Raw genomic sequence first — 121,896 nt, 5'->3', positions numbered from 1 at the left:
GTAGACATTTTTCAAGGAGAAAAAATAATAAATCTGAAAGTATACAACAACCTTAGCCATCAGGGCAAGGCAAATTGAAAAGCTTTGAGATTCCAGCTGGAGCCAAGAGAATTCTTGCTATCATGGTGAGGTTGTAAGGAAAGAGGTACAGGATGCAAAATCCTTTGCATGATAGGTGAAAATGTAAATGGGTACAGCCACTGTGGATGCCAGTGTGGTGGTTCCTGCAATTAAAAATAGACCTGCTGTATGAACCAGCTATACCACTTCTGCATGTACATCTGAAGGATGCAAATCAGCAGGGCACAGTATTGCTGGGTCCTAGTGGCTCCCTCGGGGGAGCAGGGTGAGAAGGAGTGGCGTCAACAGTCAAAGGCACAGACCCCAGGAGTCAGGTGAAAGACAAACAGCAGACTCATTTATTCAGCAACAGGGAGAGCCTTATCCTTTTCCCAGCACCCCGGCTGTGTTCAGATCCATTGCCATTGTATGGTCACCCCTCATTGGCTAGGCACAATCAGGACCACTGATGGCACCTGTTGCTAGGTCCACCAGGCTGGCTTGTTCATCTCTAGACCTTGTAGGCTTTATCTTCCTACAGCACAGTATCGGCGTATCCATGTTTATTGCTGCTCTGTTCTCAATAGCTAAGATAGGGAACTAGCCTAGAGAGCCATCAAAAGATGGATAAAGAAAATGGGACGTGTTCACTATGGAATTTATTCAACTCTAAAGAGAATAAGACATTTAAAGGAAAATGGATGGGAATGGAGAGCATTGTGGTACATGAAATAAGACAGACTCAGCAAAATATCACCTTTCCTCTCAATGTCCATATTTAGTTCTGTTGCTGTTGCAGTAGGGTCTGTAACAGGAATGTAGGATGGGGACCATGCAAGGAAAGGGAGGTGCCTTAAAGTGTGTGAATCTATCCAGGAACTGTTGAAATGTGTGGATTCCAAATCAATGCTGAAGACCCAATGCTGAAGGATACCTAAAAGTTTACATCCTTGTTAAGTTTGTAAGGCTATTTATCGACTCCACACAATAATTGTTAAGGTTTCATTCTGTTGAGGGAATTAAAACAATGTGATTGTGAAATGTGTTCATTTGCCCTTATCGAAACAGAAAAAATAACTTTAATGTTTTATGGATTCTTTTTTAAATAAAATCAAAAATGAAGGAAAACATTTAGAAATAAATGTCATTAACATTTCTGGGTACAAATGTCCAGCAGGGAATACATTGACAGAAAATCATAGACAGAGTTTCGGCAGGACTGACCAAAATCGTCGTCCCAAGTAGGCTATTCAAGATACCGCCTGGTACCAGGTTAGGTCAGAACCATTTTCTCTATCAAAAGGCTTGGATATATGTAAAGAAAAGATTGGACCACTTTAGCAGAACATTCATGATTGGTGTTACTATGTTCTGAGACCACATGCCATATGGATATGGCTATAGTACATGGTATAGCCATGCGTGTGCACAAAGTTGTCCTTCCCACCGTATTCACAGCAAGCAAGACGAAAGGAATCTCTCTTTTATTTTACAATGTGACGTTTCAAGAAGAAGAAACTAAGGTATTGAACACCTTTGTGTGTCTGGATATTTCATATAGCTCCTTCCAGACATGGTTTACAGGAGCTACGGTGCTACCAAGATCTGTGGGTGTTCAGGCCTTACCTAAAAATATTTGTGTATAGTGGGTATTCGTGTGTGCCGTGTCCTAATACCATATGTGTGTAAGTGCTATGGAAATTTCTAATACTGTATTTAAGGAATAACAAATAAAAATTGGTGAGTTTTGTAGACATTCTTCCTGGAGTTGGTTGGATCCTGACGTGGGGCCCACAGTTAGAACCAAGTACATTGTCTCAAAGGACATGCTTTGGGGCCAACGCTGAACTAACTTCAAAGTCCATGGGACATTTTAAAGTTAGAGCTAAATTATACCCAACACTGAGACTTTAGACAGGAATGTTAAGTGAGACAGAATTCTCTTGAAACAGACAATGTGTGGAAATAGGTCATGTAGATACAACTTTGGGATGGAGGCATAAAATGTGAAAGGAATCACTCAATGAAATGTCTTTTTCTGTTCCGAGGTAGTCAAAAATTAAGGAGGAAGACTGGAGTCCACGGAACAGGCTGCTGGCCATTGGACGCCGAGTCTGGAGCTCTTTGCAACCCTGTTTTATTATAGTAAGAGTCACAGCAGGAGACCTGTGTAGCCTCTTCCTGTCCCATTTGTACGCCCTACCTGTTAGGTCGGTGTAGGCACCAACAGTGGTACTTTTGCTTTATCAGTGACTACAAATTCTTATTCCAACGTAAGGCCAATATCTAGCTTGTAACCTTTCCATTAAATGTGATGAGCCTACACAATAAAAGTAATAAATCTTCTCTTGTGGCATTAATCGAAACATTTGATCCAACTGCTTTACCCTGGAAATACTCGACATCAGGTCAAGTTGACATGAAGATATTTTCTTACTGCAAACCAAAACCCAAGAACCACAGCCACTTTGTGTGGTCCTGAGTAGACAGGGTCTGTGAAATCGCTGATGAGTGTCCTATGTCAAGGTCAGGGGTACTGTGATAAGGATGAGCCCAGAACAAATAATAACAAGGTCAGCATGCGCCATTTCTAAGGAAGCCTTCGGGGCAAATGCCAAGTTGTATAGCTCTGGTCTTGAGTCTGTCAGCCTGCAATGATACAGCCCAAATTTGTGCTGCAGATAGCAGATGCTCCTGGGGTCAGGGGCCAGGGCATGTGGTGTTGGCATGGTACCAGCCACATCCCCAAAAGTGCCTATAGTGTATGAACTGGGTTGGTGCTGGGTAGCTTTACTGTTCATCTTGACCTGAAAGGGTCCTTGAGGTGGGGTTGTTATTCTCACTCAGAGCAGGTGAGGCAAGTCTCCCCGGAACGGCCATTTGCATTTTATACTCCGAACAGTGCACTGGCAGGGGTGGATTTGTGGCAAGATTGTCCTTGTCTCCACACATGGGTGAAGCCAACTGAGACACATATATCAAGCTAGTTTCTTCCGTCGGGCTTTCTGCCAGGGACTTCATGTAGTCTTTTCCTAGAACATTTAGTAACTTGTCAGGTGGGGTCAATAGTCCAAGTTGAAGTGGTGTGTCTTTCAGGGGTCCTGGAACGAGGCCATGGGAACCAGCCTCAAAAGCTGACTGATCATAAGTAAAATTCTCAAAGAAGACGCAGGGCACGGGGCCAGAGGAACTGTTTTCTGTTGGCACAGAGAGAGGCTTACTGGGTATGTCTTCAGCGTGTGGTTTCCCAGAGCCTATGCGCTGTGTCTTGGGGCCTTCTACCTTGTTTATGACTTCAAGGACGTCTGGAATGCAGTCTTTGACATGCATTATTAAGTGGGGGTTCTTCTGCAAAGGAATCAAGCATATGTGATATCAATGCACTGTGGGACTAGTCAAGTGGACCGTGTATGGCGTGTGCACCAAGAGCTTCCCCTTCCTTCCTGGCCACATGTTGTGACAGCAGGCAGAGGATTCACCAGGACAGGACAGATCATTTCTATCCTAAGAGTGCTTGTCTGACTCACAGTCAGATGAAGCCTTCCTCTCTCACCACTGGCTTCTGGTAGCCCACGATGAGCAAAACTCAATCACATTTGTTTGTTTGGCCTATGTTGGGATCAAAACCAGGTCCTCACTCATGCTTGGCGAGCAAGCATCTGCCTCTGAACTATATATACCCTCGTTCTTCCAACTGCCTGTCTCATGGCTGTGTGTGTGTCTGTAATTTATTATTTTTTCTTGAAGAGGTATAAGAAAACTTGATCAATGAAGCCCCAAACAAAATTTAATCCCTCCCTCTCTCTCTTTCTCTCTCTCTCTCTCTGTCTCTGTCTCTCTCTCTCTCTTTCTCTCTCTCTCTCTCTCTGTCTCTCTCTCTGTCTCTCTCTGTCTCTCTCTCTCTCTCTGTCTCTCTCTCTCTGTCTCTCTCTCTCTCTCTCTCTCTCTCTCTCTCTCTCTCTCACGCACACACACACATTCACACTTCAATTTTGAGAGAATCTCACTATGTAGCATGAAAGGCTTAGCACTAACTATATAAACCAGACTGGCCTCGAACTCATAAAGATCCCCTTACCCTTAACCTCACAAAGGTAGGGATGGCAAACAGGTGCCCCCATGCCCGGCTGGATTAGCTCTTCACATGTCACACATACAACATCCCCGCATTTACCTTGGATTTTATCAGTGACAGGATGCTGCTCTTGTATGGATTCGGGATGTCAGGGTAGCACTTCTCCTTCACCCTAGAACAGTGAAATTCAGACTGGATGTGCAATTCAATGGAATTAGGAGTGAGAGATCCGAAGTCTCCTCTATGAAACAAACGACTTAATCGTTCCTTACTTTTATTACCATATCCTGGGATGCATGGATATAACCACAGTACCTACAGCCTCACTGCAGGAACTCCATGGCTCATTCAGCGAAAGCATGTAGAAAGCTGCCAAGCATAAGGTGGCATAAATAGTAGCTACAGCCACAGAGGAACTTTTGAAGTGGTTCTTTTCCCTGCCTGTTGGCCCCGAACTATCCACTGAATTACATACGCTCGCCTACATTTCTTTCTTTATTTCTTTTTTTTTTTTTTTTTTTTTTTTTTTTGAGACAGGGTTTCCCTGTAGTTTCTAGAGCCTGTCCTGGAACTAGCTCTTGTAGACCAGGTTGGCCTCGAACTCAGAGATCTGCCTGCCTCTGCCTCCCGAGAGCTGGGATTAAAGGCGTGCGCCACCATCGCCCGGCTCGCCTACATTTCTTTAGCCTCCATTTCATCGTTCTTTCCCCACATTTTTCCATACCATTCCTAGCTCACGGTTTACTTTCTTCCTCCGCACTTACCACTGGCTTTTCCAGTAGCACGCAATGATGATGAGCAGGACGCAGAGAGTCATGGGTAATATGATCTGCAGCAGCCTGTGGGCTAAAGAAGACAAAGGGAAGGAATCGTTTCCGCAAAGAATAAACGGTTATGAGTGTGAGACACTTTCCATGCTTACTGCTCCTTCAATATATGTATTTATGCAAGATTCAATAGGAGTTTTGAAAATGGGTTTAATTCTGAAAAATCACTTCTCACAAATAAATAGGTCTTATTTATTAGACTGATAGTAATTTAACTGAGTGAAACTTATAGGGAAAATTTATTCTGACTTCTGCCTGACTCAGAAGGGAAAAGACCAACTAAGATAGATATAGTGGTGTATACTTTAACACTCCTAACACCCAGGAGTTCAAAGTCACCTGCCACAACATAATAAGTTCAAGGCCAGCCTGGGCTGTATGGGACAAAAATCACTGCAGGGAGCCTTTTGCGGTCAGCCAGCGCTCCATAGTTCAAACTCATCAAGTCTGACAGAATAGAGCATGACTTCCCAGTCGCTCACTCCCCACCCTAGCTCTGTGGTAGGCTGCTGCCTGGGGGTTTGGCCCGTATGCTGATCAATGGATCGGAGCTGTGGTCCAGGCAGGGGCTGCATTATGCTTGCATAGTCATTCTCTTCTTTCACCATGGAAAGAACATGCCCAGGGTACCGCTGCCCTGGAACCAGAGTGCACGTGACTTTATATGAAATATTCCTGCCTCAGACACAAGCCTGGAAGTCAGGGTGACCCAGGCAGCCAAATCATGCTGATATGAGACTCCTGATCAGAAGACAAATCACTTGTTTGCCACTGAGGTTCTGCGGCTGCTTATCATCCATTAAAAACTGGCTGAGTTCAGGAGGTCCTGCCTTTTGATATTGTGACAACACTGTCACCCACAAAGTTCATACTCTGAAACTATTTTTTTGAAGTTACCAAGAAAACCCCCACATTAAAAAGTCATAATATTTGAAGTAAGTTGAGGCACATTTAGGAATGTCCTGGAGTACATACATATGTGTTGTGGAACACTTAAGATGTGTTACATTCGTTTATACTGTGGGATATTCGTTTAATGATGCAAAGATGTGTTGCTTTTTTTTATGTTTGTATTTGTTTGACACTGTGAATCTGTGTTACTTTGCCTGCCTAACACACCTGATTGGTTTAATAAAGAACTGAACAGCCAACAGCAAGGCAGAAGAAAGAAAGGATAGGCAGGGCAAGCTGGGAGAGAGAATAAATAGGAGAGATAAAATTCCAAAGAGAAGAGAAAGGGAGAAATGAGAAAAGGAGGAGAGGAGGATGCCAGGGGCCAGCCACCCAGCCATACAGCCAACCAGAGAATAAGAAGGAAGAGATGCAGAATAAGGAAAAGTAAAAGCCCAGAGGCCAAAGGTAGATGGGATAATTTAAGTTGGAAAAGCTGGCTAGAAACAAGCCAAGCTAAGGCTGAGCATTCATAAATAAGATTAAATCTCAGTGTATTTACTTGAGAGCTGTGTGGAGGGTTCCCAAAGAGTAAAAGAAAAAAAAAGAAAAACCAGCCAACTACACATGTGACTTGTGGGCTGCACACTGGACATGGAGACGAGACTTCTAGTTAGTCTTACATTAAATTACTCGTGTCCGTCTTAACCTCCTTTAATAATCTGCTTCATGTCTCAAATGTATCCAACATGACTATTTTCTAAAATATTCTCCTTGTTTTGGTTCAACTAATCAGTCACTCAGCTACAACAAATTCCTGAGCAAATGGCTAGGAAGGCTCTGAGGACAGTGTCCACGGACACATGGTCCTGTTCTATCTGTGGGCCTCTCCTGCCCTTCTCACTCCTCACCCGGGACTCACAGCATGAGAAAAAAATAACTTGGTTTGGGGACACTGGGTGTTAGTTTGTTTGGGGACACTGGGTGTTGGTTTGGGGCATTGGGTGCTAGTTTGGAGATACTGGGTGTTAGTTTGGGGATGTTGAGTGAGTGTTGGTTTGGGGACACTGGGTGGAGGTTTGGGGACACTAGATAATGGGTTGGGACACTAGATGTAGGTTTGGGGACTCTGGGTGTTGGTTTGGGGACACTGGGTGTTGATTTGGGATACTTGGTGTAGATTTGGGGACATTGGGTATAGGTTTGGGAACATTGGGTGTTGGTTTGGGGACACTGGGTGTTGGTTTGGGGACACTGGATGTTGGTTTGGGGACACTGGATTTTGGTTTGGGGACACTGGGTGTTGGTTTGGGCACTGGGTGTTGGGTAGTGCCTGAGTTTTGGAAGGGATACTGCCCTGGGTAGAGACCCACACTATTGTGGTGCGGACACCTCCTCTCAAGACCAGCCCTTTAAGTGTTAACACTCAGTTTTAAAATTTGGTAAAAGTATGGATTGAAGTATTTTTATTGGAGAATAAATAGAGGACAAGTATCTATTATCAGAAATGCTTGGAGCCAGAGATTTTTAGCATTTCAGATTGCTTTGAACTGGGGAATATTTGCATATTCATGGTAAGATGTATGAAGAGAGTCTAATTACAAAATTCATACAAGATTCGTCTGCATTGTGTAGCCTGGAGGTAATTTTATGCAGTGTGGTCCTATCACACATGGCCAGAAGTTAAGTTTTCTTCTTGTGGCATGGCTCCCTCAAAATGCTTTGTTTTGGAATTTAGAATGTGGAATTTCAAATTTAGCATATTTAACCTGTGTGTGTGACAGAGAGGGGGGAGGAGAGGGGAGAGAGAGAGAGAGAGAGAGAGAGAGAGAGACAGAGAGAGACACACACAGAGAGAGACACACAGACACAGAGAGACACAGAGAGAGAGAGACAGACAGACACACAGAGAGAGAGAGAGAGACAGAGAGAGACACACACAGAGAGAGACACACAGACACAGAGAGACACAGAGAGACACAGAGAGAGACAGACACACACACACACACACACAGAGAGAGAGAGAGAGAGAGAGAGATTGAGAATGAATGAATTACATTTTTTCCATTTGTTTGAGTTCAACTACTTTCAGGTCAGTTTTGAAAATAAACCTTCAGAACATAACCTCCTTCTATACTGAGGGCTGCAAAAGTGCTTGCAGACGTACATCCTGACAAACAGACCTGAGTTCCAGGTGCTACAGAAGATGCAGCCCACGCACCCAGCCTATACCAGCCTGGATTCACAGCAGCTGCGCAGACTGCCACTGGGCCCCCTCAGAATGGCCCTGGCTGTTGGAGCTGCGGCTTGTGCCACCATCCAGCATTTCACCAGCCTAGGACAAAGATCAAAACGCAAGGAACACCTTCTTCTGAGCTTGTCCTACTTCTACACCTCATCAACCCACAGGAATCTTAAATGGAGCCATCATTTGGTAGGGAAACACCTGAAGCCAGTGTGCTTGTTGAATCCAGAGGAAACATAGTTCCAAATGTCCAGAAGCAGAGGCAGAAAGATATCAGACCTGGGAGGTCTCGAAGCAGACTTCCTGACCTCTCTGTCTTTATTAAGTAAACTAGCCATTGTTCAAAGAGAAAGTACCAATTCACAAAGAAAGGGTCCTATTATTAAAAGATACCACAAAATGAGCAAAACTGCTAAGCAATTTCAGCATTGCGTTTTAAACGTATTTTTGTTCATTTTTATTGTTTTGTCCAACCAGTCTCCTCCTAGCAAGTGTAAGTTTTTCCCATTGCCATTTAACAGGGACTGAGGTGCAGTTAGCAGAATCACGTAACATTCTATTTTAAAGTGTGCAAAGTGTCTGTCAGGGAAGCTGTGAATAACTGAAATACTTTCTTATTACTAACAACCAATATCACTAATAAAGCTAAGGTCATAAGGCTTACCACAGAGAATAATAAAATCTTGAAAATATAAACTGATCAGTTTGTGTACATGTCTATGCACATGTGTGTGCACAAATCAAATTCAAAATGTGGAAGAAAATTAATACAGAAACAAATTTAAAACACTAAGAGTTGGTCATAGCAAAGCATGCCCACAATTCCAGCACTGGGGAGGCGAAGACAGGAGTATCATGAATTCAAGTTCATCCTTAGCTATGTAGCCTGGGCTACATGATACCCCAATCTCAAAAACAAACAAATGAACAAAAACAAAACAACAACAACAAAATCACCTCTTCCTTCCACGAAATTACTTCAAAGTGACAACAAGTGCTCACATACCGTAAACCATTGACTAAAATCTTAATCTTATTTGAAGTCTGGACATAGGCTTGGAGACATTGTTCATGTTTTAGTCTCTTGGGCAGTTATCACTACTGTCTGCAGCTGCAGCTGTGTGTGTCTGTGACACCAATCAGGGCATCCCAGGCCTACCGTCCTAACTAGTGTGCCCGTCCCATCCCAACAACTCAGATTTCAGTAAATGGATGTTGTGTGGAGGATGCTGGGAATTTCTAGCTTGAACCTATCTTGTTCCTAAAGACTAGTGTCTTCAAGGTCTCTACGGCCTGGCCCTTCTGTGGATCTTTAGTGGAACCCCACCCCCACCCCGCCAGCACACACACTCGTCAAAAGCTCCAGTTTCTGTTGGTAACTGTGGTGCAGCCAGAGCGAGTCTAGAAGCACTACCAGCGAGACTTCCCTTCATCCTGAAGGACCACTCAAAGATGGGTCTTGTCTTGATTTCACATTTGAAAAGAATTTCAGCACGAGCCAGTTGAAGCGGAGTTGAAGGTTTTCAGGTGACTTTATTATCAACTTCAAGCATTGGGATGAAAAGAAAGAAAGGCATTCAGGAAGAAAGTAAGAGACTCTCCAGAACGTTGGTGTGGGCTTCTCTAAGGAGAGTCATTCCAAGACATTCTCCCCTGAGTCGTCTATCAGATATATTCTCTCCCCCACCTTCTGTCAGTGCTTGCCAGAGACTGAGATGGAAATGCAGCTCCTACCATGTCCCTTCCTATTTTCTTCCTCTACCTCTCGAGTCAAATGCATTTTAGTTAGAAGAACATATCCCCAACAGAATTCACTACCACAGAGCTGGTGACGTACCAGCCCCATCTACCGCCAAACTCCAGCTACCCTCAGACCCTAGAAGAGCAGAAAGCCACAGTCAGAAAACCAGGCAGAAGCAAGGCTGAGGCAGGAGGCAGCCCACGACCAGCCATGCTGGGGAGAGAAGCTGCCAGATCTCCTGATGTCAACTCTAAAATACTCTGTGATTTTCAAGTCACCCAGAGAATGACTCCTAGAGACAGACATCTGGGTCAGTGAGAAAGATGAGAAGAAGGTTCTAGATCATAATTGGTCAGGTTACTGCCACTTTTCCCAGGGGTTTGGAACAGGGGTTCTGGATAACACGTATGTGTGGAGGAGGAAGGGTTGGGGAGAAGAAATTATTGAAACTTGCTGATCTAGACAAAACATAGGAACTCAATCTTGAGGGAAACATTTGATGTGGAGAAACTCACAGTTCTCATCCGGAGTCGTGACCTGTGCGAATGTTTCATTGGGACCCAGGCCAGCACTGGTGTATGGAACAACCAAATATTCATAGATGGATTCTGGCCGAAGGTTTTCCACCGTGAATGTCTTTTGCTCGGGGTCTTCGATGTCATATTCACAGAGCACTGACTTATCTGTGATTGAAAAACAGTGTTGTTATCAACAAAATCTTATTAAGAATGTAGGAGAGGGCTTGTGTGTGGTCAATTAGTGGAGTGCTTGCCTAGCATGCATGGGTCCTGGGTTTAATCCCCAACACCACACACACAGGACAGGATGGCACAGGTCTGTGATCCCAGCAGGAAGGGCAGTTCAAAGTCATCTTCAGTTACATAGTGAGTTCAAGCCAGTCTGGGATAAATGGAACCCTGGCTTATTACGAAAAAGAAAGAAAAGCATGTGGCAGAGACCTCGTAGGCGAGCTGGGCGCAGATGCCCCAGCTGTCTTGGAACCATCAGCATTTTTAAACCAACCTCTTGTGGGGATATTTCATTTGTATTTTAATAAATAAAGCTTGCCTGAAGATCAGAGAATAAAACAGCTGCACAGATCAACCTTACAGACCAGGCAGTGGTGGCAGACACCCTTAATCCCAGCAGCAACACCAGTTTGTCATAGTAACCAAATGGTAGTGGTGCACACCATTAATTCCAACACTAGAGATGGACATAAGACCAGAGGAGACAGGTTTCAGGCTTGGTCTCATTCTGAGGATTCCTGGAGGCAGGATCATCATTTTGAACAGAGGTGGAGGTAAGAGCTAATGACTGCTTTGCTTTTCTGATCTTCAGGTTGAACCCCAATTGTCTCTGGGTTTTTATTACTCATGCTATATTTGGAGCCCAACATTTAGGGTATGACTTCATGAAAAAGCCATTTGCCTGAGGCTATTTAGCTACACAGGCCAGAACTGGACCAAAACCTAGCAACCTGGGTTCGGGAGAAAAACTAGCACCCCACCTATTTGCTCACAACTTCCTGTTCACCCCCCCCCCCCGCGCAGCTTTCTGTGGCTCCCATGGTCCCAGCGGCTTGCCGATAACCCCTCATCTGGCTACCACATGCAGCTACTGCGGCTTCCTGTGGCTACTGTGCCCATGCACACCTACTGCATGGCTCCCCTGACCACATCTGACCCTGCTCCAGCACATACCAGCTGCTCCATTTTTTTTTCTTTAACAAAAATCCGTTCAGTTTGGTTTTGTGTTTGGCTTAGAAAATCCCTGGGTTACCAACATTGGAACAAATAGGACCTGAGCGCCAGCATCCCCGGACTGCTTTAGTGTGCAACTCGACACCTACTGACCAGCATCTTTAGTACACCTTAAACTCTCAGTATCACTTCAACCAGGCAACTGAACACTGGCTTCACCTGCTGGTCAATCAGCATTATTCCACCTACAGCAATTTTCTGAGGATTTCAGCATACGTAAGTTCTCTAGTTCTTGTTTTGGAAAGAAAAGAAAGGGAAATGCTGTGGGAGAATGCTCTTGTACACTGTAAAGATTTGTCACACGTATTAGTTTAATAAAATGCTGATTGGCCAGTAACCAGGCAGGAAGGATAGGCAGGGCAACCAGACTAAGAGTCATTATCTAGAAGCAGTTGAAGCAAGATGGGAATACTTTACTGAACAAAGGTACCAAGCCACATGGCTAAACATAGACAAGAATTATGGGTTAACAAAGTGTAAGAGCTAGCTAATAATAAGCCTGAGCTAATAGGCCAACTATAAGCCTCTGTGTGTTTCTTTGGAAATGAACAGCTGTGGAACCAGGTAGGAAAGAAACTTCTGTCTCCATCTCCAATCAAATTATAATTTTGCTGATTTTTCAAGATGTGCCACAATAAACAAAATATATGAATGATAATCCTACAGGTATAGAACCCCTCCAGATACAATAAACATACACAAGGGAAGAAAATCAATCAATGCCAGAGATGTGGCTTACAGACAGATTTCTAACTCATCATACATGGAAGGCCCTGGCTTTGGACCTCAGCATCACAAACATTTAAGTAAATAATAATAATGATGATAATAATAATAATAGTTGCCAAAGTATTGTTGTTGTTTTTTTTTTTTTTTTTTTTTTTTTTGCTTGTTTGTTTTGAGGAGGGACTGGGAAAAGCAAGTATGTTTTCTAAGCATAGAAATTTCTTAAGGGGCTGGTGGCCAGACCTGATTATTTTTGAAGTGAATTAAAATACCATTCCCTATACTCACACCCCCTTTTGTTTGCCTATTGATTCTAAAATGACACGGGGAGAACATAGCCTGGTCTCTAGCCTGGTCACTATCCTAGCCCGGTCATGTGAGGGGCCTTTTCTGTGCTTTTTCCTAGCTCTGGCGCTGACTTGGCATCAAAGTCATTGCTTTCTGAACAGTGTGATGAGCCTAGGTGAACAAGAGCAAGCATCACCTGGAAGATTCGTCCTTCTCCCTTGTGGATGACACTGCATGTCCTTGGATTTCAAGTACACATGGTAGCCTTCTATAAAAGCAGACTGGAAGTCGCTGGCGTAACCCAGCCAGCTCAGAATGAAGGAATTGGAGGTGGAGTTCCTAACGCTCACTTTCGGGTTCTCCAGAGGAGCTAGGAAAGGAAGATGGGATAAGAACATGTTATGATTTTGGGTCTCAGAGCACATATGTAAACTAAACAGACTGCAGGCAGTTCTGGACACTAAGAACTGTGTCAGTTAACGAGTCTTGTCTCCCTCCCCCACCATAATGTGTGCCCGAGACACAGTTAAGAGAACTGGGAAAGAGTTGTGTAATTGTCTCCTTCAAACCTTTCATAGATGAAGGCCTAAATACCCAGAGAGTAAATAATTTGTAGAGAAGTCATGGGGGAGGGGAGGGAAAAATAAAGGTCTCGACTCTGTCTGTGAAGTCTCAACAGTATTTTCTGAATCAGAGAATGTACAGATATGAAGAGGAAAGAGCAGGAGAGACAAGATGGGTTCAAAGATGTGAGGGAGGATTTGAAGAATCCGGTTCCCAGGACAATTTCTAAGCATAGAAATTTCTTAAGGGGCTGGTGGCCAGACCTGAATTATTTTTGAAGTGAATTAAAATACCATTCACCACAGGGTGAATCCTGGCCCCATCACTCACATGGACACAAACACAGACACACTGTCACAGACATACACACACACACACACACACACACACACACACGCACACACACACACAATGCACATGCACATATGCACAGACACTCACACACACACACACACACATATGCACGCATGCACATTTTTGCATACTGTATGCACAGAGATACATTCACAAATGTCATGCCTCCTCCTTTTCTCTCCACCAGTCATGGATACTGGATCAGCTCCCCCAAATGAAGAATTTTAGAGTCAGTCTAGTTGCTGAGACAATCAAGATCTTTCAGCATCCAGAGACTTGAATGCCAAGCATTCCAGTGGGAAGAGTGAGCAGCCTCATTCTGGTGGTAAGATGGGGCTATTCTCAGAGAAAATGATTTCACAGCAATTCTATAAGAAATGAGAAGCTTATTTCAGAAGCCTAAGTCCTTTGACCCCAGGATTCTGCTTCTAGGATTCATTCAAAAACCATCATTGCAGGTATGGGGTGATAGCTCACTTAGTAAGTGTTTGCCTTTTAAGCATGAGAGTCTGAGTTTGAACACATGAAAAAGGCTGAGAGTGGTGGTGTTTGTTTGAAAGCCCAGGATGTGTAGGAGAGGAGACAGGTTGATTCCTGGGGCTTGCTGGCTGGTCAGTATAGCCTACTTGATGAGCTAGGGGCCAGTGAGAGACAGATGCAAAAAGCTTGGTATATGGCAGCCAAAGAACGATAGAAGCACTGTTTGGCCTCCACTTGCATCTGTACCTGCACACACACACACACACACACACACACACACACACACACACACTTATGGATATAGGCAAAGACCTAGCTAAAATGAAAGCAATTCAGACTGGCACAGAAGTATGGACACAAAAAGAAAGGTTTACAACTTGGAGCTACAAGATGTTTGGAGATAAAATTTACAGTTTCTCAGTGAAAAGTCTCTGTAATCATCCTAAATTGTCCGATGATACACCTATGATACACCTGCGTATGACGTGGCATACGCAGAGAGGGTTTACTTTTCAATCACAGAAGGAGCACTGCGGGCAGTTAGTATTTTGTGGCATTAATCAAGAAAAGCAGTTAACAAACTTTGTAGAGTAAGATCCCATTTTTATTTAAAAGCATTTATCCATATAGAGAAGTAGGTATCAGTGTATAATAAAACACTAAGTGGGTATTGGCCTTTTGGGTGTTAAAATTAGCAATAATTACATCGTCTTTCATGTAGCAATTTATAAATCACCTTTAATGAAGATGGTTCATTTATATGGTTTTAAAAATTTAATGTAATTTCTAAAATAAATGGGACCATAAAATTAAGCATGGGAAGGGAGTCTTCCAAACACAAAGCTACGAGTATGTGGATGGCTCAGAACAAGGAAGTCTCCATGAGGCCTGCAAACGCCGTCTACTTACCCAGTTCCTGTGTGTATCCTGTTTGTTTCTCTATTAGCTTGGCATTCTGTTGCAAAGATCTTTCAAAAATTCTGAAGTTGTAACGGACCCCTGGTTTAAAAGCATCTGGAGGAGAGAAGACAAGGATTTTTAGCAAGACAGAATGACGTCATCTGAGTTGGAAAGAAAGGCTGATCACTGAGTGAGCACTCCTCCAGTAGAAAGGCTGACTACTGAGTGAGCACTCCTCCAGTAGAGATGATGAGCACTGAGTGAGCACTCCTCCAGTAGAAAGGCTGAGCACAGAGTGAGCACTCTAGTAGAGATGATGAGCACTGAGTGAGCACTCCTCTAGTAGAAAGGCTGACTAATGAGTGAGCACTCCTCCAGTAGAGAGGATGACCACTGAGTGAGCACTCATCTAGTAGAGATGATGAGCACTGAGTGAGCACTCCTCCAGTAGAAGGGATGAGCACTGAGTGAGCACTCCTCCAGTAGAAAGGCTGACTACTGAGTGAGCACTCCTCCAGTAGAGAGGATAACCACTGAGTGAGTACTCATATAGTAGAAAGAATGAGCACTGAGTGAGCACTCATCTAGTAGAAAGAATGAACACTGAGTGAGCACTCATCTAGTAGAAAGGATGACCACTGAATGAGCACTCATCTAGTAGAAAGGATGACCACTGAATGAGCACTCATCTAGTAGAAAGGATGACCACTGAGTGAGTAGTTCTCTAGTAGTTTCAAGATCTTTCCTTTTCCCCTCTACTTTTTCCCTCCTACTGGGCCTCAGAATCTTCCATGTTGTGAACACGGTGCTGTCTGGAAAGTTCCATAAGACTGTCATTCACTCTGGAGCCAGGCCCCTCAGCCTGGCCTCACCTATGCACAGAGAAGCGGTGCAGAAGCAGCCAGACTCACAGCCGACTCCAACATTTGACATTTGACATAGAAAGTCCTTACAGTATTTACCTGCTGCCCTCCCATTAAAACTCAGAATCTGGAAAGCCTGGCTTTCCCTTCCTTTCTTCCTCTTTCCCCTGTAGCCCTGTGGTCTGGCTGCAAAGTTCTTGAGCCCCTGAATCTTGCAGGTGCCTCCACCACTTTCTGGAACTAGACTGTTTCCACATCAGCCCTTCAGCCTAATAGATGGAACACACCTGCACCTCCTGCTTACGCCACTCACTGGAGCCCTTTTGACCTCCCTAAAAGAGCAGGTATCTTCAAGCTGCAGATTTGGTAAGGGAGGTGAACGTTCATGCTTAAAGGCTTCTTGAAACTAAAAGCTGATACTTTGGTTCCATCAACTTTGTACCCTAAACATGGCCCGAGTAAATGCTGTTCTCTGCATCTGTGGAAACTTCCTGCACATAGTTCCAATGTCCCTCTAATTTAGAGGAAGAAATTATTAAAATCTGTACTTTGGGCCTACATTTTCATAATCTGCTGCAGTAGATTTTCCATCCAACGGTCAGAACCTATTCTCATGACATCTAACCTCCAAGCAACCACTCTGGATCTGTCATTTCAAATTGTTAGCCTAGCACACATATCTATAGGTTAGAACAGAAGTCTGAGTTTAACTGGCTGCAAGGGGGATATGCAAGGAGGAGGGCTGAGTTCTCACCTGAGGTGATGGTGGTGCTCGTGGTATTGGGACCTAGCTTCTTCCACTGCAAGTCACAGTGTCGGTCCCGGGAATGTGCACACCAGTCCACAACATAGCCTAAAGTGTCTCCAGATGAGGGCTCCCACGAAATATGGAATCCATCCTTTGTACCTTTAATTCTTTTTTCACGGACCTCTTCTGTAGAGAAATAGAATAATACTTCTTATTCCGTTCACTGGATTTCTTTGACAATTTCCAAGGAAGAAAATAAACAAGCACTTGCAATGTTTTTTTTTTTATATATAGTTTTGGTTTAAAATGTCTCATAAAGGCTTCCGTACCTAAAACTTTGGTCCCCAGATTCTGGCACTCTCTGGAAGCAGAGAAACATTTCAGATGTTGACTGTGGAAGATGGAAGTTAGATTACTGGGCATGCTAGAAGAGGAGATGTTGGCACTCTGGTTCTGTCCTCTCTTTGCTTCCAGGGCACCTTGGGGTGAGCTGCTTTTGCTCTACCAGAAGCTAACAACTGTGAAATTCATCCTCCCCACAACCCAAAAGCACCAAGCTAACCAACCACGATATCCCTCTCTACAACTATGAACTTGAACCAACTTTATCTTCATAAAAGTTGTTTCCCTCAGGTACTTTGTCCTAACCACAGGAGGTGGACTTAGTATCTCAGGAGTGAGAGCCTCTAACACAGGATAGAGGGCAGGTGTTCCTCATGATCTCCATTCTTCAAAACACGTTTGCAGCTTCAAGGACACAGCGAGTTAGTGTTAGGACCCTATGTTTGGAATGTCTGCTCTAAATGGTTCATTTGTAATGTATTTGTGTGGTTCATCTTCAAAGGTGCCTCCAGCAAGCTCAGGCACAACTACAATGAACAGAAAACACTGGAACATTGCTGATAGCTGGCTGAAGACAGACCTCCCTGCTACCAGCCAAACAAAAAGCATAGAGCCCAAATTACTAAGAACCAAGCTTTCCTGATACATTTTAAATGAACAGTATGTAAAACATCCAGATGAATCCAGTACAGGTTTTGTTTGCAAAATGACAGAGGGAAAAGTAAGACCCGGATGGACGTGTAGGGTCGCATTCTCCTGATTGCTCAGCCAAAGAGAAGACTTGTATTAGGGTTACAAAAACTGTTTTGCGGGCTCCATCAATGGCCGTTCTGGGTTCACACCCAGATTTGTCAAGTCCTGAAATAAACTGCCTTGTTCCCACCATTCTGAGTTTTCAGTGCTCTTCTTACCAAGTATTTTTCTCACGTTTATGAATAAGCAAAGGGAAAATGTCCTTTGCGGTGTGAGACGGATTGGTTTCTTTGATGGAGGAAGGTGAGGAAGCCATGTGGGTCAACGTCGACTGGGAGCCGACACCCCGAGGAACCCATCTCAATGACCTTCACCTTGTGCCCAGAGCTGTGCACCCCGCCGGGCGGGGGCTCCTGCTATGTAACAATGTTGTGGCCCAGAAAGATGAACAGCACCTAAGTTTCGTGCCAATGCTAACTAGTCATTAAGGACTGCCAGGTGACACAGGATGCCCAGAGAATCTGAACTGCAGACTTTAGTGGGATTCTGTGAAAATGGTAAAATTTTTCAGCCTCTGGGCCAAAGTGTGACCCTACTCCCGAGCAATAGAACTGACTTCACACGGGACAGTTCTCTTTAAAATTAAGACACCTTCTGATCTGGTTCACTTAGCTTAAATTTAAACTGAATCAGAATGGAACCACACAATCTTTCATGGCCTCACCAGCCCGGCACCTTTAACAGCAAGAACTGAAGGATGGCACTGTTGCAAGGTACGTGAATGACCTCAGCGTGTCGATTCCTTTTGCCTTTTGTCCACATGCGCTCTGTATCACAGCAGGGGACTGGGATTTACTATGCCAGGATTTTTCTGTGGCTTGGTCAAGAAGGACATTGATGTCATTCTTGGGTTTAGATGTGAGATCACTTCCCATTGGCTCATTCTTCGGTTGGCTGAGAGATTGGCAGCTGATCATCTGTTCCTATTCTACAAACTTGGCCAAATTCCAGTGTCTCATGGAAGAGTACATCCACTCTCCTTAGGATGTCCAAGGGCTCCTTTGTCCCACCATCGTTCTCCCTCAACGTAGTCTCACTATGTAGGACAGGCTGGCCTCAAACTCATGAACCTCCTGCCTCAGCTTCCCGAGTGTTGTGAATACAGGCATGCTCTATCAGCATGGCAGTTACGTAAACTCTTTATAGATGACAACAGTGGAAGATATTTGTTAACACGCAGAAAATATGGTGCAAATCCCTATAGTCACAAATCCCTGGGTACTGTCTTGGCTCTCAGAGAAGACTGCTGTGGGATTTACACAAATGAATTTTAGATCATCTCTCAAGTGCTCAGAAGCATCCAGGGAGAGAGTGGGCTGGGTCACTGTGAAGACACCGTCACATTTCAACCTGTGGTTACACCCAGCTCCAAAGGAAGTGCCTCACTGCACATGGTTGCCTCAAGTTATGGTTTTATTTATTTAGTATGTCACTACTTGGAAATATCTCCAATATTTTCCTTGAGAATGGAAGCCAAGTTGACCAATGCCGACTCACCGTGTCCAGAATCATTAGAAAGGATCATCACTGACTCAGGCGACGTACCCACGCTGTTGTTGGCCGTGATGTGAATCTTGTAAGAACTCAGGTCAAGGCTCAGTTGTGTGCCAAGGGCTGGTGCCCGGACAGGGTAGAGCTTTGACTCAGTTGGTCTGTCTTGATTTTCTACAACTATATTATAGAATACGATTTTGCCATTGGCCTGTGATTTTAATAGTGGCTGAAAAAAATGATAATCCTTTTAAAATGAGCTTCACTCTGAAATTACTCTATAATTACTTTTTCATATCTTCCATCCATCAGCTGCCCGATCCACATATACCTAAGAACATATCAACTCATACACATGCCTATGTGTGCACACACGTGCACAGACACATATTAGTACATTCACACATATAAAGATATTAGAACAAATGCAGTTCACACATTTAAACAGAGACATTGTCTCAACACCAAGCTTAGAATCAGGCATTTCAATCTAACTAAAGAAAATAGAGACAAAAATCATTTAGAGATGACATTAAAAATTTATAGTATGTCCAGATAGCAGGGACTGAGTCAAAAGAAGAGGGATATAGACTCCTTAAATCTGGAGGAAATAAAATTTGGAAGTCACCTTAGAGAAGACGCAGTAGTGGAACCAGCACCCAGGGTCCTTGTAAGAAGAGCCTGCATCCTGGCCTCCCTGTACCTAGTCTTTTCTCACCCTGACCCCTGCCACCTACCATACACTCCCTCTTTTAGAAGATACTCATGGTTACAGAGAAGTCCTTGCCCTTACAGTCCCAGGCCAGCATCTGTCAGTGGTTCCTGAGGTCTGCTTTCCCCGGGACAGTCTGTGTCCTGCTCTGTGTACCCCAGATCTCAGATAAAGCTGCAACTGTCCCCTTGGGGTATGGAGAGAACTGAGACGTAGGCTTAGCAGAGTCACACCTGTATATGCAGAAGCCTGGAAAACTATGCCCAACTCAAGGGCAGAAGAAAAGCTGAAGGGGTTGTGACAAGGGACCATCTGTCTCCTATCGCCATGTTTTGGTACGAGACACTGAGGATCCCAGAGCCCTGAAAGCAAAGCTGAACTTCCAGGTTGTCATGAGGTATATTGGGCCAGGCAGAAGGATAATGTTGATATTCCATTATAAATCAATAGCTCGACTTGAAACTTTGGTATTTACATACAATTAGGAGTAGGGTATGTGACTCTAGGCATAGTTTCTTGTCTTGAATCTTGCAAAAGTTATGGTGGGCCTGAGTTGGACAAACAGAAAAGGTTCTAGCCATCAGAATCAACCATCAGCTGTGAGATGGATTCAGCAAAACTGTAGCCTCAGCACTAGGACGCAGGTATGGAGGAGGTCCTTCTACCTGATGACCAGCCCCGTGAGACTGACATCACCGTTTCTTCCGGCTGGGGTTACACTGCCATGCAGTGGCCGCAAATAGCCCCTGAAGCTGCACACCTTACCTTCCAGAATAAGGTCACATCATGACTTCCATTCTCTGACCGAACGTGTCTCCACGCATCAGGAGCCTGTGAGGGAGCTGAAATTAACCGAAGAAAAGTCCCGGGTCATATTCATGCCATGCTTCCCCTGTTCTTTTAACACAGTGGTTCTCAACCTTCCAAGTGCTACGCAAGCCCCTGTGGGGGTTTTGACCCACACGTTGAGAGCTGCTCTTCTAAGACATGGCCATTATCTGTCTTCCATGGGGCTTGCTAGCCAACCCTCTCCCTTTCTGTGACTTCTGCCCATGGGTCCACAGCCATACTGCACACTAAGCACTCATGGGGTGGGCTTTAAATATTCTGTCTATATTCATTGCACACGATACCATGATACATTGAGAACATTTCCGTGTAAGTTTATAGTAGGTGCTTTAAAACCAAAGGTCAATTGTGCTTGGATAAAATTCCAAACTTGAAACTTACAAGTCAGCCCCAGAGCATCTGGAAGCCACCAAAGAATTTTCATTGTCACGTGCAAGGCTGAGACAGAGACACACTGACCTAGGTCCCTGGGGACAGAAAGCCCAGGGGTTCTCGCTGGCTTTCAGGATCTTCTGCAGCTGCCCCTGACTGGAGTCACAAGATGGAAATGCTTCTTTGTTCCCTCTGCTTCCTGATCCTGCCAACTGTCTCCTGTGGACACACAGGGAACCTGATGCCCGGTCCCCAAGTCATGGTGCCATGTACTGCTTCCAAGAGTCCACTTTATGGTCTCTCTGCAAATAAACTGGAAGATGGAATCACAGCAGCCAGGTCTTGGCTCATCTGACTTTGAAACCCTAGCATCAGGCTCTGGGCCTGGGCCTTAGGGTGAGCTCTAGAAACACTGTTTGAAGAGTGAGCAGTGGACTAGAAGCCCAGAAAGCCATCTGCTCAAATGTCGCAGTCTCTTCTCTCTATACTTCATCCAGAAATTTACGTAAACTGAGAGTTGATTTGCACTGCATCTGTGCTTAATCCATTGATTTTAGAAGAAGGAATCACACTCTTTTCATATCTATCTATCTATCTATCTATCTATCTATCTATCTATCTATCTATCTATCATCTATCCATCTTCTATGTATTTATCTTCAATCTGTCTTCTATCATCTATCTATCTATCTATCTATCTATCTATCTATCTATCTATCTATCTATCTATCTATCTATCATCTATCATCTATCTGTATATTTTTTTTCAGTGCTAGAGATTGAATCCAGGTCCTTGAGCATCCTAGGCAAGAGTTATACTACTGAGTTATACTCCCCCAGTCAGCTGAACCAGTGTCTTAACCCAAGAGCACTCTGGGTACCTCCGTTTAAAACTATTTGGGGGTAAATGCATAGAAAGATAATTAGGTGCCGTGCCCACTCCAACTATTTTACATACATTTGCTCATCTGATTTCCTGTACTGTAGGCATTCTTTAGGTATTCTTATTGACTCCATTCTCCCAATAAGGGAAATGAGGGTCAGAGAGACTATACTAACTGCTCAAAATCTGCAGAAATGAGGGTGAAGCCACTGGAACTTGACTGACAGGTTCTCAGCCAAGCCATTATTAAGGAAACTGATGGTCAATTTCAGGCTTAAGTCGCAGGCCTGAGTTCAACAAAGATGTTCATAAGCATTATGTCTTTATGATAGAAAATAATAATACCAATGTGATTAACTTTAAACCTTTAACTAAATGCATCTTTCATTGTTGCCTTTTACTTTAGAAAAGGGATGGAAGTGCTACCAAGATGGCTATGTAGTTTTTAGTTCCCAATTCATTTTGCTTGATAACGTGTGTCACACTGTGTATTCTACAAAGAACCAAAATTTCCATCATGTTTTTGTGGCCATACTTGGACATGTATGGGAGAACTGACCAATAATCAAAGAGAACGTGGAGGCTTCCTCCACTACAAGGGCTGCCAGGAATACTGCTGAGAGCAGATATTAGCCCTTGGCATCTTTTTTAGCTCATTCATGGAGACTCACAGGTATGGGTGGCTCCGTTCTCCAGTGAGGCCCTAAAGGCACAACTCATACTCAAATGCATTCTCAAGACATCTCTACAATTAGCCTGTGAATGGGCTGGAATCCAATCAGCTGAGTCAGGAAGGAAAACTACAGCTACTCTCATTGAATGTCAACTTTTTCAAGGAAATTCTTCCTCAACCTTTTGTCTATTTGTAACATGATTGTGTTATATCAATTGTCATACATTCATAAAATTTAACAAAATGAAGCTGTTTCATCTTTTTAAATTATGTTCTTTATTTTTGTGTTTGAGAGGACAGTGATGTGATGCAAAATATCTCTATGAAAGAAGGACCATAATGGGACACAAAACACAAAAATCTATCTCTGTTAGAAAACTATGGTTGATTGCAATCAGCAATCAGGCCATTGTTTCATTTGGTTCCTGATACTTCATATAAAACTTCAAGGTAAGAACTCTTTTATTTAGACAAAAGGGGGGAGGTGCTGTGGGAACTCCTTCATCCAATAGCCTTTAGACACTGGTCCATTTTTGGCATGGTCACATGTTCTATTTATACAGATGTAAAAGTGTACACGGTCCCTTGGCTGCTGGATTTGGTTTCTGTACCCGCTCATGCAGAGAACTGCTGACCTGTGAGTCTACCCCTAAATAAAGAAATCTTTAGTATACTCCATTTTGAGCTAGTGTAGGCCTATTTTATTATAGTCAACAACACATGTGTCTTTAAACCACTGGTGCAGATTCAACTTTCTAAACAAACAACTTGAGAAATTTAAAACTTAATTGAAACTGTAGACACAACCTTGGACTCCAAGCTCCACCTGAAATCTTGAACTGGCTGTAAATCATTACTCAAAAAAAAAAAAAAAAAAAGAGTGCAGCTTGGTACTGCTGTGTATTTAAATGCAATTCAGTTTCTAACATGCTGCCATGCATGCTATTTCACATTATGTAAATCCACGTAAGCCCTGAGCTAAGAGGACTAAGTAGCTATAGAGTCACTGTTAGATTCATCTCATTCTTTGAAAAAATTCATTACTTATTTGTGTTGTGCATATGTGTCTGTGTGTATATGTATAGGCTCTAGTGTCTTGACACCGTATGGACAGAGGAAAATATGGTGGAGCTGGTTCTCTTCTATCTTCTGGGTCCCAGGGACCAAACTCGGGGTTGAGACTGGAGGAAAGCGAAGTCAGACTTGGTGGCAAGAACGTTTACCCACGGAAGCATCTTCTCTCATCCTCAGTTCATTTTCTCACCCTTCAAAGCGGGCAGACATCTTTTAGGATTGACTGAAGTATAATCCAAAGACAGTCTACCTTTGGCTGTTTTCTCTTTACACAAATTTGAATTATAACACTGGAGAAAATTTAGAAGAATGTAAAGCAGGCTGGCAGTATTAAAATAAAAGTTATTTAATAATTTAACAACTGAGGTAAATACCCACAACAGCTTTCTTGGGCAGGCTGCACCCACTCCCCAAAATGACCAGATCATTGGTGGGGTGTGAGGTAGGACGCAACCACAGGATGGAAGTGGGAGGCTGATCCAACCATGGCTGCCTCATGTACCGAGTTTGATATCTGAAATCAGTTTTTCTCCTTTAAAATGGTCCTCTAGACCGAAACGCCCCTGCTTACACACAGATAACAAGAAGGGACAAAACATACACAAACAATCTTTGCTTTGACATTAACCTAGCTAGGGGTCGAACCCACAAGATATCGAGGGTATAATGAATGACCCAACCTAGGGAGAGCGAGAGGCAGGATGCAGGGCCTCTCTGCAGTGCTGGAGCTCCAGAGCCAGGCTGCTGGAGTGAGTCCCAGTGGCACCACTCACTCTGCCTCTCTGCCTTAGTGTCCTACAGAACGTGAGGATCAGAACGGTTCCTGTATGCGAAACAAGGATTGCAGTGTGTGGCGAACAATCACAGGTGATCTGCTGATTCCTTATCGTGTGTCTGCTGTTCATTAACACTATAAACATAGCCAATGCCCTTCAGTCCTGGGGCACGAGTTGCCTCATCGAGAGAATGGATGACAGCCATGATTTATTATCTTAAATTGGAAAGGTCCGAGAGGTAGGCCAGGCCATTTCGTCTCTTGACACCCACTTAAGTCCTGGGACATAGCTCTTTGGAGAATAGCTAGGTGTACTCAGGACTGAAGAAAACTTAACTACCAAAGACAATTGGAGAGGACCCCAGTGTAACGGGATGAATCACTTACTAAAGAAGATGACTGTCCCAAAGACGGTGGCATTCTCAAGGACCGTCTGATGCTGTGTGATATGAGGTCAGTGCTTTCCGAGACACTGACACATCCTTCTGTCCCCTGTCCTGAGTCAAAGATCCATATTCAAATCCAATGTGAGCCCAGCAATAGAAAAGAAACTACTTGAGAAAGCGCACACTAGAAATAACGTTGTTATCAAATGCCTTTGCTCCTTAGGCATTGAATCTAGTTTCAGAGTATGACTTTCCCTTTCTTTCAATACTTTGCTCTCAGCATTCGGTACAAATGAAAGCGCTGAATGAAGTCGACCCAAGCATATCGTGAGATTTAGTCTGTGAGTTCAATGCCAGGGAGCCCCACGTACCAGCCTCGGGTGTGCTGAACTCCTTTTGAGCCCAGTCACTCCATTTCCAGAAGTGGTTGGCATCCGCACAGCGTACACGAGTCTTGTACTCTGTGTCCGGCTCCAGATCACTGAAGAGGTAGTTCCCACTCACGTGGACAGAAACATTGTGTGCCTGCATCAAGAAGACAAGGGAAAAATAAAAGCTATGGGTGCATTTGTGTTGCAAAGCCAAATCAGAAGGGTGGCGTCTCTGCTTTGGAGCAAGACTGGGTCTTCTTCAAGGTGAAGGCTTTTTTTCCCATTTCAGGACCCCTTTCAACAAATAATCCACACTATGAACTAATGTTGAAATAAAGGCCTGACTGATTATCTTATTTTTAGGTTGCTCTTTTCCGCCTTGGGTAAGGTTTTGTAATGTAGCCCTAGCTAGCGTGGAACTCACTGTATACATTAGGCTGGCATCCAACTTGTAGCAATCCTCCTGCCTCTGTCTCTCAAATGCTAAGATTACAGGTGTGCCCAGCATGTTTGGCCTGAAGTAAGACATGTTTGTTTGTATTTTGGTTGTTCTCACAGATAGAGTCTCATTATGTAAACTAAAGCTGGCTTCAAACTTGTGATCTCCCAGTTAGCCTTCTGAATGCTAGGATTACAGGTGTGTGACACCCAAGGTTAAAAACAAAAACAAAAAAAATAGCTTATTTGGCCTCTGTCTGTTTAGGTACATCAAGAATTTTTTAAAACAGGAAACAAAGGAATGTTCTTACATGTATCACTTCTCTTTCGTGCTGGAGTTCAAGCTGACACAGGAGCGTGTAGTTGTCCCCACGGGGGTACACCTTCCAGGTCATGTTGGCTTCTGTAGCACTTAGCGTTTCAAGGGTGACATCACGGGGAGGCTTTTGATGAACTGTTAAGAGAAAAAGGAACAAAAAAAGAGAATTCAAGCAAATCCAAACCAGAGTTCAGTAAGTAGGCAATTCATTTCATCTCTTGTTTGGTCACCAGTACTTTTTGTTTATGATTAAGAAAATAGAAACAATGCTGGGCTTGCTGACAGAATGTAGTGTGTCCAGTATGCAATCCTTTTCACTTACTAATGGCTTTATGTATTTTATAATGTAGCAGACACGGAGGTAACATACAAAATATAACTATGCATAGACTCTTAAAATTAAATATGATCAGTAAGGTTACGGAAGAAGAGTCAAAACTTAAAGAAGACAGCCAATGGAGGAAGGTTACAATGCAACCTAACTCTAACTAAAATAATATTAACAGTGTCAGTGAAACAACCCTAAACAATCCAATCTATAAAACATCCCAGAGTGATATCACCAATTGCCAAGGGAAAAGTTCATCAACAGATGTCGCCAGTGACCTATAGGATACAACCGCTACACGAGTTTGAAATTGGTCCATGAGCCAGAGCCACACAGCTGAAGTGCATAGATGGAGAACAGTTCTCAGCAGAGATACTGAAACTAATAAGGGGGGAAGTAAGAAGGAAAAGTGTGCAGAATGAAAGGTAAACTAGATAGTTACTGCAGAAAGGAAATAAAGAATTAATTTAAAGTTTTAGAGCTGGAAAGTACAGTATGGAAGTTGCAGTTACGGTTACAAGGTCTGTCCCTGCCTTCCTTTCTTACTATATGAGGATGGGGGTGGGGACTGAGGCTGGGGCTGAAAACTGCCCTGATGGTCTATTTGCCACAGGGAAGAGTGATTAAGCACAGTTCTCTGGGGTTTTCCAGTCTCTTATCCTCAGATTTCTCTCACTTTAGGATTTGAGCTGACAAGGTTGGGGTTGTTCTTTCATCCTTCCCCTGACCCTGATGTCCCAATAACACAGGAGATGCTAGGAGACAAATTCAAGTTCATGTGCTGAAGTAATGAGACAGCTGTGCCTCCTAACTTGTCCACAGAACGTCAACAAGGTGACTTGCAAAGCAAAGTAGCAGTGGTATTAGAACAATCAGACGAAGACCTTTAAATGATCACAAGAAACTCCAGGAAAATCTTACGATTAGTATGCAGAACATATAGTAATTTTAGATGCAAACCTGATTTTAAAATCCTCAAGATATATAAAGCAAAGGTTTATAGAAACACAGTGAGAAATCAAACAATAATATGCAATGGAGGACTGGTCAGCCAACTCAAGGACATACAGGTCTGAAGGACACAGCTAACACCTTGAGCTAGCAGATACACTGTCCCAGTGTTTCATCAGCTCCACCCCTAGATTATGTTCCCCAAGGTCTCAGGAGACAGGTGCGTCTATCCACAGACAGCCAGGTTGAATCCCCTCAGCCCAAGCTTGGAAAGTTTAACGAGCACGCATGGCACAGGCACCCATGATTAGAATGCGGTTCTGTTCGAAATTAAGATCCAAAACTGTCTTCTATTTGGGAATTTTGAAACCCAAATAATTGTTGGATTGGTTTATGGATGAAGTTGGGAGCATCCTAAGTTCACAGTGAAAGCATTAAGATGTCAAGAGTTTCTGGATTGTTGTGGGTGTCCCTAAGTGACTTTTCATTGGGGGTCTATGGTCTCACATATCTTATTTGTGGAATGGGCAGAAAATAAAAGGAGAAGCGGACTAAGTTTAAGGAGGCAGAGGAAACTGGGTTATGAAACAGAGTGAAAAATCAGCAACATGGAAAGGATGCCATCATGAGCAGGGCACATTAAAAGCCAAAAGTTGGTTTTAAAGATAGCCAAGATAATTGAACTTTTACCAAAATTGGTTAGTGAGCACAAAGACACTCACAAACTTAGAAAGAGTCACAGGAGTGAATATGCATGACAGCTTCTTAAGCAACTAGGAGGTAAAAGGAATGATCTTCTAAAGCAAGAAGATCTCAAGATAAAGTGGCAGTTTTACAAAATGCCGGACTGGTTACAGGTTTTTAAATGTGCAAGGCGTGTACATGAGAAAAATTTAAAGCTTTATGAGCAAAGGTCTAAACTAATATAAAAATTACCATGCTCCGTGCATTGGAAGGCTTAGTATCACAAAGTGACTGATTTGTCCAATTTACAGTTGTAGATTCAATGTAAATCCAAAAATATCAGAAGAGGTTTTCCTGGAATTTGATAAGCGAGTGCCAGGGTTTGTATAGATAACAGCTAGAATGACAACAACCCACCCGGCAAAGGGCAACAAGAGTCTTAGCATCGTCAGACCCACTGCAACTGAAATCCACGAAATTAGAGGGGGTATTAGTGGAGAAATAGACCAACAGCCCAGTTGCACTAGGACCCTAGGACTCCAATACACTGTCCTAACAGGAAGAGTTGCCCTGTTAAATCAGCAGGGAAATAAGAGCTACTCATTGAATGGGAATGAACAAATGGTTCTTTTAGAACCAAAAAACCCTCAATGTTACATCCCAACTTTATTTGACAGATAAAAATAGAGATTTAAGTTTAAAGACACTTTAAAACTCTGTAAAAAAAATTATGAATGACTGTATTTCTGACTTTGACCTTGGAATGAGAAAGGACTTCTTTAAAGGATTTTGGTACACTTCTCTGTGTTAAAACTGAGATCTTTCATTGTCAACAGGCATGCATGAAATTAAGAACCACAAACTGGGTGACGATATTGGCAACACAGGAGCCAACAACAAAGGATCTGCATTAAGAATGTATGAAAAACTCTCACCAGTGGAAAACCATAACAACCCATAAAAGAATGAACAAACAACAGGGCCAAGCAAATCATGAAAGAGAACATGGATATGTTTCCAGAAGAGATATTTAATTTGTAGCCACCAAGAAATACCATTTTATGCCCAGTTCAATAAAAAAGTGATCCATCAGCTTGAGGGAGAATAAGTAAACCCATAGAATGAGAATGCAGCTGGGGAAACTGATTTGAAACAAGGTTAGAGAGGTAAGCATTCAGGAAGACTATGTCTCTAACAATTCCATTCTTAGATACATACTAAAACAGAAGGACATGTGTATTGACACATGGAAAATGCTAATATTAATTCAGACAGTGCCCCAACTTGCAAGCCACTGAAAGAGATGAATGACTGAAATCGTGTGCCTTTCCATGAAGTGCTCTGTAGTAGTACAGTAGAGGACTACAGCCATGTTCCCCAGGGCAAACACATCATGGCAACTTAATATTATATAAAAAATGTCACTGCTGGGTTGTATATCATTGACAGCCTGATATACCATCAGGCCCAAATCTCCCAGATCTCCCAGAGCAAAGAGGAAATGAGAGCAGAAATCCATATATTCCTACACACAGTTTGAAGAAACAGACAATTTTGGTTAAAGAAGGACCGAGAGAGAGGTTCTGGAACAGACTGTGCAATACGTATACGTCAGAATGCTAGTTTTCAAGTTTGTTAGAGAGAGCTCAGTGAGACTTGAGAGAAGATCAAAACAGGAGCTTGAGAAAGCACACATCCATGAGGGGAAGTGTGAGCAAATAGAAGATGAGGGGTGTCCTTCTGTATGCTGCGAACCTGCATTGCTTTTATTGGTTGATGATGGCAGAAAATAGACAGGCAGGAAATCTAAACAAAGATACAGAGAGAAGGAAGGCAGAGTCGAAGAGATGTCATGTAGCCACCGGAGAAGAGAGACACCAGCAGCAGCCTAAGGAGAAACATGCCAGAGGTAAGGGCACAGCCTTTTGGCGATAGATGGAGCAGTAGAAATGGTTTAATTTATAAGAGGGAGCTAGACAAAAAATAGCCTGAGCTATTGGCCAAACAATTACAATTAATATTAAGCTCTGAGTGGTTATCTTATAAGCAGTTGTAGGACTGGCGGGCAGAGAGAAACAGGTCCAGTGTGATCAGGCGAGACAGGAAAAAGTCTCCCTTTACAGAGATTAGTTTTCCTATGGTTGTGAACTAGGCCAGCATCTACAGTGTATTCACTGAGTCTCTCTGTATAAAATAACATGCCAATGGCCATCATGGGCCACGGATCGCAGTCTCACCTCTATGGGTCAGATTAAAAATTAGGTTGACACTTCTTTTCCTTAGGTTGTTTTCGGCTGTGAGTGTGAAGTTATATGTTTCCTGTGAATCTTCGGTGATTTGCCAGGTATGCGAGTTTCTGTGGTCAGAAAGCTCATGTCTCCCAGAGAACCTTAAAAAACGGAACAAAACAAGACAGCAAAGCCAGGGTTGAAACACGTCCATCAATATATTAAACATTTCAAAGAATAAATAAATACATTTTTATGTATTTATTTTTCAGTGAGAAATAAAAACATTTCAATGAATTTTCTGTATGTGATGAAATTTTCTTGCGAGTGGTATAGACATCAATTAATCTAGTTGAATATTCTTAACAATTTAGAAAAATTAGGGAAAGTTACATCAACAGATAAGACTATTTTATTACAAAGATACACAATCAACTATTATTTTTATTTTACATGTTCTTTCCGAACAATCAGGTAGAAGGTCCTATACCTCTGTAGACAATGAAAGATTTTCTTTTGTTTCTAGCAAGCGGTTCTGAAATATTTGGACACATTTTCTGCAATGTCTGGGTATAGCTCTCTTTGTGTCCCATGTGTTTTTTTGTGAAGTAGAGTTGGACATTTTATACAGACACTTGAGTATAAGTTTAAATATCCAGGGTAGGAGAAAGAAGTCCATCCAGAATAAAGAAGACATTCAAGAGTACGTGTGTCTTCTCTAAGAGAGAATCACTTGCCGTGTGTTGATTAAACAAGGAAGAACCTGCAGATGATGTAACTAGGCAGACTCACGATTCATATAAACTGTAGGTTTGAGAATATTGTTGATTCCAAGCCAAAGCAGTGTCTACCCCGGGTTCCCACGAACATTTCAAAGTCTTAAAGTCTTGGGTTTCACAGGAAAAATTCTTGGGCTCCTCGAGTATTTCTGTCCATACAAAAGAGAAGATAAAAGACCTAATTAATCCCTTTCATTAGATGACAAGTCAAAAGGAGGTTCTGCTTGGGGTCTTAACACACAGTCCCTCAAACCAAGAAGGAATCAGGAGGTGGAAGTAGTAGACCAATAGCCTCAAAGAGGCACATTTCAGGTGCTTCCCCACACTATACTCCCCCATTCTGGGGTAACCTTGGGGGTGAGTAGTCAAAATAGCTCATGGGATTGGCAACTTTGTCTATCTGAAAAAGGGGTTGGAGCTCCATTTGGATTCTGTGGCTTGCATTAAACCCTAGGGATGCCAGTCAGACTGAACTGGTTCAGTTCTGCAGTGGGGAGCAGAGAGTCCCAGGCAGGGCAAAGTTCCTTGAAAATGTGGAGCCCCTTCTGTTCCCAGGGCCTACAGTAAGGGATTCAGATGATGGAAGCATCCAGGACTGGAAGTGTCTTCTTTGTCAATAGAGAGAGATGTTTCCTATGGTCTAGAGTGATGGAAACTTGAGAGTAGACACCGAAGGCCATAGCAAGGCACATTGCAGCCTACAGAAAAGTCTGCATGCTCCCACCCCACTGAGACAGGCCAAGGAGTTAATTTTCCATTCAGTAAGAAGAGGATTGGCCACTGTTGTTGAGCTAATACGCCAGGGCTAGAAGCCGCCCATATTCATAGATTCTCTAAACGGTCACTATGCCCATTCATGGAAATGACAGGAGAACAGGCCTAGCCCAGAGACGGGGTCAGCATAGGTCTTTGCACTTCTGTGCACCACCCTTCCATGGTTGGCTGGCTTCCAGCACCACCCCTCTCTCCATGATTCAGACAGAATTCCAGGTCATTTGGGTTGAGGGAAAGAAGAATATTTTCTCAGAGGAACAGGTCATATCCTGAAATCACTTTCCTTTAACACTGTTGGTTCTAGGAATAAAACTGTTAGCAATAAAAGAGGAACAATAGAAAACCCTGGGAGTATTGCTTTGGGTATTATTTTCAAAAATTCTTTTGGATGACATGTAAAGGTGAAGAAAACTAAAACCACATGTGAACATATTTCTTTGCCTTCTGGTACATGAGATCCAAGGTGTTTCATAGGAAATAAGAAAGAAGGAGACCTAGCATGCTAATACAGTGGTTCTCAACCTATGGGTCAAGATGCCCACAGGGGTTGCATATCAGATATCCTGCATATCACGTATTTAGATTATAATACAGAAAGCAAAATTCCAGTTTACAAAGTAGCAAAGAAATAATTTAATGGCTGGGGGTGATGACAACATGAGGAACTGGATTAAAGGGTCACAGCATTAGGAGGGTGAGAACCACTGTGTTGATACTTACTTGAGACAAAGAGAACAGTACCAAGCAGTTTTTTAGTAGCATTCATGGCTTGACAATTGACGTTTGTCCCTCTGATGTTACGGAAAACAACGTTATTCAACTTCATTAATGATACATGGGAATCAAGTTGTTCTCTATGGATTGGCTTTTCTTGCAACTTACAGGATATATTATATACATACTGTCCATACATCAAACACATGGTGACATTGGAGCCTTCTTCCAACAGTTTGTCTTCAGGAAATATTAACAACGTATTAGGTTCAACTGAAACTTGTACTGCAAGACAAAAAGCCTCGGTGAGAGTCTTACTCAGATTTCAAGACAAATCCCCTCCTACTCCCTGTAGTTAATATAATTTTATTCTACCTTCATAGGAAAATATCAGCCTAAGCTTCCACATGATTCCTGGACCTTTTGGGGGATCCAAACCAATCCTTTCCACCACACCACCCTTTGTCAGACTGTTCCAGCTAAAACAGCGTCACTATCACCACTTCCGGTTACTGTGATGTCTGCGGCTGCTCTCTGTAGAGCTTCCATCATGCAGGAGGCGCGACATGAAGCATTTGGGTTCCTTATCTCAACTCATCCTCAGGACTTCTCAACAGTGGCTAAGTAGGGACACAGAGCTAAGTTTGTTCAGCTTGTCATTAGTAAGGCCTTATTCAGATCTCCAACGCCTCTGTAAGTGTCAACTTGAGATTCAGAATCCTGGGAGCTGAGTCTCTGGACAGGTCTATGAGTGATCACATTAATTTGGTTAATCAAGGTTAGGAGACCTTGTCCCTGTGGGCGGCAGCAGTCCCTGTTTGGGATCCTGGACAGTATGAAGAGGAGAATGTAAGCTGAGCGCTGGCATTTCTGTTTCCTGATTATCGGTGAGATGTGATCAGCTGCTGCAAGCCCCTCCCAACCTGACCGTCCATGACATCACGGACTGCACCCCTGAACTGAGAGCCACACAGTCTCCCTTGAACTGCCTAAACACAACTAAAGTTTGCCCAGCCCCTAAGCAATGTCTGTCTCCTTGTGCTGAGTCACTCCCTCCCCCTTCCCAGAGATGTTGCTCCTCAGCTTCCATCCCCTTCTGTCCCAGTCTTTTCTTCCCTGTGACCTCCGGCATATCAAAATCCTTAGGACACTCCCTCTTTGAAGGCTCTTCCTTCCTCTCTGTCGCCACCTTCTCCAGTGTTGCTTCTCCCTAACGATCACTTAGGCTTTCCTACCTCTATCCCCAGGCTGATGTAGCCTGGCTGGTCACCTATCGGGCCACTAGATATTGCTGTCACGGATCTCACCTGTGCCAAGTGCCCCGGGCATAGTTTTTCTGAAGGCTTTTAAGACCTCTTGATGATTCTGCTGAGCAGCCATGGGTGGGAAACAGCCCTCTGAGGGCTCTGAGGGTCAGGTTATCATTTATTCTTATATAAATTTTATGGTTACAGTTTTAAGAAGTCTAATCCGTTATACCAGAGTTGTTTATAACACACTTATTTCTTTTTCTCTTGTTGTTGTTAGCTTGTTCTGAGGTGAGATCTCATTATATATTCTTGGTCAGCCTTGAACTCACTATACATTCAGTTTATTCAGTGAATTTATGTTCACCTCTGACTCATTTACTGAGCAGTGATTATGTGCTAACATGCATGACTTTTTTTTGCTATTCTCCTGCATTTCTATTTTCTTTCTGCATATATATACATATATATACACATACACATATATACATGCACGTATATACACAGCACACATATATACGTGTATACGTATATATACACAGACATATGTCTGTGTATATATGCATGTGTATGTATATGTATGTGTATGTATATGTGTGTGTGTATAATCTTTCAGCATAATAAACAGTTGTGAAGTACAAGGCTTATGTAGGTTCTTTACTTTCCCTGGTCCTCATTTTCTGTATCTGTTAAGTGGGAATGAAAAATAAAGCCTATTTCTTAGGGTTAATGTGATAACTAAACCAGCGTCTAATGTTTAAAATGGTAGAATGTATACTTAATTTTATTACTATCAATGTGTGCATTAAGTTATTCCTGGGTTAATAAGTTGCTAGTTTTAGTTAATAAATTTGCACCAATGCTTGGCAAAGGAATGATTATATTAGTAGAATTCATATAATATGTCAGGACATATAGTGAGGAATAAATATACTATTACTGTAGAGCTGGCCTGTAGCCAAGTGGAACATGAGACGCTATGGTAAAATCCACTCTAAATTTGACCTACAACAATGTTCACTGATCAAAATTTAGGGATAGTTAAAGTTATTTGTCCACAATTCTATCACTGTAGTGAAAAGCTGATTTCCTTCTCTCTGAATTGCTCCCTGCCTCTAAATTGACGATGGGCAAACCACAGTCCATGAGCCAAGTCAAGCCTACCATCTCTTTTGTAAATAAAGTTTTTTTAAAAAATATTTATTATGTATACAATATTCTGTCTGTGTGTATACCTGCAGGCCATTACAGATGGTTGTGAGCCACCATGTGGTTGCTGGGAATTGAACTCAGGACCTTTGGAAGAGCAGGCAATGCTCTTAACCTCTGAGCCATCTCTCCAGCCCCTGTAAATAAAGTTTTATTGACACACAACTGCCCTCATTTGTTCATACATTGTCTAAGGCTGCTTTCTGTAGACTTAAGTACCATAGTCTCCAAAGAAACTGTTGGACTGCCCTTTACAGAAACATTTACAATACCTGTTCCAGATATACGTGTGTGTGCATATATATATATATATATATATATATACATATATATATATGTATATATATATATGTGTGTGTGTGTGTGTGTGTTTGTGTATGTGCTGCTTTAATAAAAATGCACATGCAAATTTAAAGTAAACATATTTTGCATATTTGGAAAATGAATACAAAATTATCTGAATCATATAATTAAATCAATGAAGGTATTTGAGGTAAAACTTCAGACATCTAGAGCTCCATGGGAAATTTCAAAACCACTTGTTAGTTCTATTATGACCGAATGAAAATAATGACAGTGTCTACTCAGGGCTTTCAAAGAGAGTGGAATATGCTACAATTGACTACTGACCCCTGAGTTATACTGACTGATTATTCCTGTGACCACTTCATGCGTAACCACTTCACTTCTTACCACTAACTTCTTCCCAGGAAGTCCAGCTGCTCCAGGAACGCTGCGGAGGGTACTTGGCATCATCTACCATTGCCCTTATTCGGATGAAATGTGCTACACATTCCAAAGGGATCTCAGACTTCCAGTTCCAATGCAGAACTTGGTTCCACTTCACAGGGGTGCTGTAATTCTCCTAAAAATAAAGGAAATGTCTGGAGATGCACAGTCATTACATCTTGGAAAATAGACCAACCTGAATTATTCCAAAGGTCAAGCTCCTACCCCACTTGGACTCCACCATGCTGCTAAGCTAAGTCCACTCCTAATTCATCACTAATTAATCGGTAAATCTTAGTTCATCACTCCCTTGCTTTGATGTCTCATATTGGCAGCTATGATCTCCTATCTCCTCAATCCCCATGACTGTCACATTGCCCAGGGGCCCAGGCAGATCAAGTGAGAGAAAAGAGAAGACATTCAAGCCTTGAATCAAAGATTTGTGACAGATATTCAACCATGCTGGTCAATTGGACCTTGCTAAGAAAATTCTAGAAATCTAATTAATTGCATGGTCCTTTTAGAAGTAAGCAGTATATATATTCGTATTTTTAAATATTCATTTTAGCCAGGGTTAGAGCAGACTAGCTAAAGTTGAGAAAACAGGGTAATCTTCCATGGCACCCTGGGAACAACATCTCCAGAAGTGGTCCTTTTTGTTCTCTCTTGTCTTCTCAAATGTGGCAGTCAGATGGACCATATCGCTCCAAGAGGCCACCTTTGTCAGAACCTTAGGCCCTAGAGTAACCAATAAAACAACATCTCTCATACTGTTCTCTGAGGACCCTACTCAAGGTGAACTGAATCTTTCTAAGACATTGGCATCTCTAGTCTCAAATTTGATCAACTTCAATGGTGCCATGACATCTTTCTCTACCTTGAAGGGTTCCCACAGTCTGGTTTCACTAGTCTGAAGGTATGTTCTCTCTGGACCCAATAGTCTGCCCAATACTTTTGTACATTTTTCTGGCATTTTAGTATCTGCTCATGAGGCATTGTTGGCTTAGTGTCCTCCACTTCCCTCTGCATTAGGAATCAGCTGCGTTATTGAAGCCCAGGTCATACGCCATCTCCTTCATGAAAGCCTTCTTAAAATATCTCTGTGCTGTAGATGGAACCCAGAGCCTCACACATGCATTGGGAGTGAGAACTCTGCAGAGCTGCACATCAAGTGACTGGGAGAATTTTTCTTCTCTTTTATTTAAATTTTTCCCATCACCAAACAGCACAAAGCCTTCCTGGAATTTACCTGTGACTCTGGTATGGGTCTAAGAGAGCAGAGATTATGTTTTCTTTTTCTTTGAGTTTCCCATAGCTTCAGGAACTCATTTTCTTTAGTGTGCCCCTCCAGCACCCCCTGCCTTAACCCCAAGTCTGTGCTGGATAGTTTTACATCAGCTTGACACAAGCTAGAGTCATCTGAAAAGAGGGAACCTCAGTTGAGAAAATTACTCCATAAGATCAGGCTGTAGGCAAGCCTGTAGGGCATCTTCTTAATTAGTGATTGATGGAGGTGGGTCCAGCCCACTGTTGGTGGTACCATCCCTGGTCTGGTGGTCCTGGGCTCAGTAAGAAAGAGAGTTGAACAAGCGGGTAAGCTGAACTCCATGGTCTCTGCATCGGCTCCTGCCTCCAGGTTCCTACTATGCATGAGTTCCTGTCCTGACTTCTTTTGGTGATGAACTGTTAACTGTTACATGGAAGAGCAGCAAACAAAACCGAACACAATAAACAAAACTCTTTCCTCCCTAAGTTGCTTTGGGTCACAGTGTTTTATCACATCAATAGAAACCCTAACTAAGACGCAATCCTTACAGCACCTTGAATTTCCTGGAGAGCCAATGTGAGTCTGCACCGTGTACCTTAGCACAAATGGCAAGTCCTCAGGATGTGGAGCCCAGTAGCTGCACGCCACGCTTGTAGGCCACAAGCACTTACATCTTTACCCTGTTCAGATCACCAATCTTAAATCATGGAGACAACAGATTCACATAGCCGGGGAATGAGAACACTGTGATCCACCTGGGTACATTTAATTGTGTGCCTCCTTTCTACTCTATACAGAACAGACTCTTTAAAAGTGTTACTATTTTATATCGCTTTATTATTTTGCTTTGTCCTTAGATGACAAAATATATTTTTGCCTATTTTGATATCCTGATTCATGAAACTTTCGTTATTTAACGAATACCCTTAAGACATCATATTTGAATATCGTTATATATAAACACTAGACAACAAAAGAAAAAAGAAAACTAAACTAGGCAATGATAGTAAACTCATCATAGGTCAGCAGGCCACAGAGTTGGGGTTCCCCTGTGGTTCTTCTTACATCCACCCATTCCTGCCCTGGTACTCCCCGGCAGCCAACTCTCACGTCTTGGCACACCCCTTCTTCTTACTGCTCTTGGGGTAAATACATCTGATCATTCTCCCCATAGCCCTGGGTGGTCTTGCCCTGCACCTGCCTGCCCCAATCTGTCTCCATGTGCTCTAAGCCCACACACTACATCCTGCCTTCAAATCTGATAGCTAACCCACACCCTTTCTGAAGGCCTCTGATGGCTCCCATTGGGTTTTCCCAGAGATCTTGTTCCCATCTTTTACGCTAAATTAACTCCAACTCCTCTTTCCGATCTTATCTCAAAGAATCTTTTATTTAAATTGTGGGAGAAAAGTAGGCCTAGCCCCAGCATTTACAAGTGACCCTTACACCCCCCCACTCTTAGAAAATCTCATTTGTGTGCTCAGCCTTTAAATCCCCAGGCCTTGCACAAAGCCCGACGCAGGCCCACAGCCCAACATTCTGAGCTAACTAATGTCGTCACCTGATTAATATGCAGTGTGTCATGTTTTCCTAGACACTGTGAAGTCTCTCTAACCTCAGATTACGCTCTGCGATCTTTATAGCCTTACCAAGGAAGAAGATAAACTTTGACTGTGTCAGCCAAATTAGTGATTAAGAAATGTGATGAATTTGATATCTTATTTTTTAGTCATTGAAGCGGCAATTTGAATACAGCCCTTGCAGGTATGGAAATTGGCAGACACACAGGCATAGAAATGTATCTGAGGCCAATGACTCATGGCAGAAGCACGAATCCTACCCCTCGATGATCCCCATCCCTGGCATCTTTCCAAGCTTGAGATGCTATTCTGCCTTCTCCTGATGTTGATAAAGGAATACAGAAAACGTCGTAGAAGGAAGAGCAAAGCTTGGCCCGGGGCAGCACCATGCAGTGTGGCTGTCAGCAAGGCTCTGTGTGGCCAGCACTGTCAGGGAAGCGTCATGTTCTAGCTACGAGCACCTAGGTCGTCTGGCTTGTAGGAAGCACAATGAATGATGACACTGGAAGCTGTTCTCCCTCAGCACAAGTGGAGATGGGGTTCCTAGTTTGTACTCTAAGAAACTGCCCAAGCAAAGAAGAACTTCCAGAAGGAAGGAAGATCTCATGTCCCTCCTCAACTTCAGGTACCAGAAGAGTCAGACAAGCCATAGCGTGTGAGCATCTTTCCTGTCTGGCCATGGAGGAGAAGAGAGAGGCTATTTCCCTGCCTCTCTCTGCTGAACTTCAAAGAAAGAGCTGTGTGCTGGTGGCCATGCTACTGAGCTGAAGCTGGAGCTGCAGATTTTGAGTTGAATAAAATGAATGGGTGGAGTAATAGTTCACCCTTGGGGATCTTAACCCCTTGTAAGTTAGAGGAAAAAATTTCCACATGTCGCTTTCCCATTCAGAGAGACATTCCAGGACTCTAATAGGGAATCAGATTTAAGAAAACAAAGAATGGGACCCACTTGTTCCATGACTAACACTACATACTTTTCCTGACATGAGAACTGATAAGAATTGTCTTTTAGAGAAAGACGGAATAGGATTCCCTTGTTCTACACTAACGCTATTTTGTTATGGTGATAAGTGTCAATGTTCCAAAATCCCCCAGCACTTCTCCTGTTCTTTGTCCAACAGAACCTTTGTTGAATGTTTCCTCAGGCCTAGCCCACAACCAATACCCATAATAGTCACAACAATCAGGTTTCTTAGTGTAAGGTGGGATGTGGGAAACCATACTGAGGGCGGGAAGTGAACCCGCTAATTATTACACATACGAATTACTAAGGTGACATCACACATTCAACAGCAACCATTGTGGGAAACTGCCCTTTGAAAAGACGGCCCAGCAACAGACTTGCTATAAACCCAAGTGGACTGAGTCAGATTTATTTACTTTAGCCTCTTGCTCTGACTTTATATTTGGTAACGGATATGGGAAAGGACTGAAGATTTTGACATTAGTGACAGGCTTAACTGGAAGGACAGACATTCTTGATCCCTAAATGCCAGGCACTTGCTGCCTGAGAGAAAGGGGACCTCAGTGGGCTGATGGGTCCTCATCTCAGTGTTCTGTGTCCTTTACCTCCAGAAGATTTCTAAGATGCCTTAAACTTCTCATAACAGTATCTAATGCCTGTGACCAAAGTGCTCTTAGATGAGACTGTGTCAGACACAGTAGACACATCCATTCCCTGAATCAAGATGAGTGAAAATCCTCCCCCAAATAATTTAGAGCAGAAAAGAGTTAAATATTTTCTTTCACTTGGTTTGATGCAAGGGCTCATGTAGTCCAAGTTGGCCTTGAACTTATTCTGTAGCACAGGGTGTCTTGAACTCCTGATCCTCCAGCCTCCACATCTCAAGAAGGGTTTCCTCAGTTCATTTAGGTATTAGCAAACCCACATTCCAGGAAACAGAGGACAGTAAGTTATTGTCCATTGCAGACCATAAGCACCTCCTGTGTTGGCCAGACACTAAGTGCTGGGACTTGCTTCCCTCTGCCCTCAGCACAGGATAAGTAAAACGACCCCAATAATCCTCACTGTGAGAAAAGTTTCAGTAAGTCATTATATCTTATTCTGGACCACCCAACTTTCCTGGTGATGCTGGGTGCACAGAGAAGACGAGAGGAGAGAGTGAGATAACTGGTCTGCAGGCAACATGCAGACCCGGTATTTGCAAGGACAGATCCAGTGACTACCTTGGGACAAACAGCAAAACAGACAGAATCTATTTTCTTTTTTTTTAAGGTTGACTAATTCTTTATTTTTATGTACTTGATGAAGCAGTTTTCATTAGACTTTCTCCCAGCGGAAAACAGCATGAAGAGCAGCGTCCACCTGCTCTGCTCAGGGCCTGGGTTCGTCCTGGCCCATGTGGTGAGGTGGAGGGGTGTATTTCCCCTCTTTAATTAGCTTATCCCGCTGTCGTTTGATTTCACCCAGGCTCTTCATCGTTTTATACCGAAGATAACATTCCTCGAAATCTTCATATTCTATCTTGCACTCTTTTTGAGCCCGGGTAGCACCGATGCCATGTGCACACTCTATCCACTCTTTTTCGAAAGCAATGACATCGGGCGGGAATCTTGAAGGGCTGCTCAACACTTTGGAATACAAAGTGGCGATCGAGGCTAATGCCCAGCTTTTTCTGCACATCAAAGAAAGGCATGGCGCACCACAGAAGTGCCCTTGTAGGTTCCCTGGCCGTAGATCACGACCCAGAATCTATTTTCTTAATAAATCCATCAAACCCAGTGGGCCATATTACTTTGTTTTAACCCAGCGGTTCTCAACCCTTTCACTGGAGTTGCGTAAGACCATCAGTAAACACAGATATCTGCATCACAATTCACAACAGAAGTAAAATTACACTCAGGAAGTAGCAATGAAAATGAATTTATGGTTAGGGCTCACCAAAACATGAGGAACCGTATTAAAGGGTTGCCCCATGAGGAAGGCTGAGAACCACCTGTCTTAACTAAAAACACAGGGATGCAATTGTTTAGGAAACCTGTATTGAGAAGGAAATGTTGTGGAATAATAAGATTTCTTGAGTGATATAAAAGACAAATCAAAATACTCACCACCCAGATGATGTTGGATGGTTTCATTCTACTGATCTCTATTTGAAATACCATGTTTAATTCTTGATGAGTAAGGTTGGGGAGAGTCCACTGTAAATTCACTTGCTGAAGTTTAGATTGAACAGATACATTAAGTATCTCAGGCGTCAACTGGAAAGGCTCACCCAACACTGAAAGACCAAACACAGATATAAAGTAACTCTCAATGGGGGCACCATTGAATAGACACACCACCAAGAGAGACGCTGTTCCACGTGCTCCCTGGCGAGCTTTGGACAGTGTGTTTGCATGTACATTCTAGTATCAGGTACTGAGAGGCTCTGAGAAGGCATTAGAAGTTACATCAGCAAAGGAAGAAATTAAGACCCCCAAAGACGCAGAAAACTTGCTCAGCAACACACAGCATATTACAGCTACACAAATGTGCCTTTCCTGAGTAATCTAACTGAAATGAATTCATAATGGAGACAATAAGTTTTTTTTAAATATCTCATATTCTGATTTAATACTAAAAATCAGTTTTTGGAAACTTTGAGTTCCGTGGTTTATTAGAAGGTCCCAGAGTGGAAGCATATCACCTATATAGACACGGTTCCATGTATTTCAATGTGCTGAGCTTAAATATCTCCAGCAAGAGTTCGCTGAACTCTTTGGATGAGACAACAATAATTATAGGCACTTAATGATAAACAAAACACTTGTGACAAGATTCCCCAAGCAGAGAAAGAGCCTAATTGGAGAGACACAACCCAATCATGGAAACAGTCGTGATTGTGAGCTTGGAGCAGTGGAATCACGCCGCAAAAGAACAGGAATTCAAATATGGACAGATTCCTGCACATCAAAGGCCCCTGGAAGTGCCCAGTATCTCCCTGACTGTCGTTAAACCCTACATAGAACCACAACCATAGCTTGTACACAGAGACATCAGTTGCAATACACTCTGCTACAAGAGAGACTGTGGGCCTAGATCCGTTTGGGTTATTGCCACTTGCAGAGAATAAATTGTTAACTTCCTCTTAGGAGAGGGAAACACCATAGAGTATTGAAAGGAATTATTTGTTGCTGATTCAACTATTTCAACTGTTGGACCGAGGGGGGTCTGAAGTAAACTGGGGACATTACAAAGGTTTTGAAAGAATAAAGGCTCCCTTCATAAAACCAGCTGGTGTCCGCTGACCCACGTATAAGAGACATCTGCTTCTTGGCCTTCATTTCCCTAGTTTTTTTAGAAATTGGTGACCTGAAAGCTTCTTGTATTTCATTTAAAAGGCAAGAAATCTTCTAAGGGAGGAGTGGTTTGGAAACTAAACACACGCTTAGCATGAATAAGTGTAGTGATATTTCATTTGTATTTTAATAAATAAAACTTACTTGAGGATCAAAAAAGTAAAAAGCCATCCTGGCTAGCCTTACAGACCGGGCAGCAATAACACAGGCCTTTAATCCCAGTAGCCACACTAGCTTGCCATAGAGACCGGTGGTAGTGGTGCACACCTTTTAATCCCAGAACCAGAGAGGAATATAAAAACAGGAGGAGACAGCTCTCACACACAGTCTCTGAGATTCCTGGAGGCAGCATCGCCATTTCAGACTGAGGTAGAGGTAAGAGCCAGTGGCTGGTTGTTTGGCTTTTCTGACCTTCAGGTTGAACCCTAATTTCTGTCTCTAAGTTTTTATTAATCATGCTACAAATAAAGCCCCCAGTTCAGTTCCCCTACAGCCTCTCCCCTCCACAAAGGCAAGGGCGTGTCTTCCCATGCAAGTGTTAGCAATCTGAGAAATAGGAAGGGTCCCGAAAGCACGGGTGTGCGTGTACTGATTTCCTCATGGAGAATGTCAGTAACAACCGTGAGCATGTGGTATTCACGAGGCACAGCTGCGGTTGCTTTACATTGGCTGTGTCACGTAACACTGTAAAACCACAAGACGAGCTTTATTGTGGATAAGGAAATCGAAGATCTGTGAGATTAAATAATTTACAAAAGCTCTGAGAAACTTAAATAGTGATCTCCCTGATATCAAAACATGCGCTCCCCTTTGTCACACTGTCTCTCAACTGGTCAGCTAGGATCCGTGGTCTGACCCATGGTCTCATGGGATGGAATGCCTGAGAAGGATGCTTTATGGCCGCAGCGGCATCCAGGATATGGCCGACAGAATGAGATTCCGGATGGAACCACGTGAGCTGAGGTGAGAAGGAAGTGCTTCCGTGTGACGTGTCCGCAGTGGAGGACTTCACATCCAGATAAAGCATCGCCCTCAGACAGCAGGAGGTTGCAGATACAGATTCTTTGGAAGTGAGGCTATGAGGAACACCCATAAAATGAAATCTTTTTATAGGTTACACATCCTGCGTGACATTTTCTCACAGACAGCGTGGGAAGGATGGGTGTCCCAATGTGAGCACCTCAGCTCTGGATTTGGCAGTGGGTCCCTTTCATATAACATGAAAAGCATGAGTAACAACAGGAAAAACAAATAAATTGAACTTTATCAAAATTAAAACTTGTCAGTTGGGTGGTGGCGGCGCATGCCTTTAATCCCAGCACTCGAGAGCCAGGGGCAGGCAGATCTCTGAGTTTGAGGCTAACCTGGTCTACAGAGTGAGTTCCAGGACAGGCTCCAAAGTTACACACACACACACACACACAAAAGAAAAAAGAAAAAAGAAAAAAAAACCTGTCTTGAAAAAAAAACACCAAAAAAATTAAAATCTGTCTATTGAAGAGTGTTATAAAGAAAATAAAAAGAAGCCGGGCGGTGGTGGCGCACGCCTTTAATCCCAGCACTGGGGAGGCAGAGGCAGGCGGATCTCTGTGAGTTCGAGACCAGCCTGGTCTACAAGAGCTAGTTCCAGGATAGGCTTCAAAGCTACAGAGAAACCCTGTCTCGAAAAACCAAAAAAAAAAAAATAATAAAATAAAATAAAATAAAAAGACTGGATACAGGAGAAATCTTTGTAAGTCATGTGTTGGGTAAGTTTCTAGTATCCCCACTAAATAAAGAACTCCTAAAAATCCACAACAGAAAAGCAACACACCCAGCTTAAAAATGGACGTAGGACTTAGAGGACATGTCTCCAAATGAAATAAACAAATGTCCAAATGGTGACATTATGAAATGCTCAATGTCGCCAGTCATTAAGAAAGAAAGATCAAACCCAGGATGGTATGTCAAATGAGATATCACCTCACACTCTCGAGGAAGGCTTCAGTAAAAATTAAAAGCATGGGAATAACACATGTGGACAAGGGTGTGGAGAAATTTGCAGTTCCTGTACCATGCAGGTCGTATGTAAAATGACCCATCTGAAAATTTGGCAATTTTTCAGAAAGTTACAATAGAATTATAGTGCAACCGACAATTCCATTCCTGGTTCTATTTCCCACCCACCTCCCAGATGAGACCAGAGATTCAAATAAACATCTGCCCCTGAGTGTTTGAGTAGCACTGATCATCAAAGGGCAGAAACAAGTCATATGTCATCAGTGGATGGCATTCACACTGAAAATCTTGATTGTGCCATGCAAAGGACTATTTCTCAGTAGTAAGAGGGAGCAGAGTGTGAATCTATGCTACAGAGTAGATGGAGCTCAAAAATCATATGATAAGTAAAAGAATCCGGACACAGAGTTACATACTATATGGTTTCACTTATGTGAAACGTCCAGTCTAGGTAAATCCATAGAAACAGTAAGCGGTCTGGTAGTTGCCACCATTGGGAATCAAAGAATCAGGAACTACCGTGTAATAGATATTATTGTTTCTAGCACCCAGAGGCTGTATTTCTGAAGTTGTTAGGATGCCTGGTCCCTAGCAGTATTAAGAAGCAAGGCTCCACAGTTCATCCCCAATAGGCCAACCAAATAAATGAATAATAGTATACAGCAGAGAATGCAGGTTTATTTAGTTTGTCTGCATTGGGAAGAGAAACAAAGAGCCCCAGTGACTCTCTAAGTCTACTGAGAAGGGAAGTACAGGTTTAAGTAGAAGGCAGGACCATGCATCGTCATAATTAAGCAACCCCAGTCAAAGCGTGGTCCTGTCCATCCCTGTCTTCATCTTCAGCTCATCTCTTGTGGAATATTACTTTAACTATGTAAAGATGTGTTGCATTTGTTTCACCTTGCCTGCATAAGGCACCCGATTGGTCTAATAAGAAGTTCAATGGCCAGTAGCTAGGAAGCAGAAGGATAGGCAGCGCTGGAAGGCAGAGGGAATAAATAGGAGGAGGAATCTCATTCAAGAGAAGAACAAGAAGGAGGAGAAGAGAACAAGGGAGAAAGAGGGATATGCCCAGGGCAAGAAGCCAGGCAACTGGAAGCCAGTCTGACATGAGAGGCAGTGAAAATAAAATATATAAGAGACAGAGAGAGAGACAGAGAGAGAGAGAGAGAGAGAGAGAGACGGAGGAAGGGAGGGAGGGAGGGAGGGAGGAGAGAGAGAGAGAGAGAAAGGAAGGAAGGTGCAAAGTCCCAAGGCAAAAGGTAGATAAAGGGAAACAGGTTAATTTAAGTTAAAGAAAAAAAAGCTAGCCAGAAATGAGCCTAAGCTAGGCCAAGCATTCATAACTAAGTCATGACTTGGGAGCTGGTTGTTGGCCCAAAAGAAGAAACCTGGCAGACCAGTCTCTCCTGCAAGGGGGTTGGGAAACCTCTTCTTGAGAAAAAGCTCCTCCTCTGGAAGACACTTGGCTTCAGCCTTTTCTTTCTTCTGCCCTCTGACTCCCAGGGAAATTCCAATTCCTTGGGTGATAAATAATCTGTCAGATTAAGGGAGGGGCACAAATTTAAAATATCTTCCCTCCCACCAGGATAGTTACAGTAATATTATGAAATATTAAATGTCACTGATTATTGACTCACTGTAATCATAAGGATAATTAATTTTACTAATTAATTAATTTTAATTTATTAATTTAATTTTATGTTATGTGACTGTTAACTCAATAAAAATTTTCATGATACATGGTAATGATAAAAAAAAAACAATAAAAAGCTGAGCTTCTAGAATCCTGTCAACTCCACTGTCACTGAATTGTCAAACTTAAATCATGTGTTTTGATTTAAATTCTTCCATACTGTGATGTGGGAGTCCCCTCTGTGTGCTGTGATTACCATTAATGAATAAAGAAACTGCCTATAGCAAGGCAGAACTTAGGTAGGCAGGAAAAGCTAGGCTGAATTCTGGGAGAAAGAAGGACAGAGTCAGAGAGAAGCCATGGATCCGCCACCTGAGACAGAAGCTGGGAACTTTAGCTGGTAAGCCACCACCACGTGGCGATACACAAATTACTAGAAATGGAATAAGTTAAGATGTAAGAGTTAGCTAATAAGAAGCTAGCGCTAATGGGCCAAGCCGTGATTTAAATAATACAGTGTGATTATTTCAGGTCTAAGATAACCAGGTGGCCCGGAACCAACAAGTGGCCCTCCTCCAACTACACTGTGGTTTGTGTATGGTTTGAGTGTCCAACAGAGATTCTCAGAAACGTGGTTCTAGTGTGGGGATGGCCAATGGTGGTAGACTTTTAAGAAGTAGGGCCTAACTAACATGCTAGTGGAAATCCATAACTGTCTGATCAGAGCTAAGGCCCACTCAAAAGCGAGGAAATCACAACTGGTTTTAGAAGGCTGCCTCCCAGGGCTACCAATGCAATGTGACCAGCTACATCACATTCCTGCCTCTATGCCTCCCCGACTTTGGTGGACTGTATCTCACCCTTCCTTCAGCTGCCTTTTTCAAGTGTTTTGTCATGGTGACTTGAAAGTAAATAATTCCCATGTTCTCTCTCTGTCTGCCTAGCCCATGGCTTTTCTCACCCCTGATGGCATCAGGTAGTCATAGGCTGATTTTCTGCTGAGGGCTGTGGCTGAAACAAGAGTGTGACAAAGTCTTACTTAGCTCAGGGAAATCAAGATTAGCAACACACAGTGAGTACAGACATTCTACCTTTGAACGACATGAATGAGTCAGCTCCTTGTCTCACCGTATTTCTGGAAGCTCTACCCAGTTGTCTTATGTTGTTTCATCAAAGGGGAAGCTCCTGAAATTTGTTATCAGCTAATGTGGAACGACTCAGGTCCTTGAGTAACGTCGGTGAGAAGGAATGTGGGGGGAAAGGAACTAAAACTCCGAGGTGAAGCCAGGGAGGTCAAAGGGACCGTGGAGATTAATAAATCCAGTCTCGCTGACTTTTCACAGAAGCTAGCTGAGGTTAAAAGTGGAGGTGGATGCCGTGGCAAGGTTCCCACTCCCAGGCCATGACACGGAAGTGTGGTGCAGGAGGCCATTGGAGACCCCATTCTGGGCTTAGTCACAGACACAGTCCCATTTTCCCCATGGTTTCTCTGACCAGTCCTAATACTTCTGGAGGAAATACTGTGTGGTTAATTCCCAGAAAGAGATATCATGTAATAGTTCTTAAAAGAACATGATTCCAGAAACATCTAATATCAGAAGGAAAATTCATCCTACTTAATGGCTTAAATTTAAAAATTTCCCTGGAGACAGATTATTCTCTGTTTGTATGTATGCATATGTGTATTTATGTTTTTCTCTGTATGACATGATTTAACCTCTTTTACAATGTATATTGGAGGAGAGCATCATGGCTCTGTGAGAAAAGGAGCTTGGGCCAAGCCTGATGTCCTGAGTTCTATCCCTGGAACCCACATGGTGGAGAGAGAAACAGAGTCACGCAGCCTGTCTTCTGTCCTCCACACATGTATTGTGACATGTGTATGCACATAACTCCTACATGCGTGTGCAGATGTGCATGCATACACATAGACACACATGTACTCCTCAATGAATGCAAAAAAATTAAAAATCTCCACATGTTTACAATTTTTCTTATGTATAACCCCAAAGAGAGGAGAACACATCAGAATGCTGTGGTCAACTCCTCTGGCTGATGGAAACTTGGTTGGGGCTAACTGCAAGGTCTTACCTATGTCCTATTGCTTGGAAGAAGTTGGCTTGGGTTGTTTGAAATGCTGTCTCTGACCTGAGGCTTGTTAGTTGATTAAGTGGTGCCCTCACTAGTGTGAGTGGAGGTGTAGTGGGCAGTAGACACTGAAAAAAATCCCCACAGCTCTGATGAAGACAAAGATATACCTGTTTTGTAAAGAAAGTAGGAGGCAGAAATGGAAATCGGGTTGCCAGGAAATTAGGGAAACACGTTTGATCTAAACAATAGAAGCGGAGCCACAAAGGCTGACGTGAGAGCAGTATGTGTCACATGCAGAAGACATTCCATGTACAGTCGGGTCACATCATGGGGGAAACAAACTGTGGCAAAAGCGTTGTGAATGCTGGGGGGTGCCTCTCCATGAGGACGTGGTGTGTTAGGTTGTCTTCGAACCAGGGGCTCTGACCTGAGCCTGAACATTCTCCATGCTCAGCCTCCCTAACCAGTTACAGTGTGCTTGACCCCAGTAGCAAGACATATTGAGGGAGCTACACATGCCACCAGTGAGAGAGCCCCGTCAGCTGGCAGCTCAGCTTATGGAAGAGCCCCACTAACTGCTGTGAAAGACGCCAGGAGAAATAGCATATTCCCACAGGCCGAAAGCAAACCTGGGTCTAAACAACATGAGGCAGAACTTGCGCCTCTTAGCAGAACTGAAATATCCCCTTTCCTTTTCTTGCAGTTCTAAGGATAAATGAAGAATGCTATGCATATTCTTTGCAAATGTGATTTTTCCATGCATGGAATTATATCTGTGCTCTTTGTTAAAAAGCAAATGCAACAAAGAATAATACAGAAATAAAAAAATGTAAGGTTTTATACAATATGGACAAATGCAAGGGAAATTTATGAGCCAATAGAAACTTTGTCAAGTCTAAGGATCTATGTTTAAGTGAGTTCAAAGTAATAAAGTATCCATTCACATTTGATAAAATATTCACACGCTTGCACATTTACAGAGTTGACTTACTCCAAACTGCAGTCTTCTGGGGAGAGCTAATTGACAAACACTATTTCTCTGACAGTAAGCAGATTTCAGCACTTCCGATATTACATACTTGAGAGAGTTCCTACTGCCTGCCAGGCTATGATTGCTTTTTAGTCATATTTTATAAGCCTAACATCTCTTGGCAAGCATGACTAAGGGGCATGGGAACTTGTTCTAACCCAGCCACGAGAACTAGTCTGGGCTGTTCCATCCTGCCCAGCAGGGCTTGGAAAGAAACACCCTGGCAACGGTCTCAATGAAATAGAGCATTTCTGCAGTTCCGTGGTCTCAGATCCACTGACAACCACCCCAATGAGCAGAGCACCGAGCAGGAAACCAAGGTGAAGTAGTGGACTTACTAATGGTGCCCTCAGTATGAGAGAGGCCATGCCCAAGGCAACTGTGACTTCCAGAGATTTACCACATCTCATGTGAGCTAATCACCAACTCCAAGAGAAAATAAATTGCTTAATTTTTCTCCAAAGCACTGGTTGGTTCATCCTTATATGTTCTGTACCTCTGTTTCGGCTTCTTACCTTCAGTTAAGGATGCTCTCAGGGGCAGCACTGCCAAGAGGAAGACTGGATGAAGGACCACAGAGAAAGCCATTGGTCTGACTGTCTGAAAAAGATAAATTACAAGAATGGGAATTTTATTTTTTTAATCTTTAACTCCTAGTTGGTTTCTCCAGCCAGCTGTGGTCGGGGATGGGACTGAAATCTCTCCTTTTTCTCCCCTTGGATCCATGTCCTCTGCCTTTGGAGGAAGAATTTGCATTCCCTGTCATACGAAATGCTCCTCAGGTCATAAGTGAAGCACAGCTGATAGAGTCAGAAGCCTGGGCCTCAAGGGACCTGTGTGAGCCTCGAAGACTTCCTCTGTGGTGGGTTTCTGAAACGCTCAGTGATGAGCCAGTTCGTTTGACTCATCCGAGCAAAGCCAGTAAGGCATAAAACCAGATGAAAAATGAAAAAAAAAAAAAACTAACAAAGCAAACGCTGATTGAAAAGAACAAATATAATCTCAAAAGGGCTCAGTTTAAATTAATCACGTGAGAGGCTAGAGAAAAGCCTCAGAGGTTGGGAGCTTTTGATCTCTTTCAGATGACCTGGGTTTCGTTTCCAGCACCCACACTCGGTGGCTCAAAACCATCTGTAACTCCAGTTCCAGGGTCCAACACCCTGTTCTGACCTCTGCGGACACCAGGCACATGTATGGAAAACAGGTATATGTGCAGGCAAAAATAACTACACAAAAAGTAAAATAAACAATTTATTAAAAATGTTAACCAATAAATTAACAAAAAAACTGAATTCACCCCCCAAGCCATCTTCATACTTCCCCTTTCCTCTCACTGAAATTCAACCTGGGAAAAGTTAGCATACTCCAGGTGATGGTCATTCTCATTGTTCAATACTGTTTTCGCTTTGTTTTGGTTCTAGTGGTTTTCTTTTTAATTTCGTTTTGGTATTTTGCCTCTGAAAAGAATTGCAAATTACAGGCCAATCGAGTTCCACTGATTCATAAGATGATTTGAACAGAGGACAATCTGAGGGCAGAGAGAGGAAGGCTAGATGACCTCAAAAAGACCAATTCCTTCCTAATTTAATAGCAAACCCATTAGTCAGGGGAAACATTAATCCTCACTTTTCTCTTTAGGACTCTGAGTCAGCAGGGAGACATACAGAATGGTTCATAGAAAGCCCGTTTCTGCCCTTGTCCTGTTGCCCAGAGCTCACCCAGAGCTAGACATTTTGGGAGTCTGATTATGAGTTCCCACTGCCAATGTCTCTGTTCATTTTCAAACAGGGTCTTACAGGTAAGGAGCCACCACACAGACAAGAGTTGGCTAAAGCAAACTCTTTGGTGGTCACTGTGCCTGTGGTCAACCATGCATGTGCGCTGAAGTCGTTGGCAGCCTTTCTGCACTGTTTTCTACTCTTGGCAAAACAACAGTCCTTTCACATCTGATCTCTACTTACAATTGCGTAGTCTGACTGAATGCCAGAACCAGGGGGAGAACTAATTCAAGGAGAAGCCGTGTGTCCGTGTGTGTGTTTGTGTGTGTGTGAAGCCGTGTGTCCGTGTGTGTGTTTGTGTTTGTCTGTGTGTGTGTGTGTGTGTGTGTGTGTGTACGCAGCAAGAGAGCATAGGAAGAGGCCCATTGGGAAGTGTCTGCCATTCTGTTGAAAGTGACTTCAGCCTGGGTCCAGGCATTTGCCACTGTCTCCTCCCACTAACTCTTGGGACACAAAGGGGCCACCGTGGGAAGGAAATCTCATGCCACAGTCTGAAAGAAGAAGGCTCTGGAGCTGATATGCACACCAAATGGCTTCTCTATGACTGGGCTATTAAAAATGTTTCTAAACACATGACATTACCTCAAAAAGTTAAAGTCATGGGCAGAGAAATGCCTTGCAGAGAAAACCAGAAGTAATGGTGAGTAGAAATCAGGGGGTAAAGGTCACCAGGCAATGCTAATGGAAAACACAGCACTTACAGAAGACCACCACGTCCATATCCCAGCAGGGTGTCAGCAGCTCCCACCTTCTGCTCTCTCATACCTGTTGGACTGAGAATCCTGAGAAAGAGCAGCAGTGGGGCTTCTGATTTCTTGTCGTACCTGAGGCCCACTGTCTCATACACCCCAGACAGGTAGCGACTGTGACCCAGAGGTCACTGTCCTCACCTGAGTTCAGTGGCTACAGCAATCTCGCTTTCTGCCATATCACCATCCTTCGGCTTTTCTCAGCCAGCCACTGTCTGACAATACAACTGGGAAAGTTCCAGAAATAATTAGAAAGTTTACATATCTTGACAAGTATTTATTTATTGAGTGTGTGTAGTGTGTGTGTGTGTGCGTGTATGTGTGCATACATGCTCACGCTGTGGTGCACATGTGGAGGTCAGAGAACAGTCTCCCCCATGCAGACTCCCAGATCAAGCTCAGGTTGTTAGGCTTGGCAGCCAGGGCCCCTACCCACTGAGCTATTAAGCTTCAAATGGCTTCCACTTCAGTCTGTTGTTACATTTGCTCTATCGTTGGGGCTGTGTCTTACTGTACAATTGTGTACAACACAGGAAAAAGACAGCACATACAGAGTGTGGGTCCCCAATTCTTAGGGCTGTCTCCTGGGGAATCTTAGAATACACTCTGCAGACATAGAGGACCCCTGCATAGTTTGCAGTGTCTTCCCTGGACGGCCACCATCAACCGGAGGACCATGGGCCGCAGGACTATAAGTCCTCACTGTTGCCTGGAATCCTCCTGGAAAAAATCAATAAAGTTCTTGAAAACTGGCAGAAAGGGAGTTGGCAGCTGCAACATCTCAGCGGAGTGTTTCTTCAAAAACCACACAGGAATAATATTCCATCAGCCAGAGGCTGACAGTGTGTGGAGAAATGCACACCACTTACTTGCAAACCCTGGAGGACAGCATTATGCAGGGTAATAGGGCCTTCTCCAGTTACGCTAGCCTGAGAGTGCCAACTGTGTCTTGATGGATGGTGAAGACGGAGAGTACCCAGAAGATTCAAGGACCAAAAGCAGGCAGGTGTGGCTGAGGGGAGGGGAAAAGAGTGGGAGGAAGCCCAGGAACGAGACTGAGCATTCTTGGAGCATGGAGGAGAAAGAGTAGGCACTGTATTTGCATAGCTAGAACTGCCATGAAAAAAACCCTGGAAAGATTTCACAGAGCTATTCTGAGCTGATGCACAGGGCACAGAGTTCAGAGATGCAGAAAGAAAGGGGGAAGCAGAAGTGGAAGGAGACAAGAAGCCGAAGTCGACCGTCTGGGTGAAAACTGAGGATAAGGTTTGGATGGTGGAGGTAGCGAGGTGTGGTGGGGTCAGCAAGCGATTTCAGAGGCAGAGCTGACGAACCATGGGTGGTGACCAAATGAAATATCAAGAATTTTGGCTCAAGCCCTTTGAAGAATCACCATTCAGCAAGGCAGAAGACTGGGCTGGATGGATTGGGAGTCTCTATCAAAAGCTCTCAGCTCCAGATAGAAATTTAAGATGCTTATTTGATCTACCTAAGGCAGCCAGCTGAACACAGGGAATTCCTGTCCATCAGTAGAAGAATGTCGGGTGTGCATGATTTGCGTTGATTGTAAATAAACACAGAAAAAGGACAAGTTCAAGCCCAGAGCTTTGGGATACTCCACAGCCTACACTATCTTCCCAGGTGACACATGCACCATTCAGAGAAAAATGAAAACCCTGGGTAAGCCTGGTTTTCCAGCACTCTCAAGGATGAGGCCTGTGAGTGGGTGAGTGGACCGGTAGATCAGTACCTACCTAAGGAGCAGAAATTTCCCACTGCTCAGGGCACACACACGGTGTCCAGGCACCCAGCCTCAAATTCACCCAGCAGCCTCAGAAGCTGCGGCTCTCAGTGAGCAGCGTTCTGCCGCAGATTCCCAGTAAGAGAAGGAAGGCAGAGAGGGGTGTGTCTGTCTGCCCTACCGTGTCCTTCTCCAAGTCTGTTCTTTCTCACATTCTATCATCATTGAATAGATGTGTGCCACTAGAGAGAGCAGATCTGAGTCCAAGACGCACTGTGCACCAGAGTCCCAGGACATGCCTGCCACCCAGCAAGCATCTGGGAAATGAAGAAAAATGGGTACCAGTTTTCCCCTACTCCCTCTTCTTTGTTTTCAACTTATTTTTAATGAAAACACAAATTAGCTCCCTTTCAGGCCTTTTTTCTGCCATCACATTTGCCCAGTTCGTAACCTTTGGCACACTTGGGGTTGGGGGTGGGGTGGGGTGGGGAGAAAGCTGCCACCTCTTTTGTAATTTACACTCTACTCATCCATCCGCTCCCGTCTCTCCAGATCTTCCCCGTCTCAGTGTAGATCAACCTAATATCCCTCTGTGAAAATGTTCCTCACTTTACTGTGTTCTTTGAATGTCCTTCCTGCTCTTCAAATCTGTGCAAACTCCTGTTTTCCCCGAAGGCCCTCTGAATGCTCGTCAGGGTGAATGCTATAGGCGTAATAAAGTGCACTTCTAAGGAACTCATGGTGGGTCTTCCCTTACCAGAATTTCTGGCTCAGTCAGGACTCAAGTATTTATTCCTGGGAAGTTTCTCTACCACAGAGAATCCTCATGAGACCTTGCAACAGCCAACAGTTGGTTGTTTCCCCAAACCTGGGTGTGTTGCCAAATTATTCAAAACTGGCTGGATGACCTATGGCTATCATATGCAAATGCCATTTAAAGATGTTTGTGGATGGGATGTGTGTGTGTGTGTGTGTGTGTGTGTGTGAGTGATGAGGGTGTGTGTGTTTGAAAAAGTTCTGTTTTTAGAATTAAACAGGCTCCAAGAGGTTATATGGTAGACCACTTGTCTCAACAAATTTCTAAAAATTGAAATCATGGCAAGAATCATTTTCAACCTCAATGAGGACAAACTGGAAACCAATTCCAAGAGCTCTGTGCTGACGTGCAGAGTGGCATGCATTTAGGGACAGTTCTCCTTCATTTCCTTCTCCCAGGGCACTGCCAGTAGGATTGCCAAGCCCCTCTGAAGGGTCCTCATTATTTCTATATAAGACTGATGACTCACAGTTTCCCTCCAGTTCCCTTCCCTTGGGCTCCAGGACAAATGCCTCCTGAAGGTGCTAGCATTTCTTCTCCATCCTAACTTTGTATCCCTCCAACAGATAACACATGTTCTCCAAGTTCATAAATCAAATCCTGACATAAGGAGCTGAAATAGTTCCTGTACAACATTATTTCGGGGAGGTGTGACCTCCACTTCAGCTAAAGTTTACTCTCTGATTGGTAGGTAACTCCAAAAGGAATGATAAAACCAAATGCAAAGAATGTTCTTGATCCAAAGCGATGCAGAAATTTCACACATACCAAAGGTGGTACGAATCATTTGGGGAAAGACGCTGTTCCTATAAGTGATACTGGAGCAATAGCCTGGACATCATGGGGTGTCCAACATGTACTGAACTGTGTGTGATAGGAGACTCAGGGTCATGCTCCACTTTGGTAGTTAGTGGCTGTATAATCAAGCGCTAAGTCTTTGACTGCCTCTTCCGTAAGTAAGAATGGAAGAGCCTGTCTTAGTAAATAGGCAGGAGGGTTAGTGAGATTAAGAGCAACCTCACATAGTAAATCCAGCAAGTCTTATCATTACTGTTATTGTTTTACTCCTTCAAGCAAAATATATTCCAGATAGTCACAAATACAAGATACAAACCACAAAAAGCACCTTAATAAAACAGTGCTGCAATTTTTATGCAATCTAGCAGCCATAAAATAAAACCCCAATACAGTAAAGATAAAGGCTGCTATCTCAACTGTGTAATTTTTAAAGAATTAATACCAACTAAAAATATATGGCAAGGAGTCACTGTTCCCAATATACAAAAATCTGCTAAAAGTAAGATTAAAAGGCAAATAGCTACAGAAAGATACAAATATGTAATTCAGAAAAAAGAAAAAAATCTACATACTAAAAAGTAAAAAGAAAAAAGAAGAAAAAAATTAAAAAAATAAAAAGTAAAAAGAAATTGAGGAAGATTACTCGGATTAAAGGAAGTCAGTTTAAAACAGTAATGATGCCTACTACACTAGCACTTGGGAGACAGAGGCAGAAGGAGCACCACAAGTGTGGGGCCAGCCTGATCTAACTAGCAAGCTCCACAGCAGCCAAGACTATGAACTGAGACCTTGTCTCAGAACCGTTACAACAAACAAACCCAAGCAGTCATTGAATATGCAAATGTCTGTGTAACATCAAATTGTCCGAAATAAAGATGCTCTAAGTACCACTAGATGGTAAGCATCCATGAAATAAACATCACCGCTCATTAAGAATCAACGAGGACGACCTTGCAGGAGTGTGTTTGACTGTATCTATTACATTTTAGTGTGCGTTTTCTTTAATTCAGAACTAACCTATAATTCTATTATTGGGATTATCATACAGATAGTATAAATACATCAAATACCCCCTCAAAGGAGCTGGAAATTTTAATTACTCTGCATCTCCACAAACAGAAACTATACGGTCTTTGAGAAGGATAAACTAGACAAAGGTGTAGACATAAAAAAATGTGACAAAATACCGAGCGGGAGAGTGAATTTCAGAATAGTGTCTGCACAGAGCATCTCTACAGGACAAGCATGGCAGCTGTGCCACAGGGCTGCCCAGAATTCCTTCCCAACAGACCTGACATGTGGACACCGTGACTGTTTTGTGGTGGAAACAGGTCCTCCCACCTTTCCTCTTCCCCACTTGCACAGGTGCCTGGTGGGCATTGGTCTGATAGTCCCTCTCCATTCTGTTTTGTCCCTCATAAGAACCTATCTTAGTTAGGGCTTCTATTGCTATGAAGAGACACCATGACTAAGGCAACTCTTATAAAGGGAAACATTTAGTTGAGGTGGCTCACTTACAGTTTCAGAGACTCAGCCCATTATTATCATGACTGGAAGCCATGAGACTGAGTCTCTGAAACTGTAAGTGAGCCACCTCAACTAAATGTTATAAGCCATGTAGCAAAGCACCAGAAAGGGAATTGCATGGCGACATGTAGGCAGATATGGTTCTGGCCACACCTTGATTAGAAGGCAATGGGAAGTGGTCTATGACACTGAGCAGTATCCTGAGAATATACAGGACCTCAAAGCCCATCCCCACAGTCACACACTTCCTCCAACAAGGCCACACCTACTCCAACAAAGCAATATCTGCTGAGAGCGCCACTCTCTTTGGGGGCCATTTTTTTCTTTCAAGCCACTACAATACCTCTGTATACATTTTACTATCTTTTGGTCTTCTAACTAAAGAATTCAAACTGGCCTGAAAGGCAACACCTACATATCCACACTTATAAATATAGAGCTTGGATGGAAGGGAGGAGGTGGGATTGCGGAAATTACTAATTTTTTTTTCAAATTACATGGTCTTGTAACATAAAGCAACACCATGTGGCAAATGTATATTGATATATATGGGTTAATTTAAGTTGTAAGAGTTAGCTACTAATAAGCCTGAGCTATTGACCAAGCATTTATAATTAATAAGGAGTTTCCATGTGGTTATTTAGGAACTATCAGGTGGGAAAGAAACATCTGTCTACAGCTATCAGTAAATAAAGGCAAGGACTGGTTAGTTCCCTCTCAGTAAAGCTTTCAGAAAAGCCCAAAGTAGGATATACAGCAGAATGTGAAAATAATCACAGGCAGTGTGTATGGGAAGGCAATTCCCTTTCTGGCTGCATTTTCCAAAAGCCATATGGAATCTCTTCTGTTACTACCCCTGGAGGCAAGTAAGGACACTGAGGCTGAAATAGGTGGAAGGTGGCTTGCCTGCGACACAACTAACTGGCTGTAAAGTATTTGAAACCAGGTGAGTGACTCACTAAAGTTCAACCCCTTCCCGTCTGGCCTTGCCTCTTCTGTGGTTCATATTAAAATGGACAACGAGGAAAACACCATTTCTGGTAACTGTGAACTCAGGAAAAAAATCTGATGGAACTTCATTAGACAAGTTAGAAACTTTACATGCAAAGTAAAAGTGTAAGAGAAGCGTCTCTAAAATATGTTTTAGAAAAAAGTACAAGTATGTATTTTATTTTTTTTGTTTTTTGTTTTTATTTGTTTTTCGAGACAGGGTTTCCCTGTAGTTTCTAGAGCCTGTCCTGGAGCTAGCTCTCTCTTTTTTTTTTAAATAACCAATATTCTTTTTTTAATATTTATTTATTTATTATGTATACAATATTCTGTCTGTGTGTCTGCCTGCAGGCCAGAAGAGGGCATCAGATCTCATTTCAGATGGTTGTGAGCCACGATGTGGTTGCTGGGAATTGAACTCAGGACCTTTGGAAGAGCAGGCAATGTTCTTAACCACTGAGCCATCTCTCCAGCCCTGGAGCTAGCTCTTGTAGACCAGGCTGGCCTCGAACTCACAGAGATCCGCCTGCCTCTGCCTCCCGAGTGCTGGGATTAAAGGCGTGCGCCACCACCGCCCGGCCACAAGTATGTATTTTAGATCTAAAAACCTACTAAGCTCCAGTACTTAATGACATAGTACTGATGTGAAAGGCCTCACACCCCCCCCCAAAAAAAACATTAAGGGAAAGAACCCAGTCCAGGGATGGGCCCTGTAGGAAAGGGAACTGATTTTATGATGAAAACCAAATTTCATCTTGAATGATGATGGCACATGCCTGAAATCCCCGCAGTCAGGAGGACAGGAGAATTATGGGTTCAAAGCTAGTCTAGGTTATATAGTAGGCTCTGGTTTTACATACCCCTCCCCAAATAGCATAAACTGAGCATCAAATGACAGACCATTAAATAAATGAATAGAATCAGCCACCTAAAAATTTAGAAAGAAATTAAGTTGTATTCTTACCTTTTACTTTTCTTAGATATGTGGTGTGTAATGTTATGATCTAAAAAACCAAAATAGTAAGAGCATCAGCAGAAATAAGAGAATTTAATTTAGATGACCAAGACTTTCCCAGATTAGGCAAAGCACAGAAATCCTGAAATTGTGCCGACAGCACGAGAATTGAGAGTTTCCGGGCGGAAAATGGATGGCGAACGGCAGAAGTGCTGTGAGTAAGGAGATGGGATGTTCAAACAGTGGAGGGCTGGCTGTCAGTCCAAAACTGCAGGGACCGCTAAGAGCTGCTGCAGCAGAGCTTTAAAAATATGACACTAAGTGAGACAGCCACAGAAACACAAATACTGTGTGATTCCGCTCCTATGACGGGCCTTCGCCAGCCCAGTCGAAAAGACAGAAAGTGGACTGGCTGATGCTAAAATGAGAGAGGGGAACCGGTGACTACCGTTCCGTGACACGGACTTGAAAGAACTCCAGAGCCACGTGCGGGAGAGCTGTGAACACACTCACTAACACCAAGTTTTATCCTTACAGTGGCTCACGAGGTAACTGATATGATGTGGGTCTCATGCCACAATTTAAGAAAATGAGAAAAGAGGCCGGGCGGTGGGGTGCACTCCTTTAATCCCAGCACTCAGGAGGTAGAGGCAGGAGGATCTCTGTGAGTTCGAGGCCAGCCTGGTCTATAAGAGCTAGTTCCAGGACAGGCTCCAAAGCTGCAGAGAAACCCTGTCTCGAAAAAAAACAAAAAACAAAAATGAGCAAAGGCATTATTTTGGTAGAAGTGGTTGCATCATCTCTTACACACAGATAATGTGTGCAGATCTGGGGAAGGACAGAGTTTCTGAAATGCCTAAAGACCAAACAAAACAGCCAGGAGCCAGAGAAATAGCTCAGTGGCTACAGGTGCCTACCCAGGACCCCCATGGTGGAGGAGGCCACTGACCCCCCCCCCCAAGTGTTCCTTTGGCCTTCCCCTGCCCACTGTGGCATGAACACCCTCATACATAAAAATAATAAACATCTATTAAAGAATAAGATTAGCTCAGCCCCTGATTCTACCCAGCACTTCACTATCAACTGAAGGCTCCTGGAAGGAGCGTGCGGTCTCTCGGGTAGCACAGGCCAATCACCACAGATATCTTCCAGGACAAGATACAGAGATCTGAATGACTGCAACTTGGAAGGAAGAAGGCCCTGCTGGACAGACAGAGACCTCCCTGAAGGAAGGTGCTCGCTGGTAATAAGAAATGTGGCTGGAGGCCAGAAGATCCATCATTCATTGGGAACCTTCACCTGGCGTTGGATGAAGAAAATGACAGAGCCCCACATAGGAGCACTGGACTGAGCTCCCAAGGTCCTGATGAGGAGCAAAAGGAGGGAGACCATGAGCAAGGAAGTCAGGACCGTGAGGGGTGCGTTCACCCATTGAGACGGTGGGACAGATCTAACGGGAGACCACCAAGTCCAGTTGGAATGGGACTGATGGAACAGGGGACCAAACCGGACTCTCTGAATGTGGCTGACGGTGGAGGAGGACTGAGAAACCAAGGACAACGGCGATGAGCTTGAACTCTACAGCATGGACGGGCTCACTGTGAGCCTTGTCAGTTTGGTTGCTCACCTTCCTGGACTTAGGGGGAGTTGGGAGGACCTTGAACTTAACATACTGAAGGGAACCCTGATGGCTCTTTGGCTTGGAGAGGGAGGGAGCAGGGGTATGGGTGGAAGGGAGGGGAGGGAAGGGGGAGGAGGAGGGGAGGAGATGGAAATTTTTAATAAAGAAGAAAAGAAAAAAAAGAATAAGATTAACCTACTCAATGTCAGAATGAATAAAGGTGCGAGCAGATCATTGTAGAGCACAAATGATTTCTAATTATATAGAGACATTAAATTGTAGTAGTAATTAGCAAAATGTAAATTAAAATGCTGTACTGGATCTCACCCACTTAAAAGTTTGAAAATGTATATCTTTGTGTTAGCCATGAGGAGGGGTCAGAATTTCATCCATTGCCTTGTACACTTATCTATGAAGTAGAGGTGTGGGGGGGTAAGCCTGTTGCCCCCAAACAGCTCTCCTGGGTCCCCACTCCCCAGCAACACTCACATTTGAGTTCAAAGACCAACTAACTGTAAATAATTTCTTAAAGCACAATACCCATCAATAAGGGAAAGGGTAGAGAAATTCTATTCTGTTTCTGCTTTGAGTTAACATGAAGCCCTTGGCAAAAGATCTATGTACAGATATGGAAAAAGCTTTCCAGTTTGGATTGTAAAGAAGGAAGCTGTACACTACAGATAGCAAATTTACATATTTAAACATACTTCAAAAACTTGTCTGTGTGTGTTCTTCAACTCTTTATAAATGAAAATATCTTGTAGTGATACTTATCATATGTTATGACTTAAAAGTGGTGCTGGAATGTCAAACTGGTAAGTGGTAAGCTCACCGAGAGCTGATGCGCATTGCCAACACAACTGAATTCATAGTCGCTCAGAACACACATCTCTGGGTGTGTCTGTTCAGGGTGTTGCAGAAAGGGGTAACTGATGAGGGATGGTTGACCCATCATTAATGTGGGCAATACTATCCCAAGGGTTGGCATCCTATATGGTATGAAAATGAGAGAGAGGCTGGGTTGGGGGAGAGAACCCAGCTGGGCATCAGCATTCCTCTCTCCCCCTTTCCTAACTGCCAACATGTGACCTGCTGCCCTATGGTAGATTCTATCCTCTCACACCAGGAACCAAAAACCAAACTTCGCTTTCTTAAGTGGCTTCTTGGCCAGTATTTGTCGCTACAAAGAGAAGACAATACCCCATGCTGCATGTTCAGTCTAGACTGGTTCAGCTGATGAGGAAAGCCTACATACACTTCATGGCATCCACTTGCCTGTCTGCTACAATAACAGCAGTTGGTTGCTGTGTGTGTGACTTCAAAACTACACCTATCAAATGTAATGTGAAGTCAGTAAAACCTGGGGAGTCAGGATCATAGAATGTGGGGGCGGATGGAGACTGTGAAACTGGAGTCAGCCACCGGGAAGGGAATTCTCAAGTAGGGGCAAGGACGTGTGTTTCAGGGAAGGGGTTTGCTCTCAAAAGATCAGGGACACACTGTGCGCCTTGTTTCCGATCTCACACGTTGTTCTGTTTGTTTTGCTCCCCCCACCCCAAGAAAGGTTTCCTGTCCAGAGGAGAGGGCCAAAACCTACTGTTCCCATAAATGAGCTGGAGAAGGCACACTGTGATTTCCTTCCAGAGTCGGCAACACCCAGCCCAGGTCCCACAAACCTTTCTCTTGTCAAAAGCAGTGAGTGCCCCCAGTCACTCAGAACCACAGCCGTGTCCCTGACTTTTCTTGTGACAAAGGCATACAAAACACCAGCACCCATGGCCCTCCTGTGCACTGGGGATGAGAAGAGGCAGGTGACAACGGGTCGGGGAAGGGGGGTGGAAACAGGATGGCTTTGGTCACCTCCAGACTTTGGTCACTCCAAAAACCCCTAGAATTGGAAGTGCAGCAGAGAGGCTGAGAGACTCCGATGTGACACATGTCTCTGTCACTTAACTACTGGCCCATCATCCAGTCACTCCATCTCACTGATAAAATGAAGTACACAGTTCTCGGTCAAAAGTAACAGGAAGCATTATTATGATAGAAACAAGAAAAGTGAAACTAAGCCATAAAAAGCAACCTGGCCCAGGTCCAGGTCTATTTACATCAGGGTTTGGACCTGTTGCTGCCGCTTCCTCCCCCCTCCCGCCCCCGCCTTTTTTTTTCTTCAGCCGAGTGTCTTTGGCCTGCACCTAGGTTCCTCTTTTAACTGTGTCTGAAAGCAATCCCTGTCCCTGTGCCTCTCTGGTCACTCACTTGAGGCAGGACAGGTGGAAGCATCGATGAATGAGTGGATGGGCCAGAGGCCAGCGAAGAACAGATAGAGGGAATCGCTGTTCTCAGGTTCTGATTTCAGCACCCACTGCTACCTCCTTAGTCTCAGAGACACAGACCCGGGCGTCTAGCTGGGCATTCTTGACTGTGAAGGGCACCACTTTCATCCAGGCAGCTTGAGAAGAAGTACCCGCTCTCTCCACCTGTGCAAAAGCGCTGCCCCCCCCACCACCACCACCACCACCACGCTTAAGGGTTGGAATGCAAGGGGATGTTGCAGTCATCAACTCCCACAGGCTATTTTGAGAGAGAAGCCAATGTGACCCAAGTGGAAATCCTAACTAACTCCATAAACATTTCCCCAACCACTGGAGAGAGCTCAAAGAATGGTTAGCCTCAAAGCAGGCCTGGACTCAGAGATACCCCAGCGACTCGCACTCCCAGAAGATCTGGTCTTTTAGAGTTACCCACTAGGTAGGCGGCACTTGTCTGGCACACCTCCTGTGGCTTGAGAGTTGGCGAAACCAACGCAGGACGGAGCAGAGCCAGGCGTCGGAGCACCGAAGCGCGGAGCTCTCCCATCGGGGAAGCGGAAGGAGGCTGCGCACGGTCCGCGAGGGTGCGGGGCTCCGGTACTCACCCGTCTGGCGAGCCGCTCCGGAGCCCGGCCGCTCTTCGGCCTGGCAGGGGCGCGGGTGCGGACGTCGGTCCCGGCGTGTGGAGGCGGCCCCGCGCCCCGGCTATGAATCAGCTGCGGGGCAGGAGTCCAGGGGCGGGAGTTACGGGAAGGCTACTTCGGGGAGGGGGGGCCCCGAGGGGCCAGCACTGTTGCAATTTCCCGTCTCGCTGAGCACTTTTGGCACTCCTGGGACCCGCAGGAATTCGCCTTCTGGTCCCAGGGGGTAACGATCGGGACCCTGCAACAGGGCGCTGTTCCCGGGACAGGGCGGGCGGGATCATTGGGAAGGGAAGTGGGAGAGGCCTGGAAAGGAAAAGCTGCGCCCAGAGAGTAGCAACCCGCTACTCTGCAAGGGATAGGGGAGGAGTCGGGACCCTGTTCCCGGGGCCAGGTACTCCTGCACGGAGTCACCTGTGATGCCTGCGAGACCCAACCCAGCGGGCTCTGTCAGAAAGTTGCTTGAAAGGACAGACTCTTGGGTCAAACTTATGATCGTGTTAACTTTCGGCTTTGAGAGAAAGACAAACGTGTTGGAACACCCATCTATCCAGCGTGTTTCCCCAGAACCTGGAAACGCCCTGTCTGACCACGCCTCCTGCCGCTTCAGACCCGATTGCTTTGTCCTCGGAGAGCCGATTCTTAAAGTGCAGTCTGGTCTTTACTGCTCAGGCGTTTGAAAGACATTTTTTGACCTCTCTTTGTGGTTCTATGATGGAATGCCCTTAGCGAAACTGACTTTAGGAACTGGCATGAAGCGTGGTAACACGTTCCCTGCTGCCCAGGCCCAGAAGCTGGAAGAACCGTCCACCTGCACATTACACCTTACTCCTCCCAGCTAACACAAGTTCAGTTCACATTGGGAAACCACCTAAAAGTCACTGAAGGAAGGGAACTGAGGGGGAATTGTGATAGATCAGGACGTGCTGACGGCGAATGAGGTCTTAGAATCTGAAGTTGAGTTAATGGGACATCTTAAAACAGTGTCAGAAAAATCAGTTATTGCAAAAACCTTTGCTTTCGTGTCTGTGCATGCTTTTTCCTCTTTCCTGATGACATTTCAGGGAAGAATTTTTTTTTTAAAAAAAAGATTCCAGTCCTCTCAATACCTAATACCCAATGGTGCCCCGAAGACTGGCGTGCACAGTAAATATTTGAAGACAATTAGGAAAAACTACATCAATTCTAGTGAATAAATGTGTGGTCCTTTGCCACACCTTTCATTCCTTAGCTTTAAAGAGTCCATTAGTGTGGCCCTGTGAACAGCCTTAGGAATATCTTCGAGCCAAGTCTCACCCACTGGAGAGGCTTTCTGATCTATTTCACTAAGCATAAAAATGGTCTGTGAGTGTATCGGTATCTCCTTTCGCAGGAAGAGTTGAGAGTCCCGGCTGAGGAACTTTTATAAGGGAAGCGCATGCGTGGAATGGACTGCTACCCATATTCAACTTCTCAGAAGGAAAGTGGATGTTCTACTATCAAATCATAATATACCCAGGCACATTTCTTTTTATATATACATATATAATATAAAGATATAATAAAGAAATTTCATGTAAAACTGTAAAATACAGCTATGATGTTTTTCAACTGTGGCAAATAGCTATAATTTCACATTGGATGATGCATCACCACATTGATAAATTTGAAGGGATTGAGATTTTCCTGAAGAAAGTACCCTTATAACTCAGCAATGGGTAGCATTTGATAATTACCTTCATCTATAAGAATTTTTTGTTTTCATATTTGACATAGATTTCACATAGATTGTCCTTAGTGCTGTAGGAAGTGTTACAGCTTGTGGTTACCTGCCTGCTGGGGCGTGGCCTCTTCTTATACTATATATGCTGATGCAGAGCCTGCATCCCTCAGCTCTCTTTTTGGCTGCTCTTTTTAGTTGCTGGATTCGCTCTCTGTTTTCAGTTTAAGCAAAGGATTTTCATTTGTGAGCTTACCCCTAAATAAACAACCATCTATTTTTAAATTTTGAGCTAGTGTGGAATTTCTTTTAAGCGTCCTTTCTCATTTGGCACCCACGTGGAATCAGACTCCCTGCCTCCTAAATTCAGTTTCTGTTTTCCGTTCAAGCAGAGGATTCTGATTTGTGAGTTTACCCCTAAATAAATAACCATCTGTTTCTCAATTCTGAGCTAGTATGGGATTTCTTTTAAGTGTCCTTCTACACGTTAGGCCTTCAGTGAAGCAAACATCTAAAATTATGATAAGTGATGATCTTGACTTTTTTGTAATAAAACTTAATGTAACTTAAATTATGATTTTATCAATGTATCTGTTTACAGTGAAAAAAATAGGCTTTCTCCAAATTTTTAAATCTTAATACATGGCATAAGCTCCACACGACTAGGGAAGCTGTTGGATTGGAAAGGACCACATGGGACCTTTTAGTTCTTCTTCCAAAACTTCCCTGCAGAAGCCCAGAGGCAGTCAGAGGACCATGTCTGAGGGCCGAGCAGAGAAGACGTGAATTGACACGAGGGAGAACATCGTCTTGTAATTCTCAAAGAGCTCCTGTCGTGACCACGATCACGTCTTGTTTTAGAGATCACTGGAAACAAGATCATATAGAGAACTTTTGGATATCTATTTTTTTCTTCTCCCATGATCTTTAGAAAAATGTCAACCGTATGTTTGTTTAGGCAGCTGCTCCTATGCGCTAGCTCTTTGATGTTGGGACGTAAACTTGGATTCAGTAATAGAGCTAGAAGACAGGTCACTGGCACTCAGAGAGAAGTACTTCTGAGAGAATTAGATGGGAACTCGGGGACTTTTGAAAGTTATTTGTAATTGACCAAAAAATGTCCTGCTATGGTTTTGACCTTAAACATTCCCCAAAGAGCATGTGTTGAAGACCCTTCGCTGCCAGTGAGGTTACCGAGAGATAATGGAAGCTTTAGAAGTTGGGATCAATTGAAGGAAATGACGTCACTGGTGCACACCCTCGCCTCGACTATTGGAACCAGGCTCAGTCCTCTCACTCTCAGCTTCGCAGTCACTGTGGGATAAACACTGACCTTCTCCACCATGTGTTGCCACAGTAACATGATGCACTGTGCCATCAGTGCCCTGAGACTAACAGGTTCAAGTCATGACTGATCCCTCTGGGGTCTTGAACCAAAATTAATGTTTCTCTGTTTTGAGTTGTTCATCTCAGGTATTTTTGTACCAGCAACTGAAACTGACGAACACGGGTCTACACCTGAAGTTTTGAAGTCTGTTTCTCTTATAGACATCATGTAGTTGGGGCTTTCACAAACATCTATTAATAATCCAGAAATTTAATCTGATAAAGATTTTATTACTCATATTTAGGCCATTATAGGTACACTTATATTGTGCCCACTATTCATTGTGTTTCTCTTCTTTATTTTTTCATTTGTTTGGCTTGCTCTAGTTTTTTTCTATTCTTTCCTCTTTTCTTCTCTTAGATTTGAATTAAATTTTTTTCTTTTAGAATTTCACTTTAACTTTTCAATATGCCTTGCTACATCATGTTGTTGTTTTTTTCTCTACAGATTATATAACATATAGTCTTTATGTTCACTGTGTGCTTTACGTACTATTGCAAGTACTATGTAAATAAATACATTTATTCATAGCCTATTTTCTTTACACTATAGCTATAAAGTGTGTTACACCTACAGACAAGATAAAACAATGTGGTAAGTTTTTAAAGAAAATGAAGGAGGTATATAAAATGCCTCAGTGGGTATGGATGCTTGGCTTGATGCCAAACCTTACCACCTGAGTTAGGTTAGAGACTCTCAGATATCCTGCTGTTGCCCTGAGAACTGGGAATCCTGTGGTTATGGATCCGAAGAGCCAGTCCCTTCTTGTGCTCTAGCAGCTCCAAGATAGGGAAAATGTCAGGGAGCGCCAGCTCAAAGCCCTGAATCTTGGCCTGGGTGGTAGTTGAGGTTGATCAGCCTGCCAGCTTTTCTGCATCCAAGCCACCACAGCTGACTCTCCTCTAGCCAGATGAGGGGCAGTATCAGCTCTCGGCTCTCCCCCATACCCATGCCTCTGGGTATACCCATGATAGGATGGTCAGTTCAGCAGAGCCGTTTAGCTGTGACTGGGGTGTCCCTCCCTACATGTGCAATTTGACCTGCTAAGCATCTTTTAGTGGGAAGTTCTAGCTCTTTCCTCTTCTAGGTTAGATTTTCCTCTAAAACAGTTGTGTGTGTGTGTGTGTGTGTGTGTGTGTGTGTGTGTGAGAGAGAGAGAGAGAGAGAGAGAGAGAGAGAGAGAGAGACTTAGTCAGCTTCCTATTGCTGTAACAAAAATCTGTCAACTTATAAAGAAAAATAATTTGGATGCTTTATTTTAGCATCATTGAGCTTAATTGGTGATAAGCCTGTGTGGAAGCCACGGGTTCCAGAGGGAATGTGACTACACAAATCTCTCTGGGGAGAGACTGAGGGGACAGAGTCCCACTACCCCCTTCAAGGTCATGTTCCCAATGAACTAAAGGTTTCTATGAAGCACTAACTCTTACAGGTCCAAATACCTACAATAATGTGGGACTCGAGCCTTGATGCATGGGTTTCAAGGCGGCATTCAATATCTAAATGGTAGCAGGAAATAATAGCCTAGTTTTCTCTTTCTTTTTCAAACATTATAGTATATTTACCTTTTTCTTAAACATGGAAGTAGATCAGAGCAAACCACACTTTAAAAAAATCTGCTGAAATCACATAAAGTTCAGTGTATTATGGCTAAACAACCCACTGCAATGAAGATGGATAAACATTATTAGCACGACACTACAAGGTGAGTACTTTAAACAAGAAAGGGGGGGAGTCAAGCGTGTTCCTTCTTTCCCCACTGAACTCCGTGCGAGTGTTAAACAGTGTTTAGGCAGTAATGAGCTACACCTGATCTTTGTGATTCCCACGGTGGAGCTAATTATGCTGCGATGCAAACCTTCTGAGGTTACTCCCCTCTCTACTGCTCTGACCAGCCTCTTCTATCTGCTGTGAGCACAGCAGCAACTCTTGCCCATTGCTTTTAACTCTGTGTGACCTCGAGTAATTTGCATACTCTCGGGGGATGTGTGTGGGAAACCTGCTGAGGAGAAAGAGTAGAATTTAGTGTGGGACCGGCTAAAAAGGCACACACCCAAGGAAGAGGAATGTCACGCCATCCATTTTCTTAGCTCTTGCAAAAGGAAGGCATCATAGTGTTGGTTATATAAGCAGACAGGAGGAAGTTAGGGGTGGGGACATGGCAGGTAGACCACTCCCTAGTAATCAGCTTTGCCCATCCTAGAGATTTCAGAGGCCAAATGAAAAAGTGGAGACATCAAGCTTCCTTAAGGCTCCTTAAGGGAAAGCTACTTCATCAAAAGAAAAAAGTATTCTGAATTCTGCCTCTGGCCCTGGGTAGAGGAATAGCATCTTGAACTCTTTCAAGAGAATTATATTCCCTCTCTTAAGAGTTAATCCAAATGGGGCTGTCAATCACTTGACCTGAGACCACCCCTCAGGAAAGCTCATTCACCTGAAGACATGCTAAGGAAGTGAGATGAATAGTTATCCCCTCAATTTGATAACCTACTTTCACCCCTAAAGTTCCCTCTTCAATGCAGCTGCTCACAATCTTCTGTAAGGCTGCCTGCTCTGCAGTCTAGCTCAAAAAGGGCAAGTCTTCCTTTGACCTCTTTCTCCCTCTTCTTGGTCATAAGGTGAAGTCCTGTGCATGCTTACACTCAAGATTCTCACTCTTTCTCCAAAGTCCAGTCTACCCAGGTACTTTCTACAGCCTCTTGCTGACCTCCATTGCTGATCTGTGCTTCCTTTTTCTTCTTCTTCGGGCGGCGGCGGCGGCGGCGGAGGGGAGGGGGAGAGGAGGCGGAGGAGGAGGGGAGGAGTAAGTAGCCACAGCGAAAAGAAACGAAGAAGAAGAAGCAAGGAAAGCAAAGCGAATAAGAAGAAGAAGATAAGAAAGGCTTCTCTTCTCGTATTCTTCTATCTTCTTCTTCTTCTTCTTCTTCTTCTTCTTCTTCTTCTTCTTCTCCTTCCTCTTCTTCTCCTTCTTCTCCTTCCTCTTCTTCTCCTCCTTCTTTTTCTTCTTCTTCCATTGAATGGTTTTTTTTAATATCCCAACCACCAAAGTTTTCCCTCCCTTCCCTTCTCCCAACTCCTCCCCACCCCATCTCTCCTCAACCCCACCCCCATTCACTCCTCCACTGTTTCTCTTTAGATACAGGCAGGCCTCCCTTGGCTGGTAGGAACCAGAGGGGTCAAGGACACAACAAGAAAACCTACCAAAACCAACTAACCTGTGCTCATAGAGGCTCATAGAGACTGAACTAACATCCAGGGAGTCTGCATGGGACTGACCTAGGTCCTCTGCATACTTGTTACAGTTGTGTAACTTGATCTTCTCATAAGACAACTAACAGTGAGACCAGGGGCTGTCTCTGACTCTGATGTCTGCTTTTGGAACCCATTCCCCCCACTGGATTGCCTCATCCAGCCTTACTAAAAGCAGAAGTGCGTAGTCTAGCTTCAACTTGATAACCTTGGCTGGCTGATATCCAGGAGACTTTTTCTCTTCTTACCCATACCCCTTCCAGTAGTTGCAGAGATTTATAGCTTGCTTGCCCTGTGGCTTCTCTCTCAAATGCTAATAAAATGGCCCTCAAACTTCCTTCTGAGTCTGTTTTTAAATTCTTTGATTTATGAGATCATGAACCCACAAACTGGAGCACCAATTCCCTGTTAACAGTAAGAACAAGTCTTCCTAGAAACTACTGCAGCATGAGCCTGGAAAGCAAGACATAAATGTTTCCAAAAAGCATGGTTTTCTTCTGAATATGGTCCTTGTTCTCAGGAACGAAAATAAAGACTTGTTTAGGTGACTGGAGTTTTAGGCTTACAGCGTTCATGCTCACCAAACCGCAGCTTTCCCACGCACACAGGGGCTTCTCAGAACAACAGTGTTTGTAACAGAACCTCAAACCAGAGTTGCGGGTTGTGGGGGAACACACAGCTGTTGAGAGCCATGGAAGACCTGGAGAATTCTCTTCGACTCTTAACCAGAGGGGCAGCCATTCTAGGCCTGGAGAAAAAAGCCAAATTCAGGGAAGCAGAGTTTACTGGGGGAGGCAAACCAAGGCCTGGCTGAATAGTCCGGGAGGAGTGAGGGGGGAGTGAATAAGCTTTCTTCACAAGCAGCATTTTGGTTTTTGCTGTTTTTAAAAGTCAACAATTATATTCTAACGATTTGAACAGTTTTTTTTTTTTTTTATTTATGTGTCCATGTGTGTCTATGTCCACATGTGGGCTGGTACCTGTGGGGACCAGAAGAGGGCACTGGGTCCCCTGGAGCTGGAGTAACAGGCATTTGTGTGACCACAGAAGTGGGGGCCAGGAACCAAAGTCAGATCTTCTACAAGAGCAGTAAGACACTAAACTTTTCATAGCCATCTTCCAGCCCCCAGAGACTGGGTAATTCCATCACTGCCCATGGAAGTCCCCTTAGTTTCTCCAAAGAGGGAGTTCAAGATTTCTCTTCCAGATAGGCCGTTTTAAGGGAATTGATGTGAGTGCTCTCAGTCTAAATTGTCTTAGCTGAACTTTTATTTCTCCTTGGATTAAGGATTTATGGAGGGCAACTTCAAAGGTGTCTGTTAGGAATATTTTCCTAACTGAGCCACTTCGCCTACACAAAATAATCCCAATCAAACCAAATCAGACCAAATTAAAAGATATCCAGGTTTAGACACCAGCACTCCCGGGTGCGCCCCCCCCCCCCAGGAGAAACAGGAAGCCGCCAATGTGACTGACCACCATGTGTTTATATTCTGGGGAGTGGTTTAAATAGCCCGTGGGAGTGGTCTTGACCTTTCCTGGGAAGGGATCCAAGTTTGGCAGGCTACCTTGACCCTCCTTGGGGAGGGATCAAGGTTCCAGGAGCAGAGGGGAGGAGCCTCCAAAGATGGAGGCCAGAGGCTGGGATTACATTCCAGACTGTTTGTATAAGGGGTGACAGGAAGCTGAGGTGATATTTATGACCAACATTCTAAGCTCCCTTTGGAGAAAGGGGTGTCAACTCAAGTCTGGCTACTTCCTGTGGGCATGGGGTGATGTGGCGGAGGGGAGAGCTGTGTATTGGTGGGTTTATGTTCAGTGAGAGGTGTGGCTGGAGAGGCATCCTGTTCACTGTCATCCCAGAGATACCAGGCATCTGTTTCTTGAGGGAGGTGAGAAGGCAGGTGGCTAGGAGAAAAAATATTAATAATACCTGTCTTGTTTGTATCACCAGAGATGAGAGTGCCAGGCTGAGGAGCAGATAGGCCCTTCATTGTGGCATCTTGGAAAACCGGAGGATGGAAGGTCCTAACTGCTGGACAGACCAAGTGTCCTAGGTAGGCTCCTGCTTGAGCCTGAAGAGATGGGTATCCCAGGAGCTTGGCAGCTGAGGGTTGGTGAGGTCCTGTCCATAGAAATTCAAGAGACCTAGGAATTAGCCATTTGAGGAATACTATGCCCCCTGGGGAGAGCGGGACAGGTTTAGGGGCATAAAGGTCCCCTGGTGTAGGGGCAGGGAGACAACTCTCAGCGTGTACCGGCCAGTGGAGGAGTTTGGACTGGAAGGTGGTGGTTAAGGAGGAAGGGCCTGCTATAAAGCAGCTCAAAAGGGCTCAGGCCTGTAAGGGAACATGGAGTGGCCCTGAGACAAGTAAGGGCAATGGTGAGAAGGGAGGGCCAAGATAACCCAAGTTCAATGGAGAGCTTGGTTAGTTGTTGTTTGATGAGTCCATTGGCCCTCTCCACCTTTCCTGAGGATTGTCTATGGTAGGGGGTGTGGAATTTGCAGGAGATGTTGAGAGCTTCTGACACAAGCTCCATGACCCTGGAAGTGAAGGCTGGCCCATTGTCCATCCCAGGAGTACCTGAGCCACCACATCTGCTGTTTCTCTGGAGGCCGGAAACGCTTCTATCCATCCTGTAAACGTATCCACAAATGTTAAGAGATAACAGAGTTTTTATGAGTAGGCATATGGGTGAAATCAACCTGCCAAGCTTCGCTCAGTTGGTGTCCTTGAAGCTGGTGTAGAGACTGACATAAGTGGAGAGCTCCCTGTGAGTTGGCCTGGGCACACATCTGGCAGGTGGAGTGAACTTGTAAAATATGATCTCGGAGATGGGTGGGGTCAAAGAGGAGCTCCAAGAAGCAGAACAAAGCTTTAGGGCCTGCAAGGTCTGGTGGATGTCTGAAATGACTGACAGTGCCTGGTCCTGAGGAAGGATGAGACGGTTATTTAAATAGAACCATCCATCCTTTGTTTTTGTGCCCCCCCTTCTCGAAAGCTTGTCCCTCTCTTTTGGTTGGTAACAGGGCTGATGGGAGGGAGTTAAGAACAAAATATGTTCTGTGGAATCTTAGGAGCTGGAGGCCATGCCCTGGGCTACTGAGTCAGCTTTGGAGTTGCCTAAGGCACTGGATCATTGGAGGACTGGTGTCCCCGAAAGTAAATTATGACTATACTTCTTCAGGGAGCTGGAGGGCTTCCAAGAGTTTGGCTAAATGGGGTTCATTAACTATGGGAGTGCCCTTGGTAGTAAGGAAGCCCCTTTCCTTCCAGAGTGCAGAATCAGTATGGGCTATTAAGAAGGCATGGTTAGAGTCAGTGTAGATATTAGCCTGTTGACCCTTGGCTATTTGGAGCGCCCTAGTCAAGGCAATTAATTCGGCCTTTTGTGAGGAGGTTCCCATTGGCAGGCGGGTCGCTTCAACTGTGTTAGTGGAAGTGATCACTGCATATGCTACCTGACAGTTTCCTGATTTATCTATAAGGAAACTTCCATCAACAAACAGGGTAAGCTGGGGATCTGTAAGTGGCTGGTCTAGAAGACCCAGCCGGGGTGAGGTCAAAGCCTCTACAGACTCTTGGCAAGAGTGAGAGGAGATACCAGAGGGGGAGGGAATAGGAAGGAGAATTGTGGGATTTAGGGGAGGACTGAAAGCCAAAGTAATTTGGGGTTTTTCTAGAAACAGCAAGTGAAAAACCTGGACTTGTGAAGGCCCAAGGAGAGAGAGAGAGAGAGAGAGAGAGAGAGAGAGAGAGAGAGAGAGAGAGAGAGAGAGAGAGAGAGAGAGAGAGAGGAGTTTCTCAGAGGGTCTGAGAAGAGGTGGATGAAATATACCATGATTGGCCTGGACAAGGTGCTCTTGAGAGCCTCCTGAGTGAGTTCAGCTGCTGCTGCCAGGGCTGGTTGGGATGGTTGCCATCCACAGATGGTGAGTTCCAGCTATTTGAATTAAAAGGCAACAGCCCAATTCGAGGCCTGGCCCATGGCCACTCCTGTATATGGTACTCTCTATGGTAAGGCTTCATGGGGTCTGGAAGAGCAAGGGCAGGGGCCGTTAGAAGGGCGTCTGGCAGTAGAGAGAAGTGGCAGCAGACAATGGCCGGGTGGGTGAGAGACCCTGCGGGGGTCTCTGTGGCTGCCTGGTACAGAGGCTTGGCTTTAATGGCAAAGTTAGGGATCCAATGGCGAAAGAACCCTAACAGGCCCAAAAATGAGAGGATTTGAGCCCCTGTGGTTGGAGGCTGTAAATCCTGCAGGGCCTGGACCCTGTCACAGGTGAGGGTCTGAGATCCCGGGCTAAGTTGAACACCCAGATATACCACCGTAGGAGAGCACAGCTGAGCCTTAGTTGGTGAGACTCGATATCCCAGGGATCCGAGGAAGTTTATGAGCGCAGAGGTGGCGTGTTGGGACAGAGACAATGTAGGACTGCAGAGAAGCAGGTCGTAGACGTACTGGAGGAGCGTGCTAGAACCTGCACCAAAGTTTGAGAGATCTTGAGCCAAGCTTGCCAAAGAAATGAGGGCTGTCCAGAAAACCCTGAGGGAGAACAGTCCATGTAAGCTGTCTGGAGGACCGGGAGTTGGGGTTCTTCCAGGTGAAGGCAAAGAGGAAGTATGAGTCAGGGTGTAAAGGGACAGTAAAGAAGGCATCTTTTAGGTCTAGAACTATAAAGTAAGAGGGCCATTAGACAGGAGAGTATATGGATTGTTAACCAGGGGGTGAACTGGAATGACTGCCTCATTTATGAGGCGGAGGTCTTGAACCAAGCCGTAAGCACCAGAGGGCTTACGCACAGGAAGAACTGGAGTGTTGCAGGGTGAGTAGACAGGAATTAGAAGTCCTTGAGATAGGAGATGGGTGGTGATAGGGTTTAAGACCTTGGTGGTGGGTTTCAGAAATAGGAAACTGGGGTCTGGAAGGGAAGGACGAAGAGTCTTTGAGGCGAACTAGGACTGGCTGGTGGTGAGTATCAATCACAGGAGTAGAAATGGCCCATACTTGGGGATCTACTGGATGAGGGAGGGTAGGGACAGAACAGTCTGTGGTAGGAACCTGTGAGGCCGTTAAAGTGAGAAGAAAGTGTGACTCAGGAGAGTGTGTGGGGGCCAAAGTGAGTGTGGCCCTGAAGTGGCTGAGAATATCTCCACCCAGTAGAGGTGAAGGGCAAGTGGGTATCACCAGGAAAGAATGAGAGAAAAATTTCCCTGCAAGAATGCAGGGCAGTGTCAAAGTTTTAAGTGGGGAGGAACGAGTCCCATCTACCCCCATAACTGAAATTGGTGAGGGAAACACAAGGCCTGAGTGAGATGTTAAAACAGAGTAGGTAGGGGGCTGGAGAGATGGCTCAGAGGTTAAGAGCATTGCCTGCTCTTCCAAAGGTCCTGAGTTCAATTTCTAGCAACCACATGGTGGCTCACAACCATCTGTAATGGGGTCTGATGCCCTCTTCTGGCCTGCAAGCATACACACAGAGAGACAGAATATTGTATACATAATAACTAACTAAATATTTTTAAAAACAGAGTAGGTAGCTCCCATGTTCAAAAGAAAAGCAATGGACTTATCTGCTACCTGTAGCATTACCCTAGGCTCAGAGAGGGTTATGGGAGTCAACAAATCTGGGTTTCATCAATCCTCTGCAAGGCCAAGAAGTTCTAAGGCTGGCATAGTCTCACTTGCCAATGTTGGTGAGGCTGGATCTCCATGGCATGGCATAGAGGACGAGCCTGCATGGGGGCATTGTGATTTCCAGTGTCTATGTTGCTAGCATGGTCTTATAGGAGACCCCGGGCAATATTGTGCCAAATGGCCATTTAGACCACATTTGAATCAGCCTGCCAGCAGGTTTGACTTAGGCTGAGCTCCGCCAGGATGAAGCCTCATGGTTGACTTCCCTTGTCCCCTTCTGGGGGTCCCAGTGGTCTCACGGCAGCTGCTACAGCTTGGGCTTGGAGCATTGCTGCCTGTTGCAGCCTTGTCTGTTGGGAGGACTCAGCTGTCTCTTCTCCGGCATTAAAAACTTCAAAGGCCATTTTCACCAATTCCTGTCTTGGGGTTTGGGGACCTTTAACTTTTTTCTAATATCTGGTACTGACTAAGAAATAAAATGGGTAGCCAGGACCGTGGCTCCTGCTGGGGAGGCTGGATCTAGCCTGTAATATTGGACCATGGTCTCTTGTATTTGATTTTAAAAAAAGGGCTGAGTTTTTGTCAGCTAGATGTGTGATCTCATGAAGTTTGTCAAAATTAACTAATTTTTCTGAAACCATTTCCATACCCTGAAGGAGGCAACAAACCATGATATCCCACCTCTGTTGACTGCTTTGGCCAGGTTGGTAGTCCCAGTGTGGTTCTGTGGCTGGTACAGACAATTCTCCCACAGGGACCACACTGTCTACCAACTGAGTCTGGTCTGCATATTGTCTTGCTGCTGCCTGAATTTGACTTCGCTCCTCAGGAGTGATGGTAGAAGCTTGGATGACATAGTAGTCATGCCAGGTTAGATCGAAGGCCTGGGACAGATAACAAAACTCTTTAATATAAACAGAAGGATTAGCAGAAAAGGAACCCAGTTACTTTTCTATCTGAGAGAGATCTGGAAGAGAAAAGGGAACATGGACTTTAATAATGCCATCGGCTCCCGCTACGTCCCCGAGAGGGCAGAGAAGGGCAGGGTTATGGTGGGATCTGGTAGAGGAGGAGATCAGGGAGGATTGGGAGGGGTCAGAGATGTGGTGGGGAGGAAGGAGAGGAAGGTGGGTAAGAGGAAAGTTGACCTTGAACTTCCATTTTGGCTGTGGGGAGGTTGGGGGGGGTGGAGTAGGTGATGGTTGGTAAGGAGAGGAATGTGGAGAATGTTGCTCCACAGAAGCGGTTAGGTACTAAGGGTTTGAGGGAGTGAGGCAGGGGCCAGTGCCTCTGGCTGCATGGTCAAGGCTGAACTATCTGGATCCCAATTCCCAGATTACTGGGAATCTGGAGGCACCATGATCCTAGCAACCAAAACTGGTGCTGCAAGACACTGGCTACTGAGGGAGGGGCAAGATCGCAGAGTCCAAAACCATGGACATATGAGAGTTCTGTCCATAGCGACAAAAGTTTTCAATGTCTCAGAGGACGGTAAACCTAAGGCTTTCTCTGGTGACCATCATGTCCCATTGTCAAGACTGTATTAAGGTCAAATCTTAGTGAATTGAGAAATTAGTTGCATGGGACAGATTATATTGGACAGTCCCAATTTATTAAGATTTTGTAAGAGGCAGCCCGGGGCGATAATCGATCTGTCTTTGAATTGAAAGCACCCATTTGAAAAGTTTACATCCAATTGTGTGGCTCAAGTCTATCACAGTGTGTCCCTGAAATAACTCTTGGGCCAAAACGGGGCTGTGAAAATTGAATGGCAGGCATCCCTGGACAAACAAAATTCACCTCAGCAGAAGTCTCAGCTTTTGCTGCAGGGGTCAGGCTTTTGGAGTGGACTGTGTCAACAAAAGTCTGAAAACCAACCAAAGTAAACATGAGCGGGTCCCCCAAAACCCTAGTAGCATAGGCAAGAAAGAGGGACTCACAAAGATGAAGCTGATCTAGCCAGGAAGCCAGTTTTACCCTGGCGGAGAACACAGGGGATAAGGGAGTTTCCAACATGTGGCCATGGACCCACAATCTCTTGGTGGGATCTGCAAGATGTTAGGAATATTTTCCTAACCCAGCCACTCTGCTGATGCAAAATAATCCCAATCAAACCAAATCAGACCAAAATTAAAAGATATCCAGGTTTAATTAGACACCTGCACTCCCAGTGCCTGGGCCAAGCTGATAGTGGACAGTGCCAATTCTAAGTTGTCAAGAGTGTTTGGCTTCTGGATGGATGGAGAAGAAAGCCTGCAACAGTCTTCCCACCCTAGGGGCACCAACATCTATCCTGTGCTCTCTGAGCGAGGACCACCAGCACACAGCCACTCCAGGGAGACCCAAGCCACCAAGGAGAAACTGCTACAGATGTCACCAATGATGCTCCACTTATTAAATGTCAGGATGAAATGGTGATTGGGAGGAATAATAATACTTCTTTCATGCGCGAACACTACCTTGTTCTGTTTGCTGCTAGGACCCCTGTGATGGCCACTATGGTTTGTTATTTCGTTTAGATCTGGATTCAACTGGAGACATGTCTCTGCACAGGTCTCTGAGAACGTTTCTAGGAAGGTTTAACTGAAGGAGACCAAACCTCTCTCAGGGGGTCGCCTTCCTGAGGGTGGCTCAGATACAAACCTGTCCAAGAAGGGTAGTGTCTCTCGATTGCCCTGCCATGCTGGTTGCTGAATGCTTCTATATGGATGCTGCTGCCGCCATCCTGTGGAGGCCCCAAAATGTGAGCCTATTTCTACCTTGCCTGAGTTTGAGGTTGCTCAAAATTGTTGACAACCACCAGAGCTACACATCCTGACCCAGGACGTGGGTACTTGGTTCTTTTGACACTAAGATGGCCCATACAGGTAGATCCACTCCACCTGACAGATGGTCAGGATTTGTAAGCATACTTCTGCTCCTTCTTTTGTAATTGGAGTTTAACCTAGAGAGTGGCTGCCTTCAGGATACTTGGTCTAGGGTAGCTTCACTGCCTAAACAACAGAATGTTAATGACTTGATGTCTCAATGTGTTAAAACAATTAATTGTTCAAGTTGTCCTTTGTATCATGTTAAAGAAGTCTTTTGTTGCTTTCTTCCCCTTTTATTGGGGTATAAAAGTGAATAAAAAATTAAATGCGGGAGATCTCAGTATTCACTGGAACTCCCTCCTGATACTATCTTATATTTCTCTTTTATTATTTTTACTCACATCTTTGTATTCTTTACTAACTTGTCTGTCCCCATGCCCCTACCCTGGCAAGTGGTAATTTTGACGAAGCTGGTCTCCAACACCACCCCATGTTGCCTTTGGAATCTAGCTTCTTCAGCTGTCCTTCACTACATTTAGATGTGGGTATGAACTGAATTCCTAGCTACGGAGTCTGTTTAAACATACTTTATAGAGCGTCAACTAAAAATAATTAGCCAAGGGGTGAGCCCTCCTGTCTTCTTGACACATTTTAGTGGCAACATTAAAGTAAACTGCCCGCAGCATAAGAAATGAACAGCCGCAGTCACTTAGATGACCGAGGTCACTGGCAAGGAGTGACTGGCATGTATGGTGGTCAGTTTCATTAGCAGAGGGGCAGGGGGCCCTGCACCGTTTCCCCTCCTGCAACCATAAGGGTGTAATGTTGTCAGTGTTAAGAAAGGTCTGTGCAGCGTAAGCAAGGCTCTACGAATTCCAAGTCCCCCAGGCTCTGGTTGTTTATTAACCTCCAGTGACATTTTTATTTTGATGTACTTCAGTACTCAGCTCTTTGCTGTAACATTAATCTTCGGGGATAGCTGTGTTTTTAATTCTGCTATGAGTGAAAAATACATATTTTTTTAAAAATTTTTCCCTGTAAAGAAAGAAAAAGAGCTGTTTTCTGTTTGTTTAGTTGTTGGCTGTGGGTTCTAGAGAGCTCCCCTGACATCCTTCTACCTCCCCAGACACGCTCCATCTTTTAAAAGTAGAGTCAGGGAGTCAGTTCTGAAATTGTTTATGAACTCCTTTTCATGTCAGCACGCAGGCATCTGACCCTGGGTGAAACCACCGCACCATTCTGAGCGTGTGTGCTCTAGCCTTTCTAAAAGCCAATGTTTTACTAGCACGGGGCTTTGTGCTGAGGCCGCAAATTAACTTTAGCTATTTAATTTTCCTTTCAGAAGCTTCTCGGGGCTTCTGTTACATGCGTAACATGAAAATGTGTGTTACATGAAAACGCCTCAAATAATTTCTTTTTCTAACGTTCAAAAATAATTTTCTCCGTGTTTCCAGGAGCTTTTGAGAGCGGCCGTCTCTTTCAGGTCGGCGGATCCCAGCTTGCAGGGGCCTGGCAGAAGACAGAGTGAGCTGAGTCGGGGTTGTGCCCACTCAGGGACAAGCTGGGCTGTAGGTTTTCTGGGTTTCGTTTTCCTTCTGGTTCTCACGGCTCCTGTTTTCAGTTAACCCCGCACAGATGATGTAGACGCCCCCAGTCCATAAAGTTATTGCTTCGTTACTATTTATCTAACAGTTTCCTTCGGTGGCACCGCGTGAACTAAGTTAAAACAAAAATCCCCCAACTCCTTCACAAAAGCAGAAGATGACGATCCCGCGGGCTGTGTCACTGGGTTGCCCCAGTGATCTTCACACGTGCCCCACGCCTTAGAAAGGATTAGTGGCGGGGCTTGTTTCAACAGTGGTTGTCCTGCTTCCAGGACATTTGAATGCCAGTCAGCTTATGATGGAGGGAGACGGCAAAGGTGGATCCGTTGTTTCGGTTCTACTCCTTGTGTTTCTAGGGGATTGTGCTGGTTCATTCTGAGCCCCTTCGAAAAAAATAACCTGGTGTGAACATTACTTAACCTCCTTCATTTTAGATAGCTTCTGGTAGATTCTTAAGCGTTCAGTGTACGTTTGATATTTTAAAGGGAAGACAATCATGAACATTCCATCAGAGGGCCAAAGATACTGTCAGCTATACAGGCACGGTTCTGACATTATTCACAATCCTTTTGAACACTCGCCTGTTATGTGCTGTCTAGAAATGGCCTTAAAAGGTCTATGCGTCCACAGACCATAGTCTCATCCGCCCGTGAGGGCAGCAATAGCACCTCCTCCCCTCTGCTAATCTCAATTGCCACTCCATGCCCATGAAATTGAGTCCATTTGGGATAGTTTTGAAGAACTCTATACACTTAAACACACAATTTAGTTACCTTTTAAAAAAACTTTGTGTATGTTCTTGGGTTTTATTCTGTTTTAATTACTAAAGTTTTTTTTTTTTTTTTTAAGGCCATACCATCAGATCCTGAATGCCACCTAGAGATACGGCATTAAATCCTGTGGGAAAGAATACAAGCTCCCTGTGTCACAAAGCACGCTACTGCTTTTAGAAAAGAAGGGCACAGTGTATGAAAGAACGAAGCGTTGCTGAGCGGATGGAGGACGTTACCTTTGGAGAGGATTGAGAACGATGAAAGGGCCGGGGGCAGTTTCAATTCTACCTTTTCTATCTACTGAATTTTGACTCACGTGAAAGTACTTTCAAAATTATAATCTCGTCCTGGATGTGTAGCTTGGTCTAGGCATGCGCAAAGCCCTGTATTGGATTCCCAATACCGCATAAGCGCATGTCTGAGTGCCCCGGCTTGCAATTCCAGCACTCAGCACTCGGGAGTCTGAGGCAGGAGGATCTGATGTTCAAGGTCATCTTCCACTATGTAAGGAGTTTGAGGCTTGATGGAGGAGAGTTATCTGTCTATGTTTCTTTTATTGGTTAATTAATAAAGAAAACTGCCTTGGCCCTTTAAGAGACAGAAAATTAGGTAGGTGGAGTAGACAGAACAGAATTGTGGGAACAAGGAAGTAGAGTTGGGGAGACGCTTCAGGCAGTCTCCATAGGGAGTCTCCATGCTGCTCCTCTCCGAGATGGACGCAGGTTAAGATCTCTCCTGGTAAGCCACACCTCGTGGTGCTACCCAGATTACTAAATATGGGTTAAAGGAAGATGTGAAAATTAACCAATAAGAGGCTGAAACTATGGGCCAGGCAGTGTTTAAAAGAATACAGTTTCCGTGTAATTATTTCGGGTGTAAAGCTAGCCGGCGGCCGGGTGGCGGGACACAGCCCCGCCGCTTCCCACTACAGAGGCTAACCTGAGATAGCATACATGAGTCCCTGTTAACAAAACTATTACTCTGATCCTAGATTCTCAGTTGTTCATTTGAGGCCGCCTTGGGCTCTATAGTGAACACAAAACAAACTAAACAAACTAAAAACAACTAAAACCAAAAACAAACTAAACCAAGCTAAAGCATATTTCATGGCTGTCGAAGGAAAGTCTGGCTTATGGTGCTGCACACTGCGCATGTGCACACTACGTTTGCTGAGAGGTGGGAACACGGAGATCTCGGGTGCCAGAGAGGCTAAGATCACATGTGGGCGGTGCAGTAGCAGTCTGAAGGCTCTGGGCCCCAGGTCTTGGTCACAGTCTAGAAATCATATTTACAGAGCACACTGCATCATAAGGGACCCATTGCCTAAAGCTTCAGAGGTTGCTCGGTGACATGGTCTCTCTATCCACTTCTGCAACTGTTTCCTTTTGTTTTTAAAGAATGATAAAAGTGAATGGAAAGAAGGAAATATTCATCTTTCACTCAAAACTGGGAAACTAACCCAATTACTTCTTACTTATCATAGCAACAAAATCAGAAATTGACAATGCAGTACTATTCATTTATGATAAGGAAGGCTTGGGGACAACTTGTAGGACTTCCATGAAGTAGATTCACTTTACGGGGCTCTGTCTCTTCCTCAGGCTGACGTCTGATGCCATCCTGCCAGGTGGTGGCTGAGAGAGCTAGCTGCGTCTGTATTTGTAGCTGTACCATATAGGAAAGATGGCCTTTAGAGTCAGCAGTAGGTGAGAGGATTGGAGGCCGGCAGGAATCATCCGAAGGCTTAAGTAAGTCATTTCATTGGCACCATGCTCCAACTGAGAAGCAAGGGAGTCTGGGAAATGGAAACAGTCTCTGTACCCCAAAAGAATAATGATAAACAGAGTGAGTGAACACACTATCTGGGCAAAGATGGAGCTCTGCCAAAATTAGCGATACACTTTTAGTGTGCAATATAATTTATTCATAAAACTATGTTTCTAAAGTTAACAGCAATTGGGAAGAGCAAGAAATAGACTCCTGTCACTCTAATTTTGGGAAAGAATAGCATCTTACCTGCATATGCATGCCTATTAATAAGAACTAGGAGAGAATATAATGCATATCATTTATGCTTCTGTAGACGGTGAGGGTCTATGCTAGTTTATGTAATCTATACTAGCAAAGAAATTGCTAAATTTTCACGAAGAATCTTATTTATTTGAAGAAAACCAAGGTTTTCTTTACTTAAATTTATTGTGTGTGTGTGTGTGTGTGTGTGTGTGTGTGTGTGTGTGGTGTCACATTGTGTGTAGAGGCAAGAAGACAAGTTGTGGATGTCTCACTGTGTGGGGCCAGGAGGTTGAACTGAGGCTGCTAAGCTCTTTGTCACCTGTCCGCATCTCCTGAACCGTCTTGATGGCCTCCACTTTTTGTTTATTTTCCTTTGCTTTGTTCTCCTCCCCCACCCCAATCAACCCCACTCCCTTGTACAGGAACAGCTGGCTAAGGCAAAACGAACTCAATATTTTTGTGGACTTTTTGTTTCATTTTGCTTTGTCTTGTTTGTCTTTTCTCTGTGAAGAATAAATCCCCTGTGTTCCCTGAAGCAGAGCTGACATCAAGCACCTGTAAGCGGGAGGTAGGCATTTAGCTAGATGAGGAACTTCTGGGCGTGCTGGAAGTGTTCCGCCAGCAGAGGGCAGCACTCAGCTTCGGTGTGCCTCTTTCAGAAAATATCTGACCTAACTTGTCAGCTGTGCTAAGAGTCACGGATTAAACACATTTCTCCAGAAGTTGAAGCCAAAGCCTACACAGGTCGCCATCAGGGGCAAGACCCTCTGGATTGTGTACATTTTTCCTTTTTATGAACAAAGCAAGTGAGCAATCAGGTCCGGTCTTAAGGAGACTGTAGTTGGAAGCAGACAAGCGCTAACCAACCTCCACGCAACAAGCACACAGCATAGGAACACTGTCTTAGCAAACAAACAGCCACAGTCTGATTGCAAGAGAACTGAGGAGTGGCCAAGGAGGGTGGGTAATCCAGTCTGGAAGTGCTTTCTAGAAACCATGTTTATTCGTAAACCGAGACAGCTGATTAAAAGACATTATTTAAATTTTCCATACAAGGCAAAAGGTCGTGCAGATTCTCAGCTGGCAAAATATAGCCATCTGATTAAAACCAAGAAAAACTTTTAAAATGTCTTTATAATCTACCATATTGGAACAGTTTATAAAGATGACCATGTCTGATGTTGATGAGATCCTGTGTTGGTGGTTAATTTCCAAATGCAACAAGTAGGAATACAAATTAGTCAGCCTTTAATCAACTTACATTTTTAATGTCTACTTAATGGAGAAATTGGGAATCTCCAAAGCTCCTTTGCTCCCAAGGCAACTCGCTCAGCAAAGATACTGTAGGCAGGGTAGAGAAGCCGCTGCTGGCCACCCATGTACACTTGACTTGACAGCTAGCCTGGGAACACCCAAAACAATGAAGGAAACTTATCCCACCACAAGGAGAGCTGGGACAGAAGAGGAGAAGAGAAGAGAGCCCCCTAGGGGTTGCTTTTTAGAAAGCAGGCTAGTGAAGGAATTTGCTTTAAGCCTGATATAGGAAGCAATGATGCTTACCTCTTATGGCCTTTACTCCCAGGGTGCTGTGGGATTTCCCTCTGTGTGCTGTGATTACCATTAATGAATAAAGAAACTGCTTTGGACCTATAGCATGCCAGACCTTAGCTAGGTGGGGAAAACTAAACTGAATGCTGGGAGAAGGAAGGCAGAGTAAAGGAGAAGCCATGGAGCTGCTGCCGGGGTCAGATGTGCTGAAACTTTGCTGGCAGGCCACGACCTAGTGTTGATGCACAGATAAATGGAGATGGGTTAAATTAAGATGTAAGAGTTAGTAAATAAGAAGCTGGAGCTAATGGGCCAAGCAGTGCTTTAAATAATATGGTTTCTGTGTGATTATTCCGAGAGTCTGGGCGGCTGGGAAATGAGCAAGCAGCCTCCCTATTTATAACACCAGGGACAGACTCTGGCTTGTTGCTCCGTGAAAGTCATTCCTTAGGAAGTGTACTTGAATTCCATTTTGATTAATTGTGGAAGAAGCACACACTCATTGACATTTGCTGATGACTGAAGACCTATCGCCACAGGAACAGGGAACTGGACAGTGGGTCTGCACCCTGCGGGAGAGAGAGAGAGACTCAACTCCTAATCCAGCCTGGAGACATGAGACTCTGCAGCTAAGATGAAGAGTGGTGTCAGAGGAAGGAAATGTCATGGAGTTCTGGGTGGACTGAGCTCACGGTGTTCATGCTTAAGACAAACCTGGGTGATCAGTGTTTCCTGGTGTGGAGGCGTCAGACGCGTGGAATCAGATACCTAGGCAGATCAGCTGCCAAGAGTGGGCTGTTTCACTACAGTAACTTGGCGAGGTTCTTTGGTGAAACTGGGTTTTACAAAGAAGTACACACATGTGCCAGGGAGAAGGGTCATGGGTTTGATTGAAGTCTGGCTAAGAGTCTTTATCACAGTGCATGGATGCAGAGAGTCAAGGACCCAGGCAAATTCCTCCTTGATGGCATGTCATGTGGATCCTTCCCCCTATGAAAAACAGAGGATACACCCAAAAGTAACTTTTTAAAATGACCTTGAGTTATAAAATACTGAGCAAACAGGGAGAATCACACAGATAAGAGAGAATTGAGGTCCTCAGAGCAGCCTCTACATCTGTGAAGGGATTACTATGTGCTGACAATGACAATTCCATATGCCTGTGGTGAATATTGGACCACTCAGCTCCAAAGTCCTTCATTCATGTTAGCAGCTAATGGATGCAGGACTCAACGTGAAGACAATAGGCTTCATGGCCCAGAAATCCTGTTTTCCTATATGTGCAGCTGCAGAGACACAGCATGCACTAACCAGGAACCTTGGCAGAGTGCACTCAACTACAAGGCAACTCTGCAACTCTTGAGTTCTTGCAACTTATCAAGGACGTAGCAAGAAGGATGATGCAGAGGTCCAGACCTTGCTCCTTGCCTGAGTTCTGAGCCTGGGCTGTTCTGGAAATACGGTCTTGGTGTAATAGGCACAAAGGTGCTTGTGATGGTTTATTTCTATTGTCAGCTTGAGAGCTGAAAGATGAGACTCTGGTCAGGCCTGTGAGCGAGCTTCTTGATTGGGTTAGCTGATGTTAGCAGAGCCACTCACCGTGAGTGGCACCAGTCTCTGGGATGGAATCTGAGACTGCAAAGAAAGGACAAAGAGAGCTGCTTTTTAACTGTGGAGTCTCCCCTTTCTGCTTTTTAACTGTGGAGACAATGTGACTGGTGGGCTCAGGCTCCTGTGGCAGTCTTTCCCTCCGTCATAATCGCGTCCTCCAATTTGTCTCTTAGGTTTGTTGTTTTATCAAAACTGTTAGGAATATTTCCTAACGCGAGCTCTCTGCCAATGCAAATTCCCAACCAAGCCAAATCAAAACAAGCCAGATTAAGAGATATCCAGGTTTAATGGGAGATTCACACTCTCGGGTAGCCCCGAGGGGTAAATGAGAGGAAGGAAAAGAGACCTTGTGTTCCTCTTTTGGGAGTTTATTTAGATACTCTGTGGGTGTGATCCTGCCTTCCCCCCCCAGGGAGGAGTCAGGACCTGGCCTGCTGGGATTTGGAGTCCAGACCAATATGACTCTCAGGCCTGGGGGCTGGGATAGAAGCGAGGGGCTGGGGCCTAAGCTCCCAACTTAACAAAAACAACAAGAAAAGTAGCTCTTATGGTAACTTAATTGCTGTGGCCTTGTGTCCTAATGGTGCCGTGAGGTAGGCACACCCGGATTTACCGTGAAACTTATGATCCCGAGAGCCAAGGCGAATCCCGAGGCTTGGTTCACAAGGTTATATTTTGTCCTAAAATTGTAATATTATGGTTTTAAGATATAACATTTTAATAAAACAAATATAAATATTCCACTTAAACTTATTTTTATAACAATGTATAGGGACAGGTGCAATTATTATTTCCACCTTGTGATGGAGACACAGAATGATTGACTGGGAGCGGCAGAACTTGGATCTGTTATAAACCCCTGACTCTGTGGCACATCATGGAGAATAGGTGTGGTGGTTTAAAAGAAAATGGTTCCCAAAGGGAGTGGCACTATGAGGATGTGTGACCTTGTTGGGGGAAGTGTGTCACTGTTGGGGGTCTCCTGTGCTCAAGCTACCCCCAATGAGGCAATTCACTTCCGGCTGCCTGTGGAGCAAGGTGTAGGTCCATGTTCAGTTCCTTCCCAGCACAATGTCTGCCCGCACACGGCCATATCCTGCCATGATGATACTAATAATGTATCATAATGTACTAAACCTCTCAAACTGTAAGGCACCCACTTTATTTTTTTTCTTTATAGGAGTTGCTGTGCCGTGGTGTCTCTTCACAGCAATAGAAACCCTAACTAAGACAATAGACATATGTTTTTAAGGGAACAAAGATCCCAGGAACACAGTGTAGTCTTGGTCCAGAGTCTCCACATGACAAGGAACACCAATAAAAAATATTTTAGATACAATACAAGTCAAAGGAGATTGGCAACAGGAAGAGAACAAATTGTGGAGGCCATAGTAGGACATCATGGTTGTAGTGAAGCCACCCTGAGCTGTGTGGCAGCACAAGGCAGCAGTGTGTCTTGTGTCCATTGTATTATTTAAGGTTTCATCCTTTGGGAAAACAAAGCTTTTCTACTATAGCCTCAGTTTCAGTATACAGAAGAAGATGAGTTACACTACCAGATGGACAGACCAAGAGGAGAAAAATCATGACATTTTTAGATTAAAATTTACAGACAAAGGGGTTTTTAGAAAAGAAGCAAAAACGCAAAGAACTGGCTAGACCCAGGCATTGTTAAATCACTTCACAGGGTCAGGTTATGAAGAAAAGACCAGGAAGTGCTTGGTGGGAGCGGCTGGAAGGCTATTTTTATAAGGCTTGTTTGTGTAGACTCGAGTCAGTGCCAACTCTCCATATCTGGAGGTAGGGAAAGGGGCCCTTCACTAAAGGAACTTTATGCATCTATGCCTTACCTTTGAGCAGAGAAAAGGGGTGGGGCACAGACCTCTTCCTGCATCTGTTGATGCTCAAAATAATCATTTTATTTAGCATTTATGTGCAAGATCCTCTATCTCCGATACCACAAAGGAATCAAATCCAAAAAACCCAGAACCTATGCAAAGTGGTATATATCCTGATCCCCTTTAAGACTAATGCAAGATACTAGGGCTTACATAAAATCCAAATTAACTGGAGCAGATGTACCGTACATGTGCTGGGTTCACATGAAAACATTTTCATAGAAGTATATACTCTGCTTTGACTGTGTTCTTCTCAAGGTGCCCATCCGCTCCATTTTCATCTCCCCACTCCCGCTCACCCGCTTCATTGCCGTCTTCACTTTTGCTTTGATTTTTATGTAAGATACACATACACGGTTTCATGTTTTATGTAAAATTTAAGGTCCACAAATAGTAGAAAATGTGTGATAATTGTCCTTCTGAGTCGGACTTAAATTTTCTAGCATGATAATCTCCAGGAGCATCCATTTTTCTTTGAACAGTCTAGAGCAGGGAGGCGGGGCAGTTCCAACATGCTCGACAAAGGTTTCCCAAGACCTCTACAGCTGGCTTCTTTCACCTCTAGTAGAAGAAAGGAGATGGAGCGAGAGCCTCTGGTTCATCTCTAACCACATGGTCCTATCTACTTGCATGAGAAATTGCTCTATATAGATGTGGTTTGTGTTTGTGCATCAGGATTTTTTAATTTTTGTTGTAGAAATTTAGTGCCCAGTGAGGTGATATTGGGAAACGATGGGATCTATTGGGTAGGTCCTATTATAAGATGCAATCACAGGTGTCTTCCCTAGAAGGATTTAATGCCTACTTAGAAAGATACTTCTTGCAAGAGAAGATTATTATAAAAAGTACAAACTTCCATGTGCTTTTCTGTCATTTGATTGCCCCTTTGTGACATCATAGGCTATCCTGTGATAGAGCTAAATAACCCCTGTGATGTCATATGCCAGACTGTGATACAGACAGATTACCCTCTGTGATGTCATATGCTTCCTTGTGATGGAGCTAGGTAGCCCCATGTGATGTCATAGACCATGCTGTGATGGAGCTATATCGCTTTCTGTGATATCATGGGTTATTTTGTGATGGAGCTAGATTTCCCTGTGTGATGTCATTGGCTTCCTTGTGATAGAGCTAGATTATCTCTTGTGATATCATAGGCTATTTTGTGATGGAGCTAGATTTCCCTGTGTGATGTCATTGGCTTCCTTGTGATAGAGCTAGATTTTCTCTTGTGATATCATAGGCTATTTCGCGATGGAGCCAGAAGTCTGTCGTGAGAGTTGGATAGATGAGGCTTCTGGATCTTCAACTTTCAGACTTTAAATAGCAAGGAAACTAAATTTCTTTTCTTTATAGCCGTTGGTGTTTCGTTACAGCAATAGAAAAATGAACCAATTCAGAAATCATGTGTACTGGCTGATTTTGTGTCAACTTCACACAAACTAGAAAAAGCCAGAGAGAAGCCAAACTGTGTACATTCAAAGTTTTTGTCCTTCTTAAGTGCGCTTGCCTTCTATTGGACAAAGTAAGCCATCTGGCCATGTCCAATCAATGCAGTGGCGAAGTATGACTCAGGAGGAGAAGGGGAAATGCTTCGTATTTTTTTAATTAATAAAATTATGGTCTAAGAATGTAGCTTTTTTGTTGACTAGCTTGCCTAGCACCCACAAGGCCCTGAGCTGGATCTTCATCACTGCATAAGACAGGTGTGATGACACGTGTCTATATAATCTCAACACTTGGAAGGCAGAGGCAGAAACATCAGGAGTTCAAAGTCATTCTTAGTTACAAAGTGAGTTTGGGCTCTATGAAACCTTGTCTCAAAAACATCATAACATTAATTTTAACTTCTACTGTAAACAACAAGCTATGAATATTTCTCCATCTGGGGGGCACAAGAATCTTCCCTGTATTGATGCTGCTTTTCAGGCTGCCTGCAGAGATGACCTCTGACCTATCTGCAGCTGGTAGTAGGGGTAATTAAGAATTACTAATTGCCAACTCACCAGATGAAGTGGGAAGGGTTATCACGGAATAAATTGGAACATTCTAGGAAAGAGGTTAGACACCCATCTAGATGGCTAAGAAGGGCCAGGTAGGTGGAAATGTGCTATATAAAACTTTTAGTGTGCTTAAGTGTGTGCAAGTGTGGTAAGGTAAGTTCCAGGCTGATGTGCACTCTCCCTTGAACCAGAAGCATGGGTGTCTCAACTACTTCTTACTACTAAGTCTGGCCATGAGAAAGACTTTTTTTCTCTCTGAAATGATTAGACTCCTTTTTCGTGCCACTTTTGGTAATAGTTAAGCTGTCAATTTGCACATGGTAGTCTTAACATTATTCTACTTATGTTTAATGAGTTCCAATTGGCAACTAAGCATTGTATATTTAGGATGGACAATGTGGTAATAGTTGCATCTGCCTATACATTATGAAAATTTTCTCAAATCCAATTAACCTATCAATTCATATGGTCATTTTCCTTTTCAGTTATTTACTCTTGCAGCAAAGTTTGTTTCATCCTGCTAGTTTTAGCTAAAGTCATCATGCTAAACATTGCACTTCTAAAATTTATAAATTTTATTTAAAAGATGAAAAATATGATTTGAAGATTGTTCACACAACACACACGCACACGCACGCACACGCACGCACACGCACGCAAGCACACACACTGCAATGGCACTGGTGGAGAGGCTATTGTGTGAAATGTTTCTCAGCTTATACCTTGCCACGGGTCCTGAGGATGGGCCTCGTGTTGTCAGGGTTACAGAGCAAGTGCTTTGCCCTCTGAGTCATCTCGATGGCCCTAATCTTTTTTTTTTTATTTTTTTTTTTATTTTTGGATACCAAGCTCACCCCTTACCTCATGGAGACTTTCACTTATGTGTTTCTGAGAGTTGGTGATGTTAGCATCTTTTTACACACCTGTTACCCATTTGAACGTTTTCTTTGGAAAGAAGGGCCATCTCAGGTCACTGTACATAGCCGTGACTTTCGCAGATAAGAGTGTTTTGTTTTTCCCTTTCTCCCTGGCATGTTTTTCTTTCTCTCAACTGTTTGTCCAGCTAAGATCACTAAGATGTTAAGTTTTGCTTATATATTTTTTTAAAACCCCACGTCGAACATAAGTGGTGGACATGGGGTTCACTCATGTGAACAATAAGTGGTGGTCACTCATCTTCCCTCCTGATCATAGAGGAAAGGGTTCAGCTTTCTGCCATTAAATATGAATTTCTCTTTGGTCTTGTCTTGCTTTTGTTGTGCTGGGGTACATGCCTTCTATCTTCATTTGTGAGACTTTTGTTTACATCATGAAAGGGTGTTGAGTTTTATCGAATGCCTTTCCTACATTTTTTGCAGTGATCCTATTTTTATCCTCTGTTCTATTAATGTGGCATATTGGCATTAATTTCAGCCTGAATACACCTATGTCCCAGAGACTATTCTCTCCTGGTCATAGTATATGGTCATTTTAATGTGCTGTTGAATTCAGATTACTTAGATTTTTTTCAAGTAAGAATTTTTTCATTTATTTTCATCATGGATAGTGCCACGGTCTGTGGCATTCTTTTCTTACAATATCTTTTGGCGTTTGTGTCAGGGAAATTAAATAAGCTTGGGAGTATTTCCTTTGTTTTCTTGAAAGAGTCTGAGGAGGACTGCTATGAGTTCTTTCAACATTTTTGGTGTATGTCAACAGGAAAAGTTGTGTGGTTTCAGGGTTTCCTTTCTTGAGAAATATTTGGTTACCTATTCAAGCTCCCTGCTCAGTACTGGTCTGTTAGGATTGTTCTTGTTTTCCAGCATTCAGTCTTGGTGGGTGTTCTGAAGACTTTCTCTGTTTCTTTCGGGTTGCCCACATTTTGGCATCTTCAGTTTCCTCTTACGATGCTTAGCACGTCTGTAGTATCTGCTGTATAATCCCCCCTTTCATTTCTAATTTTAGCTGTGTTGTTTCAGTTGCTCCAGCTGAAGATTTGTCACTTCGCTTATATTTTCAAAAATTAGCTCTTAGTTCCATCGATCTTTTCTATTGCTTTTCCCAGTATCTATTCCAATCACTTTTATTCTGATCTTTACTTTCTTCCCTCTCTTTAGATTCTCTTTTAATGGTTCATTGATTTGTGAAATTAGTTTGTATATTTCTCAATTTAGGCAAAAATTCATTGATATAAACTTTCTCTTAAAATTGCCTTTGTTGTAGCCTACAAATTTCGGCATAGTTTGTTTCCAGCTTCTATCTATCTATCTATCTATCTATCTATCTATCTATCTATCTATCTATCTATCTATCTATCTATCTATCATTTATCTATCTATCTGAATGTATGCACACATGTATATTGATGTATATACTGGAAGCCAGAAGAGGGTGTGGGTTGTCTTCTTCTATCATTTAACCTATTTATTCTGAGGCAGCGTCTCTCTCTGAACCTGGGGTTTTCTTTCCCCTAGATATTGAGCCCCAGAAATCCTCCCTCTGTCCCTCTTGGAGTTGGGATTGCAAACACTTTCCAGATACCCAGCTTGTTAGGTGAGAGCTGAGAGCCAGGGTCCAGTTCTTAAGATTGCAGAGTGAGAGCCGGGCGGTGGTGGCGCACACCTTTAATCCCAGCACTCGGGAGGCAGAGGCAGGTGGATCTCTGTGAGTTCGAGGCCAGCCTGGTCTACAAGAGCTAGTTCCAGGACAGGCTCTAAAAAAGCTGCAGAGAAACTCTGTCTCGAAAAACCAAAAAAAAAAAAAAAAAAAAAAAAGAAAGAAAAAAAAAGATTGCAGAGTGAGCACTGTTAATTGTTGAGCCAGTAAACCATCCTTAAAAGTGTTGACATTATGAAAAACAAGGGGAACTAGGAAGCCTTTCTAGTTATTAAGCCATACAATTAGAACAACATAGGATGCTGGGGTTGGTCCTCAAGTATCCGAAGACTAGATAGTAGTTTCTGTCAATGTCATTGTTCCAATTTTTGAGGTTGTATTTGGTTATAGAAAATACCCTAGTTTGTAAGAAGTACATACTAAGTATTGAGTTGTACATATATTTTGTAAATTAAACTTGCAACTGGCAATTTATTCTTAAAATGGCTCATGAGGAAAGTATGTATTATTCTTTCTATGCCAGAAAAAAATTTCTGTTTGTGATTATGTCAAACATTCTAACAGTTAACATTTTAGTCTTTGTCATTTACTTTGAAGTCATAGAGAATGTGGCTGGAGGCTTGTGGTGATCACATGATATATACTAAACTTGATGATTTTCCCCCTTCCTTGACTGCATCCATTTCTCCTGTTTTCAGGACAGAGTTTAGGAGAAAAATAGATGGAAGACAGGAAAGTTTTAATGACGATGTTCCAGGAAGCTTTTAGCCAAACATTCAATTTGTCTCCAGGACTCAGGTCCCCCAGACACCATAATTCAGTAAGCAGCATCACTTGTGGGAGTATGTCCTGGCCCTTGGATATTTCAAGGTTGAAACAAAATTTAGAGCATCCTCCAAGAACTTCTCAGAGGACCTTCTGGAGGCTACAATAAACAATCAAACCAAACCTTTGCCACTCCATAGGGGCAAGAGAGAGCAGAGAGCTTGTACCTGAAAGAGCAACCCAAGAAGACATGGCCAGCTTCCTGGGAGGATCAGCTTCCCTGATGGTCCTCATGCCGGAAGCACCGTAGATGGCTTCTCATCTGCACACACAGACAGAGAGGTGTGCACTTTGGTGGCAGCAGCAAGAAGTGGCGGTGTAGTGGCAGGTAGGTGACCGCCAAGTTCACATCCAACTTCTCCTGGTCTAGTTTCAGTGGCCCCTTTGATATCATTGGTGGGGTTTCCCCAAGAGATGGTTTCCCACATTTCCCCAAAAAGTAACAGGAGGTCACCTGCAGCCACAGACAGGCAGTGAGTGGCTGTCAATCAAACTCGGTGGGGAGGGCGACTGGACTTCTGCTCTATGGCAACTCCCTTGATGTACTTTGCACTGTCACAAGATCAAATAAATGACTATGAGTGTGTTTAATTTCTTGGTAGCAGAAACCGATGTGTTCAAAACCGCCATTGCCACCCAGCTCCCAGTTTCTTCATCCATGAAATAAATGATTTTCAGATTCTTGGCCTTATTCTTTGTTAGATTTCTTTTTTAAGAGAAGAGCTATTTTTGTAACTGAATTTTACGGGAAGGCCTAATGTGTGTGACACATCTCCTGCTTCTAATCTGGAGAAATATGGAGGCAGAGGAAGAAGCAACCAGGGTACCCAGGGCAGACAGAGGTCTCAAGGAATAACAAAGGCCCTGGGGCTAAAGAATCGTAAAGCCGTGGCTGTTCCCAAATAAGGGGAAATGCAATAAAAACAGTCTCTGAATAGTTCTCTAGGGCAGACTTCTGCTCTCTTAAACAAATAGATGAGATGGGGTTCACACTGAACATAATTAAATCTCGAAAGCTATTCTGGGGATTCAGATGGAATGAATCTCTACAGATCTGTGTGAAGCTGGTTCAGACAAGTCTTGCTGTTCATTGGTTAGAAAGTGCCTTTGGTCCAATCCTGTTGGTTAGAGGCACTCACATTCACATGCAGCTTCACTACTGATTCTCGTAGGCAGGTAATGCTGCTATAGGTGGTGGAGGTCCCTATATAATGGGCCTGTGAGCAGCAGCTCTCATCTGCCCGTGGAGAGCCACTGAGTGTGATGCAGGAAGAAAAGGACGTTTGGATCAAACCCACTTGGCAGTACAAACAGACACAAAGAAGATGCTCCCCTTCCTGGACACATGAAGGATCGATGGGGAACCCTGTTTCCCAGGAGAATCAAGACCCCATCACCTGACAGTATTCTGAAGATACCTCCCATCACTCTACCCCCAGACCTCAGGTCAGAAGAAGCATTTTTGTAATGTAGATTGGCAGTATAGAAGTCTGGGGTGGCTCCGTAGGTTGAATTCTGTTTTGTTCAAAAGACAACAAACAATCTGGTGGTAACTGAATGCCAATTAGATTTTACCTCCTGAGAGAGAAAACTGGGATCCAAACAAGGGTTGGCACTCAGATGATCAAGGGTTATATTTTTATTATATTTAACTTTATACATATTTTATTGTGTATATTATATTATTTTATTTATATGAAAAATTCAGAAACATCCCCTTTAAAACTCTTAATAGTTGTCAATATTTATTGAGGGATAATCTGATATTATTTTCATTCTTTTGGGCGACAAATATCCAAATAACTAAAAATTACTGAACAATTACGGTGTGAGAGATGTTAGACAATTTTCCTGCTGAAATCCTCTTAAAACTCCCGTAAGATTTGCTCCCATCCCCACTCTCTTTGCAGATATGTATTAAAAAAACCTTTTGCTGTGAGATTTTGGTTTTGTTTGTTTGCTTTTTTCGAGACAGGGTTTCTGTGTGTAACCTTGGCTGTCCTGGAACTTGTTCTATAGACCAGGATATGGAACTTGTTCTATAGACCAGGATGGCCTTGAACTCACAGAGATCTACCTGCCTCTGCCTCCCAAGTGCTGGGATGTGAGGGAAGTACCACCACTATCCAGCTGCTGCAAGATTGTTGATGCAGCAAGTTCATGCTATGCTTCTTATAATGAGAAAATATCACGAAACACCATACTTAGTCATCCTATTAACCAAGATCTAGACGTTTAATATAGTATATACTATATTGCATAAGATGCAGGGGTATAGGTGCTTTTGTGAGTTTTGGTTAGGCATGTAGATTGGCAGGACCCTCTGGGGTTGGTGATTTGACAATACACACCTGCTCAGTTCCTCGGCAGCTATACTTTGGGGAATTTACCATCTGTGCATGGGTGTGCATGGGTCTCTTTGTTGAGTAGTGATCACTACAGCACCATTTGTTATCACTGACTAGAGAGACGCCTAGAGGTTTATAAGTAATGTGCTGATTAAATAAACCACTGTCCAATAATCATTGCTACCACAAAACGGGAAAGAGAATGACGGAGCCATCTATTCACGTGAGGCTATAGCTAAGACATAAAACATGAATAAAGCAAGTTGTAAAGTGCTGTAATGTGCTGCATGTAGCTGTTAGGGTATAAAAGAAAAGGGGGAAATGCTCAAGCTCAGCTGGTTATTCCGCTTGCTGCTCGGGAGTCCTCTTGCATTCTCTGACAATTGCTCATTCTAGGAGGACAAATTCTGTATACTGTATACAATAGCGATAGGCTAAATCAGACACCAGCCTAGACACTGCTGGGAAGTTAGTTGTTTAAACATATGATTAACATTTGAATCAGTGTACTTTGAGTAAAGAGAAATTACTCTTCATCCTGCGAGTGGGTGGGCCTAAAGGTTGAAGGCCTTAAAATCACAATGAGGAAACTGTTCCCAGTTAGACTCAGTGGAGAGTGACGCTTGGAGCTCTGATGGGGCATCTTATGAACTGATGATCTCCCTCCTGGCCCAGTGATGGAGTGGCTTCAGGTCACCAAGGGTCATTGCTCATATAGTTCATGCTGGCCAGCTTTTACTAACATCTTCCTCTCTCTCACCCTTGTTCTCCTTCTCAATCTAGATCTTGTCCTCTGACTTTCTACCCCACTGCCTCTTCAGGCCTAGGAAATGCTTCCTGCTGCTGCCAGCTCCTAGATGTTACAACTAGATCATGACTCTTCCATTTGTCCTGTGTAGTAGGAGGCCGCTTGTTTGTCCCCGGATACCCAGACTCAAAATAACCACTTAGAAACTGTATTATTTAAATCACTGCTTGGCCAATCACTTAAGCATATTGCTAGCTAGCTCTTACAGTTAGAATTAACCCATTTCCATTATTTTATAGTTTATCATGAGGCCGTGGCCTACCTGCAAGGTTCTAGCTGGCAGCTCAAGTCTTTCTGCTCTGGCTTCTCCATGTCATCTCCCTGACTCTGCCTTCTGTCTTACATCATTAAATTTAGTTTTCCCTACCTAGATCCACTCTGCCAAGCCATTGGCTGAAAGCAGCTTCTTTATTCATTAACCAATAAAAGCAACACACATACAGAAGGACTTCCCACATCATTTCCCCTTTTCTGTTTAAATGAAAAGAAAGATTTTAACTTTAACATAGTAAAATTACATATAACAAAACAGGTATCAAGTAAGAAATATAGTTACAATATTTATATCTACTTTATCTTTTATCATAACTAAGGAAAACTATAACTATCTATTATTCAACTCCATCAAAGACCCCCAGAAAGATATATTACCTAAGTAAACAGGAAGTACATTGTAAGCAACTTCCAAAACTCTAGAAATGACAGAGACATTTCGCTGCCTGGACAGTCACCCAAAGTTCTTCTGTACCATTGGGGTGTTTATCTCCAGCCTACAGGCCCATAGTTTCTAGCAGACTATGGATTCTAAGAAGCAGGAAATCCAAAGATCTGTTCTGCCTTGTAATAGCAAAGTCCATCAGTTGCTTTCTCCTGTGTCCTGAAAAATGTCTGACAGACTGTTTTATGAAATCTGAAAGGCCATCTCACCTTTAGGCAAGTTCAGCAGTCATTTTCCTGTGGGTTCTGCATGTCCAGTTCATACAGCATAACATCAAACAGTCCAGGCAAGAGCAGTTTCTTGCCCAAATGGTTAGCAAACTCCATAAGGAGCCTCTTCAATGCCCATCATCCTCTTGAAGTAATTGGTGCTGCCAGAAGCGGATGTGTCTTATTGTCATGAAAAGTCTTAAGTTATTATAACATTTTAAATTCCATATTCCATAGGTTTTTGAAAGGTTTGAAGATTATCTATCTAAACTATGTCTCTATATATCTAGAAAGCCTAACTAACATGACTACAAGCTTGACTATTATAGATGAGTCTCTATTAATCTATATTTCTTAATTATACATTACATTTTTAAATAACCCACACAAACATACCTTAATCAAAAGATCAAAAGCATATATATATATATATATATATATATATATCACAAAACTGACCTTAAATTTGTATTAGTAAACCAAGATCCACATATATGCAAAGCATCCATCTCTATGCATAGCCCCCTTTAAATATAAACAAGCATTTATAAACAATCATTTATGGAATTTGAGCATAGTTCCCTCCAAACTGCTTCCTGATTTTTGTTGGGTGAAGTAATTTTTGGGGGGGCATTCACAACAACCTTTCAGGGGGCCTTGGTCCATTAAACCACATTAATCTGTAATTAATCCACAGGCTCTAATCTTCTGTGGAAACAAAAGCAGAACCTCTTTTCCAAAGCATCATATCCTTAGACCCAAATTCTGAAGTTATAATACCTTTATGTTCGTTTATCTTAGCAGTCAATCCCATGAAATGTCTCTCTGTACTTAGTTTCTTCACAAATAAAATTTCAAAGAAAACACAATAATATACATAATCCAGACTCTCTATGTATATTTCATCTTTATGTGGCTTATTTTTTCTTACTCTATTACTTTTTCTATAAGTTTAATATTTATTTCATTATCTTTACTCCTTTAATCTATGACTGTACCCTTTTATATTACATTTATTGTCTCTTTATTCCTTTTCTTCTCTTTTCCAAGCTTACATACATTTTAAAAACATACTGTGTCTCATTTAGAGGTCTTTTATGTCTGAATCTGTCCTGTTGTGTATCTGTAATCCTTTTCTGTCCAGGAGCACTTCTTAAAAATATTAAGAAGCTAAGTGTTGTTACTAAGACTAAGTAAGGTTGCTTTGCTTTTGGTTCCGCCTAGTCCAACATGGCAGGGCAGAGGTCTGTTTAGTGCAAGCCATGCTCACAGCCCCATTTTCAGGCACACAGCATGTCTATGTTGCCATTAAGTAAGTGGTAGCACTCTGCTAACAAACCCCATTTAAACGCTCTGTAGCCAGACCTACCAAAAGAGTCAGAGTTCATGCTAGCAGCAAGGCCCAAGAAGTCACTATTTCAAAACCACACATTTTCCCCTGCTATGGCTGAATCAGGAAGCCCTCTCTTAAAGGAATCACGCCTCTGCTCATTTCTAGCAAGCAGAGCAAGAAGTGGCATTAAACTCTTGTGTTTTTGTGTCTAGAATTACTTTTTAAGCTTTCTCAGGTTTTATGTGGAAATAGTTGACAGCATTGGAGTGTGAATTTGTTGTAAGAGGACACCTGTTTATTCCTGGCTGTTCAACCCCGAAATAACCACACAGAAACTGTATTAATTAAATCACTACTTGGCCTATTAGCTCTAGCTTCTTACTGGCTAGCTCTTACATCTTAATTTTACCCATTTCTATTAATTTGTGTATTGCCACATTACTGTGGCTTACCAGCAAGTTTCCAGCTAGTGGCGTGCATCTTTCTCCTCTGGTGGATAAATGGCATCTCCCTGACTTGACCTTCTTTCTCCCAGCATTCAATTTAGTTTTCCCTGCTTAGCTCCACTCTGCCAAGCCATTTGCCAAAAGCAGCTTCTTTATTCATTAACCAATAAAAGCAACACACATAGAGAGGGACTTCCCACACCAGTTCTTTCTACTGGATTTTGAATAATTTATTTATTACTTTCCTTTGAAATTATCAACAGATGCCCCAGTTGGATTAATAGGCATTAAATAGCTAAAAAGAAGCATGATATGCAATGCTTCAATATTTCCTTAACTTAACTTCCTCTTTATAGGCTTGCTAAGACCTCTGAATATCAAGAAGGAATTTAAGATTCTTCACTAATATTGATATAATGTAATACATTATTTTGAGGACTACCAGTGAAATGAAATATCTAAACTTAATCATGAAATAAGCATGTAGTCAGTTCTAAAAATTGCCTAGTCCTTCATCCTACTAATGTTGGTATATAAAAGCTGTAGTGTGTGAATACTGAGGATATGTTTAACATTCAATTATGAAGATCTAAGGAGATTAAAAGGGAGATGAGATTTCACCAAAGGACACGTGCTTAAAGGAAAAGGAAGTAAATATCTATCACTTCCCTAAGTCAACCAAGTACAAAGATAGACTATGTTATTTTTCAAATAGGCAAGGCCTCCAAAAAACAAAAATTATCTCCTATGCATTTTTTTTCAGAGGAAACTACTGAAAAGTGTGAGCCACCAGAATAAGAAAATAGGAAGCAAGAGATCTCATGCAAGAAAGACATACAGGAAGTCCTTGAATTAATGGGAAGGGAGGTACCTTGGAAACAGGAAATAGGTCAAGGGATCAATCCCTCTAAACAATCCCTGTCCAGAGGGCTCTAAAAGAAACTATTTCAAGATAATAAGACTGGCAGAACAATTTGCTTGACTCTATTCAAAGAAGATTTACAGGGAGAGTATGTGGAAATACACTAAGGATAATATTTGAAATATTAAACAAGTGAAAAAGCCAGGTAAATATTAACTTCTAGGAAAGAAATTATGAGAGGAAGAAGGCAATTACATAGATGACATCTCTGAGCTTTATAGTTTCTGTGTGGGCATAATCATGTGTTTGCTAAGTGACTCTCGGTCTGCTAGGTTGACAGGTGGATGACAAGTATACCCACACAAACACAATCTTCAGTCTTCACAGAGAAAAGGCAACGGTCAATGCCTAAAACAGAATAACAGAAAACAAGCAATATAGGCATCCCTCACCCCAGAAATATGGGTAAAATATATGAAAGGAGCTGAATGGGTTCCTTGTAGGAAACTGAAATAAGGAAGGCTACTCTTTCTTCTTCAAGAACTATAGAGATATTAGACTCGCATTGCAGCCTGAATTCTGTGGAAACTAGAAGCTCATGTGGATGTGGGAATTTCTTTTTGGTTGGATATTTGGAATTTTTTTTGAAGAAACACAGGGGGGCCTATACCTGGAAGTACACAACGAGGGCGGGGTGGGGAGGTGGCAGGGTGGAAGTGGATCTGAGAGCAAAACAGAAGTGTTTGCTCATGAGTGTGTTTGTGTTTTGTTTTTAGGAATTGAAGAATGATGTCTTTCGCCCAGCTATATTTGTGTGGTAAAATGGCACACTATTATCTCACAATTGCTATGAGCCATGGATTGCTGTGCCCAAGATGACTCCCTGTAGGAACTCCCCTTCCCAAAACAAGAGGAGAAGACCTGCAGGTTCTTGCAAAGGCAGGGTGTAAGCTTACCTGTTATATCCATGCAGGTGCATTCGTCCAGAGATCCTTTTCCAAGGCGTGTGTGTCTGCCCTAAGAAGCATGCTTTAGTAGGCTCAACTAATTACGGGTGGTTAAACATTCTTAGGAATGAAACCTCTAACTCTAGAATTGTTCTTAGGAGGAAATACTATGTCCCCTAAGAGGCGATTGCAAGAACCAATTGATTAACTGTGGCAAATTTGCCTGTACCAGCCCAGTTTGTCACTGTCAAGTAGAAGCAAAAATAACTTACACACTTCAGCTAGAAAATGAGAAGGGTCGGGGGTAAAGAAGGCGAAATGAGCAAAGACTGACTTGAGTCAAGGTTGGGGGATGGAAACAGCTTCAAAGGGCCTGCAAAGGAAACAGCTTTATTTGTTTTTAGATAAAAAGGCATAAGGAAGGAAAAGGCTTCATCCCCAAGAGGCTGGATGTAGGAAAAGGAGCTCATTAAAGACTAGATGGGGTGGATTCTAAGTAAGGCAGGCCCCGAGACTGGTGTTTAGGTGGACCGGATCTTTCTGTGCTGGGAACAGCCAGATAACCAGGAGGCTGAGATCTGCCAGGGACTTTGCATGCTCATGAGTTGATAAGTCTGATGAGGAAAGACACAAAGGGCAAGGCAGGACTCATGTGTTTGACTTGGTTGGCCAAGATCTACTCTGTGAGTCTGTCGTATTTCTACTCAAGTCTGTGATTTCTCGGTGTACGCGTAGATTAGTGAATCACTCCACCTTCACCAGAGAAGCCTCTATTTGCAGTAGGTGGTGATTAACACAGACACCCACACCTAGTCTAGGTGCAGAGAATAAGAGACTATGGAATGCCTAGCTCTAAATGAGACAATTATATCACCCCGCTGGCTTTTGTCTCAGCTATCATTGTGGAAGATGGGATGGAAAGAGTGGAAGAACACGAGGATTAGATAACTACAAGGGGGCTGTCTTCCAGACCCAATTGGATTGCTGCACATATAAACTTAGAGTAGTTGTGACAGCATTCACAAGGCCCATTCAAGACCAAGATAAAGCACATCCAAGTATGGAGAGGACAGTGGGGTGAAAAGTCCCACCCACAGCTATTGGCAACTATTGATAGAAGAAGGAGAGGAGAGAGCCTTTTTTTTCTTCCTTTTTTTAAACTAAAAATGTAGCCCCTGGTAAGTTGAGGATGCTCCAGTGGAAGGACCTATATTCAAGAATATTTGGGCAACACATATTGACATTGATGGTTTTTTTTTTTAAAAAAAAAAGATAGAAAGTTGCGTAGATAGGGAAGGGGATGGGTCTTGGGAGAGTTAGGTAGTGGGGTGAATATGATCAAAGATCTAATGTATATATTATTATTATATTATCTAATACATATTAGATCTTTGGTCATATGTATATGACATTTAAAGAATTTATGTAAGAATACAGCAGATTTCTGCTAGCAACTACCCTCAGAGAGAACATTATCTTTGTTTCTCAAACCTTTGAAATGTTTTTATTATCCTCTCCCCGGTCTCTCTTACTCACACCACCGGGGGGGGGGGGTCTCTATGTGAACATGGCTAGGCTGGCTGATCAACTCCAGGAATCCAGCTGTCTCTGCCTGCCTTGCACTGGGGTTCCATACACATGCCACCTGGGCCTCAGGTCCTCAAGTTTGTGCACTGGGTGGACACTTTATCAAAGTTGCTATCTCCGGGCCTCCATTCTTACATACTGCACTGCCTGCTTTCCCACTTGACATGTGCTTTTTTTTAGTTTTGAGTTCATCTCACTGAAGTACTTATTATGAATACAGCCTAACTTATCTACCCCTTTTATCGTTAATCAGCATTTAAAAACCATAAACCATGCTGCACAAACATTCTTTTACATCTTTTACTAGGAAGCCGTGCAAGCATTTCTCTAGCATAGACTCTAAGGATAGACTTATTTAATGATCGGAGTTCAAGTTCTTTTTCAGTTTGTTAGGCAATCCAGTAAGCTGCTGTGCATTCTCAACCATTCCTAATGTATGGTAACTAGAAAGAGGTACTTGATTGTTGCAACTCCACTGTGGTCTTCTGGATTTTTAGTATGATCAAACATTTCCCGTGTGTTTAGGGCATTGCTTTTTCTACTTCTGCAAGTTTCAAGTCCTGTGAAATTCCTCCTTTTGACTTACATGTTTAAATGTGTGGACCCCACTGATGTTGCTGTTTTGAGAGGATGTAGAACCTTTAGAAGGTGGGATCTATTTAACTGGAGGGAGAGAGTTGCTAGGGCAGGGAGGGTGGGCCTTGTGGATCATAGCCTATCCCTGATGCTGGCCTGAGATCTGTTTCCTGATCCTCCCAGATGTAAGCAAGCAGCAGTTATAAGTACTTGTAATTGACTCGTTTACAAGTGGCCACAATGCCAGCTATGTCTTCTCCACTATCGTGGTCCGAGCTACCTCAAACTGTGAGGTGACACAAACCCTTCTTCCCTTCTTTATTTCTGCTGGGTAGAGTCACCAGCAATGAGAAAATAGTTACTACACCCATGGCTGGTTTGTTAACCCACATGACATTGAGATTATTTTGTTTTTTCTTACTCATTGATAAAGTTTCTTGTTTAGGTTAAACATTAATCCTTTCTGTTACAAGTAACCTTTCCTAACTTTTCCTAAGGTTTCTTTTGGGGAGGGTGTGGTTTTTCCAATACAGGGCTTCTCTGTGCAACTGCCCTGGCTGTCCTAGAACTTTCTCTGTAGACCAGGCGGGCCTCAAATCCACAGAGATCTGCCTACCTCTGTCTCCCAAGTGCTGGAATTAAAGGCATGCACCACTATGCCCAACATGATTTATCTTTTTACTTTCATTGTGGTATCTTTTAAGGAATATATAAAACTCAAATTTTCCCTTGTTTTTCTTTCCGCTTTTCTTTTTTTTTTTTTTTTTAAAACTTCTGTTATTGGGAATTAAACTTAGGGCTCTCACGTAGTAGACAAGTGCACTACCATAGCCCCAGTTCCAAGGAGCATAAAATTCTTATGTTTAATTGATTGATCTCTTTGAGAATCATTTCCTTTGCAGAATAATTTTTCCAAGAAGCCCTTATTAACTGGAAGGGCACAAAATTATTGCCCTATATTAAACTTGAATATATTTTGTATATTATACATTTATATTTAACTCTTAATACACCAAAAATTTGCTATTCCTTTGGAGGGAGGGGTAGAATTTCATTTTTTAAACTTATAGGTGATCGTCTTTCACTGGTTGTAGTGATATTTCATTTGTATTTTAATAAATAAAGCTTTCCTGAAGATCAGAGAGTAAAGCAGCCACCATGGTCAGCCTTACAGACCAAGCAGTGGTGGCAGACACCTTTAATGCCAGTGGCCACACCAGTTTGCCATAGAAACCAAGTGGTATTGGTGCATGCCTTTAATCCCAGAACTAGAGAGGAATAAAAGACCGGAGGAGACAGCTACTAGACACGTCTCATTCTGAGAATTCCTGGAGGCAGGATTGCTATTTTGGATTGAGGTAGAGGTAAGAGCCAGTGGCTGTTTTGTTCTCTGATCTTCAGACACACTTTATTAAAATACAAATGAGATATCACTACAGTTGGTCCGTCTGTGTATTTTCTAGGATGTACCACACCATCTGAATTGTGATAGGTCTTAGACAAATTTTAGTCTTTGGAAGAACAGTTTTCCCATATTCTTCTTTTTCAGTGTCCGTTCTTAGTCCTCTGATCTTTCATTCACATGTTTGGGTTAACTTATGAGTTTCTCCCAAAGCCAATGGGAACTTGGAAATTTTACTGAACAGGTGAAGTCTTGTGTCTGCAGGCATATATGCTCACAGAATTGATGTTAGCTAGAACCTTGGATTTCACAAGGTCTTTTTTGGCTTTTCACCAGCTTCAATCTGCCACTGTCTGATAAGGCCACGGAAGGAGATGCTGTGTGCAAACAGCCATGAAAGGCTCCATTTATAGAGCTGTGATGGAGGGAAACTATCTTAGATCTCGATACTGTTTTTCCCCGAGTACATTAATATCAGCCCATAAAGGATGCACGTCTGTGTGTGCCTAGGACCAAACATCACAACCATACCTGGAAACATCTGCTGTGTGTTATAATAGTTAAAAACAAACCAGTAGCAAAACACAAAAGGCTCTCTGTATTTAGTATAATTTCTCTGTGTCTTCTTATCACAATTTGTAAGATTTTTTTTTCAAATAAGGTCTGTAGATCCAACTCAGATAAAAATGATAATATACATGTTAATAATACGTGAGTGAAGTGGAAAAGTCAGTAAAATGCTTGTGGACCTGAGTTCAAACTTCAGAAACAGGCTATTAAAAGGGCTGGTAATTCCAATATTGGGGAGAGATATGCACATCATAGGGGCTCACCAGCCAGCCTAGCCTATTCGATGAATTTAAGAGATCATCTCAGTCAATTAATCAATCAGACGCCTAAGGTTGATCTCTGGCTTCCTGTGTGCACACAAACATACACATACACTCACATACAAAAACATTTGTCTTATGTTGACTGCTATGAAAGAATATTAATCTTGATAATATATTCGAAGCTTATTTAGGATTAACTATAATTGTCAGGGGAACGATGGTGACATTAGACAGAAGAAGTGTATTGTTTTCCCACAGCCATTACTGGCACAACCTCATTTATCCTGGTCACGGAGGCTCAAGGAAGGATGGTGCTTTGGGCTTCAGTTCTTTCTCACACACGGTGTGTGTCTGTGTCCTCTAAAGGGCAAGTGGGCTCTCACTACCATTATTCACAACATTGAGGTCTTTCGAGTAAATCCTTCAGGCGTTTGCTATGTGAGACGGGCATCCGTTTGGGCCTTTGTTCCCAATGTTGTATCCTAATTACACTCCTGTGAGGCACTGATTGAGAGCATGACGTCACAGTCAATGGCCGCAGTCAGAACAGACGCGCACACGTGCAGGGAGTGAAGGTCGTGTAGTCACGTGACCACGCAGTCTGCTCCGCAGGCTGAGAGTAGCTGGCTCTTAACTATATTAGCATGATTCCAAACAGTATCGGCTTTCAAACTGGGTGTTAATTCAAAATTACATAACTGTTTTTAGTTGCTAGCATGCACGGAATGATAGGATCTCTGCACTCCTCGAGTCTGACAAAAGAAGATAGCCTCATTCCCATGGGAACATTCCAGAAAGTTCCCGGAACCAACCAGGGGTGGGAGTGAGGGTTCAAAAATGATCAAAATGGAAACAACTTCGATTGTCAGTTGGTTACCTATCCCTGATAGATTGCCAATGGGTCAGCTATCCCTGAGTGTCAACTGGTAAGTCAGCAGCTATCCCTGCTGTCAATCAGTCAACTATCCTGGATTGTCAATTATCAGTGAGCTATCCCTGATTGTCCGTTGATCAGTCAGCTCTCCCTGATTGTCATTCACCTTCACCAGCTGGGCATCGGCAACAGTAGTTTTCAAGCACTTTTGTCTGTTCCTGGTGTTGTCAGTCTGTTCGTCACCCTGACAGATACCTGAGAAGCCCATGAAGGGAGCCTAAGGTTTCAGTTCCTGGTGGGCTAGCTTTCCTGTCTCCGGATCTGTGGAGGGCAGGGGCAGGGCATCATGGCAGAAGGGTGTGGTGGAACAAAACCATTCACTTCATGGCAGCCAGGGATGGGAATGGGGGAGTCATTTCCCCATGCTAGCCCATCCAAGCACCCAGCCTACAGACAGGGCCGTGTATATTCACTTTCGGGACTTTCACCATTAGTCAATCCTCTCTGAGATCCCCTTCACAGCAACCTAATCAGAAAACAGTCCAGAGTAAGCGTCTTCATGAGCCTCGGAGACAGCATCATCATCCAGGGTTCAGCCTGCCCTGGGAAGGAAAGGAAAACAAGAAAGGGAAATAGAAAAAGGAACGAAAGAGAAGGGGAAAATAAGATGAAGACCAGGCTGGCTCTTTATCGACTCACAGCCTGTCACCTAAGCGGGAGTGAAGTTCTGGATGCACAAACTGCGCTGTCACCGCGGTGACTAAAGCATGAGAGTCAAGTTTGGAGAACCCAACACTTGCCCTCCTCCTAAGTTTGGATTAGAATTGCCTTTGGGCCAAGTTCCCTCATTAGCTCTGAATAAATGTTTTCCATCGTGAGCAAAAAAAAAAAAAAAAAAAATAAGGTTTTATACAAATTCCATTTCCCAGAACTCCGCGAACGAAATGGAAACTCCCTTTTCTGGTGTTCCAAAACAACTTCCCCTAAAGCTGCCTTCTCCTTCTTCCCCAGATTCACTCTGCGCCTGCTAGGTGGCGCTGCAGGCTAATGCATGGGCCCCTTAGCGCCCCAGCCGGCCTCTGCGTGGGAGGGGAGGCAGGAGCGAAGGAAGCAGCTACCGCTGCTTCCATCCAGTTAGGATATCAGCACCATGGAAGGGAGTAGATGTGCTCTTGCCAAGACTTGGCTTCTGTCAGCTTAGGAATCACTCCCCTTCTTCTGGATGGATTGCCGCTGGCACTTAAGGGCCTTCCTGACCTTGGGCTTTAATAGTCTTTAGGGAAATTCTGGGGGACTTAGGCTTGGTGAGAAATGCTGCGCTTTTCTCAGTCCAACTCTCCCAAAAGGTGTTTGAGACCTTCGGAAGGAAGGCCCAAGAGGGAAAGGAAGACATCGAAATTCAAAGGTTTGGTGGAAATCACGCCGAGATTTGCTCTAAGTGATGCCACGTTGTGCAAAACGGTGGCTTTCAGACTGTACTTGGCCCTGACTGATTGCATCTTATAAGGAACATTCTGCACCATTTTGAGAGCACTTGTCTCTGCCTCTCCTTGTGGGCACAGATACCACAACTTGTCCACTACTGCCTACAAAGGACAGACTGATAATACACACTTTTTTTTTTTTTAAAGTAAAAAGGGATGCCACTTAAAGACTCACCACGGTAGACTGGCACATAGGAGCACATGGGTGCACCCAAACCCTATCGGAAAATGTAGGCCCAAGAACTTAGCAAGCACACCAGATGATGAGAGAATACAGCACTCTCCTCACTTGGGCCGCATAAACGGGACAACACCAGACACTGAAATAGCCCTGGCCTCACCAACTTCTGGGTGTGGGGATGACTGACAGGCAGAAAATTCCCCACTGCCTGTAGGGGGACTAGCTCAGCTCAGTACCCCCTGCACAATGCAGCTTTCTTGCATTGCAATCCTCATGTTAGTCTGGACCAGGTCCTTGTTTCTATGACTTCCCTGGTCCCCTTCATCTGATTTAGCCCTGTAGCCCAGGCTCAAACCTGCAGCAGCTGTGCGTTCTCTGCAGCGGGCTCTTTAACATTCTTTTCTAACCCCCTGCAGCGACTCATTTTGCATCTGCACCAGTTTCCTGTCTCTAGTAAGGCTTCTTTGAGCTCCAGACCTCTGCTTTGGCGTTTCTGACCCTTTTGCAGTCATTCTGTAATGAGTGCATAGATACAATGACTGTGTGGTGTAATGGTAACCCAGGAGTCAGTATAACTAATTGAGGTTGGAATAAAAAAAAAATCTGTGTTTGTCAATGGATAGCTAGCCAAGTAAACCAGAACTACATAGCAAATTGCATCCAACCAAAACAACACAACTTGTAAATTTATAGTTACTCGATAAACAATGACATTATAGAAAGACACACATCTGTCTGTGTTTCTGATTTAGCGCTGCCAAGGATGTACCACACCCAAGGAGTGGGATGGAGCAGGAGATTCCCACCCCTGTCTTTCCCTGAGCAACTGACATTGCCTTGGTGCAGCAGTGTCTGGAACAGCCTTTCTCACCCTCTGCAACTTTCAGCGCCAGCTTGGTATTGAGGTCTGCAGGACCCCAGGGTCTCTAGTGACTAAAAAGAATCTGTTTCCCAATTAGATGAGGCCTGGAGCCCTCAGATTCGTGACCTCTTTGCCGTAAGGAGTTAAAGACTCCTTTAAATAGAGATGTAACGGGATGGCATTAACTGGAGGAGCTGGAGAAAGAACCATGGCGAGATGGCAGTGGGCAGGAAGAACTCTGGGATGAACCAGGTCCTGGGTGCAACTGTGTAGGCGGGCTGCTGGCCCAAGAGGAGAACACAAGGACAGCTTTGCTGTCTGGGCAGAGCCACAGTGCATTTGGAACCTAGGAATCAGACTCATGCTGGCAACTGCCCAGGGGAATCTAAAGTTCAGAAGCTGTCCAGTGTGCCCAGGTGCTTGTGTGGAGTCTTTGTGTGGGTCTAGGCATGTGTTCAGGCTCTTCCTCATCTCCTTTACTCTCCCTTGAGATCCAGTCATGCCTGGGGGAAGTCATCAGGTCTATGGGTTGGAGCTGAAGATGTGAGACAGAGGAGGAGCCTTAGGCAAAGGAAATATCAGCATACATTCCAGAAAGGAGACTTCATTAAGACCCAAAGGTGCCCAGCCAGAGGTATAATAAAAAAACTCCTCCATGCTGTAGAGCTGAGAAGACATGCTGGGAGACAGAGAGAGAAAAAAGGAAATGCTACACAGCAGTTTACTAAATGCTAAACGTCAAATCAGGGAGGAGGATGAGGGTTGGGTGATGGAGGATGTCATCTGTCTATGTGTTACTGTCACTGATTAATAAAGAAACTGCCTTGGCCCTTTAATAGGACAGAAAATTAGGTAGGTGGAGTAGACAGAACAGAATTGTGGGAGAAAAAAAAGCAGAGTCAGGCAGACATCTCAGGCAGGCGCCATGACTCTCCTCTCCGAGACAGACGCAGGTTAAGATCTCTCCTGGTAAGCTACCACCTCGTGGTGCTACACAGATTACTAAATATGGGTTAAAGCAAGATGTGAGAATTAGCAATTAAGAGGCTGAAACTAATGGGCCAGGCAGTGTTTAAAAGAATACAGTTTCCGTGTAATTATTTCGGGTAAAGCTAGCCTGGTAGCGGGATGCAGCCTGCCGTCCTTCTACAGTTGGGGAAAATGCCAACAGGAGGAGAGAGAGAGAGAGAGAGAGAGAGAGAGAGAGAGAGAGAGAGAGAGCAAAAGAAGTAGAGGTGGGGAAACCAGGCATAACAATGGACATGTGTGGGTTTCTGTGAGTTAGCATGTGCCCTTCTTCCAAAAATGCCCAAAAGAGATCGTTTGAGTCAGGCTAGGCATGGCTACAATGTCATATCCATCCCTATCATCTATCTGTTTCAACTTCAGAGATCTGCAGCCCTCCCAACATTTGTCTCTGCTGCAGCAACGATGCCTCTGTTGGCAGTAAGCATCAGTAACCCTAAGTGCCAGCAATCATAGTTTCGATGTTTAATTAAATTATGTGCTAGCTACAGCTTGATTTATTTCAGCCCAAATTAATTTAGATTTGAGTCCTATACATTTACATGATATATTTAACACAGTTTGTAAGTGTCCAGATTGTACAGTTTTCTAGCAGGCGAGAGGCAGTAATTGGATCTAAGGGTGAGGTTTACCTTACTATTGAACCTATCACCATAGAGGAAATCTGCTTTACTCCTAGTAAAGATGGTAAAGAGAACCTCCAAATGCCTGTGCTCTGTACGCCTACACCCTAAAACTTGTATATTATGGTAAAGATTTATTAAAACAAGCGGTGATGTGTTTCTTTCCCAGAATGTTAGAGATTGTAAATTTATACAGTAAGCATCCAGGAAAAGAACCCCATCTGCTTCATGAACATGTACCAAATCCTATTTTAAACAGCAGGAGTGTGACTCATGCTGATACGGCATTCCTAGAATTCTGATTTTTGAAAAAAAGAAAAAAAAACCCATCACGTTAATTAATGTTCCTGAGAAAGGGTTACAGCTTACAGGAAATGAATCGGAAGGTGACAGGAAGAAAGGGTTGGGACACAAAGTACTTTGGCTAAAGACAACTGACAGCGGTCATCAGAAAGATCTGCCCAGATGGGAAATGCAAGGTTGCAGGGGTAGGACAGGAGAAGGCTAGGAGGCGACAGGAGGGCATGGTGAGGGGAGGTACTGGTGGAGAGTTGATGCCGGAACTGAGTCTGGGAACAGGACCTAGAGAAGTGTAGCAGAATCCTTTCTTCTGCTTGTCCGCCATCCCGGTGATTTGTGGGATGGAGTTTTCTAGAACTCTAGCATGTTAAAGGGGACTCAACGAGTGGAGCTAGTAACTTATTTGACTCTGCCCACGAAGGATCAATCCCTCCCAGAGCAGAAAGAGTATGATTCCGCAGAGGTAGGAAGGAGCAGGCTCTATGCGCGCAAGCTGGAGTGGATGCTGGCCCTCTAGTCACCTGGAGAGAGGATTGAGTGGATAGTGGGAAGAGCTCACCACTAGGCCAGCATGCCGTATTCAGGCTGCTTTGTCCTTTTCCTCTCGCTGGTGATTCCTTCATTTGCACAAACCAGACACAAAGTGCCACACAGGATGATTTGTTTTCTCTTTTAAAGAAAATTTGGCATTATTTTATTTATGTGTCTGTGTGCGAGCGTCAGTACCACAGTAGGATTGTGGGAAACAGAGGAAACAGCTTGCAGAAGTTGGTTCTGCCTAAGGTAAGGGCTCTGAGTTCTAAACTCAGGTCCTCGGTCTTCGCACCTAGTGTCTTTCTCGGCTGGGCAGTCTCTCTCTCGCCAGATCACGTTTTCTTTTGTTTAACAAATGGTTTTATAAATGGGAAACATTTGCAAAGCTCTAAAACTCAAACGAAACCAGCTTTATCCTCTGCCTGAAGAACTTATTTATCAGAAGGAAATCAGTCTCCTTCAAGGAAATCTGGAAGAAATAGGTTTCCGGCTTCTAGCAATTTCTGAAAATCCTCATGGATTGTTGGTGTTCCTGGGAGTGGGGAGGACTGGGAGGACCCCTGTGGGGTGGTGATACCAAGAGCATTGTTAAATTCACCTCGAAAAGGTAGAGCTGTCTGCTTCTATTTAAGAGCGATGCCTATTACACTGTATGGGGGACTGAGGAGCGGCAGAAATGAGGAGCATATAACTCAGTAAGGGGTCAGGAATTGTAAATCCTTAAAGGTTGGGGCAATATGTGCTGACCCCAAGGAATTGGGGAGTATGAACAGAATCCCCTCCCCTGCTCCACTCCTGGCAAGAGCACAGTGGACGCCACAGTGTATGTGATAAGGAGATGGGGGGGGGGGTATTGAACCCCTTTCTGCCTGGCCATCCGGAAACACTGGAAAGTCCCACTTGCATGTGATACTGTTTTTGTAAGATGAATGGCTTGATTGGAGAAAAGTGAGGTGCCAAGAAAACTTGAGTAATATTTAGGAGGTGTCATCGTGGGAGTCAAGACTTTTGAGCCATGACTAGCTAGCTGTTGGGACTTGGACAACTCATGCTATTTCTCATGTCTTGGATTTGCAGAGAGATTGGGTTACTTCTATTTGTTTATATTCATAATCAGAGTAAGCCTGCTTGATTCTCAACTATCAGCCAAGACTTCTAAGTTTCATTTCTTGGGTTTTGGATCCACCCGAACAAGGAAATACAAAAGTAATTCATTCCCACCTCCCTCATGTCTCCCACTGCTATTTATAATTTCTTGATTGGGAACTCATGGTAACTTATGACCTCTGTGCTCTCTAGTAAAATTCATATTTCTAATAATGTAATCATGGTCTTGACATTTTCAAATCTAAGTAGGATGTACAGCCAGTTGGCACTGGTCAGTTTATGTTAAGAAAAGACATTGTGGTTTCTGTTCTCCAGAGACCCAATCTCTCAGGCTCATCTCGAGCACTGCAACAGAACACAAGCTGCAGCCCCCCCATCTGCCACGGATCGGTTCAGGAGAGCCACTCAGACCGCGGAGAAGCAGGGTCTTGGTAACAGGAAGGCACAAGTTCGGCGAATGACAGACAGACACAACACACAAGAGAGTGGTTGGAATCTGCTGCAATTTTACTGAATTCATGTTTTTATTATATAGTATTCAAACAAAGAACAAACCAGAAGGTCATGTGTCATCAGTTGGCACAGTATGAAAGCTTCTTTAGTCATATTATCAGGGACAGGTGTTAGACATAAAACATCCTTAGAAAAGGAAATCTTGTCCTTGGGAACGTAAACCTCAGACAAGTGGTTTCATCTTAAGAATAGAAAGTTTCTGTCTTATTATTGCTATCATGGCCCTTCCTCTTTCCAACCCTTTCTTCATATCATCTAGTGACCAAATATGCCTAATCAGTTCTCTGCACTTGTGGAGATATACTTTTTAGTACCTTCTTATGCAGGAGACACCATGGGGGTTGGGATCTAGCAAGCCTATTCATAAAGTTCAAAGTATAACATAACAGTCTTTGTCCATCAACATTAACCCATCTATTCCCTTGCTCATCATACTCCCCATGTATGACAAGGGTTCTGCTATAGTCTTACACATTCCCATACTGTGCTTCCCTATCTCAAAGCTGTTCCTGAAGAGAATGATCCTTGTCTTGTATATATAAAGACTATCATTATTATGAAAGAAATTGTGCAAAGCTTATATCCCACATAGCCAGCTAATCGAGAAACCTGTCTATGCCCCAAGGGCAGCCAATACCAGGCTGTCTGCCATTGACCTCCAGGAAACCTAGTCCCATGGGACATGTAGCTCCCGTCCGGCATAATGATATATGTCATGTCACACAGATGACACTGAAGTTGGTGTGGCACCCATCCATGTCTCCTGGGATCTCACAGATCAGCCCCCTCGTCTCTCCCTGCCCCATGGCTGTGTATCATCCTCTAACTCGGACAGACACCCTCTGCTCAACCACGGGCTATGCCTACCCAGAAGATCAGGTAGGCTGCCCGAGGACCTTAACAACTCTCTCTGATCCCCTAAACCCAGACCTCAGGGTTGTCGTGAGAGCTGCAAGAGAACACCAGCTGCAGCCTTCCTCCCCCAATCCATGCTTTCTGGGATCTCATAGATCAGCTCCCTAATCTCCCCCTGCCCTATTTCTGTGTCTCATTCCCAAACTCAAGTGGACATGCCCTGCTCAACCTTATAGGCTATGCCTACCAGAAGACCAGCAGGCTACCTTAGGACCTTATCTACTCTCTCTGTTCCCCTAAACCCAAAACTTAGGGTTGTCCTTAGAGCTGCAACAGAATCACTCCCACTGTCCATACCTCCTCTGGATCCCTGGAACCATCCCTCCTAAGCCTCTCCTTCCCCCAGCCTCCAACACCAGCAAAGCAAGTACTCCCTCTGAATACACCTACGCATCAGGTCAGTAAAACAGGCAATACATAGCCAACATACTCTAGGAATCCAAAGAGGCAACAGAAACTAAGGGAAAAAATCCATCTAACAAAGAAAAACCTAGAAATCACCACCTAGACCTATAATCATGCCAAACCCAGATGCAGAGATGCCAGCATAAAAACACAATTAATAACAACCAGGACCATATGTCTCCATCAAAGCCAGCTTTCCTACCACAGAAGGCCCTGAATATTCCAACATAGCTGTAGCATAAGAAAAAGACCTTAAAACCAACTATATGAAGATGATAGAGATCCATAAAGAGGAAATTAATAAATCCCTTAAATCCAGGAAAATACAAGCAAACAATTGGAGGAAATGAAGAAATTCCTTTTTTAAAAAAAGCCAAGAAAAACAAACAGTTGAAGGAAACAAATAGAAAATTTTAAGATCTAAAAATGGAAACAGAAGAAACTGAGGGAATTACAGAAATAAAAATTTAAGTATATAAGCAGGAACTAAATAGGCAAGCATCACCAAGAGAATACAAGAGATGGACGAGAACATCTCAGACATGGAAGATATGATGGAAGAAATGGTACATGGGTCAAAGAAAATGTTAAACCTAAAATATTCCTGACAAATGATCCAGGAAATCTGGGACACTATGAAACAATCAAACCTAAGAATAATAGGATAGAGCTTGGAGAAGAATCCCAGCTCAAAGGCCTAGAAAATATTTTCAACAAAATCATGGAAGAAAATTTTCCTAACCTAAAGAAGGAGATGCACATAAAGATACAAGAAGCATACAGAAGACCAAGTAACTCGTGCAATAGATCATACCAGAAAAAGTCCCCACATCACATACTAATCAAAACACCAAACATACAGAATGAAGAAAATATTAAAATCTGCAGGGGTAAAAGACCAAGTACCATAAAGGCAGACCTGTTAGAATTACACCTGATTTCTCAATGGAGACTCTAAAAGCCAGAAGGGCCTGGACTGATGTGTTGTAAATTCTAAGAGATCACAGGCACCAACCCAGGTTACAATATCCAGCAAAGATAGAGAAAATAAGTTATTCCATGATAAAGTCAAATTTAAACAATATCTATCTACAGATCAATTTTACAGAAGGTGCTAGAAGAAAAACTACAACTCAAGGAAATTAACTACACCCATAAAAACGTAATCTCACACCAGCAAAACCAAAAGAAGGGAAACACACACTACCACCACCACCACCAACACAAGCACTGTGGTGGTTTGAAAGAAAATGGCCCCCATAGAGAGTGGCACTATTAGAAGGTGTGGCTTTATTGGAGTAAGTATGGCCTTGTTAGAGGAAGTGTGTCACTGTGGGGGCGGGCTTTGAGGTTTCCTATGATCAGGATACTGCCCAGGGTCCCAGTCAGTCAGTGGACTTTCTGTTGCATGCAAGATATAGGAGTCTCAACTACTCCTCCAGCACCATGCTTGCCTGCACACCGCTATACTCCCCATCATGATGATAATGGACTGAACTTCTAAAACTGTAAGCAAGCCACCCCAACTAAAAGTTTCCTTTATAAGAGTTGCTGTGGTCATGGTGTCTTTACACAACATAAACCCTAACTAAGACAACCACCACCAAAGAACAACAAAATAACAGAATTAACAATCACTGATCATTGATATCTCTCAATATCAATGGTCTCAATTCCCCCAATAAAAAGACAAAGACTAACAGAATGAATGGGAAAGCAGAATCCATCCTTCTTCTGCAGACAAGAAACATACCTCAACATCAAGGATAGACATAGCCTCAAGGTAAATGGTTGGAAAAAGATATTCCAAGCAAATGGACTTAGGAAGAAAGCTGGTATAGCCATTTTAATATCTAGCAAAATAGACTTCAAGCCAAAATTAAAAGAGATGAGGAAAATCCACCAAGATGACACTTCAATTCTTAACATCTATGTCCCAAACACAAGAGTACGCACTTTTACAACAAAAATGCTGTTAAAGCTTAAACCACATATTAACGCTCACACACTGATAGTGACCAATAGTGAGAGACTTAAATACCTTACTCTCACCAATAGACAGATCATCCAGACAAAAAATTAACAGGGAAACACTGATGCTATCAGACATTATAAACCAAATGGACCTAACAGATACTACAGAACATTCCACCCAAACACACACAACAGAATATACTTTCTTCTAAATACCTCACAGAACTTTCTCCAAAATTGACCGTATACTTCATAAAACAAGACTCAATAGATACAAGAAAAATCAAGTGACGTCTGTATCCTACCAGACCACAATCCATTAAAGCTGGATATAAGCAACAATAGAAACAAAAGAAAGCCTACAAGCTCATGGAAACTAAACAACTCCCTGCTGAATGACTACTTGGCAAAGGCAGAAGTAAAGAAAGAAATTAAAGACTTCCTGGAATTCAACACAAATGAATGTACAACATACCCAAACTTATGGGACACAATAAAAGCTGTGATAAGAAGAAAGCTGATAGTATTAAGTGCCTATAAAGTACAATAAAAAATTGGAGAAGCCTCAAATAGCAACTCAACAGCACACCTGAAAGCTCTAGAACAAAAGGAAGCATACCCAAGAGGAGTAGATGGCAAGAAATAATCAAACTTAGGGCTGAAATCAGTAAAGAAGAAACAAAGAGAACAACACAAAGAATCAATGAAGCAAAGAGTTGGTTCTTTGATAAAATCAATAAGATAGACAAACCCTTATTCAAACTAACTAAATGGCAGAGAGACAATATCCAAATGAACAAAATCAGAAACAAAAAGGGGTCATAACAACAGACACTGAAGAAATCCATAGAATCATAGACATACTTCAAAAACCTGTATTCCACAAAATTGGAAACTCTAAAAGAAATGGATAATTTTCTTGATAGATACCATTTTCCAAGGTTTAATCAAGATCAGATAAACAATTTAAATAGACCTATAATCCCAAGTGAAATGGAAGCAGTCATTAAAAGTCTCCCAACAAAAACAACAAAAGCCCAGGATCAGACAATTTTAGGGCAGAATTATACCAGAATGTCAAAGAAGAGTTCAGTTTAATACTCCTTAAATTATTCTATAGAAATAGAAGGAACATTGCTATGTTCTTTTTATGAGGCCACAGTCACCTTGATACCCAAATCGCATAAAGACTCAACAAAGATAATTACAGACATTTTCTCTTATGAACATAGATGCAAAAAATACTCAATAACATACTTGCAAACTGAATCCACGATGATCAAGTAGGCTTCATCCCAGAGGTGCAGGGATGGTCAACATTAAAATCAATATAGTCAATATAGTTCACCTTAAAAACAAATGATGAGGGGTTTGGGGTGGGGTCAAGTTTTGGAGAGGGACTGGAAGAGGAGGATGGGGGCAAGGTGTGGCTGGGATATAAAATAAATAGATGAAGAAAAAATAAAATAAACCGAAAGAAAAAATATGATTATCTCAATAGATGCTGAAAAATTCTTTGACAAAATCTAACACCCCTTCATGATAAAAGTCAGGACGAGATCAAGAATACAAGAAACATACCTAAACATAATAAAGGCAATTTACAGCAAGTCTATAAGCCAGCATCAAATTAAATGGAGAGAAACTCAAAGCAATCCCACTAAAATCAGGAACAAGATGAGGTTGTCCACTCTTTCTATACCTATTCAGTGTGATAATTGAAGTCTTAACAAGAGCAATAAGGGAGCTGAAAGAGATCAAGGGGATATAAATTGGAAGGAAGAAGTCAAAGTATCGTTATTTGCAGGTGCTATAATAGTATATATCAGTGACACAAAAATTTTCACTAGGGAACTCCTACAGCTGATAAACACCTTCATTGAAGTGGCTGGATAGAAAATAAACTCAAAACATCAGTAGTTCTCCTATTATACAAATAACGAACAGACTGAGAAAGAAATCAGGAAAACAAGACCCTTGGTTACCGCTGAGACAGAGGCGCCACGTGCACACAGTAGCCAGCTAATCTAACACACTTGCGGGAAAAAGGCAAGCAGGAGCAAGAGTAAGTTTAGAGAGCAAATTTAACCTCACACAGTCTATAGAACAGAGGAGAGGATTTGGGAATTCTCTTAATTTTATATTTACGAGTTAAAATAAAAAAGATAGTTAAAAATCCTCCCGCCAGGGCTTGGAAAGGCAGACTGGCAGAGAGATACTGTGTTGTACCCTCTGCTGTACAGCATAGCTTCAACCAGAAGCTGACAGGCAAGTTTGCAGAAAAGGGAACTAGCCTCGGGGAACTACAACTTCAGAACAATTAAAAAATAAATAAGTGAGTTAAATATGCTTTTCCATTTCACAATTTTGCTTCTTTGTCAAAAGTCTGCTGTTTGTAGGCATGTGAATTAGTATCCAAGGCAGTTGTGCCAGTATGTACTTCCACTAACAGTGGAGGAGTTTTCTTCTTTACCCCACACTTTCTTAAGCCTAAATTGTCAGCAGTGTTTTTAATCTGGGTCATTCTTACAGGGATAAGGTAGAATCTCAGAGGTGTTTTGATTTGCATTTCTCTAGTGGTTAAGGATATTATGTGTGAGCATTTTTAAATGTCTTTCAGTCATTTTAAGTTCCATCTATTGAGAGTTTTCAATTTGGGTCTGTAACATATTTTATTGATTATTTATCCTTTTTGATGACTAATTTCCTGAGTTCTTTCTATGTTTTTGGAGTGGATTAATGATTAGTAAAGTTATTTTCCCATTCTATTAGGCTGATATTGTGTCTTGTTGATTATATCCTTTGCTATACAGAGCTTCTCAGTTTAGGGTATCTCATTTATGAATTGTTTCTCTCAATGTCTGTGCCACCAAGGCTGCGTTTGAGATGTACCAATGCATTCAAGTGTACTTCTAACTTTTTTTTCTGTGAGGTTCAGTATTGCTGGTTTTATGTTGAGGTCTTTGATTAATTTAGATTTCAGTTTTGTGCATAGAGATGAATATGGATCTGTTTTAATTCTTCTATATGTTGATCTCTAATTAGGCCAGCATCATTAGTTGAATATGCCTTCCTTTTTCCATTTTCCTATCAGTTAGGCAGACTTGCAACTTAAGAGGAGGATAGCTTACAAACCTTTAATTAGATATACAATGGTTAAAGCCTTAGTTATAATATTCTTATGAGAGATATTGAGCTACTAAGTAAAATTCTGAAAGGGAGCAATGAGCCAATTTCCAATAGAGAGCTTATCAAAGCTGCCAAACAGGTACTCAAGCAAGTGGAGTATAGGTAAAATATAAACAATAATCTGCAAGTATAGTATATTAGTTATGATTCAGCTATGACAAGTGTGTATTAAGTACAAAACTCTACAGCAGTTTTATAAAAATGCTTTTTATAGCTTCATTTTCCCAGTTTTGCCAGTTAAGATATTAAAACTCTTAATTTAAAGCAGTAGCTTATCTAATACAAAAGAGCAGGACAAACTCTAGGAGATATTTTAACAGGGTATTGACTATGATCAATGTTTCTTATACTAAGCAATAGATTGATTAATAATTTTAAGATCGTGATTCTTGAACAATTGTGTTTGTTCAGTTCAAAGGCCAGAGCAGAGTATAATCTTTTCCCAGATGATCGTTGCTACAATTCGCACAACTATATTTTGCTAACGTTATAGCTAAAGACCCCTTAAAGGATGTTATGCTGAATTTTACAAATGGTTCTTCCAATGGAAGAACTGTATATGTGGTTAATAATAAAAAGAAATTATGGAGCATGATATGGCTTCTCAAGAACAACTTAAGAGGATGAAAGTCGTAGACAGATCTGCTGCAGACAGATCTGACATAATGACACCAAGGTGATCTTTGCTAAGGCAAGGTGGAAAATCCCTTGCAATGAATTATAAAAAAGACCCGACCTATATATATATTTGGGGTTGAGGATGTGTTTATGTTCTTTTTTCACAGGAAAAAAAAATCTGGATGAGATGACTGCATATACAGTAAAGAAATGGCAGACCCGATGACATCATAGCTGCAAACACCCCGTAGAGGAGCTAGAGAAAGGAATTGGAGAAAAGTCCATGGTCCAGTCTTCCTCACCCCCACAGAGAGGAGTGCCTGATGTCAGGACCTGCTACTGACACTCTACACTGCAGGGTGCCATGCTGCACTGAGGAACAGATGCTGAGCTGCTTCTAGACACTTGGGACACATGCAGACCCAAAGGCCCTGATGAAATGACCTGACCACAGTGACTACAGTTTTCTGCAGTTTGAATCCTGTTTGCTTTGGAGCTGAGATGCAGACTGGTTATCTGACTGTTTTAATCTTTGAGACACAGAACTCATTTTGGTTAAAATATTGGACCTGAGAAGTAAGATCTAAGCTTTTCCCATTGGCAAAGAAAGACTCAAAATAATAAATGACTGAAACTCCTCTTCACTTAAGAAGGGAGGCAGACCAAGGGTTTAACTGCTGTTCAGAGACTGGAACTGGTATTTGAATAACAGCAATGTCATTGTACTCTTACTGGTATTGACCTGATATTTGTAACTGTATATGGATGTTGAGAAAAGTTGGTATTGACCAATAATGCCGAAAATCATGGTACTGACCTAAAGATATTTGAAAAAGTTGGTATTGACCAACAATGCAAAAAATTATGATAGTAACCTGTTGTTTTTTACAACTGCTGAGAAAAGTTTGACATACCCTGTAAATGTTTGGACTTAATGCATATGTTAAGAATTTTAGATTTTGATACAACGTAAAAGACTTAAGAGCTGCACTAAACTAGCTGAAGAAGCATTCTCAACTCAGGCGATTCTCTTCTCCTTAAATAGGAGACTATAGCCTTTAGGAGCATGATTATCCATAAAGCATTATGATATATCCTGACAAGAAAGCATGGCTCCAAGATACAGAGCCCAAAAAGTATCTCTTTCCATTAATCTCTTTTCTTCACAGAGATCAGCAGTCAATGACGAGTTTGAAGCTTCTTCTTCCCAGATGCCTAAGACAAGAGCTTGCATATATGAATGCTTGTACCAAAGACAGAAAAAATTGGGTAAATGAAGAGGTCTTTGCCCAGGCCAGGTATGATCATTCTGTCCTGTGGCAGAAGCACAGGTTTTATTAAAATTAATAAGAGAGAGTGTATTGTAGGCCCATATTTCTATTTGGTATGGCAGCCAGACTCTAAAGCCAAAGTCAGTATCAGAGGATGGTCACATACCCTGACAGACAGGCTGTCACTGCCCTAAAAAAGGGTCAGGATGTTGTTTTGCTCCTTTCTTTGTAATTTGGAGGATTCCTGATAGAGATGCTAATTCAAACCTACTTGACAGCTAGCATACACAGCAGGCAGGTAGTTGTGGACGTGACTTAAAGCCATTCACCTGGTTACCTAGGAAACAGAATGCTAATGTATTTTCCCCCTTGGTGAAGTTTTGGTATAGAGACTGGAGAATAAACGAGAAGAATTTCTTCAGGACATGAACTCAGGACTTCATGGGGGATCACTGAGAATCTTCCTCCCGATAAAGCCATGTGAGTTGTGTCTTTATTCCCTCACCTCCACGCTGGTCCAGAGAGAGAGAGTTTATGTTGGGGTCTGATCCAACATAATAAATTTAACATAAAAAAATTTAGGGTCCGGGCTGACACCGGACCCCAACACCCAAACAAAAGTAGACACCGTCACTGAAGCTGGGTTGCCAGTATCTAACAGGAAAGGCAAAGATGAGAATAGCATATGCCCAGCAGCAGGAACAGGTATTATAAGCAGACAGCTGTGTGCAATGATTACTTGGAGAAGAGGCAGAGTTAGATGAGGAGCCCTGATATGAGGGGCCTGGCCCTGAGCTTAGAGGATATGCTATCCATGAAACTTCACCATTGGTCTCTTCTCTCACTGGGTAAGAAGGATGGGA

The 121,896-nt window shown here is 43.2% G+C and overlaps 1 protein-coding gene and 1 pseudogene across 2 annotated transcripts; both read right to left on the bottom strand.

Annotated features, from left to right (window-relative positions):
• Positions 1–391: 391 nt before the first annotated feature.
• Osmr (oncostatin M receptor) lies at positions 392–63,693 on the bottom strand. 2 transcript variants are annotated; one of them, XM_038322463.1, is made up of 18 exons: positions 63,401–63,693; positions 50,026–50,110; positions 41,526–41,695; positions 35,571–35,742; positions 32,428–32,706; positions 30,947–31,082; positions 30,164–30,315; positions 25,956–26,098; positions 25,207–25,360; positions 20,589–20,665; positions 19,118–19,340; positions 16,532–16,711; positions 14,924–15,028; positions 12,813–12,986; positions 10,355–10,522; positions 4,900–4,981; positions 4,235–4,307; positions 392–3,408 (listed from the first exon to the last, which is right to left on the bottom strand). In XM_038322463.1, exons 2-18 carry the CDS (start codon positions 50,096–50,098, stop codon positions 2,851–2,853), a joined length of 2,919 nt encoding a protein of 972 aa, XP_038178391.1. In that variant the 5' UTR covers positions 50,099–50,110; positions 63,401–63,693; the 3' UTR covers positions 392–2,850. The 2 variants fall into 2 exon arrangements, with proteins under 2 accessions (XP_038178391.1, XP_038178392.1); XM_038322464.1 differs by having other exon boundaries at positions 50,026–50,106.
• LOC119809570 lies at positions 40,789–41,110 on the bottom strand (annotated as a pseudogene).
• Positions 63,694–121,896: the final 58,203 nt, after the last annotated feature.

Source organism: Arvicola amphibius, chromosome 3 (assembly GCF_903992535.2).
Source record: "Arvicola amphibius chromosome 3, mArvAmp1.2, whole genome shotgun sequence".
Lineage (NCBI taxonomy): Eukaryota > Metazoa > Chordata > Mammalia > Rodentia > Cricetidae > Arvicola > Arvicola amphibius.
The sequence above is the reverse complement of the archived record's forward strand: the minus strand, read 5'-3'. Positions and strand labels throughout refer to the sequence as shown.

Excerpts from the sequence above, each read along its gene's own strand:
- Osmr (XM_038322463.1), bottom strand. The coding sequence starts at position 50,098 with ATGGCTTTCTCTGTGGTCCTTCATCCAGTCTTCCTCTTGGCAGTGCTG. Across the intron at positions 35,743-41,525 it reads CATCCAACATCATCTGGGTG|GAGAATTACAGCACCCCTGT; the intron begins GTGAGTATTTTG and ends CTTTATTTTTAG. Across the intron at positions 10,523-12,812 it reads GAGAAGGACGAATCTTCCAG|ATAAGTCAGTGCTCTGTGAA; the intron begins GTGATGCTTGCT and ends TTTCAATCACAG.